The sequence below is a fragment of the Camellia sinensis genome, unplaced genomic scaffold (assembly GCF_055761805.1).
Source record: "Camellia sinensis isolate YWXY unplaced genomic scaffold, ASM5576180v1 Unanchor6, whole genome shotgun sequence".
Taxonomy (NCBI): Eukaryota; Viridiplantae; Streptophyta; class Magnoliopsida; order Ericales; family Theaceae; genus Camellia; species Camellia sinensis.
This window is the reverse complement of record NW_028129474.1, coordinates 12,031,034-12,175,212: the sequence shown is the minus strand read 5'-3', so window position 1 is coordinate 12,175,212 and position 144,179 is coordinate 12,031,034. Positions and strand designations below refer to the sequence as shown.

Here is a 144,179-nt window from a genome sequence, read left to right as displayed (position 1 = left end):
TCCTTAGCGGAGGCCCTCGCCCAGGGGATATAATACTGTGGCTTATGGTCATAAAGCCCTAGCCCGGGGGAAATAATACCGTGGCACAGGCCCTCGCCCGGGGGAAATAATACCGTGGCCTATGTAAGAGATATGTTGATATGCTTGACCAACATGATATGTCACGCTAAAAGAAGTACCACACATGATTCGAAATGAGATATAAATTGTTACACTAATGTGTACAACAAGTTTGTTTTGTTATAATGCACATACATGAAAAGTTGTTTATGTGCATTCAATTCTGTCTACGGGTGTCTATTTGAAATATGAACATGATTTGAGTATATAATTACTTAGTAAATGTTCAGCATGCGATATTTGATAAATATGCAATTATCTGTTACGTAAGTGATCAATTGCGTACGATATATGAAAGGAGAATATAACAATGTGCCTATGTGCGAATGTACTCATGTGATTTTGTGTTTAATTTCGTATTGGGCATCCCAGTATTCGGTAAAGTTTGATAAGAATTGTGTAGAGTATGGGCAAGTTAAGGGCATACGGGTTGGAAGGTTCTTCCACAGCCCGACTTGATAGTCCGGAAAGAGTAGTACAAGAATTGGCAGAGATCTTGAGACAACAGCGTCAGTTGCCGCTACGGCAAGAACCTTTGCCACCACCAGTGTGAGAAACACCGAGGAGTTTAGACTTCTGGGGCTCGTTATAGATATGGTAAAATGGACCATACGGCAAGGAACTGTCCCCGGATTGAATGAAATGTGAATGAATCCTCTGCCTTGGCTAAATCCGTACCAGTGGTAGGAATTGCTACTCAGGATGGAGTAATCACACTCATCCTAGAAAGCACTCAGAATGTTGTAACCATTATCCCAGGTATCTATACTGTTTACAAATGAATGCTTATGTGTTGATTGATTCTGAATTAGTACGTTTGTACGTCTTCGCTTGGGATATCATTTGATTCGGATCGGCATATATTTCATATCTGCTGCATGTGTATCTAGATTGGTTAGACCCACATGATCGAGACTGTATTCATTGGAGGTATATGTCCCGTTTGGGAGATTTGTGAAATACGTTTTGGGTAATTGATTGACTATGCACATGCACATGTATCTATCTACACCTATGCTCAGGGTGATTTATTATGCTACCGTCTTCAATGACTAAACCACTAGGATTATGATTCTGAAATCGTGTGACCAAGTTGAGCGCCCTAAATGATAAACTCTATAATTGTGAGACCATATATTTTGATTGGTAGAAAGTTGACTGGGTGATGTGACTAATTTGGAACTTTTGCGTAACAATCCCATACTATGTGTACCCGAGGAACTTTGTATAATGTATTACTGTGCACCATGTTCTTGCATATAAGGCTTATTTGGGAACTGCTATACTGATTATGATACGTACCTCCTGATATGAACACTTGCATGCTTATGTAACTATACCTGAACTCATGTGGACAATACCGTATTGTACGTAATTTGAAACACTTTGATATGAACAGTTGTGATGAATGACTCCGATTTGACTTGGAGAACTGATGAACTTAGGGCAGTTAAGAAACTATCAACCGTGTACCTAAGCAAACGAAGTATGCCTTACAGAACCGAATGTGCCCTGTTTGAGAAAATTGTTATCTGATTCGATCCGATAGAACCTTTGCCTGATATTGTTCCGATGGAACCCTCATTTGATATAATTTGATGGAGCCCTTGTTTGATCTAATCTGACAAGACCTTTGCTTGGGTTGATTGATAAGAACCTCTATCTAAGTTGATTCTGAAAAAGGGGGTTAAGAATTGTCTATAAATAAATAGCCAGATTATTCTTGGCAGAAAAAACTGATAGGCCCAAAACTTGAATTCATTTGGGATACTTGACTTATTTGAAAGACCTTTTGGGGGCTATCAACAGATTGATCTAACTATGAACGTCGTTGAGAATCAATCCCCAACTATTGAGGACATATGTGTTAAAAATGAACCGAATTGTACAAACCCCGTGATTGGGTGTCGTAAGGAGTGTTGTTCCATTTTGTTGTTTGACGCTATGGGAACCGATGACGGTAGATTGATTTGATTTTGAGCAGTACTGAACTTTTGTCTTTGACTGATCAGAACATGTTTTGTAAGGGAGAGTGGTTGCTTCAGTATTATCAGATTTTGGGAAAATCAGGTTATAGTGAATGGTGTTGTGTTGCTTTGATGACATTCTTAGAGTGTCCTTTCGTGCTAGGGGACGTTAAGCCTATGTAGCACCTTTGATTGAGATACCTTTTGCCACCGACGGTTTCGTACGGGTGGGTTTGACTAATCGATCTGAAATCGGCCACCGACGGTCGCGAACGGGTGTGCTTCGATTCCGAGACGATTATTCCTTTGTTTTGTTCGGAATGTCATCCTTTGGTATTATGTAAATGTTTTAACATCCAAGGAGCTTTGAAAAACCCTGATTGTCCGGAAATGCGTGAATTCAGTACGTCTTGTGAATAACCACCCAGTGTCATTATATTCTGTGAGTGGAACCTTGAGAATATGTGAATTGTGTTTGGCATGCGATCGACTCCTTTGATAACGCCTTTGACATCATGGGGATTTACGTATATGGATTGCCTTATTGAATTGTGAATTGCAAATTGTAAACTGTTGAATGAACTGAGAATACGTGTATTCTATTAGAGGTCGATTGCCTCAGTGTTGTTGTATTTTACAATTGGTACTATGGGGATGTACGGACTATATGCGTTGTATGGGTAATTGCCTCGATGCTACCTTTGTTGGTTAGGGAATCAGTGTCTGGATCCACTTTGAATTTCTGAAGACTTTTGATTGACCTTGGATAACTGTGATGCGTCACTAGACTGAATACCGAATTGGATTGTGAATCGTGGAATTATTGAAGAATGAATTGAACTTTCGTGACACGGAATAAACCGAACTTCTGTGATAAAGTTAGCTGACATTGAAATAAATATGTTGGTGACCTACCTTGAAGAGGTCAGTTGGTGAATATGTCTAAATATTTTTTTGGTGCCAACAGGTCGAAGTTGAATTTTAGATAGTGGCGGGACTACTTCAACCTCTCTCCATTTTGGAATGGAAATGGGAATAGGTGGCTACGAATTTTGTTGTGGGGCTACCTTGAGCACCCAAGGTATAAGGCCCATTTGGGCTATTGTAGGTAAAGTTATTGAAGTTGCCCATTTCTCCCTATAAAATTTTGTATGATGCTTGTAGACTAGCCACTGTTTACATCGATAAGATCGTTCGTTTACATGGGGTCCCAGTATCTATTGTTTAGACAGAAATTCTAAAATGTGTTTGAATTCTGAAAAGCCTTCAAGAGGCAATGGGGGCTCAGCTTCTGTTCTGTTATGTTACCCGGATCCGGAGGTTCCTTTATGGAACTGGTTATTCGTGACCCCACGTGCATATGTTCTGTTCTACTCTGTTCCATTCTGATCTGTTAATGCTAATGGACGTATCACGTAAACTTAATCATGACTTATGATTTCTGTGTATGATCTGGACGAATTATGAATTTGTTACGAAACTGAATTATGATTCGGCGTTACTTTCCATCCGTAAATTGATGTACAGTCAGAAGGAACCTTTTTGATTCTGGAGGGAATGCTCCAAATGTATGTTTTAGATTTCCAAGGTAGTTGGGGGAATCCATCCATCATTGGCAAACTTTGTCTACGACAGTAGCTTGCGCTCTAGTTTGGTGTGACACCATACAAGTCTTGTATGGAGGAAAAGTTGAGTCTTTGACTGATTGAGAGCAGAGTGTTGCTCGATTTTGAGACTAAGCAGCTAACTACCAAAAGGGTTGGAACCATTGAATAAAAAGTGTTCCGAATTGTGCCTGACTAAAGGTGAATTAAGTTTGGAGGACCAAACTTCCTAAAGGGGGGAAGACTGTAATACCCCTGTCCCGTAATATGTTAATTGGTCCTTAATAAGATGTGATTATGTGTTTGTTATGGTTTTGTATGCCATTATGTGAAAATATGTGGTTTTGAATTTCTATCTGTTCACCGTAGGAATATCTGTTTGATTTTACCACTTCGGAAATTAAATTGGAGGCCTTATCGGCCACAGAACCCGAAATTGATTACGCCATTGTGGTCGGCATAATTTTTAGAGCCTACGGTGAAATTTAATTAGAAATTGATTCGGGTCAGATTAAGTTGATTAAATTGATGAATTAGAGCCCAATTACCTTATTAATATTATATTGGCCTTAGTGGGTTTTGTTGTTAAGTCACTACACTCTCCATCCTCTCTTCTTCATTTCATTTGGCTGAATTTGGGACTCAAAATAAAGAGAGAGAGAGCCGGCTATAGAGAGAGAGAAGGAGAGAATTGTGTAATTTTTGGCTCAAGCTTGGGAAATTGGGGATTTAGCTCAAGATTTGGCTAGAGCTTGGGTGTTTAAGGCTCCTAGGTGAGTAAATTCATGAGATTGAACTTGTGATTTTGTGAATTAAAGATTTATTGGTGATCAAGAACAAGAGTTGTGCTATAATTGATGAATTTGAAGCTAATGTGCACATGTATGTGTAAGATCACCATGATTTTGCATAATCATGCATGTATTAAGTTGAATATGGAAATAAAGGTGTTAAATCTTACATGCAAGCATGTTTTTGTTGAGCTCCATGAGAATGAGCACCATTTGCATTATTTGGAATGAAAATGAAGTCAAGATTAGCATGCATGTTGAATAATTAAAGATAGGAGCTTTGGAATGCATGAATGTGTATGATAGAATTGAGCTTGAATTAAATTGAGCCATGCATGTATTTGATTTATGAAATTGGGCTCCATGAAGATGTATTTTGGTGTTTATACCATGTTAGTACAAGTATATGTGAAATTGGAGCCACCAAAAGCATGAAATGACGGTTTGAATGTTGAAGGGAGCTCAAAAACTCTGTCACGCCCCAAACTCGCCCTTAGAAGTTTGGCAACGAGACCGGCCAGTAATCCTAGATTACCACAGGCCTTGCTATACAAAACATAAAAAAAAGGGGCTCGCGGAAGCGAAAACAAATAACCATGGTCCAAAGAGCTGTGCATTTATATGAACATACATTACATGCCAAAAATGTTAATTTACCCACTACATTACATCACATATTATCAAAATTCATGTACAAAACATAGGCTCACGCCATGTGCACAATCAAAACTAAGCTTCCTAACGGCCTTCCTAGGCCTAGCCCCAACTCGGAGGCACCAAAACACCGGGTAGGCTTCAAAACGGCGGCTCGGCTCGGACTCCGCCTAGGCTTGACTTCCAGAATGCTCACCTATAATACATAATTACAAACAATGAGCTAGAGCTCAGCAAGTAACATTAACGTAAAGGGGGTAGTGAACGGATTCCACATTCATATACCATAAAATAAATCATCCATAAACATAATCATCTCATATCAGAACATACATAATGGCATACTCCATAGAACATAACATATGTCGTCCAACGACTAGAGTAACCGGTCCCGGACACCGATTAAACACATACCGAGATCTCGTAAACTGGTCCACTTAGGACTATCTATGGATGCCATACTAGATTCGCAAACTGGACATTCGTTCACAGAAAACATTTATCATTTCAAAACCATAGCATAACGTAGCACTTTTAAACATAGATCATACTAACATATCTTTACAGAAATGTTACTCACAGTGGGTTTCCAAAACCGATTGCACGGTCTTCGCCTCTTGACCTGCAATTATCAACATTAGAACACATTTCTCCCATACACATTATCATTAAATCACTTAATACATGCCATATTATCCTTTCTTTACTCTATTTCATGATTATGAGATGCTAAATGATGTCAATAACATGGTAAAATCAAGTAATTCAACTTCTCAAAATTTCCTGAAAAAGAGGTCCCCGCTCGAGCGCCACTTTGTCCGCTCGAGCGGACTGCACAATTTTCCGAAACTGCTGGGAGGCCTATTTTCACGCTCGAGCGGGAATACCTCCGCTCGAGCGGACCGCGCGAAAATCTGAAATTCTGGACTCTTCTCAAGCTTTAACCTTTCCTTTTGCAAAAACACTTCAACATTGATGAAAACCCAAGTCCCAAAACACTTGGAACCCACTTGACTTCAACATTTTAGCTTCTAAACAAACCCAAATGCATCATGCACAAGATCAAACCATGATTTAAAGTGAAGAATCATAACTATTCATGTAAAAGCTTCATTTCTTCATATCCATGGAGGTTCTTCCTCGAAAATGCCAAATATAAACATAAATCATCAACTTATGCCATACATGCTCAAATTAAACATATTTCTTCTTCAATCCACTTATTTACCATGAGGTCATGCATGAACCAACCTTATTTCAAGAAATTAGAGAGGAATCCTTACCTTAATCACTTAATTGTAGAAGATTTAGCTTGATTCTCTTTTTCCTCCTCTTCTTCCCCTTTCTCACGAATTCTCTCTCTCTCTCTCTCTCTCTCTCTCTCTCTCTCCTTTCCAGATTTTTCTTCTCTTTTGTTTTGAGTCAAAACATGGTCAACATCTTTATCTATATATATATATATATATACCATAAAAATAGAATTGTGCCATTATCTTGAGCCAAACAAGGCTTAACGAATCAGACGAAATTCAGTTCTCAATTTATTTTCCCAAATGGTTCTACAAATTCCCGGTATCACATAGGCGTGTTCAATTTCGTTTTCCGAACCCATTACGGTCATCAATTGCAGTCCCAAAGTTCTCATCTCAACATATATTCTTCTAAGTTCAACAGATAATGTTCAATTAAATCATGCTAACACATAATTAATTACTGGTAATCATGGTATACGGTTCTGGGTCGTTACACTCTCCCCAACTTAAAAAGTTTGGTCCTCCAAACTTAGCTCATGCTGATAATATTCAAATCAGAAATTTCGGTTGTACGTGATAATTCTTCCATCAGAAATGTTCAATATAAAAGTAGTCATATAGACATAATCATTCCTTAACAAGTAATAACAAAGGTATATTATTCCGTCATGGTCATATGTTCATATTTCCACCGCATAAGTAACATAGCCATCGCATAGAGAACAGTGCTAACATCACAGTAGATAATAAAAATCATACCTGTATTCGCTTTTCCAGTATTCTGTGTCTTTTCTGAAACTAGGGTGAAAACCCTTCCTTGCCTCAATGTATTCCCCTCAGAAGCAGATGTTACGTTTGTCTTTGGTGTCATTGTTGAGTTAACTCCACTAGCAATGGGTCCTTCATTTCTTACATAAACTTGTGGGCAAGCTTTAGCTATATGTCCTTTTTGTCCACATTTGAAACAGACTACAGTTCCACGGCGACAAATACCCCAATGTTGCTTCCCACATTCCTTACAAGTAGGAACACCTATACTGCCACCACTTTCCCTTTTTGTGTTGTCACTAAACTTTGAAGTCAAATTTTCATTCACGGAGCCCATGGATTCACTAACTGTTTCTACTTTCTGTTTCTTGAATTTCTTACTTTCTGGTTCAGGTGTAGTTATAGACTTGGACATGTTCAAGATACAATGGCGTAATCGATTTCGGGTTCATGTGGCCGATAAGGCCCTCAATTAAATTTCCAAAGCTGATTATTCAAACAGATATTCCTACGGTGAACAGATAGAACTTCAAACCACATATTTTCATATAGTGGAATACAAAATCATATCAAAATACATAATCACAATTATGCCAATCACAATGGTTCCACTGTAATACCCCTGTTCCGTAGTATGCTAATTGGTCCCTAATACGTATGTGACTATATGTTTTGATATGATTTTTGTGTGCAATTATGTGAATATAAGCGACTTTGGAATTCTACCTGTTCACCGTAGGAATATCTGTTTGAATAATCCGCTTTGGAATTAAATTAAGGGCCTTATCGGCCATAGAACCCGAAATTGATTACGCCATTGTGATTGGCATAATTTTTAGAGCCTACGGTGAAATTTAATTGAAAATTGATTCTGGTCAATTTAAACTGATTAAATTGATAAATTAAGTGCCCCATTATTTTAATATACGGTGAACAGGTAGAATTCCAAAGTCGCTTATATTCACATAATTGCACACAAAAATCATATCAAAACATATAGTCACATACGTATTAGGGACCAATTAGCATACTACGGAACAGGGGTATTACAGTCTTCCCCCCTTTAGGAAGTTTGGTCCTCCAAACTTATTTTACTTTTAGTCGAAACAATTTGGAAGACTTTTCATTCAACGGTTCCAATCATTCTTATAGCCATTCACTTAGTCTCAAAGTCAAGCAACGCTCTATTCTCAATCAGTCATAGATTTCCCTTTTTCCGCCATACAAGGCTTGTACGGTGCCATGCCAAAACTAGAGTGAGAGCTGTTGTTGGAAGCAAAGTTTGCCAACGATGGATAAATCTTTCCAACTCCCCTGAAAAATCTAATGCATATCTTTGGAGCATTCCTCCCAAAACTATAACAAGTTCTTTCTGATCATACATCAATTTGCGGATGGAAAACAGCGCCGAATCATAATTCAGTTTCGTATCAAATTTATAATTTGTCCAGATCATATACAGAAATCATAAGTCATGATTAAGTTTACGTGATACATCCATTAGCCTTAACAGAACAGAACGGAACAGAATAGAACAGAACATATACACGTGAGGTTACGAATAACCAGTTCCATAAGGGAACCTCCGGGTCCGGGTAACATAACAAAACAGAAGCTGAGCCCCCATTCCTCTTGGAGGCTTTTCAGAATTCAAACACATTTTAGAATTCCTGTCTAAACAATAGATACTGGGACCCCATGTAACGAGCGATCTTATCGATGTAAACAGGGGCTAGTCTACAAGCATCATACAAATTTTATAGGGAGAAATGGGCAACTTCAATAATTTTACCTACAATAGCCCAAATGGGACTTATACCTTGGGTGCTCAAGGTAGCCCCACAACGAAATTCGTAGCCACATATTTCCATTTCCATTCCAAAATGGAGGGAGGTTGAAGTAGTCCCGCCACCATCTGAAATTCAACTTCGACCTGTTGGCACCGAAAAATTTTTAGACATATTCACCAACTGACCTCTTCAAGGTAGGTCACCAACATATTTATTTCAATGTCAGCTGACTTTATCACAGAAGTTCGGTCTATTCCGTGTCACAAAAGTTCAATTCATTCTTCAATAATTTCCCAATTCACGATCTGATTCGGTATTTAGTCCAGTAACTCATCACAATTATCCAAGGTCAATTAAAAGTCTTCAGGAATATAAGGTGAATTCAGATACTGATTCCCGAAACAACAAAGGTAACATCGAAGTAATTACCCACACAATACACATAGTCCGTATATCCCCATAGTACCAATTGTAAAATACAACAACACTGAGGCAATCGACTTCTAATAGAATACACGTATTCTCAGTTCATTCAACAGTTTACGGTTTGCAATTCACAATTCAGTTCAGTATTCAATTCTCTGTTCTATCGAGTCTTTCTACTTTATCCGGTAGTCGTTAAAAGCATAAGGCAATTCATATACGTAAATCCCCATGATGTCCAGGCATTATCAAAGGAGTCAAACGCATGTCAAACACAATTCACACATTCTCAGGGCCCCAATTACAGAATATAATGGCGCTGGGCAGGCGTTCACAAGGGGTACTGAATTCGCACACTTATGGATAATCAGGGTTCTTCAAAGTTTCTTGGATGTTAAAACATTTACATAATACCAAAGGATGACATTCCAAACAAAACAAAGGAATAATCGTCTCGGAATCGAAGCACACCCGTTCGCGACCGTCGGTGGCCGATTCTAGATGGATTAGTCAAACCCACCCGTACGAAACCGTCGGTGGCAAGAGGTATCTCAATCAAAGGTGCTACATAGGCTTAACGTCCCCTAGCACGAAAGGACACTCTAAGAATGTCATCAAAGCAACACAACACCATTCACTATAACCTGATTTTCCCAAAATCTGATAATACTGAATCAACCACTCTCCCTTACAAAACATGTTCTGATCAGTCAAAGACAAAAGTTCAGTACTGCTCAAAATCAAATCAATCTACCGTCATCGGTTCCCATAGCGTCAAACAAACAAAATGGAACAACACTCCTTATGACACCCAATCACGGGGTTTGTGCAATTCAGTTCATCTATAACACATATATTCTCAATAGTTGGGGATTGATTCTCAACGGTGTTCATAGTTAGATCAATCTGTTGATAGCCCACAAAAGGTCTTTCAAATAAATCAAGTATCCCCAAATGAGTTCAAGTTTTGGTTCTATCAGTTTTTCTGCCAATAATAATCCGGTCATTTATTTATAGACAATTCTTAACCCCCTTTTACCAAATCAACTTAGATAGAGGTTCTTATCAATCAACCCAAGCAAAGGTCTTGTCAGATTAAATCAAACAAAGGTCCCGTCAAATTATATCCAATGAGGGTTCTATCGGGTCAATTCAGACAAAGGTTCTATCGGACCAAGTCAGATAGAGGTTTTCTCAAATAGAGTACATTTGATTCTGTAAAACTCACTTCGTTTGTTTAGGCACATGGCTGATAGTTTCACAACTGTCCTAAATTTATTAGTTCTCAAAGTCATATCAGAATCATTCATCACAACTGTTCATATCAAAGTGTTTCAAATCACGTACAATACGGTATTGTCCACATATGTTTAGGTATAATTACATAAGCATGCAAGTGTTCATATCAGGAGGTACGTATCATAATCAGTATAGCAGTTCCCAAATAAGCCTTACATGCAAGAACATGGTACACAGTAATACATTATACAAAGTTCCTCGGGTACATACAGTATGAGATTGTTACGCAAAAGTTCCAAATTAGTCACATCACCCAGTCAACTTTCTACCAATCAAAATATATGGTCTCGCAATTAGAGTTCATCATTTAGGGCGCTCAACTTGGTCACACGATTACAAAATCATAATTCCAGTGGTTTAGTCATTGAAGGCGGTGACATAATAAATCACCCTGAGCATAGGTGTAGATATATATGTGCATGTGCAGAGTCAATCAATATCCCAAAACGTATTTCACAAATTTCCCAAACGGGGCATATACCTCCAATGAATACAGTCTCGATCATGTGAGTCTAACCAATCTAGATACACATACAGCAGATATGAAATATATGCCGATCCGAATCAAATAATATCCCAAGCGAAGATGTACAAACGTACTAATTCAGAATCAATCAACACATAAGCATTCATTTGTACACAGCATAGATACCTGGGATGATGGTTACAACATTCTGAGTGCTTTCTGGGATGAGTGTAATTACTCCATCCTGAGTAGCAATTCCTACCACTGGTACAGATTTAGCCAAGGCAGAGGATTCATGCACATTTCGTTCAATCCGGGGACAGTTCCTTGCCGTATGGTCCATTTTACCATATCTATAACGAGCCCCAGAAGTCTGATAACAAACTCCTCGGTGTTTCTCACACTGGTGGTGGCAAAGGTTCTTGCCGTAGCGGCAACTGACACCGCTGTCTCAAGATCTCTGCCAATTCTTGTACTACTCTTTCCGGACTATCAAGTCGGGCTGTGGAAGAACCTTCCAACCCGTATGCCCTTAATTTGCCCATACTCTACACAAATTCTTATCAAACTTTACCAAATACTGGGATGCCCAATACGAAATTAAACACAAAATCACATGAGTACATTCGCACATTGTTATATTCTCCTTTCACATATCGTACGCAATTAATCACTTACGCAACAGATAATTGCATATTTATCAAATATCGCATGCTGAACATTTACTAAGTAATTATATACTCAAATCATGTTCATGTTTCACATAGACACCCGTACGCAGAATTGAATGCACATGGACAACTTTTCATGATGTGCATTATAACAAAACAAACTTATTGTACACATTAGTGTAACAATCTATATCTCATATTCGAATCATGTGTGATATTTCTTTTAGCGTGACATATCATGTTGGTCAAGCATATCAACATATCTCATACATAGGCCACGGTATTATTTCCCCCGGGCGAGGGCCTGTGCCACGGCATTATTTCCCCCGGGCTAGGGCTTCATGACCATAAGCCACAGTATTATATCCCCTGGGCGAGGGCCTCCGTTAAGGATACCACAATTATGTTTAAGGAGAATTTAGGAAATCATTCATTCATTTCATATCATTAACAAATATTAAACATAACTTTACGGAGTTCTTATTCACCGTCTGATTAAACTTGCATTATACAATATACAAAAGATTCTACGAATATGCATATACTAGAGAGCATATGTAATCAAACAGTCTGCAATGCAAGTACAGCACAACTTAGAGCACATAGTTGCCCAAATCAAAACACTTAAGCATATTCTCGATGCTTTCGAATTCATACTTATCTCATGAATGCATCCTAGATCTTTTCTAGACGCTTATTGCTCTTTTGGACAAGTGCGTGAGTTATTAACTCGTGCTCTGATACCACTCTGTCACGACCCAAACCCGCCCCCATGGGTTAAGGACGTAACCGGCCAGTAATCCTAAGATTACCTACGGCCTCAGACCAAAACAGACTCAACACATCAGAGTAAAGGGGCCAAACGGGAAGCAAAATTTAAAACTTTGTCCATAGAGCCGTGCTTATATGCACATCATAACATTCCATACAAACTCATGTTAATAACTCACGTCAGAAATGTAGTAGCATAAAATTCTATACAGACAGGATCATCCAACTAAGTCAACCCATGAAACTATATACAGACATAATCAAAAACTTCGCCACCATGACAAGATATAAATACATAACGAAAGGGCGAAGACGGGTCTCGTACGTGAGACACAAGGGCTGACTCTCCAAAAACCTCTGTTGTTCCTCACAGACTTCACTGGGACTGGGTTTGGACTTCTCCGGGCTCACCTACAAACACATGAATGAGCATGAGCGATAGCCCAGTGAATAATATCACATACAGAAGTTACGTAAACAATGTAGAACAACAGGTTCCAAACGGCCTTAGGCCCAATTCCTATTTCTACTTAACAGATATATAAGTATACGAAATTCAAATTAAGTGACTGTAGTTCCAACCATTCTGGCCTTTGGCCCATTCAGATTTCCATTCATGTCGAAACGGCCTTCGGCCCATTCATTTATGTCAAAACGGCCTTCGGCCTACTCATTCATGTCAAAACGACCCTTGGTCCATTCATTTACATCAAAACGACCTTTGGTCCATTCATTTATATCAAAACGACCTTTGGTCCATTCATTACATCAAAACGACCTTCGGTCCATTCATTTACATCAAAACGACCTTTGGTCCATTCATTACATCAAAACGACCTTTGGTCTATTCATTACATCAAAACGACCTTCGGTCCATTCATTCACATCAAAACGACATTTGGTCCATTCATTTATATCAAAACGACCTTCGGTCCATTCGTTCACGTCGAAACGACCTTAGGTCCATTCATATATGTCAGACGACCTTCGGTCCACTCATTCATTTCAAAGCGGCCTTTGGCCCACTCATTCATTTCAGAACGGCCTTTGGCCCACTCATTCATTTCCAAACGGCCTTTGGCCCATTTATTCATTTCAAAACAGCCTTTGGCCCACTCATTCATTTCAAAACGGCCTTTGGCCCATTTATTCATTTCAAAACGGCCTTTGGCCCACTTATGCTTATCGAAACGACCTTGGGTCCATTTATGCGTTCATATCAGACTTACGTCCACAATCCCACAATCCCAGTTAGCAATTCATAAAGCTTCAAAGGGAGTAAACAATTGGACATTTACAAGCATTCAAATATCGATATTACTCATAGTGATCGGCTTGTGGATTTGCCCTGGAGCTTGACCCTACACGTTTCATGAACACAAAAGGGTCATTAACAGTTCAATCCGTTCTTTAATTCACATATTCCTCTTTAGGCTTTATTATTATCTCATTAACTCATTTACAATGCTTAACATATGCCTAAGAGTGCTTGCAAGTGAAAGAGAAAGGAAAACAGAACACAAAATACAAAAACAGGATTTCAGAAAATAGGGTCCCCGCTCGAGCGTGGACTTCCCCGCTCGAGCGGACCCTTAGGTCTGCGAAAGTACTGGTTGCCTTCAATTCCAGCTCGAGCGTGAACTCGGCCGCTCGAGCGGACTGCCTGTCTACATAGCTCCCCGCTCGAGCGTAAACTTCCCCGCTCGAGCGGGAACCATGTCTGCAGAAAATGCTGGGAGCTCGATTTCTCCGCTCGAGCGTCACTTCACCCGCTCGAGCGGACGACGAAAATCTGGGAATCCCAGGTTGAGTTCTTGAGCTCCATTCCGACTTTTAACCAACAAATCATGCATGTTGTAGCTCAAATATCACATATAAGTATACTAACAAGGTATAAACACCAAAACACCTTATTATGGAGCTCAATTTCAAGGATTAAACACTTGCATGTCTCAAATTGACACCAAACTCAATTCTATCATACATATTCATGCATTCAAAGCTCCCATCTTCAATTATTCAGACATGCATGCCCATTTGGCTTCATATTCACTTCAAATAATGTAATTAGTGCTCATTCCCATAAAATTTAACAAAGACATGCTTGCATGTGGGATTACACTACCAATCTTTCACAATTTCACAAATTACATGCTAGATTTTGTGATTCCATAGGAGTTCTTTACATGCATGCACATATAGTCTTCAAATTCATCAAAACCAACTCCTTTCATGTTCTAGATCAGAAATTAATCTTCAATTCCCGAAATCACAACTCAAATTCATGAGTTAGGGGTTGGTTACTCACCTAGGAGCTTTAATCTTTCAAATTCTAGTCAATTCTTGAGTTAAATCTTCAAATCCCCAAGCTAGAGCCGAAAATTGCTCAAGTCTCTTCCTTTCTCTCTCTATAGCCGGCCTCTCTCTCACTCTCAAGTGTCTAACTCAGATTTTGAGTTTTTGAGAGAGCTAAAGGAGAGTGCAATGCAAATATACAACAAGCCCCACTAACAAATATTTTAATATAAAATAATGGGGCACTTAATTTATCAATTTAATCAGTTTAAATTGACCAGAATCAATTTTCAATTAAATTTCACCGTAGGCTCTAAATTGACCAGTAATCCTAGATTACCACAGGCCTTGCTATACAAAACATAAAAAAAAGGGGCTCGCGGAAGCGAAAACAAATAACCATGGTCCAAAGAGCTGTGCATTTATATGAACATACATTACATGCCAAAAATGTTAATTTACCCACTACATTACATCACATATTATCAAAATTCATGTACAAAACATAGGCTCACGCCATGTGCACAATCAAAACTAAGCTTCCTAACGGCCTTCCTAGGCCTAGCCCCAACTCGGAGGCACCAAAACACCGGGTAGGCTTCAAAACGGCGGCTCGGCTCGGACTCCGCCTAGGCTTGACTTCCAGAATGCTCACCTATAATACATAATTACAAACAATGAGCTAGAGCTCAGCAAGTAACATTAACGTAAAGGGGGTAGTGAACGGATTCCACATTCATATACCATAAAATAAATCATCCATAAACATAATCATCTCATATCAGAACATACATAATGGCATACTCCATAGAACATAACATATGTCGTCCAACGACTAGAGTAACCGGTCCCGGACACCGATTAAACACATACCGAGATCTCGTAAACTGGTCCACTTAGGACTATCTATGGATGCCATACTAGATTCGCAAACTGGACATTCGTTCACAGAAAACATTTATCATTTCAAAACCATAGCATAACGTAGCACTTTTAAACATAGATCATACTAACATATCTTTACAGAAATGTTACTCACAGTGGGTTTCCAAAACCGATTGCACGGTCTTCGCCTCTTGACCTGCAATTATCAACATTAGAACACATTTCTCCCATACACATTATCATTAAATCACTTAATACATGCCATATTATCCTTTCTTTACTCTATTTCATGATTATGAGATGCTAAATGATGTCAATAACATGGTAAAATCAAGTAATTCAACTTCTCAAAATTTCCTGAAAAAGAGGTCCCCGCTCGAGCGGACTGCACAATTTTCCGAAACTGCTGGGAGGCCTATTTTCACGCTCGAGCGGGAATACCTCCGCTCGAGCGGACCGCGCGAAAATCTGAAATTCTGGACTCTTCTCAAGCTTTAACCTTTCCTTTTGCAAAAACACTTCAACATTGATGAAAACCCAAGTCCCAAAACACTTGGAACCCACTTGACTTCAACATTTTAGCTTCTAAACAAACCCAAATGCATCATGCACAAGATCAAACCATGATTTAAAGTGAAGAATCATAACTATTCATGTAAAAGCTTCATTTCTTCATATCCATGGAGGTTCTTCCTCGAAAATGCCAAATATAAACATAAATCATCAACTTATGCCATACATGCTCAAATTAAACATATTTCTTCTTCAATCCACTTATTTACCATGAGGTCATGCATGAACCAACCTTATTTCAAGAAATTAGAGAGGAATCCTTACCTTAATCACTTAATTGTAGAAGATTTAGCTTGATTCTCTTTTTCCTCCTCTTCTTCCCCTTTCTCACGAATTCTCTCTCTCTCTCTCTCTCTCTCTCCTTTCCAGATTTTTCTTCTCTTTTGTTTTGAGTCAAAACATGGTCAACATCTTTATCTATATATATATATACCATAAAAATAGAATTGTGCCATTATCTTGAGCCAAACAAGGCTTAACGAATCAGACGAAATTCAGTTCTCAATTTATTTTCCCAAATGGTTCTACAAATTCCCGGTATCACATAGGCGTGTTCAATTTCGTTTTCCGAACCCATTACGGTCATCAATTGCAGTCCCAAAGTTCTCATCTCAACAGATATTCTTCTAAGTTCAACAGATAATCTTCAATTAAATCATGCTAACACATAATTAATTACTGGTAATCATGGTATACGGTTCTGGGTCGTTACACTCTCCCCAACTTAAAAAGTTTGGTCCTCCAAACTTAGCTCATGCTGATAATATTCAAATCAGAAATTTCGGTTGTACGTGATAATTCTTCCATCAGAAATGTTCAATATAAAAGTAGTCATATAGACATAATCATTCCTTAACAAGTAATAACAAAGGTATATTATTCCGTCATGGTCATATGTTCATATTTCCACCGCATAAGTAACATAGCCATCGCATAGAGAACAGTGCTAACATCACAGTAGATAATAAAAATCATACCTGTATTCGCTTTTCCAGTATTCTGTGTCTTTTCTGAAACTAGGGTGAAAACCCTTCCTTGCCTCAATGTATTCCCCTCAGAAGCAGATGTTACGTTTGTCTTTGGTGTCATTGTTGAGTTAACTCCACTAGCAATGGGTCCTTCATTTCTTACATAAACTTGTGGGCAAGCTTTAGCTATATGTCCTTTTTGTCCACATTTGAAACAGACTCCAGTTCCACGGCGACAAATACCCCAATGTTGCTTCCCACATTCCTTACAAGTAGGAACACCTATACTGCCACCACTTTCCCTTTTTGTGTTGTCACTAAACTTTGAAGTCAAATTTTCATTCACGGAGCCCATGGATTCACTAACTGTTTCTACTTTCTGTTTCTTGAATTTCTTACTTTCTGGTTCAGGTGTAGTTATAGACTTGGACATGTTCAAGATAGCAATATTTGTTTCAGCCATCAAGGCTCTGTCAAGTACGTCAACATATTTTTCTAATTTCAACACATTCACCCTGTCAAGTACCTCAACATGTAGGCCACCCTCAAATTTCCTTGCCTTCTTGTAATCCGTATCAACCATATGAGGAGCGTAACGGGCTAGTTCGGTAAATTTCGCTTCATACTCCGCTACTGACATGGTTCCTTGCTTCAGCTGTTCAAATTCGGATACTTTTCTATCTCGCATGCATTGTGGAAAATACTTTTCATAAAACGTCTCTTTGAATCGATCCCATGTTAAGTCCCTATTCATATCTCGAATGAGCATCCACCATCTTCTCGCTTCTTCCTTCAAAGTGAATGTGGCTAATAGAACTTTATATGTATCATTACATGGAAACACTTTAAAAATTTTCTCAGTCTCAAGTACCCATGCCTCTGCTTGTAATGGCTCAATACCTCCTGCAAATTCTGGCGGTTTCAATTTCTTGTATTTCTGTGTCAGAGTGATGATGTCATCATAATTGATCGGTTCCACTTGAACAGGTGGTGGAAAAGGTTGTCTCTGGTGTTGTTGGTTTTGCTCTTGTTGTTGTCTCACCAACCCAGTTAAGGCTTCCACCATTCTTTCTAACCGATCCATTCTGGCATTAGAAGATTCTGACTCATCTACATTCCTTGCATTAGCGTTCTCCATTGGTCTCTAGTACCCATGGCAGATAGAATATTTCATTCTCAACATAATCGTTCCTCTGATGTCTAATCATTTACAGTTCTCGTTTCTTTCTCTTTCAAACACACACACACATGCACACATGTATGCCATGCTCTATTTCTTTTCTATGACACCCTACAGCTCTGATGGACACGTGTGTGGGTACATTAACTCGTGCGCTCTGATACCACTCTGTCACGCCCCAAACTCGCCCCTAGAAGTTTGGCAACGAGACCGGCCAGTAATCCTAGATTACCACAGGCCTTGCTATACAAAACATAAAAAAAAGGGGCTCGCGGAAGCGAAAACAAATAACCATGGTCCAAAGAGCTGTGCATTTATATGAACATACATTACATGCCAAAAATGTTAATTTACCCACTACATTACATCACATATTATCAAAATTCATGTACAAAACATAGGCTCACGCCATGTGCACAATCAAAACTAAGCTTCCTAACGGCCTTCCTAGGCCTAGCCCCAACTCGGAGGCACCAAAACACCGGGTAGGCTTCAAAACGGCGGCTCGGCTCGGACTCCGCCTAGGCTTGACTTCCAGAATGCTCACCTATAATACATAATTACAAACAATGAGCTAGAGCTCAGCAAGTAACATTAACGTAAAGGGGGTAGTGAACGGATTCCACATTCATATACCATAAAATAAATCATCCATAAACATAATCATCTCATATCAGAACATACATAATGGCATACTCCATAGAACATAACATATGTCGTCCAACGACTAGAGTAACCGGTCCCGGACACCGATTAAACACATACCGAGATCTCGTAAACTGGTCCACTTAGGACTATCTATGGATGCCATACTAGATTCGCAAACTGGACATTCGTTCACAGAAAACATTTATCATTTCAAAACCATAGCATAACGTAGCACTTTTAAACATAGATCATACTAACATATCTTTACAGAAATGTTACTCACAGTGGGTTTCCAAAACCGATTGCACGGTCTTCGCCTCTTGACCTGCAATTATCAACATTAGAACACATTTCTCCCATACACATTATCATTAAATCACTTAATACATGCCATATTATCCTTTCTTTACTCTATTTCATGATTATGAGATGCTAAATGATGTCAATAACATGGTAAAATCAAGTAATTCAACTTCTCAAAATTTCCTGAAAAAGAGGTCCCCGCTCGAGCGCCACTTTGTCCGCTCGAGCGGACTGCACAATTTTCCGAAACTGCTGGGAGGCCTATTTTCACGCTCGAGCGGGAATACCTCCGCTCGAGCGGACTGCGCGAAAATCTGAAATTCTGGACTCTTCTCAAGCTTTAACCTTTCCTTTTGCAAAAACACTTCAACATTGATGAAAACCCAAGTCCCAAAACACTTGGAACCCACTTGACTTCAACATTTTAGCTTCTAAACAAACCCAAATGCATCATGCACAAGATCAAACCATGATTTAAAGTGAAGAATCATAACTATTCATGTAAAAGCTTCATTTCTTCATATCCATGGAGGTTCTTCCTCGAAAATGCCAAATATAAACATAAATCATCAACTTATGCCATACATGCTCAAATTAAACATATTTCTTCTTCAATCCACTTATTTACCATGAGGTCATGCATGAACCAACCTTATTTCAAGAAATTAGAGAGGAATCCTTACCTTAATCACTTAATTGTAGAAGATTTAGCTTGATTCTCTTTTTCCTCCTCTTCTTCCCCTTTCTCACGAATTCTCTCTCTCTCTCTCTCTCTCTCTCTCTCTCTCTCCTTTCCAGATTTTTCTTCTCTTTTGTTTTGAGTCAAAACATGGTCAACATCTTTATCTATATATATATATATATATACCATAAAAATAGAATTGTGCCATTATCTTGAGCCAAACAAGGCTTAACGAATCAGACGAAATTCAGTTCTCAATTTATTTTCCCAAATGGTTCTACAAATTCCCGGTATCACATAGGCGTGTTCAATTTCGTTTTCCGAACCCATTACGGTCATCAATTGCAGTCCCAAAGTTCTCATCTCAACAGATATTCTTCTAAGTTCAACAGATAATCTTCAATTAAATCATGCTAACACATAATTAATTACTGGTAATCATGGTATACGGTTCTGGGTCGTTACATGTTGGTCCTTTCATCATGCTCCTATTGGTGAACTGTCGGCCATGCTTTGGCACTGCCGGCCATGGATTCTTCCCTGCCTACTACTGATGATGCCTGCCGACCATCAGTGAGGCACTGTCGGCCACAACTAATGACCGACAGAACCCTTCGTCTCAGCAGATTTGACTTCAGATCTTTTGAGCCAGCTGGTTTCCACTCATCTCTTCTCCATACACGTGTATGGAGGGATGAGCCTCTTTTCAAGCTTGTTTAACAAGCTTTGCTTTGCCTCTCTTCTATATAAGGAGAGGCACCTCCTCCATGTCAGAGGTTCAAAAAATGGAGTTTGAGTTATACATATAGTTTTGTATCTATACCTCTCTTTTGTTCTTATTTTGTGCCTTCAAAGTGTAGTTTTGTCTTAGTTTAACACACAAACACACACTCAAACACCTTGCTTGTGTTGCTGAGGCTTCTTGAAGTTGTTTTTGGTGTTCTTGGGTTGATTTGAGCTTGAAAAGCTTGCTAGAGTCGCAGTTGTGAAGGTGGTCTTCAAGGGTAAGTTTCTAACCCTTAAATCCCCCATTTTTGCTTAAGCTTTTAGCCCTTCTTGCATGTTGTTTTAAGCTTAGCTTTCTACTGGAAAATTATGTTGTTACGTTCTTAAAAAGTTTGTTTAAGGCCTTCTTTTCATTTAGGGTTGTTTACCCCCTCTTAGGCCTTGTTTGGCCTTGCTTTTGTGCCTTCTTTGTGACCCTTTGGGACCACCTTGTTTTGACCTTCTCACCACTGAAACTCAGAGGAATTTCAGTGGTGGGAAGGGTGTTTTGAGGTCCCAAAAAGGAGAGGGTCATCCCCTCTCCTTGTGTTGTGCTTATTTGCTTTGAATGCCTCAGGTGTGAGCATGTTTGTTAAGCTTATGTTGGCCATATCTTAGCTTGTATTTATGGTTATTTTGCTATGGCATTCCACTGTTTTTGTTTGGTTTTGTCACTCTATGCATGCATAATACACTTGTAGTGTAAATCACACAAACTAGTCTTGTATGCTTCACAAAGTAACCTGTCATTCTAGTTTGTTTTGTCTCCATTTCAGTAGGTTTTTGGTGTTGTTTTAGCATGCCATGACTCTGTTTTGGGTGGGTTTGATGGCCCCTTGCATGCTCCATACACTTGTAGTGTAATTCCATGAATTAGCCTAGTGTGTCTCATGCTTTAACATGTCATTCTAGCATGCTTTTGGCTTAGCTCTGAGAGGACTTTGTTCATGTTTTAGCATGTTTAAGGTCTGATTTATGTTGTCTTGGTCATGCATGACTTGCTTTGTGTAGCCTTGGTTTAATCTAGCTTGTAGGCTTTGTGCATTGAGTCCATTAGCATGCATTACTTGAAGTATTTTCATGATTTGGCATCATGTGAAATGTGATTTCAGTCCATGTTTCATGGTCACACACTTGCATTTATCACCTATTCCATGCTTTGGATAGTTTGTGTTTTTATGCCTTAACATGGATCATTGCGTATGCCTTCATGTCTAAGCTTGCGAGCTATCATTTCAATGTGTTTTTTGGGGTTATTATGCTATGATATAACTCTGATTTTCATTGGTTAAGTCACCCCATGCTTGGTTTTAATAGGTGTAGTGTAATACCCCTTTGTAGCCTTGCATGCTTCATGTTTTCGGCCTTTTGTTCTAGCTTGTAATGGCTAGGTTCAAGCATTTTTTTAGACTCATTTTGACCTACCTTGGGATGGTTTTGGATGCCCTTGCCCCTTTGAGGCTTGCTTTGCATGGCCATGGCTTAAGTCCCTTTGCTAGTTTCGAGCTTTGAGCTTTCATGCATGTTTTGTTTGTCTTGCTAGGGTGGTTTGGCACCATTCCATGCACGTTTTCAGAACTTATGGCGCTGTCACATATCCATGCTTGTCACTCTTTAAGTGTGCTTAAGAGTCGCATCTTTGTGCTTTGATCCTTGAGCCAATTGGCATGCATGTTTGCCTTACCTTTTCACGCCTTTCATACCATCATTTTACCACTAATGGCCACCGTTTGGGCATGACTAAGGTCTACCCTTTTGGTTTAAGTCCATTGAGTATGCTATGTATATTGCATGGAGTATGCCATATTGTTCATTGCATGTAGTATGCCATCCTACATTGCATTGTGCATGCCACGTGGTTATTTGCATTGTGTATGCCAAGTTATTTCGCCTTGCATTGAGTATGCATGTCCCTAACATTGCTAATTTGTCCTTGTAGCATTACATTATGCATTCATGCATTAGCATTGTTCGCATATCATTAGCTTTGATAAGTTAATCATGTCCCATTGCATTAAGTATGCCATGTAGTTGCATTTTTACATGCTTAAGTCATATTGCATGTTTGCCATGCTTGTGTTGCATTGTTGTTTGGATTAAGTATTAATCCGAGCACGAGAAACGAGGGACGTTTCATACTTCAAGTGATGAAACGTGCCTTAATTCTCGGTCGCCGACGCTCTTAATGACGCATGATAGAGTTTTAGGCTTTATATGTTTATTTGTGGATTCATTTTACATTGAATTTGCACATGTTGGATCTTTGGCCATCATGCATCGAAATGCGTGATTGATGGTCTTGGATCCGATTATGCCTCTCTTTTGATGTTTTGAGGTGATATGGGGTGGCATAGTGCGTACCTATCCTTGGGAGACCCTCTATTTCCTCTGTTTTGTGCTCTGCTGCAGCTTGGTGTCACAGCACACCAGTGGCAGGCAGCTTCCCATTTCTGGCCGGTAGACCTTCATTCTTGGCCGACAAGGTGGTCGGCAGAAGCTCCTCATGGCCAGCAGGCCACTGGTGCACTCCCCAGCTTGTTTTTGGTAAGATCTAACAGCAAGTTCTCAAAGACACCCTGCAGATAGAGCCTCTAAAGAGCATTTGGAGAGCTTTCGGGATGGGAATCGAGCATGCATCTTCAACTTCTTCAAGGCAGAGCTGAGGCGGCCTAGTCTACATATTTTAATGCTTTATTTGTTAATTAGCATTCGGTTTTGTAACTTAATTAATTTGTTAATTAGTTAAAGTTTTGTAATAATTAGTTGTAGTTAGTTATTCAATTTGGTTGTGTAATAGTTAGTCTAATTAGATTATTAGATTAACTAGAATAGCTTAGCATGGCTAACTTAGTGTATTCATTCGAACCCTCCTTTGAGAGGACGAATTTTGTAATAAGTGTGCGTGTATGTGATGCATGTCTTCCAACCCCACGTCTTTCTCCCTTTTACTTACCTGCTATTGATGGTTAGTTTTAGGGCATGTTTCAATTAGTATCCTTATGTCTGCATGCGTGCATCCATTCATTTGTCTTGCATGCACTGGGCTCGACGCATCATACTAACTGCATTGTATTTCAATACCGATTTGAATACATGTCATCAAGTTGCATTTCATATGCCATCTTAGAATAGCTGAGCCTATTTCTAGTTGCATTTTGCATGAGTTGCATTAGCCATCTTAACATGAACTAGGATCATGCATTGATTACTAACTAGTTGTTGTTTTGGCTCGGAGTACATTGTAAGTGTTTATGCTTTAGCATACTACATGTGTGTTAATGTTGCCATGAAAGCATGCTTGCCAAGAGGCTAATTGCTTATTTGATTAACTGCCTAAATGCCTGTTGGTGAAGGTTGGATTGCTTGAATTGAAACAATTCATTGAAATCCTCGATTTAGCCTACCTGCGAGTAGCAAACTTCAAACTGTTTTCAAACAAACAAATATGCAATGTTTTGTTCCAACTTAGGCGATCTAGTCTATACTTGTATGCTGTGCGCATTACATAGTAATTCTAGGTTAATACACCGAAATAAGAATGCATGTGTTTTCAAAAATGAGATATCATGTTAGTAAAGGCCAATCTTTGATTGAGCGAGTGGGGTTGCTCATTACATAACCTTCCCCTCTCGTACCCAAGTTCCCGAGCCGAGGCGACTTTGGTGATGACGGACACGTCGCCTTTGGCATGAGTCAGGGTTTCCTAAATTTTTCCAAAATAAAATATTTAGGTAGCGACTCTGTATCTGGCAAAGTAGTCCATGTTTGGCACTTCTTTACAAAAATTAGTTTTCCAAAACGATTAGCCGGATTTGGACTCTTTGGTGATTTATCGGTCTTGCATTGCACTTTGTGAGACCAGATTCAGAACCGTGACATTGAGTCCGAACTGTAGTAGTAGCTAAGAATAACAATTCGCGCCCTCGCCCACGGAGTGGAGTTCCGGGCGGTCTACAGTTTCTGGCGACTCTGCTAGGGATTTAGAGAACTTGACTCGAACTCATGATATCTTGTTTTGACTACACTTATGTGTTTCTTTGCATTGCATTTGCATTGGTGCGCCTGGGACACTGTGTTTGCCGTATGCTATTCCTGAGCGGTTTGCCAGAGGTCCGCTTTGAGAAGCGTGCCATAAGTGTAATAACCCGACCCTCATATACGATTTTGGTATCTTTTCAGTCCTCTATTCTGTGCTTTTGAATGTTATTGAGAAATGCTATGTGAAATTTCGTTGAACTAAGTGAAACTTAGAAATATGGATTCCTATCTGTTTGATAAGAACATTATCTATCACATTTAGAATGCTTAAATCTAAAATTGGAAGCCTTAGAGGCTTAGTTGTCTAAAATTGATTTAAGATTTGAACTTGGCATGATTTTTAAGCTATAATGAGATTTTCTATCAAATTTCAATTTGGGATGTTTAAACGATTGAATTTTGTCTTTTTATGCCTTTAAGTATACATATATACTTGTGTTCTTTGCATATTGAGTCAAGAACCTTGTTTAAAATATCTCCCAAGAGAAGGGTTTAAAAGGGAGGGTTGGAGAAGATCAACAAGGAAGAGAATTTAGAAGAGTGAGAAGCTCCTTTGAGATTGAAGTCCAAGGTGAGATTAATCCATCTAATTTCATCCTTTTCTTGCTTTGGGTAGAAATCCCTTTGGTGTTATGTGATTTAGAGTTGTAATGGAAGTTTTAAGTGTGGAGGTTGAAGAATTAACATGATAATCTCATCCTTCATTTCTTTTTCTTTAATTTGAGTGATCTAGTGAGAAGATACATCTTGTTCTCTCAATTATCAAGTTACATCCACCTTTATGATCATGTGTGTGGGTATGTGTATGTGAAGATGGAATAATATGGAATTAACTTATATTGTTGAACTTAAAGTTAATGATCTTATTTACCTTAGATTGATGTATGTGAATGCAATTTTATTTCCATAATTTTTAGACCTATTGGAAGCCTTGTGATCATCTACAAAAAATGGGGTTTTAATGGAAATTTCGGACTGAAAATATGCAGAATCGCCACACGTGCGGGAGTCATGGCCGCACGTATGGGAACAACTGCCGCATGTGCGTTAGTCACGGCCGCACGTGCGGGAAAATAGGAAAATTTGGAGTTTTGGTTCTGCTTAAAAGGCACGTGCGGGACCATTTTGCCGCACGTGCGGGAGAGTTTGCCGCACGTGCAGGGCTCACAGCCGCACGTGCGACCCAAGATAGAAATTTTGGGATGCTCCGTTTTACGTGTTGGACCCTCTAATATTATCAGAATCTGTATTTAATACCATTTTGATATCTATAAATTCAGTCGAAGTTGAGCGAATAAGAGAATGATTGAATAAAGAAAAGATAACTAATTTGTGATCTTGTATGTGTGTAGGACACACTCCGGGAGAAATGAGTGCTCTGCCTCGACACTGTGAGTAATAGTACATTAAATGTACATCTGTCTACTATTAATACCTAATGCTATTAACATTCGGTTTTCCATAAGTTACTACATTAACATGTGTATAGAGTGAACTCGATAGAAATGTGAACATTAACGGAAATTGTACATCTGTATACTTCTGGGCCGAAAGGCCGTTCTGTTAAGCCGAAAGGCTGTTCTGTTGGGTCGAAAGGTTGTTCTGTAAATTTCTGGGCCGAAAGGCTGTTCTCTTTTTCTGGGCCAATAGGCCATTCTGTTATAACTGGGCCCAAGGCCGTTCTGAAAGTGATACCGCATCAGATTAACTGTGTGGATTCTGTTTTTATGAATACAGTATGGTGTATTACGATTTAAATTGGGTATTAAACTGTTTAAGTACTGTTATTCACTGAGCTTGTCTCACTCTGTAATCTTGTTTAATTCTGTAGGTAACCCACTTGGAGGTCAGTCCTAACATCGATATCATCTACCTTTTGTCAACTTAAGTATACCCAGGCATTTGGGGAAGCCGTGCACTTATTAGAGTTTTGTGGATTTTGGCTTGTACTCGTACCGACTACCGACTAAAGTTGGAATGTACTTACTATTTTGCTAGTTGCCCAATCCTAGAATTGGTGCTGTATAACTGTATGTAAATAACTCAGTCTTAGATGCATATCTTTTGTATGTTTAATTACTGGTTGTTGTGTGATCCTGGCATGATGATAGTGGCTCAATGGATACATTTTGAGGTCATTTTTGACCATCTAACGCTTCCAGTCAGGCCCCTCAAGTTATATATAATAGGTTAAGTGTCTGTTTCTGAATAGGTCATGCCCAGACTGTTAGGGGCAAGTTTAGGGTGTGACAATAAGGCTGACCGGTTGCGGGCTCTGCCACGACGGGAACACAAACCCTGATTTTTACCGAGGCACCCTCTTTTGACCATTCGACCTAGTGCATATCGAAATCCATAGTGACCATTCCAAGCTAGGATAGGTTGCTTACCCGATTGTAGGTTGTTTGAAACCGCTGCGTGCATAGTAAAACCCTAGCTCCTGACAATAGGACAGGGAAACCCTACCCCAACATAGGAGTGTTTTGGCTCTCACTTGCTTGTTATGTGCTTTTAGAGTTGGCCTCTACAGGAAATGCATGTATCAGTTTACAAGTCTTGGTATCAGGCCTGAGGGCATCTGTATTTTGGGGGAATCAGTTTTACCTGAGGGTATCAGTTTACAGGCAGAATTTTAGGCAGAATTCAGTAATGAGTACAGTCATTCAACTATGTTCATGTCTGTATTGGTGAAATTAGGTTGAGATGCTGCCGGTTTTCTCTTTTGCAAGGTAGGGTCTTGGGAACCGTAGCTTCAGAAGGCTCCAATGTCCCCTGAGGTTCATTAGATTTGTGCTGATAGACTTTGTCAGGTCAAAGATTCAGTTCAAGAGCAGCCGGTATTTTCCTTCGTTGAGGCAAGGCAGAGAAAGGCCAATCAAGGCTCACTAGTTCATCTGATCCGTTAGTCACCAGTCACATCACCTCTGTTCAGTTCAGCAGACTCGTGATGACGCAAAATTCAGAAGAAATTATGGTCATGGCAGCAGCATTAAACCAAGGAATCGCCATGCAGGGTGAGACCGATGTTGAAATGCAACGCCCGCCCAGGTCACTTGCCGCACATCCAATCTGGGAACCCCAATTATTCCAAACCCGTGAGCCCACCACTTTTGAGTTGATGGAAATGATCGGCGATCTTCAGAGGTCTGTGGCTGATCTCGCCTTCGGAATGTCGGCTCCGCCATCGATCATATCACATGCTGGGAACTTCATGCTGAAGGAGCCTCCACTATTGGGGCGAATTGTAATTGAACTCAGTCAACCCGAAACCATCCCAAGTTTCGGCAATGACATGTTGACAACAACAGGACTTCGCACTGATGTAGCAACCCAAACCTTCGACCAAGCTGAGGCGAGTGGTAAGAACAAGGTGGAGGCGGACACTATGAACAACTTCTGCAGGCTGTTGAGGCTTTGAAAGCCAGGGGACTGAACAAATAGCAAGTGCTCGCAGTTGTTGCAAAAACTGTTGATGACACTTTCATTACTCAGAACGAGGGTAGTTCGAGCCAAGGGAAAAATCGGGAGAAGGGCCGTCATACCAGAACTGTTCCTCCTAACCCTAATTCTACACCAGGGAAAGATCAGCAAACCAAGCCAGCACCTGCTGACCCCTTTTCTAGTGCATCCAGCAAAAATCCACGAACCTCAAAGTATTTACCCCGAGGTCGCAAGATCTTCCATGCCCTCTATATGCCTTTGTCCAAGGCTCTTCAAATCCTTGCTAAAAAGGGGCATCTCAAACCCCTCGAGCCTCGGCCTCTCCCTAGTCATCTTTCACTTAGTCATGACGCTACCCAGTACTGTGCGTACCATCAACAAACTGGTCATAACACCGACAATTGCTTCCGTCTTCGTCACGACGTACAGGATTTGTTTGACAACGAGCTCGTCCTCCCACCAAGCTCAGCAAAGTCTATCGTCACTGGATTAGTGAACCTGGAGGATAATGTGATGTGATCGGGGGATGAACCACCTGCGGGCGGCGCTCAGTTTACTCCAGATGTGGCGTATGGCACACACTGTTTTGAGCATTTGCGAATGCTAATTTTGTACTTTCTGAATTGGGTATTTGGGTCAGTCTTGTTGTTTTGTATATAGTTAGTCTTTTTGTACTGAGTCAGTTGCGTCTGTCTTGTTGTATCGAGTTAGTCTTGTTATGTTAGAGTCGGGTGATTTTGGGGGTGTTACCTCGGACGTCACTATCTTGTTTTGTGTTTGTCTTTTACACCCTTTCTTTTGAGTCTGTTTCTACCATGGAGCGAGTTATGTCAGAAGATCTGAATGGAACAGCAGTGATTTTCACACTTTTGTGTTTGTTTCTGCCTTGAGCCAGTTGTGCCAGCAAATTTGAATGAAACGACAATGTTTTTCACTTACCTTCCTGTGCCTCGAAATCATTGCATTGACCTAAGTTTTTCAAAACTTTTTGAACAATGTGTTGAAAACAAAGACGAAGGAATTCCTCGAGATTTGCAAAAACTTGATCAATTGAGAGAAAGAAAGGCGTGCTAAGCCCTTAATGAATGAGATCATGTTTGTTAACGTGAGTACTGAGAAGGATCCTAGCTTGAACCAGATTGGTTCTACACTGTCTTCAGCGCGAGCGATTTGTCGTTTTCTTAAAAGATTTCAAAAAATGTTTTGCACGGTCCTGCGAAGACCTGTGTGGAATCGCTCTTGAGATTGTGCAGCCTGGGATCGCTCTCAACCTTGAGACTCAACCCCTTTGCTTTCAAACCTTGAACTTGGATTCAGAATGTTCAACGGTTAACCACAATGTGAGGCCTGTGTGGCCAGATTTGAAGCAACCCTCGAACTAGGGACAAGAAAGTCAGATCAAAAAGGTCAGCCGTCGTCAAAAGAAGCTTGTAAAGCTAGATCAGAAGCACCCCTCGAGCTAGGGGCAAAGATGTCAGATGTGCTCGAAGAGTCAAAAATTGGGATGTTTCTCAAACTAACGAAGATCGGCAAGAATGCCAAATCCCAGAAGGGAGGAAAGAAGAAAGTATTGCTGAAGCATAACTGAGTTCCTATCCACAACACTAGGGGCAAATTCAACCCCCCATTGGATGGACTTCTACATCATCAGCGAACAACAACCATTTTCCTGGATTCAGATGGCTTTGAGATCTCAAAACCATTTCACATGGACAAAGCTACACTTTTACCCTTGAGAGGCTTGCTGGGCCAAAAACCCGGAAGGGCGACCCAGGAAAAAGTTAGAGCAAGAAAAAGAAGAAAAATGAAAAGAAAAAGAACAAAAAAAAAGAAATGAAAAAAGATGAAAAAAGAATAAAAGAAATGAAAAGAAGAAAAGATGAAAGAAATGAGATGAAAAGAATTGAAAATAAAAGAAAAACAAAGCTCGCAAGGTTAAAAATCCCGGAAGGGCGGCCTTGGCAAAAGTTAGAGCATAAAAGGAGAGGTTAAATACCCGAGTGTACCTTAATCCTGAACTACGTAAGGCTTGATTCCCATGCTTGGGATACGTAGGCAACTTCATTCTGAAGTCCAGCCCTAAAACACTTCCAAATCAATTGTGCCCATGTAATGGTTTTGATCACCTTTGTCTTCTCTGAATCCGGGAGCTCGGTTGTGATCGTCACTTTGAGGACTGATTACAGTATGCTGTGGCATTATCCAGACAAGGGGCAACTTTCTGTTGCCATACAATGTGTTGCAGTGCTATTCAAACAAGGGGCAACTTCCCGTTGCCATACAGTGCCGTCCAGACAAAGGGCAATTTTCCATTGTTTTTGGATCTGAGGTTGTGCATCTCAAGAGTCAATTCCCCGTTAGTCAAGCACTAGCCATTTGCAAAAATAGTTTTTGAGAATTTTTAATGAAGTTGACTAATTTTCTAAAAAATTATTTTATTTTTCCAAAACTGGACCATCTCTTGGACCCAAAAAAGGAAAATTTTCAGTGCTCATAGCCTGACTTGCATGATTTCAAATCAGAAAATTGAACAAGTATGTTAATCTAACTCTCATATTGGTCAAAATTGTTTTAGTAGAAAGCCAAAACAAAAAAATGGTCAAAATGATTAATTAGGGGCATAGTTGAGCCAGGTGTTCTATCTTTTCCCCCATTGTCAACATACTTGCCAGAATAGGCACTCTACCTGCCAGAAAAGGGCACAACTGAAGCTAACAGCAAAATGCCGACGGCTATCCCATCCTCCGAGCAACGAGGTATCAAGCTAGGTGCAAGGCATGAACTGGAATGGATCTAGATATTCCACTCCCTCGTCTGGACACATCTTATCACATCTAAACTCCCCAACAGGCGTCATCAACCGATGTCAGCTGCAGATTTGCTACACATCTAGTTGTAGGACAACCCCTCTGTGGGAAAATTCACTGTTGTGAGCAGAAGAAGAAGAATCTAGCAGAATTCTACGGGCAAGAGCCCTCAACTTCTCGTTTATTCATCAACCAGCCAAGGGAGGGATAAAAAATAAAAAGAGAGAGAGAGAGAGAGAGAGAGAGAGAGAGAGAGAGATTGAAGAATAGAGAGATGTGCATTGAGAGAAAAAGTGAGAAAAGGGCTTTTTCAGAAAAAAAAAAAAAAAAAAAAAAAAAAAAAAAAAAAAAAAAAAAAAAAAAAAAACACAGAGCCTGAGGGCGGAGTAGGGTGAGAATCACAAATGAGAAAAGGGTGGGAAATAATACCTAGAGAAACAGGCTCCCTGTGCACATCTGAGTGTCGTGTCTTTTGTTTTGTCTCGATTCTTGTTTTGAGTCGTTTCGAGTGTTTCTCGATGTGTTTAGGTTGTTTACCTTTTGTTTTTCTTTGTTGAGTCATAGTGCGCTGTGTTCAGTCGTAGGCTCAATACCCAGTTAAGAACTCATTTCTCGATTTCAAAAAATCGCTTTGTGCTCGGAGTGCTGTGTCATTCTCCACATTTGCGTAAAACAAGATTTGTTCTTTCATAAAACTACAGGGTTCAACCCAGGTCATGTCAGAACAGTAGAACCAAGACCTATCTGAAGCTATATAGGTTCCGGACTACAAAGCAAAAGAAAAAAGGGAAAATTTCAAGCATCTGAGTGTGTCTCAACTTCTGCAAGTTTCGTCATTACATCCAATGTCTTCAGAATTCGCCGTGTGCAGAATAAGCTGAGTACTGTGTTATGAGCCGTGTGTTCAGAATGAGCAGTGTGTTCAGAATTTGCAGTGTGCAGAATAAATTGAGTACTGTGTTATGAGCTGTGTGTTCAGAATGAGTAGTATGTTGTACGAGTTGTGTGTTCAAAGTCAACCAAATACTGTGTTGACTGTTTCAATGCCAGAATGGCAATCAGAAGTGCTCTCCCTGAGTACCGTTCCCCACCAGGGTTACCATGGCTGTGTTTGTAATGAGTTCCTAGGAGATCAACTGCGATGGTGGAAACTAGAGTTCGAATGACTGACGCCTAGAACACAAAGGTTTGGAATTTTCGAGACTAAAGTCTGGTTTGAATACCCAGGGGTGTATCCCCGGCTTGAAATCTGTATGGAAGCCCCATAGGTTGAGGTAGCGGGTTTGCACCTCAATTCTGGATACTGAGCCAACCTAGTCTGTCACCCCGTTGGAGAATAGGGAAAGTTGTGAGTATGATCAGGAAGAAAAATGGCATCCATGGCTTCCCCAGCAGACATTGCTCCTTGTCAGCATTTCAGGACCTTTGTACTGTGAGTTGAAGGTAAGAGTTCGAAGAACACAAGGGGAGATCCCCGTCAGAGCAGAGCAATTTATCGCCACTCGCCCCGTGAGGTGCTTTCTAAAGCACCGCTATGTTTGTTTATTGCATTCATTTAGTATCATGCATTATATTGCATTCTACCTATCAAGTTTCTTTCTCATTTATGCACCGTATTGTATGTATTGTTCATTCTAGAGAAGTTCCGGTTCAGTTTGACTGATGCCTTTCTCCTCTCGCATTTGGCACGTGTTTGGACCTACCTTCCTCCTCTTGCGCTTGGCACGCGTTTGGATACCTTTCCTCTCTCGCATGTGATACACTGAGAGATTTCCCTTTCTTCTCTTGCGTGTGATACGCTGAGAAATTTTCCCCTTCCCTCTCTCGCGTGTGATACGCTGAGAGGTGTGCCTTTCCTCTTGTTGCATTGTTTTGCATTCTCCTTTCTTCGGGGAACACGGGGATACATCCCTATGTTTCTCTTTCTTCGGGAAACACGGGGATACGTCCCTATGTTTCTCTTTCCTTCAGGAAACACGGGGATATGTCCCTATGTTTCTTCGTTTGTTCCTTCCTCACACGATTTTAGCGTGTTTGGAATTTGTTTAACTCTTCTCACGATTTCAGCATGGTTAGAGTTTGTTCCTTCCTCACACGATTTCAGCGTGTTTGGAATTTGTTTACCTCTTCTCACGATTTCAGCGTGGTTAGAGTTTGTTCCTTCCTCACACGATTTCAGCGTGTATGGAATTTGTTTACCTCTTCTCACGATTTCAGCGTGGTTAGAGTTTGTTCCTTCCTCACACAATTTCAGTGTGTTTGGAATTTGTCTCAAGTTGCGTCGTGCACGCTCCTGATTGTTTGTTCTTGGACCTCCTCTCACGATTTAAGCGTAGTTTGAGTGTCCTTTTCCTCATACGATTTCGGCGTTTTTGGAATTTATCTCAGGTTGCATTGTGTACGCGCTTGATTGTTTGTTTTCCCTCTTCTCATGATTCTAGCATGGTTGGAGTTTGTCGCCCTTTTGTATCTACTATACCACCTTTCTTGCACTTGTCAGTGCATTGCATTTCATTTGCGCTATTTTGCGCATCGCGCTATCTTGCACACCTCTTCTGCACTTGTTAGTGCATTGCATTTCATTTGCGTTATCTTGCGCATCGCACTATTTTGTGCATTGCATTTCATTCCCGCCATTTTGTGCATCGTGCTATCTTGCGTAGCTTATCTGCACTTGTTAGTGCATTGCATTTCATTCGCGCTATCTTGCGCATCGCACTGTTTTGTGCATTGCATCATTCGCGCTATTTTGCGCATCGAGCTATTTTGCGCACCTTACCTGTACCTGTTAGTGCATTGCTCGCGCTATTTTGCGCATCACGCTATCTTGCGCATCGCACTATTTTGTGCATTACATAGTATCATTCGCGTTATCTTGCGCATTTCACCTGCACTTGCTAGTGCATTGCATTGTTCGCGCTACCCTGCGCACCTTACTGCACTTGTTAGTGCATTACATTGTTACGAACACTTCACTTGCATTGTTATGCTTGTTTTCACCGTATTGTTATGTGTCACACTTAGGTTGCATTGTCATGCATCCCTTCCACATTGTTATGCGTTACACTCAACCCGTGTTATCTCGCACCCTTAGGTTGCATTATCTTGCACCCCTCCACCCATGTTGTCACGCACTTTTCACTTGCATTGCTATGCATGTTTCTAACGATATTGTACATGTTGAGTTTCTTTCTTTTACAGGCTTGATATTGTATGTACGGTTCATTTGAAGCTGGCGCGACTAGGCGAACCGGACGGTATTGTATTTACTTCGCGTAAGACGTGGTGAGAATTGTATAATTCTCTTACATCCTCTCTGCATGTAATGTAGTTTGGTTTGAATTCGCTTGCTTAAACTGCTGCATTTATTTTGCATAAGCGCTTCATTACAGCTTTCTTTGCATAATCATAAGATATGCTCTTACATCGTGCATATCATTTGCATTTTGCCCCAACCTACGGGCGTATCTCTACATGGTTATATTGAATGTTAGCCTGAGTCTTCGGCCTTGTCAAAAATGGGTCATCTCTGGGCTTTGACATTCACTCCCGTCACTTTGTGACTTTCGAGTTATGTCAAAGAGAGGCAACTGTAGACACCCCATTTTTAACCGTCCTCAAGACTTGTTTGTGCTTGCAGGTACATCCAGCCACAAGTTCGATTGCTCGTTGGGTACTTGACTTTCGCGGCGGAACGTCACAGGTTTGAGTTTTCCAAACCCTGTATCATTTCTGCCCCATTTTTGGACCATATGTTGGTCCTTTCATCATGCTCCTCTTGGTGAACTGCCGGCCATGGATTCTTCCCTGCCTGCCACTGATGATGCCTGCCAGCCATCAGTGAGGCACTGCCGGCCACAACTGATGGCCGCAGAACCCTTTGTCTTAGCAGATTTCACGCAGATCTTTTGAGCCAGCTGGTTTCCACACGTGTATGGAGGGATGAGCCTCTTTTCAAGCTTGTTTAACAAGCTTTGCTTTGCCTCTCTTCTATATAAGGAGAGGCACCTCCTCCATTTCAGAGGTTCAAAAAATGGAGGTTTGAGTTATTCATATAGTTTTGTATCTATACCTCTCTTTTGTTCTTGTTTTATGCCTTCAAAGTGTAGTTTTGTCTTAGTTTAACACACAAACACACACTCAAACACCTTGCTTGTGTTGTTGAGGCTTCTTGAAGTTGTTTTTGGTGTTCTTGGGTTGATTTGAGCTTAAAAGGCTTGCTAGAGTCGCAGTTGTGAAGGTGGTCTTCAAGGGTAAGTTTCTAACCCTTAAATCCCCTGTTTTTGCTTAAGCTTTTAGCCCTTCTTGCATGCTGTTTTAAGCTTAGCTTTCTACTGAAAAAATTTATGTTGTTGCGTGCTTAAAAAGTTTGTTTCAAGCCTTTTTTTTGTTTAGGGTTGTTTACCCCCTCTTAGGCCTTGTTTGGCCTTGCTTTTGTGCCTTCTTTGTGACCCTTTGGGACCACCTTGTTTTGACCTTCTCACCACTGAAACTCAGAGGAATTTCAGTGGTGGGAAGGGTGTTTTGAGGTCCCAAAAAGGAGAGGGTCATCCCCTCTCCTTGTGTTGTGTTTACTTGCTTTGAATGCCTCATGTGTGAGCATGTTTGTTAAGCTTATATTGGCCATATCTTAGCTTGTATTTGTGGTTATTTTGCTGTGGCATGCCACTATTTTTGCTTGGTTTTGTCACTCCATGCATGCATAATACACTTGTAGTGTAAATCACACAAGCTAGTCATATATGCTTCACAAAGTAACCTGTCATTCTAGCTTGTTTTGTTTCCATTTCAGTAGGTTTTTGGTGTTGTTTTAGCATGCCATGACTCTGTTTTGGGTGGGTTTGATGCCTCCTTGCATGCTCCATACACTTGTAGTGTAATTCCATGAATTAGCCTAGTGTGTCTCATGCTTTAACATGTCATTCTAGCATGCTTTTGGCTTAGCTCTAAGAGGACTTTATTCATGTTTTAGCATATTTAAGGTCTGATTTATGTTGTCTTGGTCATGCATGACTTGCTTTGTATAGCCTTGCTTTGTATTTTCATGATTTGTCATCATGTGAAATGTGATTTTAGTCCATGTTTCATGGTCACATACTTGAATTTATCACCTATTCCATGCTTTGGATAGTTTGTGTTTTTATGCCTTAACATGGATCATTGCGTATGCCTTCATGCCTAAGCTTGCGAGCTATCATTTCAATGTGTTTTTTGGGATTATTATGCAATGATATAACTCTGATTTTCGTTGGTTAAGTCACCTCATGCTTGGTTTTAATAGGTGTAGTGTAATACCCCTTTGTAGCCTTGCATGCTTCATGTTTTCGGCCTTTTGTTCTAGCTTGTAATGGCTAGGTTCAAGCATTTTTTTAGACTCACCTTGACTTTCCTTGGGACGGTTTTGGATGCCCTTGCCCCTTTGAGGCTTGCTTTGCATGGCCATGGCTTAAGTCTCTTTGCTAGTTTCGAGCTTTGAGCTTTCTTGCATGCTTTGTTTGTCTTGCTAGGGTGGCTTGGCACCATTCCATGCACGTTTTCAGAACTTATGGCGCTGTCACATATCCATGCTTGTCACTCTTTAAGTGTGCTTAAGAGTCGCATCTTTGTGCTTTGATCCTTGAGCCAATTGGCATGCATGTTTGCCTTACCTTTTCACGCCTTTCATACCATCATTTTAGCACTAATGGCCACCGTTTGGGCATGACTGAGGTCTACCCTTTTGGTTTAAGTCCATTGAGTATGCTATGTATATTTCATTGAGTATGCCATATTGTTCATTGCATGTAGTATGCCATCCTACATTGCATTGTGCATGCCACGTGGTTATTTGCATTGTGTATGCCAAGTTATTTCGCCTTGCATTGAGTATGCATGTCCCTAACATTGCTAATTTGTCCTTGTAGCATTGCATTGTGCATGCATGCATTAGCACTGTTCTCATATCATTAGCTTTGATAAGGTAATCATGTCACATTGCATTGAGTATGCCATGTAGTTGCATTTTTGCATGCTTAAGTCATATTGCATGTTTGCCATGCTTGTGTTGCATTGTTGTTTGGATTAAGTATTAATCCGAGCACAAGAAACGAGGAACGTTTCATACTTCAAGTGATGAAACGTGCCTCAATTCTCGGTCGCCGACGCTCTTGATGACGCATGATAGAGTTTTAGGCTTTATATGTTTATTTGTGCATTCATTTTACATTGAATTTGCACATGTTGGATCTTTGGCCATCATGCATCGAAATGGGTGATTGATGGTTTTGGATCTGATTATGCCTCTCCCTTGATGTTTTGAGGTGATATGGGGTGGCATAGTGCGTACATATCCTTGGGAGACCCTTCATTTCCTCTGTTTTGTGCTCTGCTGCAGCTTGGTGTCACAGCACACCAGTGGCCGACAGCTTCCCATTTCTGGCCGGCAGTGCTTACTCTTGGCCAGCAGGGTGGTCGGTAGAAGCTCCTCATGGCCGGCAGGCCACTGGTGCACTCCCCAGCATGTTTTTGGTAAGATCCAGCAGCAAGTTCTCAAAGATACCCTGCAGACAGAGCCTCTAAAGAGCATTTGGAGAGCTTTCGGGATGGGAATCGAGCATGCATCTTCAACTTCTTCAAGGCAGAGCTGAGGCGGCCTAGTCTACATATTTTAATGCTTTATTTGTTAATTAGCATTCGGTTTTGTAACTTAATTAATTTGTTAATTAGTTAAAGTTTTGTAATAATTAGTTGTAGTTAGTTATTCAATTTGGTTGTGTAATAGTTAGTCTAATTAGATTATTAGATTAACTAGAATAGCTTAGCATGGCTAACTTAGCGTATTCATTCGGACCCTGCTTCGAGCGGGCGAATTTTGTAATAAGTGTGCGTGTGTGTGATGTATGTCTTCCAACCCCACGTCTTTCTCCCTTTTACTTACCTGCTTTTGATGGTTAGTTTTAGGGCATGTTTCAATTAGCATCCTTATGTCTGCATGCGTGCATCCATTCATCTGTCTTGCATGCACCGGGCTCGGCGCATCATACTAACTACATTGTATTTCAATATCGATTTGAATACATGTTATCAAGTTGCATTTCATATGCCATCTTAGAATAGTCGAGCCGATTTCTAGTTGCATTTTTCATGCGTTGCATTAGCCATCTTAACATGAACTAGGATCATGCATTGATTACTAACTAGTTGTTGTTTTGGTTCGGAGTACACTATGAGTGTTTATGCTTTAGCATACTGCATGTGTGTTAATGTTGCCATGAAAGCCTGCTTGCCATGAGACTAATTGCTTATTTGATTAATTGCCTGAATGCCTGTGGGTGAAGGTTGGATTGCTTGAATTGGAACAATTCATTGAAATCCTCGATTTAGCCTACCTACAAGTAGCAAACTTCAAACTATTTTCAAACAAACAAATATGCATTGTTTTGTTCCAACTTAGGCGATCTAGTTTATACTTGTATGTTGTGCGCATTACATAGTAATTCTAGGTTAATACATCGGAATAAGAACACATGTGTTTTCAAAAATAAGATATCATGTTAGTAAAGGCTGATCTTTGATCGGGCGAGTGGGGGTGCTCATTGCATGACCTTCCCTTCCCGTACCCAAGTTCCCGAGCCGAGGCAACTTTGGTGGTTTCCTAAATTTTTCCAAAATAAAATATTTAAGTGGCGACTCTATATCTGGCAAAGCAGTCCATCTTTGGCACTTCTTTACAAAAATTAGTTTTCCAAAATGATTTGCCGGACTTGGACTCTTTGGTGATTTATTGGTCTTGCATTGCACTTTGCGAGACCAGATTCAGAACCGTGACATTGAGTCCGAACTGTAGTAGCAGCTAAGAACAACAATTCGTGCCCTCGCGCGCGGAGTGGAGTTCCAGGCGGTCTACAACCATGTAAATGCCACTTTCGACAGAGAATGAGGAAAGAGTTTTAATTTTAAATTATCATCATAGCCAGGTTCTCCACACTGGAGTATGAACTTGCCTACATGCTTTATGGTGGATTGCCTCTTTTTCCCTGAAAATAAAGTAAACTTAGGAATTCTATAATTTCTTGGAATGGGAGTTGTTTCTACCTATGGAGGGTAAGGACTCCTAAACATAGGTCTATCTGGCCTTCTTAGGCCTGGACCATACATTTCTTATATGATGTTCATTATTTGCTGCCTATTATTAATCTGAGGGTCTAAGTATTGCTGTTGTTGTCCCCCTCCTTGGACTTCTGGTTGGAAGTAAGGAAAAGGGGGGCTAGGCCCTCTAGGCCTTGGATGCATCATGTTGGGTTCATAATATGGTTGTTGCATGGCATGATCTCGTATATTCTGAGGCTTTAATTGATTAATTGGCCTATTTCTCTGTTCTCCCATAGCCTGATAACCTGCTACAGCCCATCAAATGCATGAGTACCATACATTTGTGGCCTTGGTTGTCCCCCAGGTCTCATTCTCATATTATTTAAGTTGTAATTAAACACTGAGTTTATGGGGTACTCCCTTTCAAACACAGGATTTATAGTCATACCTTCCTCGTATCTTTCTTGGAGTGTGAGAGGTCTATAAAATGATATAGGTTCATTTACATTTTCATGCTATTGAGGGGCCACAGGAGGTATGAATTGTGCTTTTACCTGAGTCTCTTCCCCAACCCTTCTTGATTGGCTGGGCTTGATGTTGGCCTTCTCAAACAAAGCCAGCAAGTCATCTGTCATCACTTGGTTCTCATATGCAGACATGGAGCCAATTGCTTGCTGAGTGTGCAGTAAAAGAGCCCTTCTTAGATCAACAGGAGGGCAACTAGATTGGCCAGTTTTGGCCACATTTTGGACATTTCCTTGACCTATTTTCTGCCTGGCCACTGAATGGCCATCAGCTAGGTTGTCTTACACTCTTTTGAGCCCACCATCCAACTCTTCTCCATCTTCAACCCTTTTCTCAGGGTCTTCAAAGACTTCGTGTTGTTTCTTCCTAGCCATCACTCCAAATTAGATAGGTCCCACTGAACATGCCAAAATATGTTAGCAAAAATCTGGTTTGGGTCAAATCGACAGAAGTGATTCGACGGAACAACCAAAGTTTTACAAACAATAATAAATCAAGCAATTGTGGTTTGATGTCCTATGCCTTGACGGTTTCAAGGACTTCTTTGAAGGTTGTAATATGAAGAAACAAGTGTGAATAAATTGAAATTCGATTGAAGAACAAAAAAACTTGCCACTTAATTACAAGAATTAAATTTCAAGTTCAATGTGCACCACAATCGACAAAAGAAAACTTAGCCACAGAGGTTGAACAACAGAAAAACTCCTAAGTACAAAAGCTATTGTTAATTAAGTTATGCTACTCCTAATTCCACATGCGTTGTGAATGTTGTTGAAGATCTTCTTTACTTCAAATTTCCAGCCTTTATGCTGCTGGACTTGCTACTTCTCTACTGCTACGTGTCCCACTATGGAGCAAGTTACCTCCACTTCTTGTATAACTGCCCATGACCTCCATAACCGCTGGTAACTGTTTCTTTGCTGCAGCATTCTCTTTCCCTTGCAAACAAGACACGTACCCTACATCACTTGCATGCCTAACTTCATGGCTTGACACCTGGGCCACATTTGGCCACATCCCACTGCACTATAAGATGGATCGACAAGAGAAACTGCGTTTGCCACACCTGCTCCTTTAACTATTTCGCTTTTGTCACCTGCTCTGCATTCTGGGACCCACATCCCACTATAAACTCGTGCTCTTCCCCCCTAGCATCCACTAGATCAGCTCTATATATTTTGTTATGCTTATTCGACAGAGAAAAATCAATTTTAGTGCTAACAATAGGATAAAAGTAGAAATCTCTTTGCTTATATAAGACATCACGTTTAGAAAAAGTCATAGACAATTCTGCAATTCCGTTGAACACAAGTCTAGTGAGGGCATAAAACAGAGAACCCATGTAGTAATTTGAATGGACCATATCAATGTTCATCTGTGTACGTATGAAAACTATCATTGTTATTAGTGCAACAACGACAAGCTGCATGAACAAAACATCCAGATGAGTAGAACCCTGTTAAGTTCTTAGGCCATAAAAAAACAACACAACTTCTGTGAAACCATGGACACAGACAAACTACCACTTACCTGTGTAGATTTGAATACATGAGCAAATGAGTTACACTTCATAAGATGCCACTCTCTAGCCATGCATGCTTTGAATAATTCCCATTTCCCTAAAGAATAAATGTTAAATGACAAAGTACTCTTGTAAAACTCAGTTTACTAAAAGGCTAAGAGAGTTCTTCTAGCTTCTGTCCCGCATGAAATTTCTTGAATATATTTCCAAACTCTTCAACAGAAACATAACTGTAAGATTGGTCTTTATGATACCAGTACTGTGCTTGATCCTTTATGGAAATTACTTTCACAAAAGTAGAATTTTGTGGGTGACATCAAAACAGATTAACTACATCGGACATGTTATTAGATATATTAAATAGTTACGCATACTTCTTGGAGGAAGTCTGTAATGCCTTTCCTTGGTGGGCACTTGAAACCATAATGCTCAAAGAACACTACAACATTATCACGAGGTCCTTGATATGCAATCTTTCTTTTTGCCATCAAGATGATTTCATCAAAGAGGCCAAATGTCTCGGGCGCTGGTTGAAGAAGTGATAACATAATGGTGGATCCTGTGATGTGTGTCAACCGTTGAAGGCAAGTAATAATCTGGAAGGTGGTTGAACTATAACTATCTAATCTAGTTGATATCTCATCCATGAGAAGAACTTTTGCTGGACTAATTATCATTTCCCCTAGCAGATGAAAACATTTAAGAGAAAATTGTTGTGATGAAATCAAAGATCGACATGTCCTTTGGAATTAAGTCCTAGTCCTACCTAAAGTTATCTCCATAGGTTTCAGCAATCAGATATTTTCATATTTTTTTACGGATTATTATTAAACAACTACCTTTTGTGTATTTAAATTATTATTCAGGTGCCAAAAATTTAAACATGGAATTAATATCAGTGCCTGTTTAGCCAACCTGTTGTTAGCCTTTTCTTTGGTCCACTCGATATTCCTCTTTTCATTGCATCTCCCACAATTTATCAGCACAAATATCTTGCCCGAGGATCTGGATAACCATAACATGGTAGAAGCATAGTAGTTGATAAACAAGGATTAGGAAGTGGTTAGTGATTCTTCATCTTTTTTGTGTGTGAAGAGAATTACCTTCAGAATATAGTTGGTTTGAAGACTTCATTTTTAATCCTTTCATAGCAGTTGCCTGTTAGTACAGTTTAGTTTAAGTATAGTTCGCACAAATATATGGACAAAGCTGCAACTGCTTTTTCTTTTCTTTTCTTTTCTTTTTTTCTTTTTTTCCTTTTTCTTTTCCCGATGTAATAGAGAATAGAGTTTTGCTGAGCTGGTTTTTGAGGATTATTTACCTTCATATACATGTCTATGTCTGATTCTCGGATAATTCCAGCTTGCTTCTCCCTTGTGCTAACTTCTATCATGATTTCTTCAACAACAAATACATTTGTCATCCGATCAATCTAATAACATAAGGATAAGTGAATTGTGTAGAACAAAGCCTACCTCCTCTACTTCCAATGCCCTGACAACATGCTGAGAAGTCAAGTGTTTCCCTCCCAGTCATTTCAAAAATGTGCAAGTCATATTGGCTTACATAAGTAGATGTTTTCTGAGGAATAAACTCATTCAACTTGTAACCATTGTAGGAGATGTCTCATGTGACCTAGAATGAAAATTATGTGAGGACATTGATCAACAATTTAATTTTGATGTTTGACTATTCAAGAAACATAACTTAGCTATTGTAACTCTTTAAACCAATGGCAATGCACTATTTGGGTTTCTAAAATTTTATACAAACTGTTCATTATATATCATTTATTTGACAGGGAAGGAACAGAAAACCTTGAGGTTTAGGTCTAGTTTCTCAGCAACCGCCTGTAACAAAGTAGTTTTCCCACAACTTGGTGGCCCAAGTAATAGCGTCATCCTACCAAAAAAGGTAAGTGACTACTTATTGTATTAGCAAAAAGCTATTACTCCTATCCTCATATAACTTACTATGCATAGATGCAAAGTTTCACAAAAAACAACTTTAGGATAAACCTTGAAGGCTTGATAATGCCTTGGACATCTTGAAGAATTTTGATATTGTTGGCGTGAGATTCAAGCCCAATAACTTGTTTAACATTATACATCTTGTTAGCTTTAGGTATAATAAATATACCAAAAAGTTAGCTTAGAGTGGAAGCTTGCCATGAGTAAATTTAATAGATACTGTGGGTGCTGATTTTCGACCGCACAACCAAACAGGGAACTCAGCTGGAGAGCACCGGCAGAATAGATTAAGCCCGAACAACCTGTCACAGAAAGATAAGAATCCGGCGGTGGTTCGTCCACTCAGGGGCACTCCTACGATCAAGTTAGTAATCAAATATCTCTCAAAGATAGCAAATTGTGCTTAACTCACAAGAAAGAACTTACTACTCACAGTATATCACACATACTTGAGACCCATGGGGGTGCCCAGTTTTTATTGCCAACACTGACTTGATCCCTGTAGAAGCCTCACTTCAGTGGACTCAGGCTCAATGCTCATCTTGGACTCTCAACTAGATAGGGATAAACTCCCTAAGAGTTTTATCTTTATCTAGACTAAGATCCTTCCCTATTCTAGGACTCTTGCCCCTTATCTACTTATCTTAGATTTCGATATCTCCGTAGATAACCTCAGCCTAGCCGAGATCACCTCGGCATCATGACCAGGCCACGTGGAAACCCAGCTAACACTTCAGTGTCACTTTGGCCACGTGTTGTCATTTACAAAATATGTCGCCAAAACTGCCCTCTTGGTTCTATTACTTCTGCAACCTAAGGTAATGGAACCTACATCGCTTGTTCATATATTATGTCGGCTAAAATTCATTCTTCCCTTTGACTGAGGTTATGGCTTGTCGGTTTCAAGTACCCAGTACTCAACTGTCCATCTTTATCAAGGATTAAGAACCAAGAGTCAAGTTCTTTGAGCATCTCTACCGAGATCACTCCTCTAGGCGAGGTTTTTGCTTCATTAATCAAGAACTCCAAGAGTTTTGACTGCGTATGAGCTGTCATGCACGGTCTTTTCAACCGTTTCCTCCACGTGTCACGCCCTTACTGGTTCGTACCAGTCACACGTCATTAAGTCAAGTTGTTCTGTCTCATGCTGCCTGACAGACACGTCATCCAAGGCCTATTCATTTCATTTTGCTGCCTTTTCTGTTTTGACAAAACTCTTTCCTCTCTCTCTCTTCATCTCTTCACCTTTGTAAAATCGATTTCCCTCAACTTTCAAAATTTCCCTCTAAAGATTTCCCAAACTGCCATTTTCATACCTTTGAAGTTCTACAACTGCCTCTTCTGTCATCGCCGGCACATCTTTCATCATTTGACTCTGATCCTTTGAGTCGTCTGACTCCGACGTACCTCACTCCGGTGTCACCTTCTTTGGCTCCAATTGGTAAGTCCTTGATTTCTATTCGTACCTCTGTTCATAATTTCGAATAACTTGTACTATTTTTAGCCATATGGTTTTTCACTGTGTCTGTTTACATGCCCCATATGTCGCCATTGAATTTATTTTATGTTTTTCGTCTATTCTCATATTCTGGTTATCATTAAGTCATTTCTGGTTTCTTGAATCTTCGCTACGCTTTAAATCTCGTGCTTGTCTGTGATTCGTGCTATTCAATTTATCCTTGTGTCTATACACACTGTTCGTGGTTCTTGCACACACATACGTAGTGTTAATAAATTTGATACTTTAACAATTTGCCACTGCTCTTGACTTTTGCACATCTGCACACACCTACTCAATGTTTCTTGAATTCCTGTTGCTTTCTTGATTATGAATCATGTTCTTCTTTTTGTTTTTCTAGCTTATTTCTAGATCTTGTCCTTGTAACTTTGTTTTCGTGCTTAGTTCTTAGGTTTGGGATTTGCCCAAAAATCAAATACTTAGGAAAAATTGAGACAAATTCCCCTTAGATCTGCAAAAACCCTAACTCCAGTACCAGTTTAGGGTTTAGCCGAGGTCTTTAACCCCATACCAATCATTCTTTTCTGAAATCTTGTACCAGTCTTCATTTAAGCCGACACCATGGTTATGTTTAGGTGGAGGGTAGACACCCTAGAAAAACTTGAGTACTTTAGGAGAGAGTTCTCTATCCCAGCCAATGTTCAGATCAGGTTAGCTGGGGAAGAGGACTCTATTATCCCTGATGGAGACTCCATGCCCTTCCCCGTTGTTGCATTCATTGAGTGTGGACTTCGGTTTCCTTTAGACATTATCTTTAGGGAAGTCCTCCACTACTGTAAACTTAACCCTATACAGCTAGCTTTCAATTCCTATAGGGTTATCAATGGTATAATCGCCCTAGCCCATCGAGAAAAAGCTAAGATAACATTAGCCGACATCCAATTCTATTATATTATGTGTGGCCTAAAGTCTTAAAAAGGCTATATTTATTAGCTTAAGCCCATATCCACTGCCTTCAAAATCATAGCCGACTTCCTAAACTCCAACAAGGGTGCTGGAGATGATTACCTGATCGTCTCGGGCAACTGGGAGTTTGCTCCTAATGATGATCTTCATCTCATCCCTCTGCGCTAATCAGTGTTTAAAGAGGGGGATGGTAAGAACTGAGTCACCCTCTTAATCCTATTTCTGCCAGGACTTGTCAGCTCATATATCTGTTTTTGAATGTTTTTCTTCTTGTTCTCTTTTGCAACTCTTCCCCAGCCAGCAAAGGATTTCTGACAAACTTTCTTCCCTAGCCCCGATCTAAAAAGGCATCTAGGTTTGGATGTTGATAAGCACAAAGCCCCTTTGCTACTTAATTATATCCTGACCTACAAGTCCGTTTTGCCCGACGTTCCTTGCCAAAGTAAGACTCCCGCATCAGTAGCAACTCCAACAGTCGCTTCATCACCAAGGCCAGACCAGGCCTCTTCATCAAACCTAGTAGAGCAGCCCTCTACTTCTGCTCTAACTCAACTAATCCCACCATCTCAGCGCCCACGCCGACGTCGAGCTCTACCAAATGTCCCTGCCGGCAGAACTAGAAATAGAAGACGCCGAGGTCTTGACTTCTCGAAGACCAACTGTAGACGTCCCCCGAACGCCCCGGGAGGGTTAGCTCCCGTTCTATTCATTTGGGGTCACTACAGCTCGGACTCTTGAATGTCACGGTTCCTAATCTGAACCAAAGAATCCAAATCCGGCAAATCGTTTTGAGAAACTGATTTTTGAAAAAGTAGTGCCAAACATGGACTGCTTTGCCAGATACAGAGTCGCCACCTAAATATTTTATTTTGGGAAATTTAGGAAACCCTGACTCGATGCCAAAAGGCCACGTGTCCGTCATCACCAAAGTTGCCTCGGCTCGGGAACTTGGGTACGATTGGGGAAGGTCACTTCGTGAGCACCCCCGCTCGCCCGGTCATAGACCGGCCTCTACTAACCATGATATCAATTTTTGAAAACATTGTGAGTTCTTAATCCGGTTATTAGCCTAGGTTACTATGTGATGCTCACAGCATACAAGTATAGACTGGATCGCCTGAATTGGAACAAAACATTTCATGCTTGTTTTTGAAAATGGTTTGCTACCCGCAGGTAGGCTTGAAACATTTGATGATTTATTCCAATTCAGATAACTCAACCTTCACCCACAGGCATTCAGGCAGTTATATCAGATAAGCAAATAGCCTCATGGTAAACATGTTATTCATGGCAGCACTCACACGCATGCAAGGATGCTAAAGCATAAAAACTTACTGAGTACTCCAAGCCAAAATAGACACTTATTAGAAATCATGCATGAATCATAAGTATACAGAAATGTCTAATGCAACACATGCAAAATGCAACTATAGCAGGCTCGGCTATTCTAAGATGGTATATGAAATGCTACAACTACCATGTATTCAACTTGGAATTGAAAGTACGATGCAGTTAGTATGATGCGCCGAGCCCGGTGCATGCAAAACAGATGAATGATGCAAACATGCTGTCATACTGTATGCTAATTGAAATATGCCCTAATCTAACCATCAAAAGCGGATAAATAAAAGGGAGAAAGACGTGGGGTTGGAAGACATACATCACACTCACGCACACTTATTACAGTTGTGCCCTCACTCGGAGGGTCCGAATAAATATACAGTCCAAATATTACAGTCCCAAATAAAAGAATATTACAGTCCAAAATATTACAAAATCTTAATTAATTAAAGAATTAACTAAGAAAGCAAATAAAACTGGCATGCAAGCCAGGGACTGCCTTGCTTCTGATGGATGATGCATGTCCGGGTTGTCTTGCGCGGAAATCCACCGGAATGCCCCAATTAGCCTCTGTTTACACCTGTTCTTGAAATGCGTGCCAAGTCCCAAAAAGTTGCTGATTCTGCTTTTTGCTGCAACAGAGAGCAGGAAAGGGGCATAGCAATGTATTTGCACAGATATATGCATGTCTCGATCCTCGTGCCACCAATCACGCATACCGAGGCATGATGGCCGAGGAGTCGAAATGCACAACTCAATATAGGATGAATGCACATGAAAATACAGCTAAAACCTAACTCCATCATGGATAATCCGGAGTGTCGGTGATTGGGGGAATTGAGACACATTCCGTCACTCGGAGTACGAAATGTATCTCGTTTCCCGTGCCCGAGCTAACTCCTATTCCGAACACGATGCAATATGCATGATATGGATGAAATGCGACTAAGATACAATCCTAACATACACAATGCTATGGAATGACATGCCTCGAAATACGTGCACACGGGCGCGCAAACCGAGAAAATGGCAGGATGCTATGAAAATGAGGTACCTCGAAATGCGTGCACACGGGCACGCAAACCGAGGCAATGATATGTGTCTCGAAATGCATGCACACGGGCACGCAAACCGAGGTCAAAATGCGTGCACACGGGCACGCAAACCGAGGCGATGATAAAATATGATGTAATGACATGAAAATGACAAATGGGCTTATACCAATATGAGTGAGCCTCAGCCACACTCACATAGGATGCCGGCGAATAAAAATGGAGTGCCTCGAAATGCGTGCACACGGGCACGCAAACCGAGGCGATGACAAAATGCGATGAAATGACATGGAAATGACAAATGGGCTTATACCCACATGAGTGAGCCTCAGCCACACTCACATAGGATGCCGGCGGGTAAAAATGGAGTGCCTCGAAATGCGTGCACACGGGCACGCAAACCGAGGCGATGACAAAATGCGATGAAATGACATGGAAATGACAAATGGGCTTATACCCACATGAGTGAGCCTCAGCCACACTCACATAGGATGCCGGCGGGTAAAAATGGAGTGTCTCGAAATGCGTGCACACGGGCACGCAAACCGAGGCGATGACAAAATGCGATGAAATGACATGGAATGGATGGAAATCATTCTAACAGGATTTCAGCAACAAAATATGGGGGAAAACAGTCCCGAAATGAAGCGAAATGATACCAAATGCATGGAATTGTCCCGAAATGCAACATTAGGCACCCGAAATGGCCTATAACTATGCCAAACATGCACAATATGGACATGCAATGCAAAGACAGAAGCTAGACAGTCCCAAAAGATGCACTTTCACAGTTATAAACATGGCCAAACAGCAAGCATAAGTAGGAGAAAAATAGCATGCAAGAATAGGGGCCAAAAGAGGGGTAATGAAGCAAGTGGTATAAGCAAAACCCAAACTGAAAAATTTCCTTCTACAACACTGAAGATGGACCAAAAATATGAACATTTACAGTATATGGAAGCCTCAAAATCAATATAAAAATATGCTAAAAATGTGATGCAAAACAAGGCTCAAAAGGTGCTATAACATGAAGTATACAAAATAATCACCAAACAGAAAAAAAGTGTTAATGAAACATGAAGTATAGGCCAAAATAAGGCCACTTTCAGTTCGGACCAAGGTCCAAAAACAGAAGCAAATGGGGCTGCCAATTTATGCAAAAATGGGGCCAAATAAGGGATATAACTACAAGTGACACATGGAAGCACCAAACAATGTTGAGCCCTTCTTCAATGTTGAAGAGGGGCTCAAAATAAGCCTTATATCAGTTTACAACATGCTCAAAAACAGATTGCTCATGGGCCAAAAATAGCATACAAGATTGTGACATATAAGAGGATCAATGAAGCAAGTGTGTCATGGAGGGCTCAAACAGGGTTGAGCCCTTAATGAAAAGTGAAGATGAGCTCAAAAGAGGGCCCTTTTCAGTTAGGGACGGAGCTTGAAACATAAAGCAAGTGGGGCTTGCAAATAGATCAAGAAAAAGGGTCAAAAGGGTAAAAGTGTTACTTACCCTTGAAGACTCAAACTTTTGTTGCTTCTTGGATGAATTTGCAGCTTCTTTGACCTTTGAGAAACCTTCCTTGTTGCTGGAAATGAGGTGGTGGTGGTAGAGCTTGGTGGTGTAGAAGGAATGATGGTTAGGGACTTAGGGTTTTTCAAAGAATTGAGAAGGATGGAGATGGAGTTGTGTATGGAGACTTGAAGGAGAGTTTTTCTAACCCTTGTAAGTGAGGCCACCAGCTGGTTATAAGGGTTCAAAAGGGGGTGTAAAGGTGGGGGAAAAGGAGAGCAAAATTTCCCCACAAAATATCCCCCGGGTAAAGATCTTTTCTGGGGGATATTGCCCCACAGCTATAAAGTGCACAGTGTAAGGAACACGGCCGGCCTATTACTTTTGCTCCAGGTGGCCGGCCGGCCACACCCCCTAGCCGACCGGCTAGGGGTCAAAAGGTTCAATCATATTTTCTGGCCGGCCAGCAACTGGTGAGGTACTCCTATGTGTGTACAACACAACCATGTGGTTAAAAGTCCAAGAAAGTGGGTCCAAGGGGTTCAACATTAGCTCGGAAAGAGGGGTTCAAAAGGGTCAAGTTGAATTACTGGCCGGCCATGAACTTTTAGGGTCCTCTCATGTGTGTACATCACAGATATGTGGTTCAAAGTTCAAGAAAAAAGGTCCAAGGGGTTCAATATTAACCCGGAAGGAGGGGGTCAAAAGGGTCAAGTTGAATTACCGGCCGGCCATGAACTTTTAGGGTCCTCTCATGTGTGTACATCACAGATATGTGGTTGAAAGTTGGCAACACTAACCCTAGGGTGTTCAACATTAGCCCGGAAGTTGGAAAAACGGGCGCCGGGAGGCTCCGGAGGAGAGATAACTGGTTGCTGCAACAATTGCTGGCCTCCCACCCTTCAGTGACCTCCCTGGTGATAAAACAGAGGTACCTGCCAAAAATGAACGAAAACCGTTGCAAAACGAAAGCTCGGGGACCAAAACACGCAGTTTGGGGTCCCGAAAATGGGCTGTTAAGCACCGAAAGTGGCATTCGGCCACGAAGTGGGCTTCTCAGCCCTCAGTGTCCCTCAAAAGGGAGAAAATAAGATGTATGCCAAAAATTAGAGCAATAGGAGATGATTAAGCGGTCCCGAACCGAGGTACACGGCCTGACGGCTCCGAAAACCGGAAACCGGACTCCGAAATGGGCAAAATGGCCTATGGCCACAAAATGTAGCCTACGGCCACTGAGAGATGGTCTACAGGACCTCTCCCTCCCCTTAGGAAAAGAAACAGAGAAAACCGAGTCTGGTTCACAAACCGAGACAAGGCACCGAAGAGGGTTCGGAAGTTTGGGGGCAGGGCTCACGGCCGCGACTCTGAGACTTCTGAACGAGCACGTTATGCAATATCACCAAGCGCTCAATCGGTGACGTCTGAGTCTTAAGGTCGGTCAAAAATGGGGTGTCTACAGTTGCCCCTCTTTGACAGAACTCGGAAGTCACAAGTGACGGGAGTGAATGTCAAAGCCCAGAGACGACTCATTTTTGACAAGGCCGAAGACTTAGACAAACAGACAGGATAAACAGAGATGCGCCCGCAGGCATGCCCGCAGGCAGGGGGCAAAATGCAAATGATATGCAAGAAGCCGAACATAACTCAATGATCATGCAAATGCAGCAAGCTGTAATGAAGCAAGTATTCGCGAATAGATGCAACAGTTTTAAGCAAGAATGCAAAGTAACAACTACATTTCATGCAGTTAAGAATGCGGAGGATTATTCAATCCCCGCCACGTCTCACACGGAGAAGATACGATACCTGCGGGATTCGTCTGGTCGCACCAGCCTCAATTGAACCGTACATACAATATCGTGCCTGCAAAAGAGAGAAATTGCAACAAGTACAATATGCTAACAACATATATTTAATGTCATTCCGAAAGTTCGACACACGCAGTGCCGGCAAGTGTATGCATCGCAATGCAAGAATAGAACATGCATGACAACGCATGCTCAAACATGGAGGTATGCCAATATCAAGAAATGTACATGACAAGGCAAGTATGCTCATGAGAATGCAAGTTAATGTGACACGAGCAGGAATCAAGGTGTCCGTTTGTCATGAAACAACGAGTACGGAAACGCGTGTTTCAGCGAAGGCAACTCAATTGCGGCCTCCGTTTCGCTTCCCTGAAAGGTTACAACTCATTCAAAAAGGATACACTTTGACTTCGATGAGTGATGATGAGATACATGTGTCAGAACTTGAAGCTGAAGTCCCGACGGAGCAATTTCGCGATCGGAAGTGTACTTTTCTTGAACTTTTTCAGGTCCCGGGAACTCCGATCTTCCTCAAAATTTGCAGAGAGCTAGGTGAGCAGGTGGGGAACATGGCCGGCCGTTTATCTTCCCAAGGGGAGGTGGCCAACTGGTTTCCAATAAAGTAGATAGCTGGCCGGCCATTTCTGCAAAAAGCAGATAGCTGGCCGGCTAGAAATAGGGGCCGGCCGGCCATGTGCTTTATCCGGGGGTATTTTGGTCTTTTTCCCTCCTTTTTGCATGCTTCTTCAACCAAGGCTTGAGGCCTATAAAAGGCAGCCGAGGCCCCTTCCTTTTCTTGCCTTCTACAACACTTTCCTCTCCAGATCTGAGTTTCACGCGCGTTTTCCAACGCCCCGCGCAAATTGTTTCCGCAAAAACACTCAGTTTCAAACACTTTGAAGCGATTAAATTCCGGCTTCGGAGCTTCTTTTTGCATTTTCGCCACTTGAGGTAAGTTTATCTCAATATTTGGAATATTTTCTTGGGAATTGACTTTTGTTGACTTTTCATTTCCCGAGAGTTGACTTTTGTTGACTTTTTCCAATTTTGGCCCATTTTGCTCATTTCTGCTCCCTTTTACAGATTCTTTGAAAATGGCGGGCAATGCTCCCCACGGCGGAGGTTTTCCAGGTGCCGGAGATGATTTCGATCCCATGACTCTACCCCCGAGGACCCGACCTTTCATTCCCGGGAGGTACCGTCCGCCAGCACACGTTCTTCCGCGCGCTGTCTTCCGTCACTTTACCAGTTTTGACGAGCGAGCACCCGGGGATCTGCTTCTCAGAGAGCCGGAGCAGCATCTCTCTCACGAGGCCCGAGAGGTATTTACCTCATCTTCTGTATTTTACATTTCGCACCTTTGCCATGCTTGAACATGCAGTTTAGCTTATGACATAGTACTTTGCTTGCATCTTGAACATGTAATTTCAACATTCAAATTTCTGAACACTCGGCTCATTAATTAATTGCGAACACACAGCCCACATTAGAACACACGACTCAAACACTGATTTGTCGAACACACAGCCCGAATTCGAAAGTGAACACACAGCCCACACTTCAAATTTTCTGAACACGCAGCCCAGATTAGATAGTGAACACGCAGCCCACACTAGTTGAAATTTTGAACACGCAGCCCAAACTTCAAATTTTCTGAACACGCAGCCCAGATTAATAGTGAACACGTAGCCCACAATTTAACTGAAAGTTGAACACGCAGCCCAAACTTCAAATTTTCTGAACACTCAGCCCAGATAGATAGTGAACACGCAGCCCACATTTTAACTGAAAGTTGAACACGCAGCCCAAACTTCAAATTTTCTGAACACGCAGGCCAGATAGATAGTGAACACGCAGCCCACATTTTAACTGAAAGTTGAACACGCAGCCCAAACTTCAAATTTTCTGAACACGCAGCCCAGATAGATAGTGAACACGCAGCCCACAATTTAACTGAAAGTTGAACACGCAGCCCAAACTTCAAATTTTCTGAACACGCAGCCCAGATAGATAGTGAACACGCAGCCCACAATTTAACTGAAAGTTGAACACGCAGCCCAAACTTCAAATTTTCTGAACACGCAGCCCAAATAGATAGTGAACACGCAGCCCACATTTTAACTGAAAGTTGAACACGCAGCCCAAACTTCAAATTTTCTGAACACGCAGCCCAGATAGATAGTGAACACGCAGCCCACATTTTAACTGAAAGTTGAACACGCAGCCCAAACTTCAAACTTTCTGAACATGCAGCCCAGATAGATAGTGAACACGCAGCCCACATTTAACCGAAAGTTGAACACGCAGCCCAAACTTCAAATTTTCTGAACACGCAGCCCAGATAGATAGTGAACACGCAGCCCACATTTTAACCGAAAGTTGAACACGCAGCCCAAACTTCAAATTTTCTGAACACGCAGCCCAGATAGATAGTGAACACGCAGCCCACATTTTAACTGAATTTGCATGTAGCTTATTTCACTTCATCGGCATACAGCCCATTTCATCTCATTGGCACACAGCCCATTTCATTTCATTGGCACACAACCCATTTCATTTCATTGGCACACAGCCCATTTCATTTCATTATTGACACATGTATTCATTCTGAATGCAGGTTGGTTCCCGCAGTGTGCGAGGATATGGTTCTACCATCGCGCGGGATTGGTATGCCGAGCTCCCGGAGGCCGTCCGAGATTTGGTAGATTTGGCAGGATTCGGACCCTTCTGCGTCGGGTTGTCACGTTGTCCTGCCAGGAGGACGCTGATGGCAGCCCTGGTAGAGAGATGGTGGGACACCACCAATTCCTTTCATTTCTCTGCTACCGGGGATATGACCATGACCCCTTTTGACTTCGCTGTATTGACCGGCTTAGACGTCGGAGGTTGGTCCATCCCCTACGATGAGGATATGGGCGAGTGGGAGGCCGCCTGGATGCATCTATTGGGGGCTCACCCACCTGTTGATAGGGTCTCTGGGAGAGTCCGATACACTTGGTTTTCTTCCCATTTCCGGCGGGCGGAGATGGTGCCTGAGACTCCCGAGGAGACGGAGCAGTATGCCCGTGGTTTCCTGATGTTCCTCTTCGGGACTACCCTGTTCGCCGACAGAGGAAACACCGTTGGGCTATACCTGTTGAGCGCTCTGGTTGACCTATCACAGGTCCATCGATATGACTGGGGTGGCGCCAGCCTGGCTACCCTTTACTTTTATATGAGCGCGACCTCCCGCGGGCGGGGCGATTTACTTGGCGGCTACTGGAGAGCCTGGGAGGTACTTTCTGTCCCCTTGATTTATATTTCTACTTCTCATTACTTGTACATTGCACACACACAGCGCACTTTTACAGTCTGCATTTTGCTCTCAGCATTTCGTACTTACATTCTGCATTGCTTTTCTCAGCTATGGGTCTATGTATACTTCCCATCATTAGCCCCAGAGCTGGAGGTGGTAGGGATTCCCATGACCCCATATTCATTGGTGTTCGAGGGCCCACACCGGCCGAGGCCTCGAGAGACCCTCCTTCGCCTGCAACAGTACTTCGACACTGTGCGACATTCAGAGGTACTTCAGAACTTTCAGTTCTTTTCATTTTCATCTTTGATTTGCTCTGTATATTCTCGATTTTTGATTGGTTTATGCATTCATCATCCGCAGATTACATGGCAGCCCTGGGTGTCCCTGGGTGACGACCTCCGACTTCAGTATACCGAAGCGTCGGGCATTTCCCAGTATAGGGTCCTGCTTGAAGGGCCGGTTGGCAGGGCATGGTTCCTGGGGGAACGCTTTCTGCGCCAGGTATGGGGGTATCTTTCTCAGGATATTCCCGCAGTACCCCCAGCCAGTATGCGGACTGCTGACAGGCTCTCTTACTCAGAGGTAGTCGGCGCCATGCTGGGCAGTGATGCTTTACTATACATTGAGGAGGGGGACTACGCCACTTACCGTCATATATATTTGATGCCTCCATTGACGGAAGCTCGTATCCCGATGATGAGGCCTGCCGGTATGTCATCCTCGGGCCAGGCTCGGGCTCGGGCTGCAGACGCCCCTTCTACTAGCAGGGCCGGTACATCTAGAGGTGGGAGTAGACCGGTTCCTCCAGCTCCGTCGGTTCATCCTCATCCCGGATGGCCAGATATGCCTACTGAGTTGATGGCGTGGCAGTATGGGGCTAGCTCTCCGACTCCGATTCCACTAGAGCCTCCGATGCCCAGTGATTGATACGCCATTGATCCGGACTCACCGCCGGTATGCTCCACTTCTTTTCATTCATCATTCAGATGTTTAGACACTCTTCTGTTCACTGATGATTATGAGCTCATTTTTGCAGCCATCGCGAGGGTATATGGAGGAGGTGGTTGGACTGGTGGCCACACTCGAGGGCATGGTCCTGCGTAGGGAGGCACAGTTGTCTGTCGCGGGCATTCAGGTACCCTTCAGTTTTCTGGCATTTATCATACTTCTGATGACATGCTGATTTCTACTGCATCGATAGACTACTTGTGTAGAGCACATCTGACACACACCCCACTTGGACACTGTATTTATATGCACCCACTTCATGTAGCCTTTGCTTGTATTTACATCTGATGTATATATTTGGACTGATGCATTTGAACTGAACTCTTTGTTTTCAGATGCCTTCATGGTCCGGTCAGCCGCAGACCAGGCCACCTGGGCCTCCTTGGAGAGCTGGGCCATCTGGGCCTTTCCATGGAGTTGGGTCATCTCGGCCTTCCCGAGGAGCCGGGCCATCTAGGCCTTTTCAAGGAGCTCGAGGGGGGCCTGTCCGCAGACGCAGGGCTCATGTTGTGGAGGTGGAGCCTGATGAGGAGGAGGAGGATGCTGAGGAGGAGGAGGAGGCTACCGACCATCAGTCAGAGACATCTGCTGAGGAGGGAGGCTCCGGTTTTGGCTCGGGGAATAGAGGCGAGGCTGAAGGGGATCCTGAGGATGACAGCTCCGACTTAGATGGTGGTGCGGAGATTGTCCCGCAAAAGAGGATGAGGCGTGCTTCTCGTTCCCGCTCCCGAGGACTTTGATGTTGCTATTTCCTGCTTTATTTTTCTTTTTGCTAGTAGTTTGTAGCACTTTGCACATTGCTAGGCAGTTTTATTTTTTGTAAAACTTGTACCTTTGTTTGTTGTAAAGCATGATGAAATGAAATAGCTTTTGAAAAGGTGTTTGTATTTTAAACTTTTAGCATCGCATCGCATCAATTTATTTTGCACAAAAATGAAATTGAATGGAAATGCGCATTGTGTAATCACCAAGTCAGGTAGTGAACCGACGCAACAAACTAAGCAACTCAACTTACTAAGATATAACAGAATCTTTAGCAAGTTTACAACTCGATAAGCAAAAATGCAACAACGTAAATAAACAAGACTTTAACAAAGATTGCTTAAACAGAGAGCAATGACTCAAAAACACAAAACACGTCCGCTCGACAAACAACTCGATAAGCAAAATGCAACAACTCGATAAACAAAACTCAACAACAACAAAGTGTACTTCTGACGATCTGGGCACCGGAACGCATCCGAAACGGAGGCCTTTGACTCTCCCGTTGCATGGAAATGCTTGGAACTCTCCCTCGAAGGGTAAAACAGGGTCAAGGAGATACACTGCAGCATTGCCGGCCATCCCTGGGAGCCGGCCGGCCATTCTTGTGGAGAGAGACAGCTGGCCGGCCATTTCTGCAAAAAGTAAATGGCTGGCCAGCCAGAAAAGGTGGCCGGCCGGCCACTCAGTCCTGCAGCCTCCAGATTTTTGACACGTGTCCCCGTGAATAGTGTTTTTCCTTCTATAAAAGCCTCAACTTCGGGAACATTCATTTCAATCTTAGTTTTAGACAAAGATGGAGGCGTTTCTCGCAGAAAATGTCACATCTTGGATCTCTTCTCTAGATGGCTCGGAAAAGTTGAATTTCCGGGGTTTCGGCTTGAATGCACTATTCACGCTGAGCCGTACTTCGCTACAACTTCCTTTTCTCCATGCCGCGGCAAGGTTCTGGAATCTAGTGACGCACGTTTTTAGCTTCGGCGGCCAAGAGGTATGTCCCACTTTCGAAGATTTTCAGGTTTTGATGGAGTCTGAATGGTCTGAAGTGATCTTGCCCCAGCTCCGTTTTGGCCATGCTCAGGCTTTAGGGCGGATGTGTGGGCTCACGGCGCATGACGCTCGATCTCTGATCTGCAGTGGGGAGCTGGACATTCTCGGCTTGATCCATCGTTTTTCCGACGCCGGTGACCGCAGCAACCATTATTGGCAGGGTTTCCGGCAACACGCCCTCTGCTTATGTTTGTTGTCTCACTTTCTGCTTTCCTCGGGCTTTGGCGGGGCTAGCATTTGTCTGATTGAAGTCGCCCAAGGTTTGAGAGAAGGAAAGAGCTGTATTGCCATGACCTTGGCCGAAACACTGATGGGCTTAGATTCTGTCTATCGCCGGGAGGCGACTAGGTTTGCTGGGAGTCCACTGCTGCTGCAGGTAATGTTTCCCACCCGACCTTACATATATATTTGCTCACATCACTCGACCCTCAGGCTCGGTTTTTTTCTCACAAAACCCTTGTCTTACTTTTCTCTCATCGTACATCTCTCTGTTCTTTATTCTCTCATTTTCCATCCCTCCCCTAGGTATGGTTAATGGACAAGTTGCAGGTTGTGGACTCTTGCCCGGCCTATTCAGCTCGAGGCTACTTCTTTCGGCAGCGCCTAGTCAATGCTCTTGACGAAAGGTGGTGGTTCGATTGGATGTGCAATTTGCCCGCAGACGGCATTGCTTGGCGTTGTCCTTGGCTCAACCTCACGGCAATGAGCTATAGTATGTCTCGGCTGATTGGGATCCAATTGGTTGGTCTAACCCACTGCGTATTCTATTTTCCGTTCCGGTTCCTGCGTCAGTTTGGTCATGATCAGACCTGCCCACCGGAGGGGATTGAGTACCCAGCTGCTTTTTCGGTCCGGGGTGCACAGCTTGCCCGATATGCTACGGCATGGAGGACTAGAGAGCTCCTGGCCCCTGCTTCAACTTTCAGTTGCACTTTGTCCGATGAGTGCTTGGATTGGCTCAATGAAGAGGCACAGGTCGGGCCTAGCTTGGCATCAGATGCTCCGTCCAGCTCTGGGAGGGGACGCAGAGATACTTGATTCAACTATGTCCCAAATTTATTGCTTATTTAGCATTTTCAAGTTTTCTTTATGAATGTACTAAAAAAGCAACCTCGATTGTAATGCAAGAGCAGGAGAACTCAGTTTTGAAATCAATGAAATTGAAAGTTATGGTACTGAAAATTTTCCGCTTTTGGTCCAAAAATGGTCTTAGTCGTAAAAAGATTAATTTGAACAAAGTCAACTTTTATTAAAACTTTTCAAAACTATTTTCGATGTGGATCAGAATTGGACACGCCGAAAATCTGTCACTGAAATGCACAACCCCAGATCCCCGCAACTGGAAAGTTGCCCCTAGTCTGAAGAACAATGCGACACTTCATAGCAACGGAAAGTTGCCCCTAGTCTGAGTAACTTTGCACCGTCGCGGCAACAGAAAGTTGCCCCTAGTCTGAACAGCACTGTACCGGAGATCGCGATAAATGCTGATGGATAAAGATGACTGAGATGATCAAGATGGACAAAGTTGATCGGGGAAAAGTTTATGGCTGAACTTCAAGATGAAGTTGCCTACGTATCCCAAAGATGGGAATCAAGCCTTACGTAGTTCAGGCTGAGGTTCACTCGAGTATTTTCACTCTCCTTTTGCGCTCTAACTTTTGCCAAGGCCGCTCTTTGCGGGTTTTCAACCTTGCGAGCTCAGTTTTTATATTTTCTAATTTTTTGTGCTCTGACTTTTGCCTAGGTCGCCCTTTCGGGTTTTCGGCCTAGCGAGCCTCTCAAGGATAGTATTTCTTCAACTTGTCCATATTGATCGGTTGTGAGAACTCCAAGCCATCTAGATCCATCAGAACCACAGCTCCACCTGACCAGATAGCTTTGATGATGTAAGGACCAGTCCAATTAGGTTTGAACTTGCCCCTTGGGTCGTGGATGGGAGCTCGGTTATCTTTGAGCACCAAATCTCCCTCTTTCAGATTCCTGGACTTAACCTTTTTGTTGAAAGCCCGGGCAATTCTGCGTTGATAGCCTTGGATGTGGTACAGTGCTTTCAGTCTTCTTTCATCAAAGAGCATGAGTTCTTCGAATCTGCTTTGCTGCCAATCTGCCTCGGCTATCTGGCATTCAGCCAACACTCGTAACGACGGAACCTCAATCTCAATGGGTAGAACGGCCTCCATTCCATAGACCAATGAATATGGAGTTGCTCCAGTAGAAGTTCTGATTGAAGTTCTGTAGCCCCACAGAGCAAATGGCAGCTTGTCTGGCCAATCCCGATAAGTTCCCACCATCTTCTGCAGTATATGCTTGATATTCTTGTTGGCGGCCTCCACCGCTCCGTTGGTCTGCGGCCGGTATGTAGATGACTTATGGAAAGCCACATTGTATTTCTCCAACAAGTCTACCACTTCTTTCTTGAAGTGGGAACCATTATCTGAAATTATTTCGTTTGGCACCCCGTAGCGACAGATGATGTTGTTCCTGATGAACTTTGCGACATGCGACGCTTTCAACACCGCGTATGATTGGGCCTCAACCCACTTTGTGAAATAATCTATCGCTACTAGGATAAACTCATGCCCGTTTGACCCCTTCGGGGTAACAGCTCCGATCACATCAATTCCCCAGACTGAAAAAGGCCATGGAGAAGTCATGTTGTACAGTTTTGACGGCGGGATGTTCATGCGATTTGCATGGATTTGACACTTGTGGCATCGCCGAACAAAACTAATACAATCCTCCTCCATGGTTGACCAGTAGTAGCCCTGCCTGAGGATCTTTCTGGCCAGCATTACTCCATTCATGTGTACGCCGCACTCCCCCCCATGGATGGCTTCCATCAGGCGTTTTGACTCTTCAGCTTCTACACAGAGCTTATGCATTCCCAAATGACCCCTTTTGTACAGCTTTCCCCCACAGATAATGAACTGAGCAGCCATTCTTCTGACAGCCCTCTTATCTTTGGCATTTGCCCCTAGTGGATATGTCTCCTTTTCCAAGAAGTTCCAGATGTCGTAATACCAGGGGTTACCGTCTTGAACCTCATCTATGGCGGAAATCGACTCGTATGCCGGCACGAACTTCTGATCAATAATGACTGGACGCATCCGGACTCCGGACGGGATGTCTATCATAGAAGATAGAGTTGCTAGTGAATCTGCAAACCTGTTGTTCTCTCTTACGAGGTGGGTGAAATTTAGCTTCTCAAACCGAGGAATTAGCAGATCCAAGGTTTGGTGGTAGATTATCATCCTTTCCTCCTTGACTTTCCAATCTCCTTTTGCTTGAGACACAACAAGGTTCGAGTCCCCAATGACGTCCAACCGTCTTGCCCCTAGTTCCAGGGCTGCTTCCAGGCCAGCAATACATGCCTCATACTCTGCCTCATTGTTGGAAACTTTGAACCGGAGCTTGAATGCCAAAGGGATACGGGAATCATCAGGCGCTATCAGCAACACCCCTATCCCATACCCATACTAGTTTGACGCTCCGTCAAAGTACATTGTCCAAGTTTCATCTTCGACGTGTAGAATAGCTTCATCTGGGAATAGATACTCAACCGCTTCATCCCCTTCAACCGGGTGGTCGGCAAGGAACTCCGCTACCGCTCTGCCTTTTACCGACTTGCGCGTTATATACTTCAAATCAAATTCGGAGAGCAACAGCAGCCAACGAGCTAGCCTACCCGTAAGTGCTGGTTTCTCGAAGAGATATTTGATGGGATCCAAACGCGAAACCAACATTACAGAGTGGGCTAACAGGTAGTGCCGCAGCTTCCTGGTTGCCCATACCAAGGCCAAACAAGCCTTCTCCAGCGGTGTATAGCGGGTCTCGTAATCCAGCATCTTTTTGCTCAGATAGTAGATGGCTCTTTCCACTTTGTCTTCTGACTCCTGCGCGAGCATGCAGCCCATGGTAGTCTCAGTTACCGAAAGGTACAGTATCAACGGTCTCCCCGGCTCTGGCGGTGACAACACGGGTGGGTTCTGTAGATACTCTTTGATCTGCTCAAAAGCTGCTTGACATCGGCCGTCCCATTGGAATTTCTTTCCTTTCTTCAGGAGACCAAAAAGTGGTTCACAAGTCAAGGTTAATTTAGAAATAAACCGTCTTATGAATTGCACTTTACCCAGAAAGCCTCGCACCTCCTTTTCAGTCCTTGGTGGTGGCATTTCTAAGATGGCCTTGATTTTGGAAGGGTCGACCTCGATGCCCCTTTGTGTAATCAGAAACCCTAGCATCTTCCCTGCTGTAACACCAAACGTGCATTTCTGGGGATTCAGTCACAGCCGAAACTCTTTGATCCTTTGAAAGAATTTTTGTAAGGCGGTGTAGTGGCCCTCTCTATCTTTGGACTTGACAATCATGTCGTCCACATACACCTTGACCTCCTTATGGATCATATCATGCAATATTGTAGTTGTTGCCCGTTGATACGTAGCTCCAGCATTTTTCAACCCGAATGGCATCACTCGATAACAATATGTCCCCCACGGGGTAGTGAACGCAGTCTTCTCCCGGTCTTCGGGTGCCATTACTATCTGATTATAGCCTGAGAAACCATCCATAAACGAAAGCAAGGCGTGTCCTGCCGTGAAATCCACCAATTCGTCAATGTGTGGCAAGGGAAAGTCGTCCTTCGGACTGGCCCTGTTCAAATCTCTGAAGTCTACACAGACCCGAATTCTGTCGTCCTTCTTTGGCACCGGAACTATGTTGGCCAACCAAGTTGGATATTCAGATACCAGCAGGAACCCTGCGTCAATTTGCTTGGTGACCTCTTCCTTAATTTTGAGGGCCCAGTCCGGGCGAATCCTTCTGAGTTTCTGTTTGACAGGGCGGGCCTCGGGATCAAGAGGGATCCGGTGCTGTACAATCTCAGGATCGATTCCAGGCATGTCTTCGTAGGACCACGCGAAAACATCTTTGAAATCTTTTAATAAAGCGACTAAGCGCTCGCGCTCCTCTGAAGACAACGTGGACCCGATCTGGACCAGCCGCGGGTGCTTCTCAGTACCAACATTCACAGTAGTGATTTCATCCATTAAAGGTTTAACAAATCTCTCCTGCTCTTGATTAATTAATCGTTGCAAAACTGGGGGAATTTCTTCCTCGCTGTTTTCATCAAAATTTTGAAAATCCTGATTTAAGCAATAAATCAAAGGCACAGAAAAATACTCGGAAACCACATCCACATCATTCTCATTAAATATTTCCAAGCCGTCAGATTCCTCTGTTACAACAGACTCAAAAGAAAATGAAAAAGACGACCTAGACAGGACTGTGGTATCCGGGTTATCACCCCCAGGAATACCGGACTCAGACTCAGTCGAGCTGGAATCTGATTCTGACGCACAAGATTCGGTAGAATCAGATTCCGGCTCACTACCTGACCCGGAACTGCTAGATAAAAAGCCTTCTTCATATTGCCAGATGAGAGAAGGTGCGATAGATGCATCCAAGATCGGCGCTGGAAAGCCCGCAGCTATTTCATCTCCAATCACAGAAACCGAAGAGTTATCCCCCAAGCACTCTTGGCCGATCGGAGGATCTGATAGTAGACTCGCCAGTGCTACCCCCATTTCAAGCTCTGTGCTCTCAGGATCCACTGTTTCACATTGCTCAACCTCAGTTGGTGGGTCTGTCTGCGCTTCGGCAACGTCATCCCCAGATAATTGTATGTCGAAGAAGATTTCAAAACCAGGCACGCGCTTCCCCTTCGCGTTTAGCCATGGCTCTGGGAAGCCGCAGAATGGAAAATCTTCCCCCTCCCGGACGAAACGTCCGTTTAGGGTACCCCAGATGGGCCTGTGCATTAACTCAAATGGCTTCCCGGCCTTATTTGCCCTGGCCCTTCCGGCCATTTCTTTTCCTTTCCTTACCCAATCCTCTTTGGTGGGCAGATAACCCAGTCCAAAGGCATGAGGGTTGTGTGGTACTTCGGCCAACACTGAGACGCCCTTCCGGCCGCTTCTCCCTAATCCCATCCCAGGGGTATGTTTTAGCTTGTTCATGAGGTAGATAGATTGTGCACTAACATACATGCCCTCATTCACAGCCATGACATTCTGAACCACTTGAGCCTCGGCCAAAGTGAACCCCGATAAAAACACATCCTCCGTGCCGTGTTCAATCTCCAAGACAGGTGTAGATACTTCCGGCGGCGGATGGATTGATGAATTCCCAAAAACGATCGCTACCCCTTTCCCGTGGGGGTACTTTAGCATCTGATGTAGAGTGGAAGAGACTGCTTTGACCTGGTGCAACCACGGTCGCCCCAAAAGTAGGTTAAAGGTTGCAGGAACGTCCAAGATATGAAATTCGATGTTGTGTTGTCCTGGACCAACCTTGGTTTGAATTTTAACAGTCCCCATCACCTCTCTGCTGGTATTATCGTATGCTCTGATTACTTGGGTAGTTGGGACGAAGTCCACGGGCTTCAACCCGATTGCATATGCCGTTCTGGTCGGGCAGACATTAATCGCAGACCCGGTATCAACAAGTACCACCGGTATCCACTTATCTCTACATTCCACAGAAATATAGAGAGGTTTGTTATGACTTGTGCCCTCAGGCGGTAGCTCCTTGTCCGAAAAGGTTAATGCCGGGGAACCTCCTCCCGGAAAAACCAGCCCAACCAGCTGTTCAGGCGTGGTGTCTATGGAGAGTTTAGACTTGTCCATAGCAGATAGGACAGCTTCTCTGTGTACTCGTGATGCCATTAGCAGTCCCCAGATGGAGATGTCTGCTTGTATCTTCTTTAATTGTTTCAGCACAGCTTCATCTTCAATCTGCTTCTCCTTCTATCTCTCTGCTTCTCTATCCTTCCCGGATGCCTCGGGTTGGTCCAGGTGTGGGGGCTTGAAGTACCGCCCACTTCTTGTCATATGGTCCACTTCATCAAGATACCAAGTATCATCCGGCTGGCCACTTCCCCAGTCTTCATCGGTGTGAGCAAGACACAAGTCGTCATCTTCCTACCACATTCCGCTGGCAGCCAACAGACACCTGTCTGGCTCCGGTCCACTCGCACTCTCAGTGCTCTCTGTCCATATGCTCGCGGCATTGTCTGTCTTCGTGCACACAGCACTTTCGGTCCCCTCAGGGCCTTTAGCTTTTCTGGCTCTCTCGGTAGCCTCAAACTTTTCTTGTTCCAGCTGCGTCAGTACAGCTGTTTGTTCAACAGTTCCCATATCTATGATGCCCATGTCTTGAGCGGAATTCTTAACACCGGCTCTCTCCGGCGATACAACTTGACTTTCGGCCGTTCCGGCCACAACTGATATTTCTGCCCCTGCCGGGCTCTGTTCTGATTGGGCTTCCCCCACTGCATCCGGTTGATCTTCGAGCCATCCCGTGGCCTCCTCTGATCCCTCATAATCATACCAGTTAACCGACGCATCCCCCAGTTCCTGGTCCTCGAGAAATTGCAAGTTAGCAAAGTCCTCATCTACGGCTGTCAGCTCATCTGCCCATAGCCCAGATCCATCCCCCCGGATCATGCATAGTTCTCCTGTCTCTGGCAATTCTACACTTAGCCCAATTCGGATCGTTGATAGGATGTACTTGCTTGGATCATAAGCTCCCCCAGCAAAATTCTGCCCAGTCCCAGATTCAACAATCTCATTTTCTCCCAAAATCTGCCCTGCTCCGTCTTCCACGGTCACCACCACCGGTTCTGGTTGGGTTTTGGAGATGTCCACCATGCACAAGAAATCAGTGCAATCGGGGAGGAACACCTTCGGCTTGGGTAGGTGGGTGGGAGTAATATAGATGCTAGGATCGTAAGATGCGACCCCAGTCTGGATAAAGTTAATTCTTTTGGGAGGAGGAGCTTGGTTATGTGATAGGAGAGGGTTGGTTGTGACATTGGGTTTATCAGGAGGTGCGATCACCTGTTTGTCAATAAGATCTTGGATCTCATGACGCAATCTGTAACAACGGTCGGTGTCATGACCGTGTTGTTGGTGGTATGCACAGTATTTTGACGGGTCGTAAGAGGGGGGGAGTGGATTTGGCAATGGCTTTGGTTCTAGGGGTTTTAAATGATTTTCTCTGATCAATATTCCCAGAACCTTGGTCAGAGGCATATATAGTGGGGTAAAGGTTCTTTGGCCTCGTGGTTGGAATCTGTTGGCTTGTGTGTTGCTTCCGGACGCGCCGGAGAATGGTGTGGCAGTCATGGGCCTTGGAGGGGGAGGGGGAGTGGTGGTGACCATACCAACTTCCGAGGTTCTTGTATTTGCAGCGCCACTCGGGCCCGCATTGTTGTTACGATTAAAGGTCCTCCTCGGTTGTTCTCTGTCGTGGTCAAACAGACCTTGTTTCATTGCGTCTTCGATTTGCACCCCCATATCATGTAAATCTGCGAAAGTAGGGAAGGGGACTACAATCATCCTCTGCATTAGCTTTGGGTGGAGATTGCGCACAATCATCCGGATTTGATCTTTGTCTGTGGGCCTTAAAGTCATCATTGACGCCTTCGCCCTCCATCGGATCACAAAGTCCGAAAAAGATTCCTTGGGTTCTTGCCTTGTCGTTTTGAGATCACGAGTTGTGATCTCGATCTGAGTGTTGTATGAATATTGTGCGACAAAGGCCTCAGCCATTTCATCCCAATTCTTTTTCACTTCATCTTGTAATCTTGCGTACCAATGAGAGGCCACACCCGACAGGGTTCGGCCGAATAATGAGAGCTTCTGTGGTCGTGTTAGGCCCATTGGCCGCAAGACGTCTGCGAACAGTCGGATATGGACCATGGGGTCGCCGGTCCCATCAAAACGTTCGATTTGTGGCATTTTGAACCTATCGGGGAGTGTTACGGCCTCCTCGGTATATCCATCTTCGATATCCGGCATAGCCTTGACCCCTTGGGATTTCTTAAAGAGCTTCTTCAGTTTGCTCAACTTCAGAGCTGTGTGATCAACCTCGACCTCGATTGGAGAGTCCGGGTGATTGGATGTATGGACCTTGGACAGTTGTGGTGGAAGCGGGGGCGGAGCTGGCCCCGTTGGAAGACTCGTGTCCTCTTGTAAATTTTGGACATGCGGCAGGGTATTCTGGGCATTTGGTGGGGCGTTCTGAACAGTGGGTGCCTGCTCAGGTAACGGAGCCCCTGCCGGAGGAGGGATTTGGTGTGAAGCAGATGCTGTATTCTGCTGTTGCAATCTGGCGATTAGTTCGGCCTGTTGGGCCATGATCGCGGCCTGCTGTTTGGAGAACTCCGTTTGACGAGTGGCATCATCATGCATCTGTCTCATGCTTTCCTGCATCTGGCGCATTAGAGCCTTCATCCCTGATGTATTCTGTTGATCCATCTGTCTAACTGGTATGTCTATTTCTGCAGCAGTAATTGAGACCTCAGTCCTATAGTCCTCTGATGAAGTAACCCACTGCTCTGACAACCTCTGTTCTGACACACTGCGCCTTTTCGGCTTCCTTCTGGTAACAGGGGGTAGAGAATGGAACACTGGCTGTCCGTCGATTAGATCCTCAGATCGATGGAGTCGACGACCTCGTGTCCAAAGTGCTTGGGGAATGCCTGCTAGGTTGGAAGCAATCGTGCTAAAACTGACCTAGCAAAAGATAAATAAAGCGAAAAGGAAATAAATAAACAGATAAACGGACAGCATAACAGCTTAAAATAAAGTGCAAGACACACAGTCAGGCATAATCAACACACAGTCAATAAGCTGAAATACACACTGTCCTCAAACACTGATTATCATCCCTGTATCACTGTCTCCTAAAACAGAATCTGATATCCACAGATAACTAATCCTCAAATACTGGCTGATGCCCGCAGGCTTGATACCCATAATACTGAACTGATGCCCACAGGCCTGATGCTGAAACTCATGTACTGAATTGATGCCCGCAGGCTTGATATTCAAACTCATATACTGATCTGATGCCCGCAGGCTTGATACTGTCAATACTGAACTGATGCCCGCAGGCTTGATACCCAAACTCATATACTGATACATGCATTCCTGTAGAGACGCACTCTAAAGCACATAGCAGATAAGTGAGAGCCAAAACACCCCTATGTTGGGGTAGGGTTTCCCTATCCTATTTTGTCAGGAACAAGGGTTCCACTACGCACACAGTGGTTTCAAACAACCTATAAACGGGTAAGCAACCTGTCCTAATTTGGAATGGTCACTATGGATCCGAATATGCACTAGGTCGAATGGTCAAAGAGGGTGCCCCGGTAAAACCGGGGTTTGTGTTCCCATACTGGCAGAGCCCACAACCGGTCAGCCTTATGGTCATGCCTTGACAAGACAAGCCTCCGGCAAACCGTTCAGGAAAAGAAGATGGCAAACACAGTGTCCTAGGCGCACCAATGCAAATGCAATGCAAAGAAACACACAAGTGTAGCCAAAAACAGATATCATGAGTTCGAGTCAAGTTCTCTAACTCCCCAGCGGAGTCGCCAGAAACTGTAGACGTCCCCAAACGCCCCGGGAGGAACGAGCTCCCGTTCTGTTCATTTGGGGTCACTACAGCTCAGACTCTTGAATGTCACGGTTCCTAATCTGAACCAAAGAGTCCAAATCCGGCAAATCGTTTTGAGAAACAGATTTTTGAAAAAGTAGTGCCAAACATGGACTACTTTGCCAGATACAGAGTCGCCACCTAAATATTTTATTTTGGGAAATTTAGGAAACCCTGACTCGATGCCAAAAGGCCACGTGTCCGTCATCACCAAAGTTGCCTCGGCTCGGGAACTTGGGTACGATTGGGGAAGGTCACTTCGTGAGCACCCCCGCTCGCCCGGTCATAGACCGGCCTCTACTAACCATGATATCAATTTTTGAAAACATTGTGAGTTCTTAATCCGGTTATTAGCCTAGGTTACTATGTGATGCTCACAGCATACAAGTATAGACTGGATCGCCTGAATTGGAACAAAACATTTCATGCTTGTTTTTGAAAATGGTTTGCTACCCGCAGGTAGGCTTGAAACATTTGATGATTTATTCCAATTCAGATAACTCAACCTTCACCCACAAGCATTCAGGCAGTTATATCAGATAAGCACATAGCCTCATGGTAAACATGCTATTCATGGCAGCACTCACACGCATGCAAGGATGCTAAAGCATAAAAACTTACCGAGTACTCCAAGCCAAAATAGACACTTATTAGAAATCATGCATGAATCCTAAGTATAAAGAAATGTCTAATGCAACACATGCAAAATGCAACTATAGCAGGCTCGGCTATTCTAAGATGGTATATGAAATGCTACAACTACCATGTATTCAACTTGGAATTGAAAGTACGATGCAGTTAGTATGATGCGCCGAGCCCGGTGCATGCAAAACAGATGAATGATGCAAACATGCTGTCATACTGTATGCTAATTGAAATATGCCCTAATCTAACCATCAAAAGCGGATAAATAAAAGGGAGAAAGACGTGGGGTTGGAAGACATACATCACACTCACGCACACTTATTACAGTTGTGCCCTCACTCGGAGGGTCCGAATAAATATACAGTCCAAATATTACAGTCCCAAATAAAAGAATATTACAGTCCAAAATATTACAAAATCTTAATTAATTAAAGAATTAACTAAGAAAGCAAATAAAACTGGCATGCAAGCCAGGGACTGCCTTGCTTCTGATGGATGATGCATGTCCGGGTTGTCTTGCGCGGAAATCCACCGGAATGCCCCAATTAGCCTCTGTTTACACCTGTTCTTGAAATGCGTGCCAAGTCCCAAAAAGTTGCTGATTCTGCTTTTTGCTGCAACAGAGAGCAGGAAAGGGGCATAGCAATGTATTTGCACAGATATATGCATGTCTCGATCCTCGTGCCACCAATCACGCATACCGAGGCATGATGGCCGAGGAGTCGAAATGCACAACTCAATATAGGATGAATGCACATGAAAATACAGCTAAAACCTAACTCCATCATGGATAATCCGGAGTGTCGGTGATTGGGGGAATTGAGACACATTCCGTCACTCGGAGTACGAAATGTATCTCGTTTCCCGTGCCCGAGCTAACTCCTATTCCGAACACGATGCAATATGCATGATATGGATGAAATGCGACTAAGATACAATCCTAACAAACACAATGCTATGGAATGACATGCCTCGAAATACGTGCACACGGGCACGCAAACTGAGAAAATGGCAGGATGCTATGAAAATGAGGTGCCTCGAAATGCGTGCACACGGGCACGCAAACCGAGGCGATGATATGTGTCTCGAAATGCGTGCACATGGGCACGCAAATCGAGGCGATGATATGTGTCTCGAAATGCGTGCATACGGGCACGCAAACCGAGGCAATAATATGTGTCTCGAAATGCGTGCACACGGGTACGCAAACCGAGGCGATGATATGTCTCGAAATGCGTACATACGGGCACGCAAACCGAGGCGATGATAAAATATGATGTAATGACATGGAAATGACAAATGGGCTTATACCAATATGAGTGAGCCTCAGCCACACTCACATAGGATGCCGGCGAATAAAAATGGAGTGCCTCGAAATGCGTGCACACGGGCACGCAAACCGAGGCGATGACAAAATGCGATGAAATGACATGGAAATGACAAATGGGCTTATACCCACATGAGTGAGCCTCAGCCACACTCACATAGGATGCCGGCGGGTAAAAATGGAGTGCCTCGAAATGCGTGCACACGGGCACGCAAACCGAGGCGATGACAAAATGCGATGAAATGACATGGAAATGACAAATGGGCTTATACCCACATGAGTGAGCCTCAGCCACACTCACATAGGATGCCAGCGGGTAAAAATGGAGTGCCTCGAAATGCGTGCACACGGGCACGCAAACCGAGGCGATGACAAAATGCGATGAAATGACATGGAATGGATGGCAATCATTCTAACAGGATTTCAGCAACAAAATATGGGGGAAAACAGTCCCGAAATGAAGCGAAATGATACCAAATGCATGGAATTGTCCCGAAATGCAACATTAGGCACCCGAAATGGCCTATAACTATGCCAAACATGCACAATATGGACATGCAATGCAAAGACAGAAGCTAGACAGTCCCAAAAGATGCACTTTCACAGTTATAAACATGGCCAAACAGAAAGCATAGGTAGGGGAAAAATAGCATGCAAGAATAGGGGCCAAAAGAGGGGTAATGAAGCAAGTGGTATAAGCAAAACCCAAACTGAAAAATTTCCTTCTACAACACTGAAGATGGACCAAAAATATGAACATTTACAGTATATGGCAGCCTCAAAATCAATATACAAATATGCTAAAAATGTGATGCAAAACAAGGCTCAAAAGGTGCTATAACATGAAGTATACAAAATAATCACCAAACAGAAAAAAAGTGTTAATTAAACATGAAGTATAGGCCAAAATAAGGCCACTTTCAGTTCGGACCAAGGTCCAAAAACAGAAGCAAATGGGGCTGCCAATTTATGCAAAAATGGGGCCAAATAAGGGATATAACTACAAGTGACACATGGAAGCACCAAACAATGTTGAGCCCTTCTTCAATGTTGAAGAGGGGCTCAAAATAAGCCTTATAGCAGTTTACAACATGCTCAAAAACAGATTTCTCATGGGCCAAAAATAGCATACAAGATTGTGACATATAAGAGGATCAATGAAGCAAGTGTGTCATGGAGGGCTCAAACAGGGTTGAGCCCTTAATGAAAAGTGAAGATAAGCTCAAAAGAGGGCCCTTTTCAGTTAGGGCCGGAGCTTGAAACATAAAGCAAGTGGGGCTTGCAAATAGATCAAGAAAAAGGGTCAAAAGGGTAAAAGTGTTACTTACCCTTGAAGACTCAAACTTTTGTTGCTTCTTGGATGAATTTGCAGCTTCTTTGACCTTTGAGAAACCTTCCTTGTTGCTGGAAATGAGGTGGTGGTGGTAGAGCTTGGTGGTGTAGAAGGAATGATGGTTAGGGACTTAGGGTTTTTCAAAGAATTGAGAAGGATGGAGATGGAGTTGTGTATGGAGACTTGAAGGAGAGTTTTTCTAACCCTTGTAAGTGAGGCCACCAGCTGGTTATAAGGGTTCAAAAGGGGGTGTAAAGGTGGGGGAAAAGGAGAGCAAAATTCCCCCACAAAATATCTCCCGGATAAAGATCTTTTCTGGGGGATATTGCCCCACAGCTGTAAAGTGCACAGTGTAAGGAACACGGCCGGCCTATTACTTTTGCTCCAGGTGGCCGGCCGGCCACACCCCCTAGCCGGCCGGCTAGGGGTCAAAAGGTTCAATCATATTTTCTGGCCGGCCAGCAACTGGTGAGGTACTCCTATGTGTGTACAACACAACCATGTGGTTAAAAGTCCAAGAAAGTGGGTCCAAGGGGTTCAACATTAGCTCGGAAAGAGGGGTTCAAAAGGGTCAAGTTGAATTACTGGCCGGCCATGAACTTTTAGGGTCCTCTCATGTGTGTACATCACAGATATGTGGTTCAAAGTTCAAGAAAAAAGGTCCAAGGGGTTCAACATTAGCCCGGAAGGAGGGGGTCAAAAGGGTCAAGTTGAATTACTGGCCGGCCATGAACTTTTAGGGTCCTCTCATGTGTGTACATCACAGATATGTGGTTGAAAGTTGGCAACACTAACCCTAGGGTGTTCAACATTAGCCCGGAAGTTGGAAAAACGGGCGCCGGGAGGCTCCGGAGGAGAGATAACTGGTTGCTGCAACAATTGTTGGCCTCCCACCCTTCAGTGACCTCCCTGGTGATAAAACAGAGGTACCTGCCAAAAATGAACGAAAACCGTTGCAAAACGAAAGCTCGGGGACCAAAACACGCAGTTCGGGGTCCCGAAAATGGGCTGTTAAGCACCGAAAGTGGCATTCGGCCACGAAGTGGGCTTCTCAGCCCTCAGTGTCCCTCAAAAGGGAGAAAATAAGATGTATGCCAAAAATTAGAGCAATAGGAGATGATTATGCGGTCCCGAACCGAGGTACACGGCCTGACGGCTCCGAAAATCGGAAACCGGACTCCGAAATGGGCAAAATGGCCTATGGCCACAAAATGTAGCCTACGGCCACTGAGAGATGGTCTACAGGACCTCTCCCTCCCCTTAGGAAAAGAAACAGAGAAAATCGAGTCTGGTTCACAAACCGAGACAGGGCACCGAAGAGGGTTCGGAAGTCTGGGGGCAGGGCTCACGGCCGCGACTCTGAGACTTCTGAACGAGCACGTTATGCAATATCACCAAGCGCTCAATCGGTGACGTCTGAGTCTTAAGGTCGGTCAAAAATGGGGTGTCTACACCAACCCTTCCAACCTTCCAATTGCCTTGCCAGCCATTCATTTTGGTCCCAGAGTTACCATCACCTCTACTGTCGACGAAATGGGTAGCGCCAAAATTGTTCCTGACGACCCACTAGCTAACATCCTTTGCGTGGTGTCGGTTCATTCTTCTTCCCCATCCCAATCCCAACCAAAGCCCAAGGAAAAGAGGGTAAAAAGGGCCAAGGCCAAAGCAGCAACCACAGAAGTTGAGTCAGACGATATAGTGCCAGTTTCTAAATTGCCTGAAATAAAGAAGAGCTCTGCTGCCGCAGAGAAAAGGCCTACCAAGGCCGAGACTTCTGAACAGTCGCGATCCAAGAAGCCAAGGTCTGAGGGGGCTTCTCAGCTCGGTGTTTTTCATGCCGACGACCCTGGACCCCATCTGTCAAGGTCAAAGACCGACCTCTTCTAGCCAGGGACAATGCACTCAATAATGTGGAAGTTGGTGCCACCATTTCCACCGTCGTTCTCCTTCTGGTTGACATCAATTGAATGGCCGAGCTCTCTCACTATGAAAACTACGCATTAATGATACAGCATTGCATTTTGGTAAGTTTCAATACTTGTAATTTTTTGTCCAATTTTAACTCTGGTTCTCATTCTTACTGAATTTGCTTTCCATTCTTGCAAGCTATCCAACAGGGTCACTCCCTCGTAGTCAAAACTGAGTTTAAGAAGGAACTGACCAACATGACAAATGAGGCAGTTAAGCTCCTGTCTTCACTAAACAAGGCCGAGGCCCGTATCTGAAGCTTGTAGGACTAGGCGAAAGCTACCCAACTGACCCAAAGCAAAGCCGAGGATCGCGCCAAAGATGCTAAAAATGTCATCGAGGTCGCCAAGGCAAAGGCAAAAGAAGCTAAAAAGAAGCGGTCTCAAGCCAAGACTGAGCTCCAAACGGCATTTGCCACCAAAGCGACCGAAATAAATGTGGCTAACAAGAAGGGATACGTCGAAGGGGTGGCCGACGTCCACGATGCATACAAGAAGCAAGTCAACGAGGCATACAACAAGGGTTACACCCTTGGATGGATGTCTGCATTAAAGGAATTGGCCGTCCTCGATGACTCGCCTCTCTGTGATACCAGCCGACTTGCTCTTCCATTCTCATCCACTCCAAGCCAATCTGAGGATGAGGCTGAGGAGGAAGGAGAAGTTGAGGCTGACAAGGACACAGTCGCTAATGTTGCTCAAAAGGTTGAAGCTGTTGGGGCCAAGTCCCTAACTCTGAATGGGCAAGTCCTGGACTTGACTCAGGATAACGAGGACGAGGTTCCCAAGACCACTTCTATAGCCGAGGTTGAGACCGCTAAGAAGAGCCTTGATGAGACTCTTCTTGAGATTGATGCCGAGATCCAGGCTGAGAAGGCAGCATAGAAGACTACTCAGCTGTCTTCCGAGGCTGAGACACCATCAATCGCTAAGGCAAGGCAGTCTGTAGAGAATCTTCAATGATCTTACTATTCAGAATTTTTTCCTTTACTTGTTATTTTGAACTATCATGAACAATGTAATCTTTTGTTTTGTTTTGAACAATGTTGGTTTTCATTTAGCCGATGTGCCTTCTTTTGTCTTTGTAAATGAAGAAGTTCTCTTTGAATGCATGTCTTCCTTTCTTTTGAATGTTCTCTTCATTTTGTGTTTTCTATTTCTTGCACGTTTCCACATTTAGAATATTATTATGACTTCTTCCAAGTATACCTTAACTGTGTAATTACTTCAGGGTAAAGTACCTCAGATATAAACCTTGACTGTTTGTCTCGGCTAATAATTGGAATTCGTCGGCTAACACTTAAAAATATTTCGAAATATTTTTACAAGTGTTGTTTCTTAAACTTATTCAGTCAAGTATTGCTTCTTTACTTCTACTTTTTGTCTTCTATCAAGACTTCACCCTTCCAACCTTTCCAAGCTTGACAATCTGGTTGGTCATCTAGGGTAATATGTACCTCAGATACATCTTTCCTCATTACCTCGACTAACTTCAACTTGTAAATTGTTCTGAAATTACAACAAGTGTCAAACCCATTCTAACTTGTAAATTTTTCTAAAACTTTCAACAAGTGTCAAGCTCTCAAGTTTTTTAATCATTCCAGCTCCCTGCCCCCCCTAATGTGAACCTAAGCTCCACTGAAGTTCACATTATGCGTTTATAGCCTTTCGCCGAAGTCAAATTCAAACAAAGATTAGCCGAGGTGTTCGACCTTATTTTCTCTGTTAATCTAACTAAAGCGGACTTAGTTTTATTCTGAGTTTAACTTTGCCGACATGGCAAGTCTAGGTTAATTCAACTTAGTTCAACTCTATGATATGCAAGTATAATTCAACTCTGCCATATAATAAGTCTAAGTTACTTATCATGTTTCATTTAGAAATATCGCCAACTTAGTTCAACTCTATTATATGCAAGTATAATTCAACTTTGCCATATAATAAGTCTAAGTTATTCGTCATGTTTCAATCAGAAACATCGTCATAGGACTGGTCAGTCCTATCGCACAAATTTTAAATTCATAAAAATCAAACTAGCACTTTATTGTTACTTCGGCTAATAAAATCATGACATAATCTTCAAAAAACAAAAGACTAATGATAAAAAAAAATTCAAATTACAAGTATTCCAGGGTCTTGGCGACTCCTTGCCATTAGTGTCTTTAAGCCGATATGCCCCATTGCTAGCAATCGAGATGATTCTATAAGGCCCCTTCCAGTTTGGGCCAAGCTTGCCCTCCCTAGGATCCTTCTTGTTGCTGACAACTTTCCTTAGGACGAGGTCCCCACTTTTGAACTCTCTTGAGTTGACCTTTTTGTTTTAAGCCCTAGCAAGCTGCTGGTAGTATGCCCCCCAGCTGAATTGCTGCTCTCTCTTCTCTTCTCCAGTAAGTCCAGATATGCCTCCTTTGTCCCATTCTTTACTCCCTGGGTTCTGATTCTAGGGATGCTGACTTCCAGTGGGATAACTGCTTCAGTGTCATAAGCCATGGGAAAAGGAGACGCCCCAGTTGATCTTCTCAGCGTAGTTCGATATGCCCAGAGCACATTGGACTACTCCTCCACCCACTTCCCTTTTGCTGCTTCCAGTCTCTTCTTGATCCCATCCAAGATAGTCTTATTGGATGCTTCTGCTTGGCCATTGCTCTGAGAGAAACTTGGAGTGGAGTAGTAGTTCTTGATTTTGTACTTTGCATATAAGCTTTTGATTAGAAAATGTCAAACTGTGTACCATTATCTGCTATTATTGCCCTTGGGATTCCAAACCTAGTGATGATGTTCTTCCATATGAAGTTCTTCACATCACTATTTAGAATCTTCGTAAGGGGTTCAGCCTCTACCCACGTTGTGAAGTAGTCAGTGCAAACTTTTGACTCTTCTCGCATTTTCTGATGTAGGGTTCAACATCCTTCTGCATGTAGGGCCATCAGTACCCCTAAGTGATGGCCCTATGAGCAAGTGATTTGCCCCCAGCATGGCTTCCACAGACTCTTTCATGAATCTCATACAGAAAGTCCTTAACCTGGGAGGGATGTATACATCTCAAAAGGGGTCTAGTGAAGGATCTCCTGTAGAGATGGCCATCTGCTATTAGGCTGAACCTGGCCGACTTCAACCTGGTCTTGTGTGCCTCTTTTCGGTTATCTGACAGCTTGTCATCCCCGAGGAACATCACTATTGCATTCGTCTAACTTGGACCCATCTCCACACACATTGCCTCATATTCTGTTATTTGCGGTTCCACACTTAGTCCTGTCAAGTAATCAATCATGATTGTCCTTGGAACCCCCGACTTTATTGCACTAGCCAGGTTGGCTAAGGTGTCGGCGTGACTGTTGTCATCTCGACTAACTTGCAGTAGCTGTCAATCTTGGAACAAGGAAAGCAATCTGACAACCTCTTTAACATAGATTATCATTCATTCATCTTGGATTGCATATTCGCCTGTTGCCTAATTCACAATAAGTTAGGAGTCACAGAAGACTACCACCTCATCGGCCTCAATTGCTGCTGCCAACTTTAACTCTGCAATCAGTGCCTCATACTCTGCTTCATTCTTTGAGGCCTTGAATCCCAAATGAATAGACTGCTCTATCATTAGCTCATCTGATGATACTAATACTACTCCTGTCCTCGCTCCATGACAGTTTGAACTTCCATCAACAAACAGGCGGAAGAAGTCACCGATGTAGATGTCGCGGGGCTTTGGTTTCTCTTCTTTCTTCTGTTTTTCTAGAGTAGGGTTCTTGGGCCCTAATTGGGTTTCTTCCTACTTCCTTGGGCATCCTAAGCCGCAACTCACCAGAGTCCGACACGGGATGGCACCAAAGGTGAACTCGGCCACAAAGTCGGCCAGAACCTGGCCTTTAATTGTTATTCTGGGCCTAAACTCCAAGTCATATTGGCCCAACACTACTGTCCATCTGGCTACCCTGTTTGTCAGGTCTCCTTGCTGTAACAGGGACTTCAAAGGATGCTTAGTCAGTATCACATCCTTGTGGGCTTGGAAGTAGTGATTCAGTTTTCTTGAAGCCATCACCAGAGCTAGTGTCAATTTCTCTAGAGGTAAGTACCTGGTCTCTGCACTTGCTAGGGTTTTACTCACATAGTATACTACCCTTTGTTCTCCCTTCTCTTCTCTGATTACCACTGCACTCACTGCCTGCCCTGAAACTGCCAAGTATAAGGGCAATTCTTCTCCAGGTACAGGATTTAACAAAACTAGAGTTGTTGTTAGGTACTTTTCAAGTTGGCCAAGGCGACTTCACACTCTTCTGTCCACAAAAAATATGTGGCCTTCTTCAACAAACTAAAAAATGGTTTACACTTATCTGAACTTTAGTTAATAAACCTGTTCAGGACTGCCGCCTTGTTGGTTAAAATCTAGACTTACTTGGATGACGTCGGGCTCTTTAAGTCAAGAATGGCCTTGATTTGAGCTGGGCTTGCCTCAATGTCCCTTCTGATAACCAAGTATCCCAAGAACTTACCAAACCCGACTCCAAATGCACATTTCGAAGCATTGAGTTGGAGCCGATATGTTCTTAGGATATCAAAAATTGCCTTCAAGTCAGCTAGGTGATTCCTAGGTTCTTTGGTCTTCACGACCATGTCATTAATGTACACCTCTACTGTTTTGCCAATCAGATGTCTGAACATCTTGGTCACCAGCCTCTGGTAGGTTTCTCCTGCATTTTTCAACCCGAAAGGCATCACTCTGTAGCAGTACAGCCCTTTTGGGGTGATAAATGCAGTCTTCTCCTCGTTAGGGGGATACATTGCTATGTGGTGTTATCCCCTGTAAGCATCCAAGAAACTCATCCTCCCATGCCCTGAAGTAGCATCCACTAGCTGATCAATCTTGGTCAGTTGAAAACTGTCCTTGGGGCAAGCCTTATTCAGGCTGGTGAAGTCAAAACAAACCCTTCACTTGCAGTTCTTCTTTTTCACAACCACTGTGTTAGATAGCCAAGTAGGGTAGTTCACCTCGTGAATGGCTTTGGCTTCCAGTAGTTTGTCCACTTCCTCCTCAACTGCATTAACATGCATTAATGTCGGCCTCTTTGCTCGTTGGATGATAGGTTTAGCCGACCTATCTACATTGAGCATATGCCATGTGACCTCGACGTCAATGCTTGGCATCTCATACGGTGTCCAGGAAAATACTTCTATGTTGGCCCGTAAGAAAGTCTCTAACTCCCTTTCCTCCTCATCAGCCAAACCTGAGCCGAGAAGGAAGAAGCGCTCTTCATCCCCTTCCTGGACCAGAATTTCCTTCAAGGCTTCCTCGCTCTTCTCGGTTGATTCTTTGCCGACATCATCTAGGACTTCCAGGTCCTCGTCCTCGATTTTCATTTTTTTCGCCTCTCGCACATTACAGTTGGATTTCATTGCTGCCATGGAGCAATTCTTTGTCTGCACTTGATCCCCTCTGACTTCCTTAATTCTCTATTCAATTGGAAATCATAACAACAACTACAGCGTTGAGGGAACAGCCCTCATTGCATGCAGCCACGATCTTCCCAATATAGCATTGTAAGGGGAAGGGGTATCAATTATCGTAAATTCTGAGCTAATATTCCTGGTGCCTACCCGTACCTCCAAATTTGTTACTCCTAGAGGCCATGTTGGCATTACATTGAACCCGACCATTGGGCTGTTAGACTGCTCCAAATCATTTTGGTGAAGGCCAAGTTTCTTGTAACATCTGACATACATAATGTCACAAGAGCTGCCTTGGTCGATCAAAATGCGCCTTACCTGGTATTGTCGAACCTTGAGGGTCAATACTAGAGCATTGTTGTGTGGATGCTGCACCATGTCTAGGTCTGCCTCAATAAAAGACACTATTGGTCCCTGGTACTCGTTTGTCCTAGGCCTCTTTTGCTGGACCTGATACACATGCTGTAAGTGCCTTACCTTTTGTGTCTCTCTGTCATGACCCAAACCCACCCCTATGGATTAAGGTCATAACTGGCCAATAATCAAGAGATTATCTACAGCCTCAAACCTGATTGAACTTATATCAACAGAGTTAAGGGGCCAAAACAGAAGCAGACTTAAACATTTTGTCCAATGAGCTGTGCTTACATGGTATAGCAAAAATCATTCCAAAGGTATTTTATAATAACTCACACATATAAACAAAGTTAGCATTTTATATACATCCAGGAACTTTCAAATATATGGTCAGCCAAACAAAACTCATATACATAGGTGATCCAACGTGTTCACCCACACAGCAAAAGAGTAACAAAGAACAAAAGGAACAAAACAAAGTCTCGTACGTGAGACATTAAGGATGACTCCTCAAAAACTTGACTCCTCTCATGTCTTTCACCGGGGCTGGGTTTGAACATCTCTTTGCTCACCTACACACACATGAATGAGAGTGAGCGATAGCCTAGTGAATAATATCAAAATAAAGGAGTACATGAATGAAATTATAACAGTCGTATCACACGGCCTTAGGCCCATTCATGATTCTAACTAATACATCAAACGGCCTCGGGCCCAATTCATTCTCATCAAACGGCCTTGGGCCCAATTTGTTCGTGTCAAACGGCCTTTGGCCCATTCCTTCATATCGACCGGCCTTTGGCCCAATCGTTCATGTCAAACGGCCTCTGGCCCAATCATTCACATCAAACAGCCTTTGCCCCAATCATTCACATCAAACAGCCTTTGCCCCAATCATTCACATCAAACGGCCTTTGGTCCAGTCATTCATGTCAAACGCATATTTCGTACTTAAGATCATAATCGCATCATAATCATAATTGTAATCCAATGGCCTTATCCAATCATATGGCATAACAAATATTTGTCTACAATTCAAATTAACAAACTTATGAAACTCAAATAGGAGTAAGCAAATGAACAAATAGCATACTCCAAAATGTCTTTACTAGGATATTACTCACAGTGTTCTTCCGGTGGATTCTCCCTTGTGCTCGACCCTACACATTACATAACACATATTGGGTCACAAACGATTCAATCCGTTCTTAATTTATTTATTTCTCTTAGGCCTCTTTCTTATCCTTTTAAGTCACACACAAGGCTCAATGCATGCCTTAGAGTGCTAGAAATAGAAGAGAACGGAAAATGAAACACAAAACAACTCTTTTAAAATTTCTGAAACAAGGCTCTCCGCTCGAGCGGACCCCTTTGGTTTGCAAAAGTATTGGTTGCCTCATTTTTACACTCGAGTGTGATTTTGAACGCTCGAGCTGAGAGCCAAAACATGTAACTTGGCGCTCGAGCGTAACTCTCCCCCGCTCAAGCAGACATCAATGTCTACAAAAGTTCTGGGAGCTTGAATTTCATGCTCGAGCAGCACTTTCCCCACTCGAGCGGACCCGAAGAATTCTGGAATTTCCAGAACTGAATTTGAAGCTCAATCTTGATGTTCAAAGGCCCAAAACTAATGTTTTTGGTTCAAAAATGTGGGAACACATTATATAACATGAGGATATAAGCCATATGAGACCAATTGTTCAAAATCATGGTCCATTTACAAAATCATCTTGAGTTCCCTTCATAAGTTTCAAAACTCATGCATTCAACTTCATACAAGCTTCATATTTTCATCAATCATGCATGGATGTTACCTTTTGACCCCAATTCTATTTCAAATGGTATAAATGATACTTATAATCATGAAACTCATGAAAATTATGCATGCATGTGAAATTTGGTCCCCAAATCATCATGTTCATCATGCCTCATGCTAGATTATGCAAATTCATGGCAATTCTAAACATGCATGTGCATATAGACTTCAATCTCATCATAATCAATTCAATTTGTGTTCTTGATTACCATTTAATTTTGAATTCACAAAATTACAAACTCAAACTCATGAATTTACTCACCTAGGAGCTCCAATTCTTCAAACTATAGCTAATCCTTGAGTTAATCCACTTAATTCCCCAATTTCCTTGCAAAATCTTCAATGTTAGCCCATTTTCTCTCTCTAAATTTGGCCCACTCTCTCTCTAGAGTGCTATTTCAGGTTTTGAGCTTCAAGCAAGATGAATATGAGTGTAACTAGGCCCTTATATACACACTTGACTAATCAACTTAATTAAAGCCAATTAACTAAGCTTAAATTAATCAATTCGATCTAATTATTTTGGTCCGAATCAATTTCTAATTAAATTTCATCGTAGGCTTTAGAAATTACGCTAATCATAATGGCATAGTCAATTTTAGTTTCTGATGTCTCTACAGCCTTCAATTTAAATTCTAAAACAGGAATTCAAACAGATTTTCCTACAATGAACAGATAGAAATTCAAAAACACATATAATCATGTAATTATCACTCAAAATCATATCAAACATATAATCACAATCATAAATTAAGATCAATTAGCATAACACGGGACAGGGTTATCACACTCTCCTCGCATATCATTCTCATTAACCTTCGAATGAATCACATTGATCACCCGAGGTTTTGCTTGTTGTGGTTGTGGTGGGGGTGGTGCCAAGGGAAGCCTTGCGTGCTCTTCCCTCATTCTGGCTTCATCTACTAGGTCCCTCAAGTAGCCCTATCTTCAGGGCTCTGCACCCTTGAGTCAGGTGTCCATCCTCATTGTGGTAAGCGCAGTGCTTCCCAAGACTCCTTCCCATGAACTCATTAGGAATCTTCTTCGATGCTCTATAGTACAGCTGGTTCCTGATCCTTTCTAGAACTTTATAAACTAGGATCCGGAACACAGTGGTGATTGCCTGTGCAACCCTCAGCCCTGTTTCCTACCTGTTAAAATCGGTGTTACCTCGGCCTCGCTTCGGTAAGCCATTTCTCTTCTCCTGCTTCTGCGCCTTCGTTCTCGATATATCCTCTTCTGCTCTGGCATATTTATCGATCCGTGCCATGAGCTCCTCCATACTCTTTGGTAGAGTTTTTGCCAGTGACTTTCGAAGCGGGCATTCATCCTCCAGGCCGTTCTTAAAAGACACAACCGCCAATTCCTGGTTGCATCCCGATATTTGGTTGAATACCTCATAACACCTTTTAGTATAAGCCCTGAGGCCTTCTCCCTCGCCAATTTTCAGAGCCATTAGGGAGTCTACCCTTAGTGGCTGCAACTTGTTTGTAGCAAACCTAGCCACAAACATCTTGGCTAGGCCTTCCCAACTCTTCACAGTTCCTATCGACAACTTGTAAAACCAATCCGATGCAATTTCCCTAAAGATGAGGGGAACACCTTGCATAGAAACGGTTCATTCCCGGTATACAAAGCCATTAAATTCAAATATAAGCCGACGTGAAAGTTCAGATCGGACTTACCATCATAAATTTGGAACCTCGGCATATAGAACCTTTTTGGGGCCTCAAACCTATTCAACTCCACTGAGAACGGCATTCTCGGCTTGACGGGAGATGTGACCTCGGCATTTTGTGGCTTCCTCTGGAAGTTGTCCCTCAAATCCTCCTTAGTCCGACCAGGAGCTCGGTTATCAACAGATTTCAGTCTTTTTGGTGCGCTACTTCCGGTGTCGTTATGTGTCCTCTTGGACTTCTCTTCATTCACTGTGTCAAAACACAGGGCCTTCCCCTAGGGTTCTTTGACATATGTTCCCCTAGTACGAGGTGTCCTCTACGAATCACCTTTAATCGACTCTCCTCGCCCGACATCCCGTGAAGGCCGATGTGAGGGCTCATTTTCCTTGCCATGCTGCAGGACTACTGGGATTGTTTTCTACCCCCCTTTCTGGACATCAGTCTTGGCCCCTGGCATCGGCGTGTCCTGCAACCAAAATAGTGGTTGCATGACGTTGTTCTACATCATGAAGTTGACAACCGATTATAGATCTACCAACTTGTTGGCCATTCTCTTCATCTCATCGTCCCTCCCCAGACATCTATCCTTCCATACTTGGAGGTCGCTCTCATTGTAATAGTCATCTCTACCTGCTTTCTTCGGGGTGTTACCCTTCTTGCTGACGTCTTTCTGCACAAGATTCGGATCTTGTGTTCCTTCATCACAGTTTTCCACTCTTGCGTTAGGGTCTGTATATTTACTATTCTTAGTGTAGATGTCATCTCCAATCTTTTCTTTCTGCCCGTCATTAGCCATATATTCTCCTTAAATTTTCCACAAATGATGCCAAATTGTGGGTATTGATTTTCGACCACACAACTAAACGAGAAACTCAACTGGAGAGTACCGGCAGAATAGATTAAGCCCGAACAACCTGTCACAGAAAAATAAGAATCCGGCAGTGGTTCGTCCACCTGAGGGCATTCCGATGATCAAGTCAGTAATCAAACATCTCTCAAAGATAGCAAATTGTGCTTAACTCACAAGAAAGAACTTACTACTCACAGTATATCACACATACCTGAGACCCACGGAGGTGCCCTGCTTTTATAGCCAACACTGACCTGATTCCTGTAGAAGCCTCACTTCAGTGGACTCAAGCTTAATGCTCATCCTGGACTCTCAGCTAGATAGGGATAAACTCCCCAAGAGCTTTATCTTTATCCAGATTAAGATCCTCCCCTATTCTAGGACTCTTGCCCCTTATCTGCTTATCTTAGATTCTGGTATCTCCGCAAATAACCTCGGTCTAGTGTCACACACCGGCAATGCGGAAGCCTTGACAAAGACATGCAAGTGTGTGTGGAGCTAATTAACTCCCTTCACTAGCCCGCCAATAAAGCTCAAAAGGTTTGCAAAGACAAGCAAACATAATATTAGTTAAGTTGATGAGCCACAAGATTGGAGACAAGCCACAAAATAGCAAGCAACAAACTAAAATTAAAGCAAGCAACACTAGAAAAGTTTTGCATAATTTAAAGGCGAAATGAACTTTTCGTTGATCAAAAGAAGGCATTACAATAATTGAACAATGCACCAAAAGTGCTACAAAAGTTGCCTTACCATAAGCTAGGTTGGGGTACTTTAAAGGCACAAGTAGTCTGGTTCAACACTTGGGTACCCTCTCCTTAATATAGCTTGTTAAGCTTTTTCCTAGCTGACAGGAGGAAACATCCACTATGTTTGAGGAGTTATAATGGATTTTTAAAAATTCTACAAAAAGAGAAAAATTACAACTCTTGGTCCCAAAACACCTTTAATACGAAGGTATTTACATAAAAATTTATAAGGCAAAAAAATTACATTTGACCCTCCAAAAGTTGGCCTAAAGTTGCTACTTGGATAGGCAAGTCTATGGCCTGCTGTGGCTAAGTTGCTTCATGGCATGTCTTGGGCTATCTTGCACTATGCCTTGGGCCTTTGCTTGCGCTTGCACTTGCACCAACAACTTCTTAGGCATGTTTTTGGCTCTCCAAAGGCACAAATGAGTGTGGCATCAAGGTGTTGACCCTTAGATGGGCGCACCTTGACACCTAGATCACCTCGGCATTATGACCAGGCCACGTAGCACCTCGGCTAACACTTCAGCATCACCTTGACCACATGCTGTCATTCACAAAATATGTCCCCACAGATACAAAATATTTGTAAAATGTAAAATAAAATTATCATGGAAATGATCACTAAAGAAAATAAAAACTATCAACTTGCTCGTCTGATCCACATTTTTCTAAAAGAAGTAACTTTTTGTTTGTTTTCTTGAAATATTGGAGGACAATGAACAACTGAAGCTAAAAGTAAGGTTGCTGGACACAGTAGTTAATTTACTATAAAGTTGTTTTATTTGTCCCAGACTACTTCGCAATGCACAGGATGCGGTATGCATCAATTATGAGCTTGCAGCAACTGTGGAGGGGCATTCCTATTACATGAAAATAAGTCATACATGTTTTTAAATCCTGGAAAAGTTCTTCTAATAACAAATTACTTTCCTCACTTTTGATTTATAAAACTAAATGTTGGCTTCAGTTTTTCTTGTACTACATAGAAAGTCTGGTGAGAGAAACATCGCGGGACTACTTTTGTATGAAACTTGAGAAAGTGTAAGATTTCTTAACGTAAATAATTAAATAAATGAATGATCATATTACTTACTGAGAAAATGCTTTTGAGGGTGTTCCAAAGAGTAGGGAGCTACTTCCCATGAACTACTTGATATTCTGCTTCTATGCATAGATTTTTCTCACTTCCACTGTAGGCAACTCTAGACCAACCCTAAAGTGCAAAGGCCAACTCAATGCTGTCATATGTGCATTTGCAAGTGCATAATTGCATGCACACATACATATATTATATGAAGTGGATACAAAAAAGTAAAAAATAAAAAGGTTTACGGTAAGCCCCTCATCATAGTCAATTCCTTTGTAAAATAATAACCCCTAGCTTGTAATATAGTTACTTGGAACCAGCCTCATTACATCCTTGTTCTCTAATTTTTATTGAGTATATATTTTTTACATTAGCTTTTTATTATTTTGATAACCGAGAACCAATCCATCCTAGGCAGTGCCCTTTGGGTCCACCTGTAGATGCGCCCTTGGGCTTCATGCTACAGTTCGGACTCAAATGTCACGGTTCTTAATCTGATCTCACAATGTACGATGTGAGATTGATAAATCACCAAAGAGTCCAAATCCGGCAAATCATTTTGAAAAACTGATTTTTGTAAAGAAGTGCCAACCATAGACTGCTTTTCCAGATACAGAGTCGCCACCTAAATATTTATTTTGGGGGAATTTAGGAAACCCTGACTCGTGCCTAAGGCCACGTGTCCGTCATCACCAAAGTTGCCTCGGCTCAGGAACTTGGGTACGAGAGGGAAAGGTCATTTACGGGCACCCCTGCTCGCCCAATCAAAGATCAACCTGTACTAAGCATGATATCTTGTTTTTGAAAACATATGCATTCTTATTCCGGTTATTAGCTAGAATTTACTATGTGATGCGCACAACACACAAGTATAGACTAGATCGCCTAATTTGGAACAAAGCATTGCATTTTTATTTGTTTGAAAATGGTTTGAAGTTGGCTACTCGCAAGTAGACTACAATGCGGATTTGATGAATTGTTCCAATTCAAGTAATCCAACCTTCAACCACAGGCATTCAGGCAGTTATATCATATAAGCAGTTAGCCTCATGGCAAGCATGCTGTCATGTTAACACTCACACATGTGCAAGATGCTAAAGCATAAACGCTTACAGTATACTCCGAGCCAAAACAAAGAACTAGTTAGTAATCAATGCATGATCCTAGTTCATATTAAGATGGCTAATGCAACACATGCAAAATGCAACTAGAAATAGGCTTGGCTATTCTAAAATGGCATATGAGATGCGACAATTCGATACATGTATTCAAATTGGAATTGAAATACAATGCAATTAGTATGATGCGCCGAGCCCGGTGCATGCAATATAGATGAATGAATGCAAACATGCATAGCCTAAGGATGCTAATTGAGATATGCCCTAAGACTAACCATCGTAAGCGGTTAAGTAAAAGGGAGAAAGAAATGGGGGTTGGAAGACATGCATCACACACACACACGCTTATTACAAAATTGTGCCCTCTCGACGGAGGGACTAAAAGAATAATACAAATCATCTAATTAACTAACTAACAAGCTAATTAATTATTACACAACCCTTAACTAATTAAACAAATTAATTAAGCTATGAAAATAGTAAAACAGCCTCAGGAAGAGGGGCGAATGCATGCTCGGTCGACTTCGCTCGGAAACCCGTTGTCATGCTTCATGTTGCCTCTGTTTGCACTGTTCTGTACCTCTGAAAAGTGTGCCAACTTCTGTGACACTTCTGAACCATCTTGTGTACACTGTGGGAGGTCATCGACCAAGAGATGATGCCATCGACCAAGATAGGAAGGTCATCGACCAAATATAAGGCTATCGGCCAAGTGTTTGTTGTCGATCGGCACTGAATGTGGTCGATCGACCATTTCTTCCTGTGAAAAGCTCCTGTTGCTACAGCAGAGGACAAACAGAGCATGACAGTACATTTACAAGACAATGTCTGCACAACTACACCCCTTATCATGTTTAAGACTCAAAGGTGTGTAGTTCTCAACTCTCGGACCACCAATCACGCATTTCAATGCATGATGGCCAAAGGAGCCAAGTGTGCAATTCAATATCAAATGAAATGCACAAAACACATAAGGGGCCCCAACCTTTATCATGCTTGATCAAGAGGCAAGGAATGCACACACAATTCAATGCAACCTAAGTATGCAAGCAAGCTAATGCAACATGAGCATGCAAGCAAGTAAACATGCAACAACATGAAATCCAAGCATACAAACATGCATGCATACAATGTAATAGGCATACAACAACAATACCAATAACAAACATGCAACAACATGTAATCTAACAAGTATGCAAGATAGATGAGCATGCAACAACATGTCAATTAGCAAGCATGCAACAAGCATGTAAGCATAATGTAATAGGACTAGCATGCCACAACATGCAAGGGAACTAATATGCAACAACATATAATGCACCAAGTATGAAATAAGCATGGGACAACATGCGAGGTAAACATGCAACAACATGCGAAAGGATGGACTTAAACTAAAGTGGACAGCTCTTAAATATGCCCAAATCAGTGGCCGAAATGCTATGGAAATGAAGACAAAGGTACATACAAACATGCATGTCAATTGGCCTATCACTTAAGTATAGGAGAGCAACTTTCAAGAACACTTAAAAGGGGACAAATATGGACATGTGACATACATTATAAGCTCTGAAATTATGTTAGGAAAGGTGCCAAACCAACCAAACAAAGCAAGCAAGTCATGCGAAAAGGCTTAAAGCTTGAAACTAGCCAAGGGGCTCAAACCAAGGCTATGCAAAATCTGAAGCAAATGACAAGTATAATCCAAAACAATCCTAGATCATGCCAAAATGAGCCTAAAACATGCAAGGACCAAAGCCAAAATAAGCTAGAACAAAGGGCCGAAAGCATGAGGCATGCAAGGCTACAAAAGAGGTGTTACACTACACCTATCAAAACCAAACATGGCATGACTTAAGCAATGAAAAACAGAGTTATGGCATGGTAAAACAAGGCCAAAAACCCACTTAGATGGCATCCCAAAGACCTAAACATGATGGCACACAGAATGACCCATTCATGAGGTATAAAACATCAACTCTTTAAAGCATTAAAGGAGTGACAAGTGCAAGTGTTTGAGCATGAAACATGGACTGAAATAGTATAACAAATGATGCCAAATCATTGAAATGGTCCAATTAAAGCATGCTAGTGACTTAGACACTTAAGGCTAACAAGCTAGAATGCCTTATGGCTATACAAAGCATGGCATATATGGTCAAAACAACTCAAATTAGAGTTTAAGCATGTTACAACAAGGCTAAAAACTTCATGGAGTCGAGCCAAAATCATGCTAGAAACATGGCTTAAAGCATGATGCATGTTAAGGCAAATAAAAGGATTGCAAGGCAGGTACATGAAGCATACATGGTATGTCCAAACCAAGTCAAAACAGTGTTATATCATGGAAAAACAAAGCCTAATACATACTGAAATGAAGCCAAAACAAGCCAAGCAAACATGCTACCAATATAAGCCATTTATACTAGCATACAAGACAACAATGAGAGGGGATGACCCTCTCCTATTTAAGACTCCAAAACCACCTTTCCACCACTGAAAATCCTCTGGATTTCAGTGGTAGAAAGTTCATGCAAAGCCAAGAACAAGAGCCAAAAGGGATGACCTAAAATAAGGCCAAACAAGGCCTAAGAGGGGGTAAACAATCCCAAACCAAAAAGTGACCTTAAACAAAGGTCTAAAGCAAATAAAAATAGAACTTTCATCAGTTAAGAGCTAAGATTAAAACAATAATAAAGAAGGGCTAAAAGCTTAAGCAAGAATGGGGTATTAAAAGCAAGTTTGCTCACCCTTGAAGAACCTCTTCAAGAACACCACTCCAGCAACTTTCTCTGATCAAAATCACCTCAAGAATCCTAACACCAACTCCCTAGCACCTCAGCAACCAAGGATGGTGTATTGCTAAGTGTTTGTGTGCAATAGTGAGAACAAAACACCCTTTAGAGCATAAAAACACAGACAAAGATGTAAAGAGAGGGAAATATAGAGATAGATAGATACAACTTCTCTAACCCTATTTTTTAGAACCTCTGAGAAGGGAGGAGGAGCTCCCTTCTTATAGAATTCCAAATTCTAAAGCTTCCTAAGCAAGCTAATCAAGGGGCAAATCCCTCCATACACGTGTATGGAGGGGGGGAATTGTGGATGCCAGCTATGACAGCTGGCATAAAATATCTGCATAAAGCAGATGAACAGGGTTCGGCCAGAAAATATGGCCGATCGACCAACATAAGTGCCGATCAACTAAAAAGAGTGCCAATCGGCCAACACTTTTGGCCGATGGAAATAAAACAAGGCCGATGGCTTCATGCGTTGGTTGATGGGTTGAAGGGATGGCCAACAAGCCACCCTCTTCCCTCAGAAGCAAAAACACAAGTCCTTGGTCCACAACCAAGCACAAAACAGTCAAGTTGAGAGATCTTGAGGCAAGGCGCGCTGCCGAGACCTCCGAGAACTCAAAACGAACACGAGCATGGATGATCATCGAGTGTTCAAATGATGACGTCCGAGTCTTGAGGACGGTCAAAAATGGATTGTCTACACCACCCCAGGAAGGTAAACTCAAGGCAAATGGGAGGGGATTCCACCCTTATCAGTTGTGACAGTGGACATCTAACAAATTGTATAACGATCCCGGGTTTCCCTCCATTGGTTGTTGTATTCCGGACTCAGTTCCGTGGATGTTGGTTATTGCATATGTTTCATTTCCGTCCTTTAATTCTTCGTATTTGAGTTTTAGGATGTGTTGGGCAGGTTTGTAACAGGTTAGGTGTGTTTGAAACAAATGGTTGTTGTCCAGTTTTTGGTGTCTTTGCTCGAGCGAGGCTTTTGTCACTCGAGCGAGCTCTGTGTTTTAGTTCCTTCGCTTGAGCCAGGGTTCCTTCGCTTGAGCGAGAGTTGAGTGGTGTGTCTTTTGGATCGAGCGAGAAGTCTTGCGCTCGAGCTTGCGTCTGCGTCTAGTTTGGACCTGAAGGTTGCATTTCTTGGCTCGAGCGAGCTTTCCTTCGCTCGAGCTAGCGAGGACTATGTTTTAGGTTTCTTCGCTTGAGCGTTCTTCTGGGTTGCAGACCTGAAGCTTCGTGTTGTTGTCTCGAGCGAGGTTTCTTTGTGTCTGGTCGCTCAAGCGACCATTCCTTCGCTCGAGCGAGGCTCGAGTATATCAGTTCGTAACAGCAGCTTCTTCTTCACTTTTCACCATCTTCTTTACACAAACCCTAGATCCGGCTGCTCTCCTCTCTCTCTATACACCTTATCTCTAAGAATAAACCTAGTTCTAGTGTGTTTCTATCCTAGTTCCTTTGTAAAAAGGTGGAGCTTGGTGTGGGCTACGTTTTGATCCGAAAATCATTGAGTTTGGAGTATCTTGAGTTTTCTTCATCTTCTCCATTGGGTCTCTCCATTTGAGGTAAGGATACCCTACTCCTTATTATGAGTTTTGACATAGATTTTAGTCATTTTGTATAAATGGTGGATTGTGGGAATTTTAGGAAAGTTAGGGTTTGTTATGAAATTATAAAAAGGGGGTTTTCAAATGTTAAACCCCATGTGTATGTAAGACCTTGGAAAATGGAAGTATTGTTGTTAAATTGATGAAATTGAACCTTAGGGTTGATATTTGAAAAGAGGGGAAAATGCCCTAAATGTGTCGAATAATTAATTTGGAGAAATATGAAATTGTGTTGGAAATCATGAAAGTGAGAATTTATGGGACTAAATGGCGTAGTTGGATAAATAAATCACTCACCTATGAGAATGTTGATATTTTATCTGTTTGATAAATATATTCTTTGTTTAAGAATAACTGCTTTGGGTTATCGGTGGACGATAGTCTTGATTGTTGTAGACACTGTATGTTGATTAGGGAACTGAAACTAATCACCTGGAATATGTCATCGAACATAACGGTTGGAATAATACATCGAATATGTGTATTGATTGATCATTGTATATGATAAGTGTTTAAATACATTGTATATGTATATTGTGTGGGATGAGATAGGGGATGTACTCCATGGTTTGAGGGGAGATAGGGGATGCACTCTCAAACTTGTTTAGGAGGAGATAGGGGATGGACTCCATTGATAACTAAGTTGGCCGGAGTGTTCAGGGTGAAAGTCCCGAAATCTTAATTACGTTTGCATGACATAGATAATTGAAGTATGGAGGTGTTTAATGTAAGATGTAGTCTCATTTGAATTGTGGATAACGGAAGTGTTTTAATATGAGTTGTAGTCTCATGTAATTGTTTGGCTAGATAATGAGCCAAGTTTATGAATGTGAATTGGATAAGTAAAGGAAAGTGAAATGAAACACAGATGTATTTGTCATGGAACTGGGATGTGTTGTAAAATTGGTTTATAGTGTTAATCATTTATCGAATGCTAATGTTTTAGTTATTACTCATACTTGGTTTAGTATATCTCTACTGGGCTTTAGCTCACCCTTTATGAGACATCATTTTCAGGTTCAGGTGATATGCCACCTCCAAGGGCGTAGCTTGGGAGGCTTAGAGGCTTAGAGGCTGAATGACTCTGTTGTTGTTTTCTTTTTGTATTACATGTAAATTCAAGCCAAGGGCTTATTTTCTATAAAGAGTTAAACTCTTCTTTTGTTGTAACCAAGTGTTGACTTGGAAAGTTGTAAGCCCGTAGGGCATTTACTTTTAATGTCAACATGTAATACTTTTGTACTTAATACTCTGATAAATGGAAATATGCTTTATTCTCTTATGTCTATGAATGTCAAGAATGCGGGGTTTATATGTACTATTTTGAGGGCGTTACAAATTGTGAATTGTGACAATGGATATCTACCAAATTATCTACCAACTTGGCCTCTTGTGCAGGCAAATTGTGGAAGGGGTTTTGCCCATCTTGGTGGTTTATTATGCAGCCTGCCCTTTATGTTTGGGATATTTCAAACTTGAGTTTAGAGGTAAAATTGTGATTATATGTTTCTTATAGCTTCTTCTACAGTAGTTTTCTTATTATGATTCTTTTTATATATGTCAGTGACTCAGTAGTATGATTGTGATAACAAATTGAAGTTTATAAATTCATCCACTTTAGGAACTGCGTAAATGAACACAATTCTGTGCCTGTTTCAAGATTTGTTACAGACTCTGTTTTCTTTTTCGTTTAGAACTGAACTCTCTTTTTTAAGTTTCATACATTAAGATAAAAAAAATGCATGAAGTATTTAGTAAGTTACATATATTTTTTAATTACTTAAAATGTCTGCTGCATCTCATAGTTTAACATTTTGGATAATGGGAAGAAGGAATGGAGAAAAAGGGATTGCATACATACCTGTCTATTCTTCCTCTCAGTTTCTCTAATAACCGATGGTTGTCGTCCTCTATTTTCTTCAAGAGATTCTCAATGAACACATGCCGTTCTAAATCCCCAAGCTTTGTGACATCAACCATTGACTTCCCATTCTCTTCTTTGCTGCCATGCAAATTCTTGTGATCAAATAATGATGTTCTTAGTCGTTCAAGTGTGGGTAATCTTTCGATAGCAGCCCACTGTAGTTTAACTTCATCGTCATGTTCTCCAAACGACTTTGCATCCAAACTAGTTTGGAAACTTGATGCATGATGATGAAAGGATGACCTGATGTTTCTTCCCATCTCTGCCAAATCCATTCCAAGGGACTCTATATATGTATGTCTATGTTATCTGTTTCTGTTAACTAACTGTGCCATTCTTCTGTAACGTTGTTGTGATCTGCTTCACAGTTGTGTCTATGTTTCTCTGACATTCTTTTTAATTATTTATTTATTTATTGTCATCTGCTGTTTAATGTATTCGATTAGTTTATGAACAAAAGCCAGTTAAAATTAAAACACGGGGTATAAAAAAATGGTGGAAAAACAGACTTGTATTTCAGTTGTCCTATTGGAGAGTCATGGCATTAAGCTTTTGGCTGTTTGGATTGGTTGGTTGGTTGGCTGGCTGGCAGGAAGAGAAGATTAAAATAGGAGTTAAATAAGTAGTAATTAGATTTCTTTGTGGATGATACTTCTTGTAATAGCTGTAGGGTCTTTGACCATGTCTAAGAAAATTAAGAAATTTTAATCGGTATAGATTGTATATATATATTATATATTTTTTAATTAGAGAAAGACTACATTTTTTTATTATATATAATTGGGTGCTTCATTAGTCTCATGATTTCTCACTATGCCAAATAATCGATTGAAATGAAAAAGTGATTTGTGCCTACTTAAGCTGAAATCATTTTTTCTAATTAAGCAAAAATCTAATCTTCACTAGTCCTTGTTAGTCTTACATTTATGTGAACTATATAAAAAAACAAAGATAGATGAGTCTATAATATTTAAAAGTCTCATATTTTATTTCATTTTCATAAAATTTTAAATCAAACTAAGCACTTGAACAATATTGATATATAAGCCTTACCTAATAATGAGATTTTTTTTTTATAATAAAATTTCCTTTAAAAATTGAGTTTGAATTTTGAATTTGAGTAGTGATTTGTGAAGGAAGTTATGAAAGAAATATAATTTTTTGTTCTTTCACAATTTCCTCTCCTACTCTTTTTTTCATCCACAAATTTTTAATCAAATTCACGATCTAAACATATTGAGCTTTGAGAAACAAAAAAAAAAAAATGTGAATGATTTTGTGAGGAAGCCTGGGCGTAGATGAAGGTGAGATGGCTAAGAACTCTGAGCTAAGAAGTAGATGTCAAAAAGAAAAGAAGAGTGAGAGAATGACATTAGTAATCTCTGTAGAGCCTTCTCGGCTCTCTTTTGGTGCAGTTTGTTGGGGGTTACTTTTATTCCCTTTTTTTTATAGGAAAAATTAGCCTAAGGCCCCTCTCCCACTTTTAATAATAGAAGAGATCCACAATGTTATTTTATGATGTCTAAGGTTCTTTAACCCCAAACGCATATATCACAGAGAAATTTAAGAAGAAACGAAAGGGCTTCAAAAACTGAGTTTGGTCTCTGTCTTCTCACTCTCTGCTCTCTCTCTCTCTTTCTCTCTCTCTCTCTCTCTCTCTCCTACATCAAACCAGTGCTTCGTCTATCTCCCACAGCTGCCGAGGGTCACCATCGTTTGCATACCGCCCATCGCAGCAACTCCGAACACACCAACACCGCGACCCAAGTCGTTGTTGGCTCACACCGACACCATACCAGCTCGCCAATCAGCACTGTCTTCGCCAACCTACTCGCCGACATCATGACAACTCAGCGGCGCATCCTTCCAACCTCATGAATTCGCTCATGACCGTTAGTACATTGCGCCGTTGACCTACGCCAGCTACTGCTGTGCTACGATTTAGCTCACGTGTGCCTCTTAGTTTGCATTGCTTCGCCGATTTCAGCTCGGTCGCGGTCATCCGCGTCGACCTCAAACCATACCAGTGCTCACCGGTGCTGGACCAATGTACAATCACCAAGTTTGTACAATACAGCTTTGGGTATCTCGTACAAAATAGGTATTCTCATGGTTTTTTATTATTATTCCATGGCGTTTATTTTTGGTTTGAATAATTATTTCTTGAAAGAATTTATTGTCGGAGAGTTGGGATTCGATTCTGGGTTTTGAATCCAAGGTTTTTTTTTTTTGTTTTAAATGAAGAAATCTGTGTTTGTTGAAATCAGTTACGAATCTAGGTTTGTTTTGAATCTGTTTTTTTTTATAAAAGGAAATCTGTTTTTGAATATTTAAATTGAAGAAATCTGGGTTTGTTGAAGAAATCTGGGTTTCGAATTTGATGTTCATCATTGTTGTTTGTTACAGGAACTTTCAACTGAAATTTCCTGGATCATCATTGATGTTCATCATCATTGTTGTTTGTTCACCGGTGTTGGATCAATGTACAAATTTCCTGGATCAATGTTCAATCACCAAGGTTTGTTCATAAAAATATAACTCTGCTGTAAATAGAGAGAATTTCTCTGGTTTCAATCTAGAGAATTTCTCTAATCTGCCTAGTTTGGAGAGAATTTCTCTGGTTTTGGACCAAAGAAATTTGTGGTTTTGTTAGTAAAGATTGTATTGTTGGCTTACATATTACACAAAGCCAGAGAAATTCTTTGTGAATAGAGCAAGAGAAATTTGTGAAGTCAGAGAAATTTCTCTGGGTCGACTGCAGCAGAGGCGTTGGTGAAGTTGGCATTGATGGAGAGAGATTTGTTGATGGAGTTTAAGGTGTCTTGTTTGAAGACAATTGATGTTAGAAATTTTGATAAAGTTTGAATTCATTTTGAGTTTTTAGATTATGGATTTGGTTACTTGAAATTGTGAATTGAAATTGAATGTGTGATTTGATCACAGTGGGAGAATGTGATTTGGCCAGAGAAAATCAACAAATTTCTCTGGCCATCACACAGAGAAAATTAACACATAAAAGTAACAGATACAATTTTCTCTGGTTTGGTTAAAGCATAGAGAAAATTATGAGTAAATCAGAGAATATTAGTCAAATACACAGAAAAAATTATGAACAAATCACAGAGTAATTTGTGAGCAAATTAGAAAAAATTCAACCCTAGAGAAATTTCAAAACATAAAAAATCAAAAAAATTGAACAAACCAGAGAAATTTGAAATTTCTCTAGATCAATTTGAGGGACCTTAGACATTATGAAAATATTGAATGTCCTTTATGCTATAAAATCTTAATATCAGGGACCATAAAAAAAAATCCGCTTTTTTATAACTAAATTATTTGGTTCAATTTTTATTTTCAATTTATGAGGCAAAATAACTTATGTAAGATGAAAAAAATTTAATATTGAAAAGTAGAGAAATTTATATTTTTTAATAATCAATTTTCAGTTTGAAAGAGATTGAATTAAATAAGTCCATCAAATCATGGCAAATTTTAGGACATAGCTGTGAAGTAGAAAGAAAGAAAGAAAGAAAGAAAGAAAATAGGTTTGGTTTGGGTACAAAATCACTCATAACTTAATGTTGGTGACACTTACAAATAAAACACTAGATAATATACAAAATAAAAGTTACAACAATTAATATAAGGGCTGAGGCGCGGGAAATTCGCTCTCTTTAAGGAGATTCAAGCCCTCTGCAGTTAGGCAAAGCCTCACACCGGTGCAGCAGAAAAAACCTTGACTTGTCCCCCCCAGGATACAACAGCCCGACTAAGTCGTATGGTTAACCAATACTGCACAATTGGTTGAACCCAAAGCTTTATCACACACACCCTTTTTATTTGCCTGATAATCTCACTCAAAACATAACAACACAACCAAAACTTCTTCTCTCGTATGTATCTCTAAAGATAGGACATAAGTTAATATATATATAGAAATCAAAAAAGGTTTTGGTGGATAAGTTACTGGAGATAAGACCAAGACTTGGTGAAGATGACTTGAAAGACTTGGAAGACATGGACTTGACTTGGAAGACTTAGACTTGGAAGTCTTGGAAGGATAAAGACTTGGTGGACTCTTGGAAGACTTTGGCAAAGCCTTAGCTTGGAAGGCTTGGATGAAAAGAATGGAAGGACAAGACCAAGACTTGGATGGAAAAGTCTTAGAAGACTAGGAAGACCTGATGGAAACCAATATCACAATATAATATTAAAATACCTGCTAACATTCCCCCACCTATTTTAATATTATAGGTAACAAAACTGAGATTATTAGGCAAATAAGGATATTATGCATCATGGTAGGTGTGCTCTGCATTGAACCTCCATTAGTGAAACAATAATAAATACTCCAGAGCCAATAGTATGCTCAGCATTGAACTATGACTACTTAAGGGAAATAAATAATTATTGCACACACATAATATTCCAGGTGTTCACAAAAGCTTTAAAAGCTAGCACATTACGGCCTTGTGCGATCCCAAGATTCATGAGTGTATTTGAGAATTAGCCCAAATCTCATAGGTAGCGGCCCCACTACCACACTCACATAGGTGAATTCTGTCAAGGGTGCTCCTGTAACTATGACACCCCACTCAATAAGAGCTACAGAAATTCATTAAGAGTTTTTTTTTAGTAACTCAACCTCTATAACGTTACAGGATAAATGCACTTACATCATAGGGATGGGTAAAAAAGTAATTTAATGCATTTCTCACGGCCATCATATGATCGTTTTTCTCATTGAACCCAGCTACAGGATCACTGGTCCCTGGGTTGAGTATCCTCATACATGGCTCCTGCTATATTCAATGGGCTTTAACCCCATCCCCCTCGATGTATTCCAGACTCTATCTCTTGCTAAGGCCTTAGTTAATGGATCTGCAAGATTATCACCAGATTTAATATAATCCACATTTATGATGCCATTATTCATATAAGATCTCACAGTACTGTGTTTTCTTCTGATAGGTCTGGATTTACCGTTATAATAACGGTTATTAACTTGATCAATTGCTGCGGTGCTATCACAATAAATTAATATAGGTGGAATCGGTTTTTTCCAACAAGAGATTTCATTTAACAAATCTCTCAACCAATTTGCTTCTTCACTAGCTGTAGCTAAAGCAATAAGCTCAACCTCCATTGTTGAATTAGCAATAATGGTTTGTTTTTTCGATTTCCAACTTATAGCACCACCTCCCAATGTAAATAAGTAACCAGTAGTTGATAATGAATCACCTGACAAGGTATTCCAATTGGCATCACTGTAACCTTCAAGTATTGCAGGATACTTATTATAAACAAGCCATATTTTATGGTACTAGATAAATATTTCATAATACGCTCAATGGCTAGCCAGTGATCACTGCCAGGCTTGCTAGTAAACCTGCTAAGTACTCCAACTGCATAGGCAATGTCAGGTCTAGTACAGTCAGTCGCATAACGCAAGCTACCAATCATACTAGCATATTCCTTTTGATTAATTACATCCTCATCATTTTCAACAGGAAATAAACGCACATGAGGATCAAAAGGAGTAAGAACATGCTTGCAGTTATAAAAATTATATTTTCTCAAAATTTTCTCAACATAATGCGACTGATCAAGAAATATACCATCACAAGTTTTGGTAATTTTCATTCCCAAAATATAGTTAGCCTCACCAAGATCTTTCATATCAAAATGGCTACTAAGCATATTTTTAGTTTCCACGATGATATGCAAATTAGAGCCAAATATAAGTAAATCATCCACATAGAGGCTAATAATGACATGTGAATTCTCTTCAGATTTATAGTAAACGCATTTATCACATTCATTCGTTTTATAGCCATTCTCAATCATGCAGGAATCAAATTTCTCATGCCACTGTTTAGGGGTCTGTTTTAAGCCATAGAGGGATTTAACTAGCTTGCACACTTTGCTTTCTTAACCGGGTTCCACAAAACCCTCAGGTTGATCCATATAGATTTCTTCACCCAGGTCTCCATTTAAAAGGGCTGTTTTAACATCCATTTGATGAATTTTTAGATTATGAATTGCAGCCACTGCAATTAATAATCTAATGGATGTAACTCTTGTAACCGGAGAAAATGTATCAAAAAAGTCAAGATCTGCTTGTTGTTTAAAACCTTTTGCAACAAGCCTTGCTTTATATTTATCAATAGTTCCATCCGGTTTAAGTTTTTTTCTCAAAACCCATTTACAGCCAGTAGTTTTACAACCTGGTGGTAAATCTACTAATACCCAAGTTTTATTGGATAATAATGATTTCATCTCATCATTTACAGCCTCGTTCCAAAAAACAGAGTCAGGAGATGCCAAAGCTTCTTGTAAAGTTAATGGAGTTCCCTCCACATTAAAAACATGATAATCAGGGCCAAAACCTTTTACTAATCTGGCTCTTTTACTCTTTCTTGGTTCAAAAACTACAGTATCTTGGTTTTGTAAAAGAGGAGTAGAGGAGCCAGTTTCAGATAAAATATTTTCTTGATAATTTTGACCCCCACCATTTTTAGATTTAAAAGGAAATTTTTCTTCATGAAAAATTGCATCATCTGATTCAAAAATTATTTTGTTTTCAATATCAAAAAATCTATAGGCTGTACTATTTGTTGCATATCCAAGAAAAGCACAAGTGACAGCTTTCACACCTAATTTAGGTCTTTTAGGGTCCACAAGTCTAACAAAAGCTAGACAACCCCAAACCCTCAAATATTTCAAATTTGGCTTATGCCCTTTCCACAACTCAAAAGGTGTAACTTTTGTATTTTTATGTGGCACTCTATTCATAACATAACATGCAGTTAAAATTGCTTCTCCCCACAAATTTGAGGGAGCATCTGCTTCAATTAGCATAGCATTTGTTAAATCAGTTAAAGTTCTATTTTTCCTTTCTGCTACACCATTAGATGCAGGTGAATATGGTGGAGTAGTTTCATAGATTATTCCCAAAGACTGAGCAAACGAGTTGAATCCAAAAGATTCATACTCCCGGCCTCTATCACTTCTATATCTTTTAATCTTTTTACCGAATTGATTTTCAACTTCAAGAAGGAATTCTTTAAATTTTTCAAAAGCATCACTTTATTTTTCAACAAGTATACATAAGTGTATTTTGAAAAATCATCAATAAAAGTGATAAAATATCTATTTCCCCCACGTGTTAAAATTCCTTCAAATTCACATAAATCAGTGTGAATTAATTCTAACAATTCAGTATTTCTCATCACACTTTTATGAGGCTTTTTAGTTATTTTTGCTTGACTGCAAACTTCACATTTCTCAAATTTATTTGTTAGTCTGGGAATTAATCCTAAACTACTCATGACTCCCACATATCGGCTATTAATATGACATAGACGAGCATGCCAAAAATTCATAGAAGACAGCATGTAAATAAAAACATGTGCTTTCTTATTCTCAACATTTAATTTAAACATTCCATCACAGGCATACCCTTTCCCCACAAATATGCCTTTTTTAGTGATTACATATTGGTCAGATTCAATAGTCTGTTTGAAACCAGCTTTGTTGAGCAAATAACTTGACATCAAATTTTTTCTCATGGACGGTGTGTACAACACATCTTTTAAAACAAGCACACGTCCAGAGGTAAAATTCAGCTCAACACCCCCACACCCAAGCACCTTGGTTAAACTGGAGTCACCAAGCATAACGGTCCTCTCCTCATTAAAAGGAGTGAAATCTTTGAACCAATCTTTATCATAGCAGACATGCCTATTGGCACCAGAGTCTGCCCACCACCCTTCTACAGATTGAACCATAAAAATATCTGTGATCATAGCCACAAATGGTTCCTCGGTAACATTAGCCTGTGGTCGAGGCTGTTTGTCACGACCCAAACCCGGCCCTATGGGTTTAGCACCGTAACCGGCCAGTAATCTGAGATTACCGAAGGCCTACAGAACAGTAATACAGTAAAACAGAGTACAGGGCCTGGCGGAAGCCAGTACAGTAATTAAACAATGTCCAATGAGCTGTGACAGTCTGTATGCCAAAAAGATTTTTCATGCATTCATACATATACAAACAGTACAGTCTATACAAAATTTACAGTCACACAGTACAGGGACCTAATCCCTTGATAACAGTACAGTAACACTCGGTCTATACAGAACAGTAAAACAGTACAGAAGGGGGAATTGTATAAGACCCCTAAGCCTTAACAGGTAGGCTCGGAACCTCGCAGTGAGGCACATAGGCTGGCTTGACAAAACTGGAGTTACCCTGACGCTCCTAGCTCCGATCTGGTGCCTGTACACCTACATATATATATGAGCAGTGAGCTAAAGCCCAGTGAATAACATAAAGCGTAAAGGGGTTTAGAATGAATGTCCTTACAGTAATGAAAACAGTTCAATTCAATCAGTATTTCAGTTGTTCAGTACAGTAAACAGTCATATGTGGTACATCCATTAGCATAACAGTAACAGTAGGTCTTAAAAGACCGAACAGTAATGATGGCCATCAGTCAGTAAACAGTAGTGGCTCCACGAGGGAACCGACAGAGAATTCTGTCGCAGTAACAGTAACAGTAAATAGTAAGTACTAAGGATGCCACAGTACAGTTCAGAAATAAAGGACATACATTCATTCAGTAAATAATACCAGTTCAGTAAACAGTTCAGTTCAGTATTCAAAGGATAATCAGTTGAACATATCTTTACACAATTGTTACTCACAGAGTTTGGGCTACAGTATGCTAGAGCGTGTCTCCCCAGTCGCCAACCCTACACAGTTCACAGGTTGAACACACTAAGCTACACAGTTGGGAAAGATAACAACTTAATCCCTAATGCCTCGGTGTGTTCTACATCTATATCCTCAACAAGATGCCTTAAACTAGGCCTAAAAATGCCTAGGATGAGATGAGGATGCAAAAATGCACATTTAAAAGCATTTTCAGGATTTTCAGAGAAACAGAGTCCCGCTCGAGCGCAGGTTTCCCCGCTCGAGCGTACAGGCAAACAAAGGTACACGCTCGAGCGTAAACTTTCCCGCTCGAGCGTACTGTAAAAGTACTGGATGGGTGAAATCCCCGCTCGACGCCCGCTCGAGCTTGAGACATGACTCCGCTCGAGCGCCCAATCCTCCGCTCGAGCGGACTGTAAAACAGTGCAAGATGCTGGAAGCTCGATTTTCCCGCTCGAGCGGCACTTCCCCCGCTCGAGCGGACTACTGAAATCTGGAAATCCCAGATTTGAGCTCCAGGTTCAAAACCAAGCTCAAAAGCATCAAAACCAATCCTCTTGGGCCCATTTTCTGGAAAACATTTATAAACACATAGAATATCATGTTTCAAAGCTCAATTTTAAGAAATCAAAGCCCAAGGGTGTTTAATTCAAACTCAATTTAAACCATTTTTCAAGCACAAGATGAACATGCAAACATGCATGAATTCAAACCATTTCAAAGCTTCGATTTGATGCTCTAAAGAGCCAATTCTTCTCAAAACATGATGAAATCATAGGCTACACTCAAGACATGAACATGCATGTAACATTTTGCCATGAAAACAACTCAAAATCCAACAATACTACCATGCATGCAAAGATTGGGCTTCAATTCACCATTAATGAACCAATTCATGACTTAGCTCTCCAATTGGACATGAACCATGCATGAATCAACTTAACCACAAGTCAAAAGGATGAAATTCATACCTAGGTTCCTTGAATGCAAGTCTAGAGGTTCAAATTAACAATCCACACTTGAATCTTCAAGCAATTCTACCAAGTTCCAAGCAATGCAAGATGAAACTCACTCTCTCCCTCTCTTGGTCGGCTAGAGCAAGAAAATGGCTGAGCAAAATGTTGCCTAAGTGTATATTGAGGCTCAAACATGTATGTTGAGTGGGCCACTAAGGGTGGCAATAATGGTAATTAAGTCCAACTCTTTAATTAGCTTATTTTAATCTAATTTAATCATACCTAATCAATTTTCAGATAATTGTACAGTAAAATCACATAAATTACGAGGGTCACAGAACACTAATCGGTTTCAGATTCGGCCGCCGATAAGGCCTTCAATTAGCAGTTTAAACATACAAGTATGAACAGATAATCATACAATCAAACAGATAGAATGCAATTTAACTAACATATACTCAATCAATTCAGTTTCCAATTTCAGTCAGTCAGTTATCGGTCATTATCCGTTTCGTTTAACAGTAATCGGTGATTATCGGTAATCGAGCAGTCATTAATCAGTAAACAGTATGGGGGTTGTTACAGTCTCCCCTCCTTATAAAGAGTTTAGTCCTCTAAACTCGAGTTACCTTCATTCTGGGAGAAAACAGGATTCAGTGGAAACAGTTCAGGATATCGTTTGGCCATGTCATCTTCCCTTTCCCAAGTGGCATACGCGCCACCATGGTTCTGCCAGTCAACTTTCACTAACGGGATCTCTTTGTTTCTCAGTTTCTTGATTCGTCTGTTTACAATCTGTATAGGCCGTTCCTCGTAAGTGTAGTCATCACTCAACACTATCCGAGTAGGCTCAATCACATGGAAAGGATCCCGAAGGTAGTCTCTCAACATAGAGATGTGGAAGACGTTATGCATATGCTCCATTTCAGGAGGGAGCGCAACTTGATACGCCACCGGATTGATTTTCTCAATGATTTCGTATGGTCCGACGTATCTCGGTGCTAACTTGCCTTTGACTCCAAAATGAGTCTGGCCTTTCATTGGTGTCACTTTCACAAAAACGTGATCACCCACCTCATACTCTCTGTCCCGTCTTCTGACATCTGCATAACTTTTCTGTCTACTCTGTGCAGTTTTCAGTCTTTGCTGTATCAGTTTCACTTTTTCAGTTGTTTCATACACAATCTCGGGCCCAAGCAACGGCCCATCTCCAACTTCTGCCCAGCAAATCGGAGATCTACATTTTCTGCCATACAATGCCTCGAAAGGCGCCATACCAATACTCGAATGGTAGCTATTGTTGTAGGCGAATTCAACTAATGGCAGATGATTTTCCCAGTCTCCCTGAAAATCAAGGACACACATTCTCAGTAAATCCTCCAGAGTTTGGATGGTCCTTTCTGATTGGCCATCTGTCTGAGGATGATAGGCACTGCTCAGTCTCAGTTCAGTACCCAATGCAGTCTGTAGGCTTTGCCAAAACCTCGATGTAAACTTCGAATCCCTGTCAGAAACAATAGACACAGGCACTCTATGCAGTCTAACAATTTCATCAATATAGATAACAGCCAATTTGTCCGCGTTATAGATTGTCTTGACAGGTAAGAAGTGAGCAGATTTGGTTAATCTATCAACAATAACCCAAATTGAATCCATACCTTTTCTGGAGCGAGGTAATCCCACAATAAAATCCATCGTGATATGCTCCCATTTCCACTCTGGTATGGGTAGGGGTTGCAATAGTCCGGCAGGTCGTTGATGTTCAGCTTTGACCTGTTGGCAATGAAGACATTTGGATACAAAATCGGCAATTTCTTTCTTCATTCCCGGCCACCAGAAATTCTGTTTCAGATCTTGGTACATTTTCGTATTCCCCGGATGGATAGACAATTTCGAATTGTGGCCTTCTTGCAGAACTCTTCTTTTCAGTTCAGTATCATTCGGTACACACAGTCTTTCTTGAAATTTCAGTACATTATTCTCAAATTTGAATCCCGGTCTCGGTTTGGATTCTCTTTCCTCGATGATCTTCTTCAAGAAATCATCCAGTTGCTGTTTCTCTTTAATCTCTTCAATCAGTGCCGGTTGAGCAGAAATAGCAGCTAAGGTTCCACCTTGTTCTCGTAAAACAATTTCAATTTCAGATTTTTCAAGGTCACAAAGCAACTCTTTCTGTCCGGTGAGCAAACATGCTAGATTTCCAATCGATTTCCGGCTCAATGCATCGGCAACGGTATTGGCTTTTCCCGGATGGTACAGTATCTGAAGGTCATAATCTTTAATCAGTTCTAGCCATCTCCGCTGTCTCATGTTCAGTTCTTTCTGTGTGAAGAAATACTTTAAGCTCTTGTGGTCGGTGTATACTTCACATGTCACCCCGTACAGATAGTGACGCCAGATTTTCAGTGCAAATACTACTGCAGCAAGTTCCAGATCATGGGTCGGGTAGTTCTTTTCATGTGGTCTCAGTTGTCGGGAAGCATACGCAATAACTCTCCCATTCTGCATTAAAACACACCCCAGACCCTTATAAGAAGCATCACTAAATACAGTATAACCATCCGTACCTGAAGGTAAAGTCAGAACAGGTGCAGTCACTAATCGAGTTTTCAACTCCTGAAAAGCAGATTCTCTTTGGTCAGTCCAGTCAAATGATGTCCCCTTCTGAGTTAACTGAGTCAATGGTAGGGAAATTTTGGAGAAATCTTTGACAAATCTTCTGTAATATCCGGCCAGTCCCAAAAAGCTTCGGACTTCAGTCACATTCGTTGGTCTAGGCCAGTTCACTACAGCTTCAATTTTCTGCGGATCAACAGAAATTCCATTTTTGCTAACAACATGCCCCAGAAACATAACATGGTCAAGCCAGAATTCACATTTAGACAGTTTAGCATACAGTTTCTGTTCTCTTAAGGTTTGTAGGGCAAGTCTCAGATGTTGTCCATGCTGTTCTATACTTTTGGAGTAAATCAATATGTCATCGATAAATACAACAATAAAGTCATCAAGGTATGGTTTAAAAATTCTGTTCATGAGGTCCATAAAAGCAGCTGGTGCGTTCGTGACTCCAAAAGGCATAACTAGAAATTCATAATGGCCATACCTCGTTCTAAAAGCAGTTTTATCAATGTCTTCTGGTTTAACCTTCAGTTGATGATACCCCGATCTGAGATCGATTTTGGAAAATACTTGTGCACCCTGTAACTGGTCAAATAAATCATCAATACGCGGTAATGGGTATTTATTCTTTACAGTTACCTTGTTCAGCTCACGGTAGTCTATACACAGTCTCAGTGAGCCATCTTTCTTCTTGATGAACAAAACAGGAGCACCCCATGGCGAAGTGCTAGGTCTGATAAACTTCTTATCCAGCAGTTCCTGCAGTTGTACTTTCAATTCTTTCAGTTCAGTGGGAGCCATTCTGTATGGAGCTTTAGAAACTGGTTGTGTTCCGGGAATCACATCAACGGTAAATTCAATCTCCCTGTCAGTCAAATCTCCTGGAAGATTATCTGGAAAAACATCTGGAAATTCTCTGACTATAGGAATACAATTCACATCAGTTTTAATACCATCATCAGTAGACACAGTCAGTACAGAACACAGATATCCTTTACATCCTTTCCTAATTAATTTAACAGCTTTCACTGACGAAATCAAATACGGAGGAGGTACTACTCCACTCCCATTAAACACAAATTCAGGCAGACCAGGTGGACGAAAAACAACTTGCTTGGTCACACAGTCAATAGTGGCATGATATTTTCGTAACCAATCCATCCCCAATATTACGTCAAAATGATCAATGTTCAATGGCAGTAAATCAATAAACAGATGCATATCTCCAACAATGATTTCACACGCGGGGTACATATAAGCACATGTCATAGATCCCCCTATGGGTGATGATACGGCTAGCAGATAGTTCATGGGTTCTAAGGGTCTATTCAATTTCCGTGAGAAAGCATGCGATACATAAGAATGTGTAGACCCTGAATCAATCAGTACATATGCATTTTGAGTACAGATAGAGAGAATACCTGACACAACGGTCTCGGTATTCTGCACATCTCCCGGTACTAGTGCGAACACTCGGCCTTGCCTCATAGGCTCTTTCCCGGTAGCTCTGGGGTTAGGCCTTGGTGCTACAGTTGATGCTGCTGCGCTTGGTGCAGCTTTACTACTGGCTTGTGGAGCAGAGGGGCAGTCTTTAACCATGTGGCCCACCTTGCCACACCTGTAACAAGCTCCAGTTATTCTGTAGCAGACCCCCTTGTGCTTCTTGCCACACTCAGGACAGGGTGGTATGAACCCACTCCCTTGGCTGGGGCTAGTTGTCGACCCCGTATTCTGTTTCTTGTTGGCTGGGTTGTGCTTGCCTTTCTTGAATTTGAAACCCTGCCTTTTACCATGCCATTCAGTTGTTGGTGTTTCAGATTGTTTCACTGCCGCAATGTTCGACTCGGCCATCAATGCTCGGTCGAGAACACCCACAAAAGTCGGTAGTTTCAAAACATTTATCCGGTCAAGTATTGCCACATTAAGGACACCTTCGAATTTCCTGGCCTTCTTATACTCAGTATCCACCATATGCGGTGCATAACGGGCAAGTTCAGTAAATTTCGTCTCGTATTCTGCAACGGACATTGTGCCCTGTTTCAGCTGTTCAAATTCAGTCACTTTTCTATCCCTGACACACTGAGGGAAATACTTTTCAAAGAAGGACTCCTTGAACTGAGCCCAAGTCATAACAGTATTTGCGTCGCGGATCAACATCCACCACCTTCTAGCCTCTTCTTGTAGGGTGAAGGTAACTAACAATACTTTATTCGCTTCTGAGCACGGAAACACTTCAAATAGTTTTTCTGTTTCAAGCACCCAAGCTTCAGCCTTTAACGGTTCGAGGCCTCCCTGAAAGGATGGCGGTTTCATCTTGCTGAATTTATGGGTGAGAGCAATAATATCCCCATCATTCACATTCACATTAGGCTCCGGCTGTACCGGAGGAGGAGGAGGTGGGGGCTGTTGGTTCTGTTGTTGTTCCAGTCTAGCAGTTATCAGTTCTATCATTCTTTCCATTCTTTCCATTCTTGCCTCAGTAGATGAGGACTCAGGTTCATTTGCATTGTCCATTTCACTATAAGCAGTTATAACAGTTTTAAACATAAGCAGTCATTTGTTTAACAGTTTACCACTTTAGCATGTATTCAGTCATAACATAACCACACACTTATCATGCTCATGAGATGCCCTAAGAACTTTTCTAGGACACCCTATAGCTCATTTGGACACGTGTGTGCGGTATAACTCGTGGTAAGTATCGCTCTGATACCACTCTGTCACGACCCAAACCCGACCCTATGGGTTTAGCATCGTAACCGGCCAGTAATCTGAGATTACCGAAGGCCTACAGAACAGTAATACAGTAAAACAGAGTACAGGGCCTGGCGGAAGCCAGTACAGTAATTAAACAATGTCCAATGAGCTGTGACAGTCTGTATGCCAAAAAGATTTTTCATGCATTCATACATATACAAACAGTACAGTCTATACAAAATTTACAGTCACACAGTACAGGGACCTAATCCCTTGATAACAGTACAGTAACACTCGGTCTATACAGAACAGTAAAACAGTACAGAAGGGGGAATTGTATAAGACCCCTAAGCCTTAACAGGTAGGCTCGGAACCTCGCAGTGAGGCACATAGGCTGGCTTGACAAAACTGGAGTTACCCAAACGCTCCTAGCTCCGATCTGGTGCCTGTACACCTACATATATATATGAGCAGTGAGCTAAAGCCCAGTGAATAACATAAAGCGTAAAGGGGTTTAGAATGAATGTCCTTACAGTAATGAAAACAGTTCAATTCAATCAGTATTTCAGTTGTTCAGTACAGTAAACAGTCATATGTGGTACATCCATTAGCATAACAGTAACAGTAGGTCTTAAAAGACCGAACAGTAATGATGGCCATCAGTCAGTAAACAGTAGTGGCTCCACGAGGGAACCGACAGAGAATTCTGTCGCAGTAACAGTAACAGTAAACAGTAAGTACTAAGGATGCCACAGTACAGTTCAGAAATAAAGGACATACATTCATTCAGTAAATAATACCAGTTCAGTAAACAGTTCAGTTCAGTATTCAAAGGATAATCAGTTGAACATATCTTTACACAATTGTTACTCACAGAGTTTGGGCTACAGTATGCTAGAGCGTGTCTCCCCAGTCGCCAACCCTACACAGTTCACAGGTTGAACACACTAAGCTACACAGTTGGGAAAGATAACAACTTAATCCCTAATGCCTCGGTGTGTTCTACATCTATATCCTCAACAAGATGCCTTAAACTAGGCCTAAAAATGCCTAGGATGAGATGAGGATGCAAAAATGCACATTTAAAAGCATTTTCAGGATTTTCAGAGAAACAGAGTCCCGCTCGAGCGCAGGTTTCCCCGCTCGAGCGTACAGGCAAACAAAGGTACACGCTCGAGCGTAAACTTTCCCGCTCGAGCGTACTGTAAAAGTACTGGATGGGTGAAATCCCCGCTCGACGCCCGCTCGAGCTTGAGACATGACTCCGCTCGAGCGCCCAATCTTCCGCTCGAGCGGACTGTAAAACAGTGCAAGATGCTGGAAGCTCGATTTTCCCGCTCGAGCGGCACTTCCCCCGCTCGAGCGGACTACTGAAATCTGGAAATCCCAGATTCGAGCTCCAGGTTCAAAACCAAGCTCAAAAGCATCAAAACCAATCCTCTTGGGCCCATTTTCTGGAAAACATTTATAAACACATAGAATATCATGTTTCAAAGCTCAATTTTAAGAAATCAAAGCCCAAGGGTGTTTAATTCAAACTCAATTTAAACCATTTTTCAAGCACAAGATGAACATGCAAACATGCATGAATTCAAACCATTTCAAAGCTTCGATTTGATGCTCTAAAGAGCCAATTCTTCTCAAAACATGATGAAATCATGGGCTACACTCAAGACATGAACATGCATGTAACATTTTGCCATGAAAACTACTCAAAATCCAACAATACTACCATGCATGCAAAGATTGGGCTTCAATTCACCATTAATGAACCAATTCATGACTTAGCTCTCCAATTGGACATGAACCATGCATGAATCAACTTAACCACAAGTCAAAAGGATGAAATTCATACCTAGGTTCCTTGAATGCAAGTCTAGAGGTTCAAATTAACAATCCACACTTCAATCTTCAAGCAATTCTACCAAGTTCCAAGCAATGCAAGATGAAACTCACTCTCTCCCTCTCTTGGTCGGCTAGAGCAAGAAAATGGCTGAGCAAAATGTTGCCTAAGTGTATATTGAGGCTCAAACATGTATGTTGAGTGGGCCACTAAGGGTGGCAATAATGGTAATTAAGTCCAACTCTTTAATTAGCTTATTTTAATCTAATTTAATCATACCTAATCAATTTTCAGATAATTGTACAGTAAAATCACATAAATTACGAGGGTCACAGAACACTAATCGGTTTCAGATTCGGCCGCCGATAAGGCCTTCAATTAGCAGTTTAAACATACAAGTATGAACAGATAATCATACAATCAAACAGATAGAATGCAATTTAACTAACATATACTCAATCAATTCAGTTTCCAATTTCAGTCAGTCAGTTATCGGTCATTATCCGTTTCGTTTAACAGTAATCGGTGATTATCGGTAATCGAGCAGTCATTAATCAGTAAACAGTATGGGGGTTGTTACAGTCTCCCCTCCTTATAAAGAGTTTAGTCCTCTAAACTCGAGTTACCTTCATTCTTGGAGAAAACAGGATTCAGTGGAAACAGTTCAGGATATCGTTTGGCCATGTCATCTTCCCTTTCCCAAGTGGCATACGCGCCACCATGGTTCTGCCAGTCAACTTTCACTAACGGGATCTCTTTGTTTCTCAGTTTCTTGATTCGTCTGTTTACAATCTGTATAGGCCGTTCCTCGTAAGTGTAGTCATCACTCAACACTATCCGAGTAGGCTCAATCACATGGAAAGGATCCCGAAGGTAGTCTCTCAACATAGAGATGTGGAAGACGTTATGCATATGCTCCATTTCAGGAGGGAGCGCAACTTGATACGCCACCGGATTGATTTTCTCAATGATTTCGTATGGTCCGACGTATCTCGGTGCTAACTTGCCTTTGACTCCAAAACGAGTCTGGCCTTTCATTGGTGTCACTTTCACAAAAACGTGATCACCCACCTCATACTCTCTGTCCCGTCTTCTGACATCTGCATAACTTTTCTGTCTACTCTGTGCAGTTTTCAGTCTTTGCTGTATCAGTTTCACTTTTTCAGTTGTTTCATACACAATCTCGGGCCCAAGCAACGGCCCATCTCCAACTTCTGCCCAGCAAATCGGAGATCTACATTTTCTGCCATACAATGCCTCGAAAGGCGCCATACCAATACTCGAATGGTAGCTATTGTTGTAGGCGAATTCAACTAATGGCAGATGATTTTCCCAGTCTCCCTGAAAATCAAGGACACACATTCTCAGTAAATCCTCCAGAGTTTGGATGGTCCTTTCTGATTGGCCATCTGTCTGAGGATGATAGGCACTGCTCAGTCTCAGTTCAGTACCCAATGCAGTCTGTAGGCTTTGCCAAAACCTCGATGTAAACTTCGAATCCCTGTCAGAAACAATAGACACAGGCACTCTATGCAGTCTAACAATTTCATCAATATAGATAACAGCCAATTTGTCCGCGTTATAGATTGTCTTGACAGGTAAGAAGTGAGCAGATTTGGTTAATCTATCAACAATAACCCAAATTGAATCCATACCTTTTCTGGAGCGAGGTAATCCCACAATAAAATCCATCGTGATATGCTCCCATTTCCACTCTGGTATGGGTAGGGGTTGCAATAGTCCGGCAGGTCGTTGATGTTCAGCTTTGACCTGTTGGCAATGAAGACATTTGGATACAAAATCGGCAATTTCTTTCTTCATTCCCGGCCACCAGAAATTCTGTTTCAGATCTTGGTACATTTTCGTATTCCCCGGATGGATAGACAATTTCGAATTGTGGCCTTCTTGCAGAACTCTTCTTTTCAGTTCAGTATCATTCGGTACACACAGTCTTTCTTGAAATTTCAGTACATTATTCTCAAATTTGAATCCCGGTCTCGGTTTGGATTCTCTTTCCTCGATGATCTTCTTCAAGAAATCATCCAGTTGCTGTTTCTCTTTAATCTCTTCAATCAGTGCCGGTTGAGCAGAAATAGCAGCTAAGGTTCCACCTTGTTCTCGTAAAACAATTTCAATTTCAGATTTTTCAAGGTCACAAAGCAACTCTTTCTGTCCGGTGAGCAAACATGCTAGATTTCCAATCGATTTCCGGCTCAATGCATCGGCAACGGTATTGGCTTTTCCCGGATGGTACAGTATCTGAAGGTCATAATCTTTAATCAGTTCTAGCCATCTCCGCTGTCTCATGTTCAGTTCTTTCTGTGTGAAGAAATACTTTAAGCTCTTGTGGTCGGTGTATACTTCACATGTCACCCCGTACAGATAGTGACGCCAGATTTTCAGTGCAAATACTACTGCAGCAAGTTCCAGATCATGGGTCGGGTAGTTCTTTTCATGTGGTCTCAGTTGTCGGGAAGCATACGCAATAACTCTCCCATTCTGCATTAAAACACACCCCAGACCCTTATAAGAAGCATCACTAAATACAGTATAACCATCCGTACCTGAAGGTAAAGTCAGAACAGGTGCAGTCACTAATCGAGTTTTCAACTCCTGAAAAGCAGATTCTCTTTGGTCAGTCCAGTCAAATGATGTCCCCTTCTGAGTTAACTGAGTCAATGGTAGGGAAATTTTGGAGAAATCTTTGACAAATCTTCTGTAATATCCGGCCAGTCCCAAAAAGCTTCGGACTTCAGTCACATTCGTTGGTCTAGGCCAGTTCACTACAGCTTCAATTTTCTGCGGATCAACAGAAATTCCATTTTTGCTAACAACATGCCCCAGAAACATAACATGGTCAAGCCAGAATTCACATTTAGACAGTTTAGCATACAGTTTCTGTTCTCTTAAGGTTTGTAGGGCAAGTCTCAGATGTTGTCCATGCTGTTCTATACTTTTGGAGTAAATCAATATGTCATCGATAAATACAACAATAAAGTCATCAAGGTATGGTTTAAAAATTCTGTTCATGAGGTCCATAAAAGCAGCTGGTGCGTTCGTGACTCCAAAAGGCATAACTAGAAATTCATAATGGCCATACCTCGTTCTAAAAGCAGTTTTATCAATGTCTTCTGGTTTAACCTTCAGTTGATGATACCCCGATCTGAGATCGATTTTGGAAAATACTTGTGCACCCTGTAACTGGTCAAATAAATCATCAATACGCGGTAATGGGTATTTATTCTTTACAGTTACCTTGTTCAGCTCACGGTAGTCTATACACAGTCTCAGTGAGCCATCTTTCTTCTTGATGAACAAAACAGGAGCACCCCATGGCAAAGTGCTAGGTCTGATAAACTTCTTATCCAGCAGTTCCTGCAGTTGTACTTTCAATTCTTTCAGTTCAGTGGGAGCCATTCTGTATGGAGCTTTAGAAACTGGTTGTGTTCCGGGAATCACATCAACGGTAAATTCAATCTCCCTGTCAGTCAAATCTCCTGGAAGATTATCTGGAAAAACATCTGGAAATTCTCTGACTATAGGAATACAATTCACATCAGTTTTAATACCATCATCAGTAGACACAGTCAGTACAGAACACAGATATCCTTTACATCCTTTCCTAATTAATTTAACAGCTTTCACTGACGAAATCAAATACGGAGGAGGTACTACTCCACTCCTATTAAACACAAATTCAGGCAGACCAGGTGGACGAAAAACAACTTGCTTGGTCACACAGTCAATAGTGGCATGATATTTTCGTAACCAATCCATCCCCAATATTACGTCAAAATGATCAATGTTCAATGGCAGTAAATCAATAAACAGATGCATATCCCCAACAATGATTTCACACGCGGGGTACATATAAGCACATATCATAGATCCCCCTATGGGTGATGATACGGCTAGCAGATAGTTCATGGGTTCTAAGGGTCTATTCAATTTCCGTGAGAAAGCATGCGATACATAAGAATGTGTAGACCCCGAATCAATCAGTACATATGCATTTTGAGTACAGATAGAGAGAATACCTGACACAACGGTCTCGGTATTCTGCACATCTCCCGGTACTAGTGCGAACACTCGGCCTTGCCTCATAGGCTCTTTCCCGGTAGCTCTGGGGTTAGGCCTTGGTGCTACAGTTGATGCTGCTGCGCTTGGTGCAGCTTTACTACTGGCTTGTGGAGCAGAGGGGCAGTCTTTAACCATGTGGCCCACCTTGCCACACCTGTAACAAGCTCCAGTTATTCTGTAGCAGACCCCCTTGTGCTTCTTGCCACACTCAGGACAGGGTGGTATGAACCCACTCCCTTGGCTGGGGCTAGTTGTCGACCCCGTATTCTGTTTCTTGTTGGCTGGGTTGTGCTTGCCTTTCTTGAATTTGAAACCCTGCCTTTTACCATGCCATTCAGTTGTTGGTGTTTCAGATTGTTTCACTGCCGCAATGTTCGACTCGGCCATCAATGCTCGGTCGAGAACACCCACAAAAGTCGGTAGTTTCAAAACATTTATCCGGTCAAGTATTGCCACATTAAGGCCACCTTCGAATTTCCTGGCCTTCTTATACTCAGTATCCACCATATGCGGTGCATAACGGGCAAGTTCAGTAAATTTCGTCTCGTATTCTGCAACGGACATTGTGCCCTGTTTCAGCTGTTCAAATTCAGTCACTTTTCTATCCCTGACACACTGAGGGAAATACTTTTCAAAGAAGGACTCCTTGAACTGAGCCCAAGTCATAACAGTATTTGCGTCGCGGATCAACATCCACCACCTTCTAGCCTCTTCTTGTAGGGTGAAGGTAGCTAACAATACTTTATTCGCTTCTGAGCACGGAAACACTTCAAATAGTTTTTCTGTTTCAAGCACCCAAGCTTCAGCCTTTAACGGTTCGAGGCCTCCCTGAAAGGATGGCGGTTTCATCTTGCTGAATTTATGGGTGAGAGCAATAATATCCCCATCATTCACATTCACATTAGGCTCCGGCTGTACCGGAGGAGGAGGAGGTGGGGGCTGTTGGTTCTGTTGTTGTTCCAGTCTAGCAGTTATCAGTTCTATCATTCTTTCCATTCTTTCCATTCTTGCCTCAGTAGATGAGGACTCAGGTTCATTTGCATTGTCCATTTCACTATAAGCAGTTATAACAGTTTTAAACATAAGCAATCATTTGTTTAACAGTTTACCACTTTAGCATGTATTCAGTCATAACATAACCACACACTTATCATGCTCATGAGATGCCCTAAGAACTTTTCTAGGACACCCTATAGCTCATTTGGACACGTGTGTGCGGTATAACTCGTGGTAAGTATCGCTCTGATACCACTCTGTCACGACCCAAACCCGGCCCTATGGGTTTAGCATCGTAACCGGCCAGTAATCTGAGATTACCGAAGGCCTACAGAACAGTAATACAGTAAAACAGAGTACAGGGCCTGGCGGAAGCCAGTACAGTAATTAAACAATGTCCAATGAGCTGTGACAGTCTGTATGCCAAAAAGATTTTTCATGCATTCATACATATACAAACAGTACAGTCTATACAAAATTTACAGTCACACAGTACAGGGACCTAATCCCTTGATAACAGTACAGTAACACTCGGTCTATACAGAACAGTAAAACAGTACAGAAGGGGGAATTGTATAAGACCCCTAAGCCTTAACAGGTAGGCTCGGAACCTCGCAGTGAGGCACATAGGCTGGCTTGACAAAACTGGAGTTACCCTGACGCTCCTAGCTCCGATCTGGTGCCTGTACACCTACATATATATATGAGCAGTGAGCTAAAGCCCAGTGAATAACATAAAGCGTAAAGGGGTTTAGAATGAATGTCCTTACAGTAATGAAAACAGTTCAATTCAATCAGTATTTCAGTTGTTCAGTACAGTAAACAGTCATATGTGGTACATCCATTAGCATAACAGTAACAGTAGGTCTTAAAAGACCGAACAGTAATGATGGCCATCAGTCAGTAAACAGTAGTGGCTCCACGAGGGAACCGACAGAGAATTCTGTCGCAGTAACAGTAACAGTAAATAGTAAGTACTAAGGATGCCACAGTACAGTTCAGAAATAAAGGACATACATTCATTCAGTAAATAATACCAGTTCAGTAAACAGTTCAGTTCAGTATTCAAAGGATAATCAGTTGAACATATCTTTACACAATTGTTACTCACAGAGTTTGGGCTACAGTATGCTAGAGCGTGTCTCCCCAGTCGCCAACCCTACACAGTTCACAGGTTGAACACACTAAGCTACACAGTTGGGAAAGATAACAACTTAATCCCTAATGCCTCGGTGTGTTCTACATCTATATCCTCAACAAGATGCCTTAAACTAGGCCTAAAAATGCCTAGGATGAGATGAGGATGCAAAAATGCACATTTAAAAGCATTTTCAGGATTTTCAGAGAAACAGAGTCCCGCTCGAGCGCAGGTTTCCCCGCTCGAGCGTACAGGCAAACAAAGGTACACGCTCGAGCGTAAACTTTCCCGCTCGAGCGTACTGTAAAAGTACTGGATGGGTGAAATCCCCGCTCGACGCCCGCTCGAGCTTGAGACATGACTCCGCTCGAGCGCCCAATCCTCCGCTCGAGCGGACTGTAAAACAGTGCAAGATGCTGGAAGCTCGATTTTCCCGCTCGAGCGGCACTTCCCCCGCTCGAGCGGACTACTGAAATCTGGAAATCCCAGATTTGAGCTCCAGGTTCAAAACCAAGCTCAAAAGCATCAAAACCAATCCTCTTGGGCCCATTTTCTGGAAAACATTTATAAACACATAGAATATCATGTTTCAAAGCTCAATTTTAAGAAATCAAAGCCCAAGGGTGTTTAATTCAAACTCAATTTAAACCATTTTTCAAGCACAAGATGAACATGCAAACATGCATGAATTCAAACCATTTCAAAGCTTCGATTTGATGCTCTAAAGAGCCAATTCTTCTCAAAACATGATGAAATCATAGGCTACACTCAAGACATGAACATGCATGTAACATTTTGCCATGAAAACAACTCAAAATCCAACAATACTACCATGCATGCAAAGATTGGGCTTCAATTCACCATTAATGAACCAATTCATGACTTAGCTCTCCAATTGGACATGAACCATGCATGAATCAACTTAACCACAAGTCAAAAGGATGAAATTCATACCTAGGTTCCTTGAATGCAAGTCTAGAGGTTCAAATTAACAATCCACACTTGAATCTTCAAGCAATTCTACCAAGTTCCAAGCAATGCAAGATGAAACTCACTCTCTCCCTCTCTTGGTCGGCTAGAGCAAGAAAATGGCTGAGCAAAATGTTGCCTAAGTGTATATTGAGGCTCAAACATGTATGTTGAGTGGGCCACTAAGGGTGGCAATAATGGTAATTAAGTCCAACTCTTTAATTAGCTTATTTTAATCTAATTTAATCATACCTAATCAATTTTCAGATAATTGTACAGTAAAATCACATAAATTACGAGGGTCACAGAACACTAATCGGTTTCAGATTCGGCCGCCGATAAGGCCTTCAATTAGCAGTTTAAACATACAAGTATGAACAGATAATCATACAATCAAACAGATAGAATGCAATTTAACTAACATATACTCAATCAATTCAGTTTCCAATTTCAGTCAGTCAGTTATCGGTCATTATCCGTTTCGTTTAACAGTAATCGGTGATTATCGGTAATCGAGCAGTCATTAATCAGTAAACAGTATGGGGGTTGTTACAGTCTCCCCTCCTTATAAAGAGTTTAGTCCTCTAAACTCGAGTTACCTTCATTCTGGGAGAAAACAGGATTCAGTGGAAACAGTTCAGGATATCGTTTGGCCATGTCATCTTCCCTTTCCCAAGTGGCATACGCGCCACCATGGTTCTGCCAGTCAACTTTCACTAACAGGATCTCTTTGTTTCTCAGTTTCTTGATTCGTCTGTTTACAATCTGTATAGGCCGTTCCTCGTAAGTGTAGTCATCACTCAACACTATCCGAGTAGGCTCAATCACATGGAAAGGATCCCGAAGGTAGTCTCTCAACATAGAGATGTGGAAGACGTTATGCATATGCTCCATTTCAGGAGGGAGCGCAACTTGATACGCCACCGGATTGATTTTCTCAATGATTTCGTATGGTCCGACGTATCTCGGTGCTAACTTGCCTTTGACTCCAAAACGAGTCTGGCCTTTCATTGGTGTCACTTTCACAAAAACGTGATCACCCACTTCATACTCTCTGTCCCGTCTTCTGACATCTGCATAACTTTTCTGTCTACTCTGTGCAGTTTTCAGTCTTTGCTGTATCAGTTTCACTTTTTCAGTTGTTTCATACACAATCTCGGGCCCAAGCAACGGCCCATCTCCAACTTCTGCCCAGCAAATCGGAGATCTACATTTTCTGCCATACAATGCCTCGAAAGGCGCCATACCAATACTCGAATGGTAGCTATTGTTGTAGGCGAATTCAACTAATGGCAGATGATTTTCCCAGTCTCCCTGAAAATCAAGGACACACATTCTCAGTAAATCCTCCAGAGTTTGGATGGTCCTTTCTGATTGGCCATCTGTCTGAGGATGATAGGCACTGCTCAGTCTCAGTTCAGTACCCAATGCAGTCTGTAGGCTTTGCCAAAACCTCGATGTAAACTTCGAATCCCTGTCAGAAACAATAGACACAGGCACTCTATGCAGTCTAACAATTTCATCAATATAGATAACAGCCAATTTGTCCGCGTTATAGATTGTCTTGACAGGTAAGAAGTGAGCAGATTTGGTTAATCTATCAACAATAACCCAAATTGAATCCATACCTTTTCTGGAGCGAGGTAATCCCACAATAAAATCCATCGTGATATGCTCCCATTTCCACTCTGGTATGGGTAGGGGTTGCAATAGTCCGGCAGGTCGTTGATGTTCAGCTTTGACCTGTTGGCAATGAAGACATTTGGATACAAAATCGGCAATTTCTTTCTTCATTCCCGGCCACCAGAAATTCTGTTTCAGATCTTGGTACATTTTCGTATTCCCCGGATGGATAGACAATTTCGAATTGTGGCCTTCTTGCAGAACTCTTCTTTTCAGTTCAGTATCATTCGGTACACACAGTCTTTCTTGAAATTTCAGTACATTATTCTCAAATTTGAATCCCGGTCTCGGTTTGGATTCTCTTTCCTCGATGATCTTCTTCAAGAAATCATCCAGTTGCTGTTTCTCTTTAATCTCTTCAATCAGTGCCGGTTGAGCAGAAATAGCAGCTAAGGTTCCACCTTGTTCTCGTAAAACAATTTCAATTTCAGATTTTTCAAGGTCACAAAGCAACTCTTTCTGTCCGGTGAGCAAACATGCTAGATTTCCAATCGATTTCCGGCTCAATGCATCGGCAACGGTATTGGCTTTTCCCGGATGGTACAGTATCTGAAGGTCATAATCTTTAATCAGTTCTAGCCATCTCCGCTGTCTCATGTTCAGTTCTTTCTGTGTGAAGAAATACTTTAAGCTCTTGTGGTCGGTGTATACTTCACATGTCACCCCGTACAGATAGTGACGCCAGATTTTCAGTGCAAATACTACTGCAGCAAGTTCCAGATCATGGGTCGGGTAGTTCTTTTCATGTGGTCTCAGTTGTCGGGAAGCATACGCAATAACTCTCCCATTCTGCATTAAAACACACCCCAGACCCTTATAAGAAGCATCACTAAATACAGTATAACCATCCGTACCTGAAGGTAAAGTCAGAACAGGTGCAGTCACTAATCGAGTTTTCAACTCCTGAAAAGCAGATTCTCTTTGGTCAGTCCAGTCAAATGATGTCCCCTTCTGAGTTAACTGAGTCAATGGTAGGGAAATTTTGGAGAAATCTTTGACAAATCTTCTGTAATATCCGGCCAGTCCCAAAAAGCTTCGGACTTCAGTCACATTCGTTGGTCTAGGCCAGTTCACTACAGCTTCAATTTTCTGCGGATCAACAGAAATTCCATTTTTGCTAACAACATGCCCCAGAAACATAACATGGTCAAGCCAGAATTCACATTTAGACAGTTTAGCATACAGTTTCTGTTCTCTTAAGGTTTGTAGGGCAAGTCTCAGATGTTGTCCATGCTGTTCTATACTTTTGGAGTAAATCAATATGTCATCGATAAATACAACAATAAAGTCATCAAGGTATGGTTTAAAAATTCTGTTCATGAGGTCCATAAAAGCAGCTGGTGCGTTCGTGACTCCAAAAGGCATAACTAGAAATTCATAATGGCCATACCTCGTTCTAAAAGCAGTTTTATCAATGTCTTCTGGTTTAACCTTCAGTTGATGATACCCCGATCTGAGATCGATTTTGGAAAATACTTGTGCACCCTGTAACTGGTCAAATAAATCATCAATACGCGGTAATGGGTATTTATTCTTTACAGTTACCTTGTTCAGCTCACGGTAGTCTATACACAGTCTCAGTGAGCCATCTTTCTTCTTGATGAACAAAACAGGAGCACCCCATGGCAAAGTGCTAGGTCTGATAAACTTCTTATCCAGCAGTTCCTGCAGTTGTACTTTCAATTCTTTCAGTTCAGTGGGAGCCATTCTGTATATAGCTTTAGAAACTGGTTGTGTTCCGGGAATCACATCAACGGTAAATTCAATCTCCCTGTCAGTCAAATCTCCTGGAAGATTATCTGGAAAAACATCTGGAAATTCTCTGACTATAGGAATACAATTCACATCAGTTTTAATACCATCATCAGTAGACACAGTCAGTACAGAACACAGATATCCTTTACATCCTTTCCTAATTAATTTAACAGCTTTCACTGACGAAATCAAATACGGAGGAGGTACTACTCCACTCCTATTAAACACAAATTCAGGCAGACCAGGTGGACGAAAAACAACTTGCTTGGTCACACAGTCAATAGTGGCATGATATTTTCGTAACCAATCCATCCCCAATATTACGTCAAAATGATCAATGTTCAATGGCAGTAAATCAATAAACAGATGCATATCCCCAACAATGATTTCACACGCGGGGTACATATAAGCACATATCATAGATCCCCCTATGGGTGATGATACGGCTAGCAGATAGTTCATGGGTTCTAAGGGTCTATTCAATTTCCGTGAGAAAGCATGCGATACATAAGAATGTGTAGACCCCGAATCAATCAGTACATATGCATTTTGAGTACAGATAGAGAGAATACCTGACACAACGGTCTCGGTATTCTGCACATCTCCCGGTACTAGTGCGAACACTCGGCCTTGCCTCATAGGCTCTTTCCCGGTAGCTCTGGGGTTAGGCCTTGGTGCTACAGTTGATGCTGCTGCGCTTGGTGCAGCTTTACTACTGGCTTGTGGAGCAGAGGGGCAGTCTTTAACCATGTGGCCCACCTTGCCACACCTGTAACAAGCTCCAGTTATTCTGTAGCAGACCCCCTTGTGCTTCTTGCCACACTCAGGACAGGGTGGTATGAACCCACTCCCTTGGCTGGGGCTAGTTGTCGACCCCGTATTCTGTTTCTTGTTGGCTGGGTTGTGCTTGCCTTTCTTGAATTTGAAACCCTGCCTTTTACCATGCCATTCAGTTGTTGGTGTTTCAGATTGTTTCACTGCCGCAATGTTCGACTCGGCCATCAATGCTCGGTCGAGAACACCCACAAAAGTCGGTAGTTTCAAAACATTTATCCGGTCAAGTATTGCCACATTAAGGCCACCTTCGAATTTCCTGGCCTTCTTATACTCAGTATCCACCATATGCGGTGCATAACGGGCAAGTTCAGTAAATTTCGTCTCGTATTCTGCAACGGACATTGTGCCCTGTTTCAGCTGTTCAAATTCAGTCACTTTTCTATCCCTGACACACTGAGGGAAATACTTTTCAAAGAAGGACTCCTTGAACTGAGCCCAAGTCATAACAGTATTTGCGTCGCGGATCAACATCCACCACCTTCTAGCCTCTTCTTGTAGGGTGAAGGTAGCTAACAATACTTTATTCGCTTCTGAGCACGGAAACACTTCAAATAGTTTTTCTGTTTCAAGCACCCAAGCTTCAGCCTTTAACGGTTCGAGGCCTCCCTGAAAGGATGGCGGTTTCATCTTGCTGAATTTATGGGTGAGAGCAATAATATCCCCATCATTCACATTCACATTAGGCTCCGGCTGTACCGGAGGAGGAGGAGGTGGGGGCTGTTGGTTCTGTTGTTGTTCCAGTCTAGCAGTTATCAGTTCTATCATTCTTTCCATTCTTTCCATTCTTGCCTCAGTAGATGAGGACTCAGGTTCATTTGCATTGTCCATTTCACTATAAGCAGTTATAACAGTTTTAAACATAAGCAGTCATTTGTTTAACAGTTTACCACTTTAGCATGTATTCAGTCATAACATAACCACACACTTATCATGCTCATGAGATGCCCTAAGAACTTTTCTAGGACACCCTATAGCTCATTTGGACACGTGTGTGCGGTATAACTCGTGGTAAGTATCGCTCTGATACCACTCTGTCACGACCCAAACCCGGCCCTATGGGTTTAGCATCGTAACCGGCCAGTAATCTGAGATTACCGAAGGCCTACAGAACAGTAATACAGTAAAACAGAGTACAGGGCCTGGCGGAAGCCAGTACAGTAATTAAACAATGTCCAATGAGCTGTGACAGTCTGTATGCCAAAAAGATTTTTCATGCATTCATACATATACAAACAGTACAGTCTATACAAAATTTACAGTCACACAGTACAGGGACCTAATCCCTTGATAACAGTACAGTAACACTCGGTCTATACAGAACAGTAAAACAGTACAGAAGGGGGAATTGTATAAGACCCCTAAGCCTTAACAGGTAGGCTCGGAACCTCGCAGTGAGGCACATAGGCTGGCTTGACAAAACTGGAGTTACCCTGACGCTCCTAGCTCCGATCTGGTGCCTGTACACCTACATATATATATGAGCAGTGAGCTAAAGCCCAGTGAATAACATAAAGCGTAAAGGGGTTTAGAATGAATGTCCTTACAGTAATGAAAACAGTTCAATTCAATCAGTATTTCAGTTGTTCAGTACAGTAAACAGTCATATGTGGTACATCCATTAGCATAACAGTAACAGTAGGTCTTAAAAGACCGAACAGTAATGATGGCCATCAGTCAGTAAACAGTAGTGGCTCCACGAGGGAACCGACAGAGAATTCTGTCGCAGTAACAGTAACAGTAAACAGTAAGTACTAAGGATGCCACAGTACAGTTCAGAAATAAAGGACATACATTCATTCAGTAAATAATACCAGTTCAGTAAACAGTTCAGTTCAGTATTCAAAGGATAATCAGTTGAACATATCTTTACACAATTGTTACTCACAGAGTTTGGGCTACAGTATGCTAGAGCGTGTCTCCCCAGTCGCCAACCCTACACAGTTCACAGGTTGAACACACTAAGCTACACAGTTGGGAAAGATAACAACTTAATCCCTAATGCCTCGGTGTGTTCTACATCTATATCCTCAACAAGATGCCTTAAACTAGGCCTAAAAATGCCTAGGATGAGATGAGGATGCAAAAATGCACATTTAAAAGCATTTTCAGGATTTTCAGAGAAACAGAGTCCCGCTCGAGCGCAGGTTTCCCCGCTCGAGCGTACAGGCAAACAAAGGTACACGCTCGAGCGTAAACTTTCCCGCTCGAGCGTACTGTAAAAGTACTGGATGGGTGAAATCCCCGCTCGACGCCCGCTCGAGCTTGAGACATGACTCCGCTCGAGCGCCCAATCCTCCGCTCGAGCGGACTGTAAAACAGTGCAAGATGCTGGAAGCTCGATTTTCCCGCTCGAGCGGCACTTCCCCCGCTCGAGCGGACTACTGAAATCTGGAAATCCCAGATTTGAGCTCCAGGTTCAAAACCAAGCTCAAAAGCATCAAAACCAATCCTCTTGGGCCCATTTTCTGGAAAACATTTATAAACACATAGAATATCATGTTTCAAAGCTCAATTTTAAGAAATCAAAGCCCAAGGGTGTTTAATTCAAACTCAATTTAAACCATTTTTCAAGCACAAGATGAACATGCAAACATGCATGAATTCAAACCATTTCAAAGCTTCGATTTGATGCTCTAAAGAGCCAATTCTTCTCAAAACATGATGAAATCATAGGCTACACTCAAGACATGAACATGCATGTAACATTTTGCCATGAAAACAACTCAAAATCCAACAATACTACCATGCATGCAAAGATTGGGCTTCAATTCACCATTAATGAACCAATTCATGACTTAGCTCTCCAATTGGACATGAACCATGCATGAATCAACTTAACCACAAGTCAAAAGGATGAAATTCATACCTAGGTTCCTTGAATGCAAGTCTAGAGGTTCAAATTAACAATCCACACTTGAATCTTCAAGCAATTCTACCAAGTTCCAAGCAATGCAAGATGAAACTCACTCTCTCCCTCTCTTGGTCGGCTAGAGCAAGAAAATGGCTGAGCAAAATGTTGCCTAAGTGTATATTGAGGCTCAAACATGTATGTTGAGTGGGCCACTAAGGGTGGCAATAATGGTAATTAAGTCCAACTCTTTAATTAGCTTATTTTAATCTAATTTAATCATACCTAATCAATTTTCAGATAATTGTACAGTAAAATCACATAAATTACGAGGGTCACAGAACACTAATCGGTTTCAGATTCGGCCGCCGATAAGGCCTTCAATTAGCAGTTTAAACATACAAGTATGAACAGATAATCATACAATCAAACAGATAGAATGCAATTTAACTAACATATACTCAATCAATTCAGTTTCCAATTTCAGTCAGTCAGTTATCGGTCATTATCCGTTTCGTTTAACAGTAATCGGTGATTATCGGTAATCGAGCAGTCATTAATCAGTAAACAGTATGGGGGTTGTTACAGTCTCCCCTCCTTATAAAGAGTTTAGTCCTCTAAACTCGAGTTACCTTCATTCTGGGAGAAAACAGGATTCAGTGGAAACAGTTCAGGATATCGTTTGGCCATGTCATCTTCCCTTTCCCAAGTGGCATACGCGCCACCATGGTTCTGCCAGTCAACTTTCACTAACGGGATCTCTTTGTTTCTCAGTTTCTTGATTCGTCTGTTTACAATCTGTATAGGCCGTTCCTCGTAAGTGTAGTCATCACTCAACACTATCCGAGTAGGCTCAATCACATGGAAAGGATCCCGAAGGTAGTCTCTCAACATAGAGATGTGGAAGACGTTATGCATATGCTCCATTTCAGGAGGGAGCGCAACTTGATACGCCACCGGATTGATTTTCTCAATGATTTCGTATGGTCCGACGTATCTCGGTGCTAACTTGCCTTTGACTCCAAAACGAGTCTGGCCTTTCATTGGTGTCACTTTCACAAAAACGTGATCACCCACTTCATACTCTTTGTCCCGTCTTCTGACATCTGCATAACTTTTCTGTCTACTCTGTGCAGTTTTCAGTCTTTGCTGTATCAGTTTCACTTTTTCAGTTGTTTCATACACAATCTCGGGCCCAAGCAACGGCCCATCTCCAACTTCTGCCCAGCAAATCGGAGATCTACATTTTCTGCCATACAATGCCTCGAAAGGCGCCATACCAATACTCGAATGGTAGCTATTGTTGTAGGCGAATTCAACTAAAGGCAGATGATTTTCCCAATCTCCCTGAAAATCAAGGACACACATTCTCAGTAAATCCTCCAGAGTTTGGATGGTCCTTTCTGATTGGCCATCTGTCTGAGGATGATAGGCACTGCTCAGTCTCAGTTCAGTACCCAATGCAGTCTGTAGGCTTTGCCAAAACCTCGATGTAAACTTCGAATCCCTGTCAGAAACAATAGACACAGGCACTCCATGCAGTCTAACAATTTCATCAATATAGATAACAGCCAATTTGTCCGCGTTATAGATTGTCTTGACAGGTAAGAAGTGAGCAGATTTGGTTAATCTATCAACAATAACCCAAATTGAATCCATACCTTTTCTGGAGCGAGGTAATCCCACAATAAAATCCATCGTGATATGCTCCCATTTCCACTCTGGTATGGGTAGGGGTTGCAATAGTCCGGCAGGTCGTTGATGTTCAGCTTTGACCTGTTGGCAATGAAGACATTTGGATACAAAATCGGCAATTTCTTTCTTCATTCCCGGCCACCAGAAATTCTGTTTCAGATCTTGGTACATTTTCGTATTCCCCGGATGGATAGACAATTTCGAATTGTGGCCTTCTTGCAGAACTCTTCTTTTCAGTTCAGTATCATTCGGTACACACAGTCTTTCTTGAAATTTCAGTACATTATTCTCAAATTTGAATCCCGGTCTCGATTTGGATTCTCTTTCCTCGATGATCTTCTTCAAGAAATCATCCAGTTGCTGTTTCTCTTTAATCTCTTCAATCAGTGCCGGTTGAGCAGAAATAGCAGCTAAGGTTCCACCTTGTTCTCGTAAAACAATTTCAATTTCAGATTTTTCAAGGTCACAAAGCAACTCTTTCTGTCCGGTGAGCAAACATGCTAGATTTCCAATCGATTTCCGGCTCAATGCATCGGCAACGGTATTGGCTTTTCCCGGATGGTACAGTATCTGAAGGTCATAATCTTTAATCAGTTCTAGCCATCTCCGCTGTCTCATGTTCAGTTCTTTCTGTGTGAAGAAATACTTTAAGCTCTTGTGGTCGGTGTATACTTCACATGTCACCCCGTATAGATAGTGACGCCAGATTTTCAGTGCAAATACTACTGCAGCAAGTTCCAGATCATGGGTCGGGTAGTTCTTTTCATGTGGTCTCAGTTGTCGGGAAGCATACGCAATAACTCTCCCATTCTGCATTAAAACACACCCCAGACCCTTATAAGAAGCATCACTAAATACAGTATAACCATCCGTACCTGAAGGTAAAGTCAGAACAGGTGCAGTCACTAATCGAGTTTTCAACTCCTGAAAAGCAGATTCTCTTTGGTCAGTCCAGTCAAATGATGTCCCCTTCTGAGTTAACTGAGTCAATGGTAGGGCAATTTTGGAGAAATCTTTGACAAATCTTCTGTAATATCCGGCCAGTCCCAAAAAGCTTCGGACTTCAGTCACATTCGTTGGTCTAGGCCAGTTCACTACAGCTTCAATTTTCTGCGGATCAACAGAAATTCCATTTTTGCTAACAACATGCCCCAGAAACATAACATGGTCAAGCCAGAATTCACATTTAGACAGTTTAGCATACAGTTTCTGTTCTCTTAAGGTTTGTAGGGAAAGTCTCAGATGTTGTCCATGCTGTTCTATACTTTTGGAGTAAATCAATATGTCATCGATAAATACAACGATAAAGTCATCAAGGTATGGTTTAAAAATTCTGTTCATGAGGTCCATAAAAGCAGTTGGTGCGTTCGTGACTCCAAAAGGCATAACTAGAAATTCATAATGGCCATACCTCGTTCTAAAAGCAGTTTTATCAATGTCTTCTGGTTTAACCTTCAGTTGATGATACCCCGATCTGAGATCGATTTTGGAAAATACTTGTGCACCCTGTAACTGGTCAAATAAATCATCAATACGCGGTAATGGGTATTTATTCTTTACAGTTACCTTGTTCAGCTCACGGTAGTCTATACACAGTCTCAGTGAGCCATCTTTCTTCTTGACGAACAAAACAGGAGCACCCCATGGCGAAGTGCTAGGTCTGATAAACTTCTTATCCAGCAGTTCCTGCAGTTGTACTTTCAATTCTTTCAGTTCAGTGGGAGCCATTCTGTATGGAGCTTTAGAAACTGGTTGTGTTCCGAGAATCACATCAACGGTAAATTCAATCTCCCTGTCAGTCAAATCTCCTGGAAGATTATCTGGAAAAACATCTGGAAATTCTCTGACTATAGGAATACAATTCACATCAGTTTTAATACCATCATCAGTAGACACAGTCAGTACAGAACACAGATATCCTTTACATCCTTTCCTAATTAATTTAACAGCTTTCACTGACGAAATCAAATACGGAGGAGGTACTACTCCACTCCTATTAAACACAAATTCAGGCAGACCAGGTGGACGAAAAACAACTTGCTTGGTCACACAGTCAATAGTGGCATGATATTTTCGTAACCAATCCATCCCCAATATTACGTCAAAATGATCAATGTTCAATGGCAGTAAATCAATAAACAGATGCATATCCCCAACAATGATTTCACACGCGGGGTACATATAAGCACATATCATAGATCCCCCTATGGGTGATGATACGGCTAGCAGATAGTTCATGGGTTCTAAGGGTCTATTCAATTTCCGTGAGAAAGCATGCGATACATAAGAATGTGTAGACCCCGAATCAATCAGTACATATGCATTTTGAGTACAGATAGAGAGAATACCTGACACAACGGTCTCGGTATTCTGCACATCTCCCGGTACTAGTGCGAACACTCGGCCTTGCCTCATAGGCTCTTTCCCGGTAGCTCTGGGGTTAGGCCTTGGTGCTACAGTTGATGCTGCTGCGCTTGGTGCAGCTTTACTACTGGCTTGTGGAGCAGAGGGGCAGTCTTTAACCATGTGGCCCACCTTGCCACACCTGTAACAAGCTCCAGTTATTCTGTAGCAGACCCCCTTGTGCTTCTTGCCACACTCAGGACAGGGTGGTATGAACCCACTCCCTTGGCTGGGGCTAGTTGTCGACCCCGTATTCTGTTTCTTGTTGGCTGGGTTGTGCTTGCCTTTCTTGAATTTGAAACCCTGCCTTTTACCATGCCATTCAGTTGTTGGTGTTTCAGATTGTTTCACTGCCGCAATGTTCGACTCGGCCATCAATGCTCGGTCGAGAACACCCACAAAAGTCGGTAGTTTCAAAACATTTATCCGGTCAAGTATTGCCACATTAAGGCCACCTTCGAATTTCCTGGCCTTCTTATACTCAGTATCCACCATATGCGGTGCATAACGGGCAAGTTCAGTAAATTTCGTCTCGTATTCTGCAACGGACATTGTGCCCTGTTTCAGCTGTTCAAATTCAGTCACTTTTCTATCCCTGACACACTGAGGGAAATACTTTTCAAAGAAGGACTCCTTGAACTGAGCCCAAGTCATAACAGTATTTGCGTCGCGGATCAACATCCACCACCTTCTAGCCTCTTCTTGTAGGATGAAGGTAGCTAACAATACTTTATTCGCTTCTGAGCACGGAAACATTTCAAATAGTTTTTCTGTTTCAAGCACCCAAGCTTCAGCCTTTAACGGTTCGAGGCCTCCCTGAAAGGATGGCGGTTTCATCTTGCTGAATTTATGGGTGAGAGCAATAATATCCCCATCATTCACATTCACATTAGGCTCCGGCTGTACCGGAGGAGGAGGAGGTGGGGGCTGTTGGTTCTGTTGTTGTTCCAGTCTAGCAGTTATCAGTTCTATCATTCTTTCCATTCTTTCCATTCTTGCCTCAGTAGATGAGGACTCAGGTTCATTTGCATTGTCCATTTCACTATAAGCAGTTATAACAGTTTTAAACATAAGCAGTCATTTGTTTAACAGTTTACCACTTTAGCATGTATTCAGTCATAACATAACCACACACTTATCATGCTCATGAGATGCCCTAAGAACTTTTCTAGGACACCCTATAGCTCATTTGGACACGTGTGTGCGGTATAACTCGTGGTAAGTATCGCTCTGATACCACTCTGTCACGACCCAAACCCGGCCCTATGGGTTTAGCATCGTAACCGGCCAGTAATCTGAGATTACCGAAGGCCTACAGAACAGTAATACAGTAAAACAGAGTACAGGGCCTGGCGGAAGCCAGTACAGTAATTAAACAATGTCCAATGAGCTGTGACAGTCTGTATGCCAAAAAGATTTTTCATGCATTCATACATATACAAACAGTACAGTCTATACAAAATTTACAGTCACACAGTACAGGGACCTAATCCCTTGATAACAGTACAGTAACACTCGGTCTATACAGAACAGTAAAACAGTACAGAAGGGGGAATTGTATAAGACCCCTAAGCCTTAACAGGTAGGCTCGGAACCTCGCAGTGAGGCACATAGGCTGGCTTGACAAAACTGGAGTTACCCTGACGCTCCTAGCTCCGATCTGGTGCCTGTACACCTACATATATATATGAGCAGTGAGCTAAAGCCCAGTGAATAACATAAAGCGTAAAGGGGTTTAGAATGAATGTCCTTACAGTAATGAAAACAGTTTAATTCAATCAGTATTTCAGTTGTTCAGTACAGTAAACAGTCATATGTGGTACATCCATTAGCATAACAGTAACAGTAGGTCTTAAAAGACCGAACAGTAATGATGGCCATCAGTCAGTAAACAGTAGTGGCTCCACGAGGGAACCGACAGAGAATTCTGTCGCAGTAACAGTAACAGTAAACAGTAAGTACTAAGGATGCCACAGTACAGTTCAGAAATAAAGGACATACATTCATTCAGTAAATAATACCAGTTCAGTAAACAGTTCAGTTCAGTATTCAAAGGATAATCAGTTGAACATATCTTTACACAATTGTTACTCACAGAGTTTGGGCTACAGTATGCTAGAGCGTGTCTCCCCAGTCGCCAACCCTACACAGTTCACAGGTTGAACACACTAAGCTACACAGTTGGGAAAGATAACAACTTAATCCCTAATGCCTCGGTGTGTTCTACATCTATATCCTCAACAAGATGCCTTAAACTAGGCCTAAAAATGCCTAGGATGAGATGAGGATGCAAAAATGCACATTTAAAAGCATTTTCAGGATTTTCAGAGAAACAGAGTCCCGCTCGAGCGCAGGTTTCCCCGCTCGAGCGTACAGGCAAACAAAGGTACACGCTCGAGCGTAAACTTTCCCGCTCGAGCGTACTGTAAAAGTACTGGATGGGTGAAATCCCCGCTCGACGCCCGCTCGAGCTTGAGACATGACTCCGCTCGAGCGCCCAATCCTCCGCTCGAGCGGACTGTAAAACAGTGCAAGATGCTGGAAGCTCGATTTTCCCGCTCGAGCGGCACTTCCCCCGCTCGAGCGGACTACTGAAATCTGGAAATCCCAGATTCCAGCTCCAGGTTCAAAACCAAGCTCAAAAGCATCAAAACCAATCCTCTTGGGCCCATTTTCTGGAAAACATTTATAAACACATAGAATATCATGTTTCAAAGCTCAATTTTAAGAAATCAAAGCCCAAGGGTGTTTAATTCAAACTCAATTTAAACCATTTTTCAAGCACAAGATGAACATGCAAACATGCATGAATTCAAACCATTTCAAAGCTTCGATTTGATGCTCTAAAGAGCCAATTCTTCTCAAAACATGATGAAATCATGGGCTACACTCAAGACATGAACATGCATGTAACATTTTGCCATGAAAACAACTCAAAATCCAACAATACTACCATGCATGCAAAGATTGGGCTTCAATTCACCATTAATGAACCAATTCATGACTTAGCTCTCCAATTGGACATGAACCATGCATGAATCAACTTAACCACAAGTCAAAAGGATGAAATTCATACCTAGGTTCCTTGAATGCAAGTCTAGAGGTTCAAATTAACAATCCACACTTCAATCTTCAAGCAATTCTACCAAGTTCCAAGCAATGCAAGATGAAACTCACTCTCTCCCTCTCTTGGTCGGCTAGAGCAAGAAAATGGCTGAGCAAAATGTTGCCTAAGTGTATATTGAGGCTCAAACATGTATGTTGAGTGGGCCACTAAGGGTGGCAATAATGGTAATTAAGTCCAACTCTTTAATTAGCTTATTTTAATCTAATTTAATCATACCTAATCAATTTTCAGATAATTGTACAGTAAAATCACATAAATTACGAGGGTCACAGAACACTAATCGGTTTCAGATTCGGCCGCCGATAAGGCCTTCAATTAGCAGTTTAAACATATAAGTATGAACAGATAATCATACAATCAAACAGATATAATGCAATTTAACTAACATATACTCAATCAATTCAGTTTCCAATTTCAGTCAGTCAGTTATCGGTCATTATCCGTTTCGTTTAATAGTAATCGGTGATTATCGGTAATCGAGCAGTCATTAATCAGTAAACAGTATGGGGGTTGTTACACTGTTGTTTCTGAAATTTGCAAGTTCGAGCAATATGCCCACTTTTGCCACACACAAAACATGTCACGTTTGTCAAATCTTGTGAAGGGGGTTCTTGGTTCCATTTCTTTTGCCTCGGGTAATTTTTATTTTGTGGCCTTCCAGTATTTTTCCAAATTTTCTTAACTGGCTTCAAGTGACTATTTTTATGAAATCGACCTTTAGGTAAATTATTTCCAGAAGTTAAATTTACCTTTGCAGTAGAATGCTCTTGTGTCATAAGCGCATCTTGTCCTCGTGCTTCCTCCTCCACCCGAATCCGTGTGATTAGAGTCTCCAAGGACGTCTCTTTTTGCTTGTGACGCATCGACTTCTGGAACTCCCTCCAAGATGATGGAAGTTTGTCAACAATACCTGCTACAACAAGATTGTCTCCAATTTTGATGCCTTCATATCTAACTTCAGCTACTAACATCTAAAAATCTTGAACTTGCTCCACCACTGATTTTCCATCTATCATCTGATAGCGGAAAAAATGACTTGCAGCATATTTTTTAGCGCCTGCCTCTTCAGTGTCATATTTATTATGCAAGGCTTTCCAAATTTTCTTGGCAGTGGTGTAAGTAGTATCATAATAATCATAAAATTGATCTGAAAGACAATTCAAAAGATAGTATCAACATTTATACTCATCTGTGTTGTATTTCTCGATGTTTTCAAGATGAGCAGCATACTCCTCATCGGTCATCTCTTCAGTGGGGACTTTGTTCGAATTTTTCTCGGTTAGGATATAAGCCACCTTGAGGAGACTGAGGTAGAAAAGCACCTTGCCTTTCCATCTCTTGAAATGAGCTCCCTTGAACCGGAAGGGCTTGTTGAGATCGCCGGTATTCTCGTTGGGCTTCTCCAGTATTGGCTCCATGAACTTTTGCTATTTGAATCTCCTTAAAATTGTTGGTGACACTTACAAATAAAACACTAGATAATACACAAAACAAAAGTTACAACAATTAATATAAGGGCTGAGGCGCGGGAAATTCGCTCTCTTTAAGGAGATTCAAGCCCTCTGCGGTTAGGCAAAGCCTCACACCGGTGCAGCAGAAAAAACCTTGACTTGTTCCCCCCAGGATTCAACAGCCCGACTAAGTCGTATGGTTAACCAATACTGCACAATTGGTTGAACCCAAAACTTTATCACACACACCCTTTTTATTTTCCTGATAATCTCACTCAAGACATAACAACACAACCAAAACTTCTTCTCTCGTATGTATCTCTAAAGATAGGACATAAGTTAATATATATATAGAAATCAAAAAAGGTTATTTTTAATCAATATTATGATTAAAAGAGAACGCAGAAACAATTGAAGTTACTCTCCACCACCTTTCCTTCTTTTTCTTTTTATTTATTTTTAATCAATATTATGATTATCAGATTTGTGTATCACATTTTATTTATAGTCTCATCTGCCATAACTTCAGTGAAAACAGACCTGAGTAGTGAAGCTTTTTAAATCAATGCAATAACAATGTATGAGATAGAAAATGGAATATAGTACACAAAACAAATGCAATCATTATGGCATCGTTGTTGTTTTTGTTTGTGTTATGTTGCGACTTGTGAGAGCAGAGATATTAGATAAGTTATCAGTTCCGATTTAGAGCACTAAATCAACAGCTTTAAAAACACCACTAATTTTTTTTTTTTGATACATCGGAAAGGGAAATACAAAAAAAAACAAAAGAAAAGAAAATAAAAAGAAAACAAAGCGAGAGAAGGCACAGCCACTGACGATAAGCCGTCCCAATCATATCTGCCATTACTTGGCTCCGAACTCCATCGGGTGGATCATCCACCATCACCAGCTGCTCTATTTGATCAGCCCCCATATTAGCAAGGAGGTCAGCACACTTGTTACCTTCCCGCATAATATGACGAATAATGCAACTACACCTGCGGAACAGGTGCTGAGCATCCTCTACTATGCTGCGGAAAGAGCAGTTTTGGAGAGGACCTTCATTAAGCAAAACGGCAGCCGAAGTAGAGTCTGTTTCTGTTGGAAAAAATGGTTTAATATAGGCATAATTTTTAGCCCAATTTTAAGTGGGTCCCATACGTCTTTTGGGGTGGGTCCGAAGAGGTAAAGTGTTCTTTGTCGCCTGGCAAGTCACACGGTGAAGACGGAACGTCAAAACCATTTATGAGTGAATGGGAAGTTGATGTCGTTTTCGGGTCTAACATTAATTTTTTAGATAAAATTCATTTGAATTTTTTCAATAAAAATTATTGTGGGAATTTAATTTAATTCTAAATTCAAATTTTGGATTCCTGAATGGTTTCCTAAAATTTGTAATTATGAGAATTTAATTTAATTCTAAATTTAAATTGTAGGTTCCTAAGTAGTTACCTAAAGTTTGTACCTCGTCCTTTATTTATTAAACTATTCAAATAATTTAATATATATATATATATATATTTAAATAGTTTACTCTATATATATATATATATATATTTATATTTCAAATGGTTCATATAAAGGTCAAACAGTTACCTTAATTGTTCCAATGGATTCCTTTTCAAATGTTTTGGAAATTTGTTCTTTAACGGACAAAACTATTATTCAAATTGTGGGTGCACCTGTTCAAAGGTTTTGTACACCTTTTCACTTAATTTTGGTACTTGTTCAGATCAATTGTTTGCCTATAAATACAACCTATTTTCAGCAGTCCATTTCATCCGAATTTTTCAGTCTGAAATTTTTCTCTTTGCTGTCCAAATTTCTTTTAGTGCATTATTCTTCATTTATAATTTTAGGAATAAATATTCAGAGAGTTAGAACACGTGTTTGGTTCGCCGAACAAATTGTTTGGAGTGCTACTACAATTTGTGAAGATCATTGTATCCTGGGAGATAGACGCCACTCAACCGTAAGCACTGTAGCGGGGCGAATCTGTCTTAAGGACAGAGTGTCACACACTCGACTTAGTCTTTAATTATTCATTCGGTTTAATAAATAAATTCGGTACGTTATTTATTTATTTGTTTGAATTTATTTTTATTTATTTTATTTACACAAAAGATTGTTCCAACAATTTTAAGACAGATTCGAATTATTCTGTTTACAAAATTTTTCGTTTGTTTTCCTTTTTCATTCTTCGTAAATAATTTCGGAAGAAAATTATTTTCTGTGGATTTACAAAATAATATTCTGGTTGGAAAAACAAATAGTGATTATATGTTATTTAACAGATAGTAGTAATATACTGTGTCTTTTCTTTGACAACAACTAGTAGTACGATACTGGTGTCATTAACAATTCAGAATATATTTTTGTGAAATTTTTTCAGAAATTAATTTTGGGCTTTAGAAATTATTTTCTGAGTTTTCATTACTTAAAATTCTGTTTTAGTATTTTAATTATTGAAGTGCTACATAAATTAATTTTCTGTGTGGAATTAATTTGGTTGAATAAAATTTTATTTTATTTCCAAATTAATTGAAAAAATAAAAGTTATATTCTTATTTCTTTTATTTTACAGAATTTAATTTCATGTGTGGAATTAATTTGGTTGAATAAAATTTTATCTTATTTCCAAATTAATTGAAAAATAAAAGTTACATTCTTGTTTCTTTTATTTTTACAGAATTTAATTCTGTGCATTTGGTTTAATTTTCTGTGTAGTGTAAATTTTAATTATAATTTTGTTTTATAAATTAGAATTGATGGCTACTAAAACAAATGCCCAAACAAGTACTACTGTGGTGGCTGCAATTGCACCAACCCCCTCTCTTATGATGACAATACCAATAAATCATGGAGAGAAGCCAGAGAAGTTCTCAGGAACTGACTTTAAAAGATGGCAATAAAAAATGTTGCTCTATCTTACAACTCCGAACCTGGCTCGTTTCGTCTGTGAAGATACTCCTATCCTGAAAGAGGATGAAACCGATCGGCAAATGGTTGCTGCGGTTGATGTTTGGAAACATGCCGATTTCCTTTGCCGGAATTACATAACACATTATACAACGTCTACAGTCCAATTAAGACAGCAAAGGAACTTTGGAAATCGTTGGAGAAAAAATACAAAATGGAAGATGCCGGCTCAAAGAAATTTGTGGTTGGCAGATTCTTGGGCCTTGTTTGGTTTGTTTCTCAGAAAAATTTTTGAGAAAAATTCTCTACACACAAATTTTCAAGAGTAATCAAACCAAACAAATTTTTCCAAAAAAAATCTCAAAATTTTGTTTGGTTACCTATTTTCCAAAATCACTCTCTCTCTCATACACATCAAATCAATCACTTTTTTTAAAACTCTCTCACCAAAACAACTTTCCAAAACCATTTCTGAAAAAAGGCTAACCAAACAAGTTTTCGTACTTTTTATCACAAAAACTACTCTACAAACACAAACCAAACACACCCTTGGATTTTGTAATGGTTGATTCAAAAACTGTGATCAGCCAAGCTCAGGATTTCTAACTCATTCTGCATGACATTCACGCAGAAAGCATGTCTCTTAGTGAATCCTTCCAAGTTGCAACCTTAATTGAAAAATTACCAAAAGGCTGGAAGGAATTCAAGAACTACCTCAAACACAAGCGCAAAGAAATTTCTATGGACGAATTAATTGTGCGTTTGAGAATTGAGGAGGACAACCGCAATTCTGAAAAGCGGACTAGTAAGCATCCTATGGAGTCTAAGGCAAATGTGGTGGAACATGCTTCAAAAACCAAGAAACGAAAGTATTCTGGAGAAAGTTCATCACAAGGCTCTAAAGGGGGGAATAATAAAAAGTACAAATTTAATGGCAAATGTTACATCTGTGACAAAGAGGGGCACCGGGCCAAAGATTGCCGTAGCAAAGGCAAAAGCAAAAGAAGAACAAGCAAGAAGCAAGAAGCCTGCTCAAGCCTATATGACCGAAGTAGACAATATTTCCAATGATGTCGAAGACATCAATCTTTCTGCAGTTGTTTCCGAGGCAAATCTTGTCGGAAATCTTAAAGAATGGTGGGTGGACATTGGTGCTACTCGTCATATCTGTGCCGACAAAAAGATGTTCACATCTTATTCTACAGTGGACAATGGTGAAAAAAACTTTTATGGGCAACTCCTCAATTTCCAAAGTTTAAGGACAAGGAAAGATTGTATTCAAGATGACATCTGGAAAGGAACTCACTCTCAACAATGTGCTGCATGTGCCGGACATTCGCAAGAATCTTGTTTCCGGATCTTTGTTGAGTAAGAATGGGTTTAAGCTAGTATTTGAGAGTGATAAATTTGTACTTACTAAGAATGGGATGTATGTAGGAAAAGGTTACATGTTTGATGGCCTTTTCAAGTTAAATGTAATGACCGTTGTATCCTCAGTTATTAATAATACTACATCTTCTTCTTGCTTGCTTGAATCTTCAAATTTATGACATGGTAGACTAAGACATGTTAATTATGGATCTTTGCGTAGATTAATTAATATGGAATGTTTACATAAATTTAACATGGATTCAAATCATAAATGTGAAATTTGCGTTGAGGCAAAATTATCTAAAATTCCTTTTCATTCAATTGAAAGAAGTACGGAACCACTTGAATTAATTCATAGTGACATTTGTGATTTTAAATCAATTCAAACTAGAGGTGGGAAAAAGTATTTTATCACTTTTATAGATGACTATACTAGATATAGTTATGTTTATTTAATTCAAACCAAGGATGAAGCTTTGGAAACTTTCATTCAATATAAGAATGAAGTTGAAAATCAACTTGGTAAGAAAACCAAGAAACTTAGAGGTGATAAAGGTGGTGAATATGAATCACCTTTTGGTGAATTTTGTAAAGAACATGGAATAATTCATCAAACCACTGCTCCTTACTCACCTCAGCAAAATGGAATTGCTAAAAGGAAAAATAGGACTTTAAAAGAAATGATGAATGCCATGTTAATAAGTTCTGGATTACCTCAGAACTTGTGGGGGGAAGCAATACTTTCTGCTAATTATATACTTAATAAAGTACCCCGAAAGAAAGTGAATCAAACACCTTATGAATTGTGGCATGGAAGAGTACCATCCTACAAATACTTAAAAGTGTGGGGGTGTTTGGCTAAAGTGGCTATTCCTAGTCCTAAAAAAACTAAGATAGGTCCTAAGACCATTGATTGCATTTTCATTGGTTATGCCAAGAATAGTAGTGCATATCGGTTTTTGATTCATAAATCAGAACATTCCGAAATGCATGTAAATACTATTATTGAATCTCGGAATGCATATTTCTTTGAACATGTATTTTCAAATAAGACTGGACGAGAGACTAGTAATAAGAAAAGATCTTTTGATGCTATTACTAGTAATGATCAAGAAAATGATCAAGAACATGATCAAAAACAAGAGTTAGATCAAAATGAGGAAGATGAACCTAGGCGTAGTAAACGTGCTAGAACCTCAAAATCTTTTGGTCCAGATTTCTTAACATTTTTGTTAGAAAATGAGCCTTTAACTTTTAAAGAGGCTATGTCCAGTCCTGAAGCTCCTTTATGGAAAGAAGCTGTCAACAGTGAAGTTGAATCCATCTTGCAAAATCACACTTGGGAATTAGTGGACTTGCCACCAGGTTGTAAACATCTTGGGTACAAGTGGATTTTCAAAAGAAAATTGAAAGCAGATAGATCAATTGACAAATACAAGGCAAGACTTGTGGTCAAAGGATTTAGACAAAAAGAAGGTCTTGATTACTTTGACACATACTCACCAGTTACTAGAATAACATCCATTAGAATGGTAATTGCCATTGCATCTCTATACAATCTAGAAATTCATCAAATGGATGTGAAAACCGCTTTCTTAAATGGTGAGTTAAATGAAGAAATTTACATGGAACAACCATAAAGGTTTTCGGTTCCAGGAAAAGAAAAGAAAGTGTGTAAATTGGTTAAATCATTATATGGTTTAAAACAAGCGTCAAAGCAAAGGCATGAGAAATTTGACAAGGCAATGATGTCAAATGAATTTAAAATTAATGAGTGTGACAAATGTATTTATATTAAAAATACTGACAAAGGTTATGTCATTGTATATCTTTATGTAGATGATATGCTCATCATGTGTAGTAATAATGACACGATTAAAACTACTAAGAAAATGTTGAATAAACATTTTGACATGAAGGACATGGGCATTGCTGATGTAATTCTTGGTATGAAAATTACCAAAACATCAGAAGGATATGCTTTGTCACAATCTCATTACATTGAGAAAATACTTGACAAATTTAACAAAGATGATGATCATCTTGCTAGAACACCTGTAGATGTTAATTTGTATCTTTCTAAGAATGTACAGGAAAGTATTTCTCAATTAGAGTATGCCCAAATTATTGGAAGGTTAATGTACTTGATGAACTGCACTCGCCTAGATATAGCTTATACAGTAAGTAAATTAAGTAGATATACGAGTAATCCGGGAGTAGAACACTGGAAAGCAATTATAAGGGTTCTTAGATATCTCTGATTTACTAGTAACATTGGGCTCAATTATACTAGATATCTAGCAGTGCTTGAAGGATACTGTGATGCAAATTGGATATCAGATACAAGAGACTCAAAGTCCACTAGTGGGTATGTCTTTGCTCTTGGTAAGGCGGCTGTATCTTGGAAATCTTCCAAACAGACTTGTATTGCTAGGTCTACTATGGAATCAGAATTCATAGCTTTAGACAAAGCAGGGGAAGAGGCAGAATGGCTTCGCCACTTCCTTGAAGATATTCCAATATGGCCAAAACCGGTGCCTGCTATATGCATATATTGTGATAGTCAATCAGCAATTGGTAGAGCACAGAGTCATATGTATAACGGTAAGTCTCAACATATTCGTCGTCGACATAATACCGTAAGACAACTGCTCTCTAATGGAATTATGTCTATAGAATATGTTAAGTCTAAAGACAACATAGCGGATCCACTAACCAAAGGGTTAGCAAGAGAGTTAGTTGAGAATTCATCGAGGGGGATAGGACTTAAGCCTATTAAATAAGAGTTACCACAACGGCAACCCAACCTAGTTGACTGGAGATCCCAAGATCTAGGTTCAAAGGGACAACCGAGTTATGAATGACTCAGAAGGATCACTGGGAAGTCTAACTCCTATCCATTTCTTTGATGAAATAGTGATGTCTGCAGCGTTTGAGGTTAAGTAAAATTTTAATGATTCTTATATCTAGGTAAACCTAGTGGAGTATGGCAGGATACTCTTCATAAGAATCACCTATATGAGTGTGAACTGGGCCGGTTCTATGAGATTTGTGAAGGGCTACAATTCTCTAGAGCACTCATGAAATACTAGGTTGTTCAGGGCCAAAATGAACACAATAATGAGAACTAAACTGTGTCTGGAGATATACTGTGTGAGTTCTATTGTCTTGGTTTACACAAACGGCTGAACAGTTCAAAACATCATGTTCACTGGTTAGCTAGTAAATCCGATAGTGTCTCACAAGGGAAGGTTCAAAGCCAAAAGCTACCTATCCTTTGCAGAATATTTCCAATTTCTGTACTCTCTGTATTTAGATCATGTTGTTGCATCTTCTCTCCGTCAAATTCCATTCATATGGGGGATTGTTGGAAAAAATGGTTTAATATAGGCATAATTTTTAGCCCAATTTTAAGTGGCCCCATACGTCTTTTGGGGTGGATCCGAAGAGGTGAAGTGTTCCTTGCCGCGTGGTAAGTCACACGGTGAAGACGGAACGTCAAAACCATTTATGAGTAAATGAGAAGTTGATGTCGTTTTCGAGTCTAACATTAATTTTTTAGATAAAATTCATTTGAATTTTTTCAATAAAAATTATTGTGGGAATTTAATTTAATTCTAAATTCAAATTTTGAATTCCTGAGTGGTTTCCTAAAATTTGTAATTATGGGAATTTAATTTAATTCTAAATTTAAATTGTAAGTTCCTAAGTGGTTACCTAAAGTTTGTACCTCGTCATTTATTTATTAAACTATTCAAATAATTTAATATATATATATATATTTAAATAGTTTACTCTATATATATATATATATATATATATATATATTTATATTTCAAATGGTTTATATAAAGGTCAAGCAGTTACCTTACCTGTTCCAACGGATTCCTTTTCAAATGTTTTGGAAATTTGTTCTTCAACAGACAAAACCATTATTCAAATTGTGGGTGCACCTTAATTTTGGTACTTGTTCGGATCAATTGTTTTCCTATAAATACAACCTATTTTCAGCAGTCCATTTCATCCGAATTTTTCAGTCTGAAATTTTTCTCTTTGCTGTCCAGATTTCTTTTAGTGCATTATTCTTCATTTATAATTTTAGGAATAAATATTCAGAGAGTTAGAACACATGTTTGGTTCGCCGAACAAATTGTTTGGAGTGCTACTACAATTTGTGAAGATCATTGTATCCTGAGAGATAGACGTCACTCAACCGTAAGCACCGTAGCGGGGCAAATCTGTCTTAAGGACAGAGTGTCACACACTCGACTTGGTCTTTAATTATTCATTCGGTTTAATAAATAAATTCGGTACGTTATATATTTATTTGTTTGAATTTATTTTTATTTATTTTATTTACACAGAAGATTGTTTCAACAATTTCCACTATAACTTCATGCATTCCTTTTTCAAGCACGATCGTGAGTCCTCGATATAAACCCCACATTTCAGGTTCGAGGCTCTAACAAGAGTCAAGTTGCCCAAAAAAACCACAAATCCAAACACCTGCCTCATCTCTAAAGATGCCTCCAAACCCACCTTTCCCCGAATCTCCACAGGCGCATCCATCAGTATTAAGTTTAATCTTCCCTGCAGGAGGAGGTAACCATTTAACCAAAATAAGAGATGGCCTAGTAGATTGTACATTTAAATCAAAAGCTTGTTGAATCTCATTAACATAATTATAAGTAAAATAGACAGTTTTTTGCCAAGAGGGTGCAACATTATCAAAAATTGTCCTGTTTCGCTCTTTCCAAATCTGCCAAACAGCAACCACAAAAACTAGGCTCCAGTTGGAGACCCCATCAGTATGGGGACGAAGATTCCTTTCAAACCAATCAAGGAAAGGCCCCTGCCTATTCAGAACAAAACCATGATTGCCAACCAAATTATCCCAAACATGTTTTGAGTGTATGCAACTACGAACCAGATGATCAACATCTTCCAGATGATGATTACATCTAGGACAACTAGCATCATTTGATAGACCTCTCATCATTCGCAAAGCATTAGTCAGAAGTTTATCACGAAAAATGAGCCATAGGAAACCTTTCAGCTTTTGGGGAATCTTAAGTTTCCAAACCCAGTCCAGAAACGTAGGATTCTCCACCAGAGGAGCAGCAATTTGATAAGCTGCGGCAGCAAAAAAGTTACCACTCAGAGACCCCTTCCAAAAAGGAGTATCCGGAAAAGTAACAAATAGAGGTAAATGGATTTTAAGCACATCAGAGTAAACATCTCTGGGAAGATGAGACTCAAACATATTCACATCCCATTCCCCCAAACCATTCATGATCTTATCCACTGTATCCATATTAATGGAGTTATGATTCGGATATTGGGATGCTAAAGAGGCTTCCCCACACCACCAATCATGCCAAATGGAGATCTTAGAGCCATCACCAACCCCCCATTTGATACCTTTTCTCAAGACATCCCTCGACTTAAGGATACCCCTCCAAGTAAGGGAGGAGTTCCTTTTAGAAGAATAAGTCATAAGTTGATCATTGAGCAAATATTTCTTCTCCAACACCTTAACCCACAAGCTAGAGTCCTTACAAAGGATTCTCCAGCCCAGTTTAGATAACAATGCTCTATTCTGAAGGTTAGCCTTACGAAGACCAAGCCCTCCAAATTTCTTACTGTTATAAATAGTAGCCCAGTTCACCAGATGAATTCTTTTCTTATTCTCACAGTCACCCCACAAAAAGTTACGGTTAAGCTTATCAATAACCTTACAAATATTGGTGGGAAGAAGCATGGTTTGCATGGAATAATTAGGAATGGCGGATGTGACTGATTGAATTAAAGTAGCTCTCCCCGTAAGTGAGAGCATACTTGTTTTCCAACCCGAAAGCCTACTATGAATCTTATCAATAATAAATTGAAAATGATTCCGATTACATCTGTTATGAAGTAAATTGAAAATGATTCCGATTACATCTGTTAAGAGCAATGCCACACAGCCCACTCAAGTTCCTGGCTTTTGAAATAGACACATTAGGAGACAAAGATTTTGGACTTCAGGAGATTTAGCTTAAGACCGGAAATAACACTAAACTCAGTCAAAACATCCATGATAGTTTGACAATTCCTTTCCACCGCCTTACCAAAAAGGAGAAGATCATCTGCAAAAAAGAGGTGAGAAATAGCAGGGCCTTGTACAGAAGCCCTCACCCCTTTCCAACTTTTATCATTAACTTTAGCCAATATCATATTAGAAAGTCTCTCCATGCAAAGCACAAACAGATAAGGAGATAACGGATCCCCCTGCCTTAGCCCTTTCTTCATAGGAAAGTCCTGCAACTTTTCCCCATTCCAAAGAATAGATGCATTGACATTGGTAACACGGTTCATAATTAACTTAACCCAATAGTCATTCAAGTTATAATCCAAAAGAGTATGGTGGAGAAATTTCCATGACACATTGTCATAGGCCTTCTCGAGATCAATTTTCAGAATCATGTCCCCATTACGCCCTCTTCTGTTCCTAAGAGTATAAACAAGCTCTTGCACAATAATGATATCATCACAAGTTGAACGACCAGGAATAAAACTACTCCAAAAGGGCCCCACCACATTAATCAACATGGGTCTAAGACGACTCACCAAAATTTTAGTAAGGGTTTTATATAAAACAGAACACAAACTAAATGGCCGAAAATGATTAAAAGATTCCGGATTATCAATTTTGGGGATAAGAGTAATCAAAGTATCTTTAAAACTCTGAGAGATAGATTTAGTAACAAAACATTTCTGAATAAAAGCACAAGCAGAAGGACCAACAATCTCCCAATGAGAGTGATAAAAAAGAGAGGGAATGCCATCCCTCCCATGGGCCTTAAAGGCCTTAATACTTTTAATCGCCTCCCACACTTCCTGGTTGGAGATGGGACGAGAAAGGGAACAATTATCTTCACAAGAAAGACGAGGATGAGGAATACTAGTGAAAGAATAAGGTTGCCCACCATCCCGCTTGAACAAATTACAAAAATAGCTAAGAACATGACTCTTAATCATCCCAGGATCCGAGATCCAACCACCATCACCATCCTTAAGAGAAGAAACTCTCGTTCTCCGTCTTCTAGCAATAGTAGAGACATGAAAAAAAACGAGTGTTCCTTTCCCCTTGAGTTATTCAGTTAGCCCTCTACTTTTGAAACCATAAAAGTTCCTCCTGAAAGAGAATTTTGTTATACTCTTACACAAGCTCCCTTTCCAAAAGAAACAGATTATGAGTATACACCCGAGACTGGGACTTCTGGATCCCTTCAATACGCCCCAAAAGCTAACGTTTTTTTCCGAAAAATGTTGCCAAAAATATTTTTATTCCAAGAGATGGCATTTTGGGTAATAGTTTGTA

The 144,179-nt window shown here is 41.3% G+C and overlaps 1 pseudogene; it reads right to left on the bottom strand.

The window, feature by feature from the left end:
- Positions 1-40,561: 40,561 nt before the first annotated feature.
- LOC145818260 (pleiotropic drug resistance protein 3-like) lies at positions 40,562-132,490 on the bottom strand (annotated as a pseudogene).
- Between the last annotated feature and the right edge of the window lie 11,689 nt (positions 132,491-144,179).